Source organism: Erithacus rubecula (assembly GCF_903797595.1).
Source record: "Erithacus rubecula genome assembly, chromosome: 1".
Classification (NCBI taxonomy): Eukaryota; Metazoa; Chordata; class Aves; order Passeriformes; family Muscicapidae; genus Erithacus; species Erithacus rubecula.
The window spans coordinates 39,857,235-40,001,413 of NC_136658.1; positions in this window are offsets into that span (position 1 = coordinate 39,857,235).

Here is a 144,179-nt window from a genome sequence, read left to right on the forward strand (position 1 = left end):
TATGGTGCCTCCTTACTGTGTTCTCCCAGTTAGCAACAAATACAGTGGGAATATATAGCAGAAATATTACAAATATTAGTGGGTGCAAAAAAAAAACTACTACTGAGAGCTTGATCAAGAAGCCATGTCTGCCCTCTCACTGACCAGCAGCACATTTGCCATAGAACTTTCCTCCCAATTTCCCTTTTTCAGACTGATTATGAGCTCCTGTCCCCACAACAGCACAGCTACCACGGGGTGATGGATGCCCACCCCACAGTGTGCCAGGGCCTGATGCCACAATTCTCTGTTGGTGTTAGGAATTCAGCTTAAAATAAAAACATTCCTGTGCTGCTTTTTCTGTCAGATTTTAAAAAGATTATGTGTTGACACTTGCATCATTAGAAAAGCTTTACAACCATGGGGTCATGGCCCAATCTGAACTTCACCTTATGGGAGGATTCTTGACAAACTAAATAGCCTCTCCACTGGTTCTGCCTTGGGAAGCATATTCAAGCTGGAGAAATACAGAAATATTGTGCACCTTTACTCATTGTTGCAAAGGTATTGTACAAGAATGCCTAGATTTTGATAGATATTTACAAAAAAACCATGGGTTGCTGTGTAAAAATTAAAATATTATGTTTAATCATAAAAAAATCCCAGTTGATTATACTTTCCCCAAAGGCTATAAATCTATTCTCATAGTACATATTGTGAGAATGGACAATAAAAAGGGATTCAAATATGAATTTGTGCTAATAAGACCAGTCTCAATATTTTTTCTCCTTCCATAATAATTTTCTACTGTTTATTTATATTTTCCTTTTGTTTTTTGTTATAACTTTTAATATTTTTCTTGATCTTTGAATAATAATTTTTGTATTTTGGTATATAGACAAAGAAAAAATATTTTATCATTTCTGAAATAGTTTACATAGTTTACATAATAAATATATAAATAAAGATATGCAAAATCAAAAGACTTCATCTGGTTGGACAGATGGAATTTTTAGAAGTTTGTATTTAGATTATTAGATAATGTTTGCAAAAATAAAAAAATCTAGAGTAGATGCTTTAGTAAGCTTCACTTTTCTTAAGTTTCGCATACACAAGAATTTGAATCTCCAAAAGATTACAGAGGTTTTGTACTAAATGTTAATTTATTTTAATTTCTTACTAATTTCTTACTAATTACTAACTGTTACTGTTTTGTTAAATTTAGTTAACAAGTGTAAGTTTTTTCTGTTTATCTGGTGTAACCAAGCTCCAAACCAATTGATCAACTTCTGCAACAGAATACAATGATGAAATTTGATGGGGGATGTGTGGACAGAAGGCATTGGATTTATCAAGATCTGTGAATCAGTCCCTGTATTTGATCATGAAGTTCGTATCTGACAAATTGCTGGAGAAAAGATAACAATCCTGAATCCATTGAATTTTTTTTTCTAATAAGTATTTTAATGGATATCTTTGATTATGTTTCTTAACCAGTCTTTCATCTTATTAATGGCAGTAAGTCTCAAAGTTTAATAATTTCCTTAGTTTTACATTAGTTTTAGGTATTTTAAAATACACTTGTATATCAGATCTCGTTCTGAATAAGTGATCCTCAGCTAAGTGCTGTTGGCCTGCTAAATAATTTCATCCCTGGTCCTCTATAAGAATTTAAATTTATTATATGTCTTGCTTTAATAGACAGATGAGAGGGAGAAAATTATAAATTGTCTGATACTTCCTGCTATTTAAATGCATATGTAACTAAACACATCAATCTTGAGCATTTTGTCTATTACCATTATGGAAAATGCTAGAAAATCTGAAGGGGGAAGGAAAAGTGGAAAAGCATACACAGGCCAAGTAAATGTGTGTTTCAGAATGGCAGTAATTTGACCTGATCATATTGTGTATTGATAAAAGCAAGAATAAATAACTGTTTTCTTATTAATTTGTATTTTTAAACCTCAAAACACTTGATGAGCTGTCAGCAAAAATGTGCAAGACTTTAACAAGAGCTAGAATTGCCCTCATAAGGCCTTAGGAGGAAACAGGTTAATGTCCTTCTACATGTACATTACCATATGCTTGAGTGAAGTTTTGTAGAGCTTTGACTTCTTAGAGTCTCATGTTCAAATAATTTAGTTGGATGAACTTATGCCTGATCACATTATGCAGCTGACTGACTCATAACTGCTGCTTATATTAACTGATTGCAAAATGGGGAAATCATGGCCTAATTTCAATTAAAAGACAGAGAACATTCTTTGAGAAAATGCATTTTAGTCTCTTTCAAAAATGCATTATGCCTTCTGTCTCATTTAGAGCTGAATGGTCATTTTATTACCAGATGGCATTAGCACTGTATCACTGATATCGCATAAATAAGGAATTCAAGTCTGAGACACTGGTGTTTCTTAGGAATTTTTGATTTTACTCTTTAATAACAAGTTTATAACTTCATTTCTTAAATCCAGGTATTTCACCTTATAAAAACTGGCACTGGTTGAAGGCACTAGAAAGCAGTAATTCAAATGCCACAGTGTTGTTTCCAAGACCTTTAGTTGTCAATTCTTCACAGAATGTGCAACTGCAATTCTGCACATAGCAGACATCAAACTCCTCTCATTGAATTCAGTGCTGAAAAGCCAGCTGATCTCAGCAGCAGGAGGTTAGATATCATCTCTTTCCAGACAACTGGAGAAAACTGCATAGTTGGAAAGTCAGTCTCACAATCTCACATTTAAGAATTTTCTAATTACTTTAGTACAACAACCAAATAAATTTGGTATGCTAAGATTTGTCTATCAGAATCTATACAATTATTTCTTTCAGCTACAATGGCACTATTTCATTTCTGCTTCTGGCTTCAAGATTTACTGCTTTGATTTAGCTGAAAGCTGTACTTATTGCAGTACTGTGAAACCTGGAAAGCATGTCTTTTCACATTGTGCTGTTTCATTCCAGGTTTGTCTCATATTATAGGTTAAATTGATGCACCTCTGTGTACAGGAGAGCATCGGTGTTCTTCCCAAAAGCAAATTTTTGGCTCTGAGGGGCTAAATTGTAAGTGCTGTAGGTATTCATAAGGAAAGATCTAATTTTGCTATAGTTTTATTTAGTTGTACCTGAAGGACCAAAATCTTACTGTCTAGGATTCTAGAAAATGAGATCACCATCAATGACAATTGTATTAATCAAAGGTATTACATATGACAGCTAAACACAATTAAAATTTTTGTTCCCAAACATGGTTTCCAAGAAACTGAATTAACAGAAGATCCTCATTAAAACCTGTTTTCTCGAGTCCAGGATGTAAACTTTGAGAGACTAAATTATTTGCTGTTCACCTTTTTAGAGTCAGAATTCCTCCAGTTATTCACACACATTGTAAAGTACTATCTCCCTTCTTTATTCTATAAACAACTAGGAACTTTGAAGCATGTACCTTCTTTTCTAAATTCCTTCTAGTTTTGGAGGCACCTGTTTGCATTTCATCTGTATTAGTGTGTTAAATGTATCTTTCACTTCCTGTCTTTAGCACTGAGGTATATGGGTCAGGTGAAGAATAAACTAAGGACCCAGAATTTTAGGAAGCAGGACTCCAGCTCTTCACAAAGTTAATCAAGAGGACCCCCTGGGAAGCTGCCCTCAGGAAGCAGGATAGAGTGGGAGATCTTTAAGGACATCTTCCAGACAGTGAAGGAGCTAGTGATCTCCAGGAGTAAGCAATCAGGAAAGGAAGATAAGACTGGCATGATGAGGCAGTTTTACCATCTTTCTGGTCAGACTAAAGGGAGACTAAGAAATGCACAGGCAGAGGAAACAGGGACAGGTGTCCTAGGAAGAGTATAGGAACACAGTAGTTGTGTAGAATGGGATCAGGAAGCTTGAGGTGGGTCTGGAACTGATCTTGGCAAGGGACACAAAAAAAATGATGTCTTCTATACATGCATCAGACAACATTTGCCATTCAGCTTTGAAATGTCTGGCTGTCCTACAAGTGTCTTAGCACATCCAGGAGAAACTTTCCCATGTTTTCATGCACAAGGCAGGTAGTTCTCCTTTCTATCCTGTAGAAAATGGGTGCAGTGTGTCCTATTATCCAGTCACTGGTGATTTCACTTGACTGCCATGACTTTTCACTCATTCATCAATGACATAGACAGTGTAAGTGCACACTCTGAAAATCTCCAGATGACACCAATCTGAGTGATGCTGTTGATATGCCCAAAGGATGGGATGCCATTCAGAGGGATAAGCTCAAAAGGTGGGCCCATGAGGATCTCAGGATGTTCAACACGGCAAAGTGCAAGGTCTTGCATGTAGGTTGGCTAATCTTCAGTATTGATACAAAATGGGATATGGAAAGGGATTGAAAGCAACCCTGACAAGGAGGGCTGGGGTTCTGGACATGAACTGAGGATGTGCACTGGATATTTTTTACAGCAAAGTTGGTGAGACACTGGTAAAGGTTACCCAGAGAAAAAATGGATCCTCCATCCCTGAAAATATTCAAGGTCAGATTGGATGGAGCTTTGTGAGCAACTTGATCCAGCTGAGAATATCCCTGCTCATGGTAGAGGGAGTGGACTATATGATTTTTAGAGATCCCATCCAACCCAAACTATTCTATGATTTACTTTAAAACTTTGAAGTATTGCTGGGTTTTATTAATACTTAGAGACATATTATATATTTTAAAACTTGCTGCCCTCAGATATGAAAGTGCTTCAATACCCTACAAAACCTTTTGAAAAAGAACTTTGTTGTAGTTCAAAGTATATTATCTATTAAGTATAAATGCAGTGAACTGAAAAGAAAGAACAAATATTTTCAATTAATTTAATATCATTTTGTAGAATGTCTTTAAAAAATCCCATCCTACTGAAATAGCGGGTTTAAATTAAATTATTTCTACATTTTTCCACCAGCACATTACAATTCCTGTCTTGAAATGTCATTATCATTGATGCCAAGTTATTTCAGTTCAGGAGTTATGTTTCTACAGATATCACTCTGTTCAGTTTTAATGTTATGAGAATTCTTGGTACTCTCATAACTCACATTAACATTAGAAAGGTTCAATTAGCTGTATAGAAATCTATTATTGAAGTACATTGGCAAGCAAATAATCTGAAGTTTGGATCTTCATTGGTTGAGCTGAATTTTGGTTTTCGATAACTAATGCTGACTTGAATTCAGCTGTGATCAGCAGTGTCTTGCAAGGTTTTTTTTCAGATGGCTTATCATGTTCAACTAAATGAAAATATGATCAAGCAAACATGGCCCTTTCTTGCACCAATTTCTCTGTGAAATACTTTTAGCTGAATATTCCTGCCAATAACTTAAACATGTTCATTGTTTTTCTTAAACTTCTTTCCAAAAATGAGTAAAAGGGATAAGAATTCTGAATGATCAGAATTGTTACAATGAATATCCAACAATACTGTTGATTCCTGTAAACACATTTTCAGAGTTATTTGAATGTGTCATACCTGCAGTTTGAACACATCAATCCACTTCACAAAGATTGGTCTAAGGGCACTTCAAATTCTTACTTCCCTGTAATATCAGAGGAAACACTTGAGGAATACTATTGGAAACCATCTGGCAGCAAATAACTAGGAAAAATTAAAAAGCCTATTTTTGGTCCTGAGTCCCCTTTTGGTGTCTGCTCTCTGTTCATGTTGTTCACCCAGCTGCCAAGTGGAACAAAATGTACTGCTGCTATTCTGGAGTTCCAAACAGCATGTTTAGGAGGACAGAAGACATAATTCAAGATTCTGCAGCTGAAGGTTTTTGAAAACACAAAACACTTTAAGATTGTACTAATCTCTCACAGTTTGGTCAAAAAAAAATTTTAAAAATTGTTGGACAAGCCAAAATATTTCTGTTCCTGAACATAGTTCTGAACAGTTTAAAGTTATTTCAAGATTGGAAATGAAAGGTTTAATCAGGAAGTCCATAAGAAAAGACCTAGATAACCCATTTAGATAACCCACAGCTTTAGAGAGGATTTAAAGGAGTAAAGAAGTTTGTTACAGAATTGCAATCAGAATGGCAATTACTGATATTTTATAAGACATCAAGCTGAGAGTGTAAGAAAATTTAGGAAAATTATGTTTTGGGGAAAGAGGTATCTAAGAAGCAGCCAGTGTACTTTGGAATACTTCAATATATGGTCATCTTGTGATAATGCTTGAGATAATTTTGAGCTATAGAACTTTACAAGACTCAAACTTCTCTTGTTCACCATAGAGCTCTTGAACTAATCATCCCCAGAAATACCAAACTTCAGTAAAGCTCAGCCCTTCTATCTGCATTGCAAAACTCTCAATGAAGAGAAACAAATGAGTGTGGACATTGTTGAACATTTCTGAGTTCTAAGCAAACTATATTGGAGCTATATTTATATTAGTAAACAAAATGGGCTGGGATCATTCTGAAGGCAAGTAGCAGAAGACAGAGGCTTTCATGATAAAATTCTTTCCTGTCCTCTGGGTAAGATGGCCTTGTACTTACTGCCCATCAGGAGCAGACCATTGCTAGTGCTATCCAAAGTGGCCCCTTGGCTTTGTCTGTGTAGTGTGAGGTGGTCAAAACTAAAACCATACCAACTCGCTAAAACAACAAAATCATTGCAAATAATCACAGTGCTTGGTCTGGTTTAGTTTTCAAAATATGGGCTGTGAGTTCACCTGACTCCAAGACAATGGGAGAGTTCACAAAGGGGGAAAACCAACCATACAGCAGCTGGCAAGAAGCCTGCCCAGATCTGGAACACTTGTCTGAACTAAGCTGCTTTCAGATACAAGTGTTATTTCTATACAAGTCAAGTAAAAAAGGCTAGGGAACATTGTCATGTACTGAAACTTGATCATTCACCCAGTGAAACCATTCACATGGTTCTGGAAGGCTGTTTTTTGACCTAGTCCAGTATCTTCCACAGAATCATGAAACAATTCTCAGGCACAGCACAGAGCCTACAATGGTTAAGGCATCATTTTCAACAGGCAGGAGGTTAAGAGGATTTTAGGTAGGTACAGAGTGTTCTCTTTGGATTGTCCTCAACACCCAAGAGCAAACCAGCATGACTAATTTGTTTAGAGAGGACCAAATTGTCATTAGAAATAATATTAATATAATTTTAGAATGGCTTAAAGGACTACTAAAAACTACCTAATCCAGTTTTGCTCAAAGTAGATCCAATGCATCAGGTTCCTTGTGGACTTATTTAATCAAGTTTCTAATATCTTTAGAGAAAATATACCTATACTGTAAAACAAAAAAGAGCCAGTGACTGAATTGAAATAACAGACTCATCAGCCAGTTAAACTGCTAACTCACTCTCTGGATTTGAATGATCCAGCTTTTTCTGCTTCAAAACTAGTCTTATTTTCATAGACAGAAGCTAGGCACCACACTTGGCCATTGCATTTAACAGTCCCTAGCTGCCTTTCTTAGCACCACAGGCACAGCCAGGATGGGCACAACTGCACAGAACATTTCCCAGTCTAATCAGGACTCCCAGATTTGAACTGCATAGAACCCCCTGCAGTGTGTGTGCACCTGTGGCATTGCAAAGCTGTTACCTCAATACATCACCAGTAAATTAGTAATGGTGCTGATTATGTTTTTTATTCATTTCAGTTTAATATAATAAAGGCATTATACAATGCTCTAGATGGTCTAATATTTAATTATACACTAAATATGACTAAATTACATCTCATCATCATTTAAGTCCGTTCATAAATCAGGCAAACACCTATTCTTTCTGTGTACCTGCTAACCACATTCAGTTTTCTCCAGAGTAAAAATGAGGCTGCTGCAGAAAGAAATCTGAAGAAAGAAATCTTAGTATGCAGGAAATGCTGCAAACAATGTTCAGATGGGTGCATACTTTTCCTTTGTAAAGAGTGACAACAGCTAAAACATTGCTGCCACACACAGCAGTGGCTGTAAGAGCATGATAATCTCTCAAGTGAATTGGTTCCAAGCCATGTAAAGTTTTATAGGCCATAGATAGTACCTTAAATTTCAGTAGGTCATCTGGTGCATCCAATTTCCACAGATACCCTGAGGTGTGAGAGTATCCAAACCCTGAATAATTTCAATTCCAATCTCTCTCATGCAAGGGATATTATACAACACAGTTATGAAATCACCAAAGTAGTGTTAAAGGAAAATTTATTTGCTTCTGAAATTAAAATTCTGGAGAAAAAGCTATACAGAAGAAAAGGATTTAATGGCAATTAAACTTGTAAGAGATAGAAAATATTTTAACAAGATCTCAGATTTAGGTATGGGTGGGTATTCTAGCACTAGCACTTGATTTGGTCCTCTAGAAAATTCCAGTGCCAAAATGGAAGCATCAGACTATATGGTTGTGTATTTGCTTACAGATTAAATGACTTAGAGCCTTACACTGTGTGTAAATTTGACATTTTGGTTGTCTGATAATAGTATATAACTGATGCTGTCTTAGATATCTAATGAGAACTGGATTATTTTCATATATGTACAGCAAATAGACAAAATTTACAAAAGAGAAAATTTGTAGAAAATATTTGGAGACATTTTCTCACAAGGAAAGTAGTCAAATACTGGAATAACTTGCCCAGAGACACTCTGCATTTTCTTATGAAACACTTACCTGAAGAACCTTGTCTTGTATGGCCCTTACTCTGGGAAAAGAAAAAGATCAAGTGGCCTCTAGGGGTCTATTCCAATTTAAAGTAGTCTATGATTCTGTAATTTAATTTTTTAGATATTGCTATTATTTTATGTGATATGTATGGTTTATTATTTATATGACACATGCAGAAATTACATATAAGTGAAAATCACAATTAATCAGTAGACTAAGACCAGCTATAGATACAATAATTTTTTACTTGGGAAACTTTCCAATAACTTCAAAGTATGTTGGAGTCACAGCTAGCTATGGGACTGTATTAGACTGACCAGACCATTTGGCAACATGCAATCAAGAATTATATGAGATGACATGAATCTAAAAGTAACAAGTGTAATTCCCATAGGTTAGTGAGGGTTCTGCTCCTGAATTCAGTTTCTCTGGAAAGGACACATGATAGCTACACATATGGCAAATAATAAGGTAACAATGAATTGACAGCAAAATTATACTCAGACAGATAAACAATGAATTAGTGAATAAAAGCAGAGCTGCAGAAATGTAATTACTAATGAGATATCAATGCAATATGGAAGAAATTTTTCAAGTAGGACTTGGACAAATTGTAGAGAACTTCAAACATAATTTAAAAGTGTGAGTAAACTAAAATTTTCAATAATTCTTGTGGGAAAGCTGAAAAAAGAAGCATTTTAATAATTTCCCTCCAAAAATTATTTCAATAAATTTTAAAATCAACTACTTTATATATTTTATTTTTAAAGGTACAGAAATTCTACTTATATACTTTTCTGCAAAGGAACTAGGACTGATTTTATGCATGAAGATTTACTAGATTGCAGTAAGGACTTATTTTTCATTTTCTGACTCATTGTCTTCTACTTAGTCAGGTTTTTATCAGCTCTCTGTGCTTAGGCAAAATTCTTTACATTCTAAAATATCAGTTTGAGCAAAACAAAACAAAGCAAACATTTCCATAAGAGAAGGCAATAATTTTGGTGTGAGGATAACTTTTTTCTCTGTTTGTAAAGACTGCTAAAATTATTGTTTCTTATCCAGACACTGTGCTGCAGAATCTTTGGTGAAACATCTTTTAATGGGGGCAGCGCCCATGAGCAATCAGGAGCATCAAGTTTCTGTAAACACCTTCAGCACTTAGCTCACATCTGATTTTAGCTTCACTGTAGGATGGCAGAGCTGCATCAGGTTCATTAGTCAGGACTTTGAAATCAGAGCCCATATTTATTTTATTATCTCTGTTTTCTCCACCTTCAGTCAGCATGTCAGAAGTACTTCATAAGCCCTCCTGGACTGTGGCAATCCTTGAGACGTGCGTGACTGTCTCTATTACCATCCATGAATCCAGTATCTGCCTGAATTCATTAAACTCACACTTGCAGCTAACCTGTGCACTGATCTTATCGATATTTAAATAAGAGTGTGCCTTTGCATTTTCCCCTGGTGCTAGTAAAAAGTTTTGATTTCAGGCACTATGGCAGGTAAAGTGAAAGCAGTAATTCTAAAGAGTTACTAAAGGTATTAGAAAATATTCCATTCGCTAATAGATTTCATTGTAATGCTTTCTTAAGTTTCAGCAAATCAATTCTCAGCAGCAGTGGGTAAATATATTTTTATCTCAATTATTGTTGTAAGAATAAGCATATTTACTTGAATTATTGTAGAGACATTCTTAAATACCCTTTTAAGGCTAAAGATCTTAGGCTCAGAGCATTTTGTTTGTTTGATTGACAACCAGCACAAGCTGATTTATGCATATAGTAAAAAAGCACAAACTCTTCCTCTGTACACCCTCTTTCCCACTCCAACTTTCCTTTCATTTGCACTCTGAAGAGGTGATGGGCAGCACAGGAGTCTGTGTGAGTGTGATGGTTTTGGCTGCCATACACAGCAGGTTTCCTGTTGCTCTGTTTGTAACAGGGTTTGCTGCTTCATTTCTTGGTTTCATTCATTCTTTCATTCTTCAACACGGTGGGTCACCCATGGCCATAGTCCCTTGGGGGCTGTTCCTGCCTTTTTCAGAGTGGAGTGCCTCCCTGAAAGTTTATCTCTGGTCCCATGTGTTCCTCTGACCACCTGAAGTTTTGGTTCCCAGTGGTCCAGTTTCCTCCACTGTAGTTTCATTTTCTGCACAATGATGTCTACATCCACCAAGGAACAGACAACCCACCTGCAAACAGTATCACTCCATCTTGGGATTTTTACCACCATGGGTTTTGAAACAAATGGGTCTGGTAAACCAAAATCTGGCAATTGCTAGTAGGAAATAGAGATGAGCAATTGCCAGACTCCTCAATGCCCTTGGTGCTGAGGATACAGGAAGCCTAATTGTAGTGGGAAATACATGGCAGGCCACAGCTACTCAGGTAGATTCAGTTCATTAGTCCTGTTTCCATTGAAGCATCTTATTTAATTGCTTCACATTGAAGTTTCAAATTCTTGCTAATTTTAACAATTTTCAGAACTACATATGAAGTCATCATAATAACAGAAACCCTTTATGGAAAAATATGAATAAACTATGTTAAGTTTTGAGCTATTTCTTCATTGCCCAAGCTATGGATCCTTTAATTCTGCTATGGATTTCTCTGAAACCAATCCATTACGTTAATAATTTCATACCTTCATTGCTGACAGCTGTTAGCCAGATGCTGAGAAATATCATCTGATGTACGAGAAATATTTCCTTCTAGAAAAGTCATATAAGTGGTGTATTTGTCAATGAAATTAAGTTCAGATAAGTCTCTTATCATGCATTTTCTATGTAAAAAAAAATTCAGAATAGTGTCTTTGACACAAAAAGACCAGAACAAAAAAATCTGTGCTGGAGTCCAGGTACATTTCACTTGGTCAGAATTCAGGCAGTGGACACTGTTATTTCTTAAATCTTGAGGAAGTTATGTTAAGAAGAATAAATCTGAGAGGAAGCTGCTTCTTTATTTTGAGTGCAAAAATGTGATGCACAGAATAAATGGTCCAAAAGACATGTAAGGCAGGAATCTCATGTCCTCTAATACATCTGCCAAAAGATTGTAAATGTCTCAACAAATCAAACCCTATTCTGTACATGAAAAGAAAGCCACTGATCAGCATTTTGAACAAGCTGTAAGGATTTTTTTTTACTCTGAAGAGGATAACTAAAAATGTACTGTGGGGACAAATTCTTGACTCATGAAGCCAGCTCTTTGGAAAGAGAATATAGCTGAAATTCATTAGAGATAAATCCAGTTATTAACATGTAGATATATTGTAGCTATCTATCTTCAGCTGTTAATAATACTCTCCTTTCCTTAGGTTCTAACACATCAGTGTTATGCCTAGGGGTTGTTTCCACCTTGAGGAAAGCAGAAGACTTCTAACAATTGAGATAGTCACTGATCCTGCTCAGAAGAGGGTAAAACACAGAACCTAGCCACCTCTGCATTCTCTCCAACTTCTACCATTTAGAATTTCTCATTTAAAAGGGATTCAAATAGTAATCCCAAATCTATACTATTTTTTCTGTCCATCTTGTATAATGGGCTTTGAAGAACATTATGATTGTATCCCATAAGGAGAATAGGAGGCCTGTGTTACATGGGCCTATGCTTGCACACAACAGCAGGAATTGGACTCTCCACCTTCCTTCTGGGATGAACCTTCAAATAGGCTTCTGTAATTTTATTATTTTTCTACTACAGGCTTTCAAACATAGGATTGCCTTTCCATAAGTGTTCTCTAAAGTATTTTCAGACCTCTCTGTTCTGTTAGTAATCAATAATCACACTAGCATTGTGAAAAGACTTTTTAAAAGGTAGCAAATATACATTATTAACCTACTTATGTATGGAATATGGACTGTGGACTGGAACCTGAAGAGATCATACAGAATTGATCTCCCATGGAAATAAGGTCTTCCATTTAAACAAGTCATCTATTTTCCACTTCACTTAAATTCCTATTTCACCTGACTTTGCATGCCTGTAATGTAGTTATCTCAACTGTGTAGAACACCATAACCTTCCAGTGTGCTTATATGGAAAGAAAAATTAATTCACCTTACTTTTATCTCTACTTTAGTGCTTGATGAATCGCTTGAAGAAACACCAATTTATCCCTTTTGACTATAGAGAAAGCCTAACTGAAATGTAGACATGTATACATAACAGCAGGATTTGCATTAGGAGGGATGAATCCAGCTTCTAATCTCCCTCCAAGTTCAGTGAAGAGAATTAGATACTTCTGGAAGGTGATTCATGTGGATATACTTTTTCCCATAGTATAGTGTGTTCTTACTCTCTGTCTTTTTCCATTACCTTTAACAAGTATGTGAAGGTAGAGACAAAAACATATGGCTAAAGTTAGATGAGACGAAAACCACTTATGCAGTTATTTTCTGGTTCTCTTGGAACACGTCCTGATCATATCCATGAGTGATGAACTTCAATGTATTGTTCATATGCTTCCATATCAATTTGAAGTCCTCTTCTTAAAGAAGACATCAGAAAGACATTGAAGAAAATGCAATCCCTTTTCTAGACCATGACTAAATGGGTGTAAACTAGGAAGGACTAGAGTTTGATTTGATTGTGTGTATATGACGTAACTCCAGGTAGAGGCTCAAGGTAAATTTGCACAGAAGAATCCAGCACACTGAATTATGACTTAGAGAGTCATAACAGAGAGAATATAAGCCATACTTCTAAATCATGGTGGATTTTTATGTTTGGGCACAGTATTCATAGCATCTTATTCACTTTTTAATAAAGATTCAGAGTGGTGATCACTGTAATATTCACAAATCTTGAGAACAAGAGTACTTTTTTTCACTCCCATCACAACTAGTAGGAAAGATCATACAGGCCAATTTTAGTTCTTGATGACAGCTGTGAAATCTTACTGAATGCTCAGAAGTGTAACTATGGAAATCATTTGGCATGTAAGATCTTATTTTTTATTTTTAAACATTTTTACACCTCCCTCTGAAATTGCCATCTCCTGGCTCCTGTTAGGCAGAGGATATGCAACTTTTCTAACCTATCATTTCTTACCAGTAGTAATGATGATTGACATGAACACAGCACAGCTTGTCTATTAGCACCAAACTGAATTTGCAAGGATGTCAGTAAGATTATATAGTTATGCATCCACTTGCATTCATATATGTTCAAAATAACATATCCAACACAAATCAATGAACTTATGGTTTCTGTGCAATTTCAGTAAAAGCTCAGGGTCAGAGGAGTGAATTTTGAAGTAGAAGCAATCTTTTCCACAAAGATCTCTCCCAACACCAGGCAGCAGTTTCATCCTTATATCAAAGTCATGGAAACATAGAATCACAGAATGCTCTGGGTTGAGAGGGACCTAAAAGATCATCTAGTTCCAACCCCCTGCCATGCACAGGAATATCTTCCACTAAACCAGGCTGCTCAAAGTCCCATCCAGCCTGGCCTTGAGCACTCTCAGGGGTAGGACATCCATAGGTTCTGTTCCAGTGCTTCACCACCCTCACAGAAAATAAATTTTTCTGACTATCTAATCTAACCTACTCTTGGGTTATTCATCTATTCTTCAATGGTTTGAAACCATTCCCCTTTGTTCTGTCACTGCATGCTTTTGTAAACAGCCTCTGTCTTTCTTTTTCTTTTTGCAGGTGCTGGAAGGCTGCAATTAGTTCCCCTGAACAGGCTTGCTAGCCCCTGTTAGCACTGCTTGTCTGCAGCAAGCATGGATAAGGACACAGAAGAGGCTTTAACTGAGTGGTTTTTCCACCTGGGACCATTTGCAGTGGAGGCTTTGAGTCTTCCTAGTACTAGTATCTCAGAGACTTCAGCCTTGATACTGTGCAAAAAATCAAAACACAAGTCACTAAGCTCAGGAGTTTTTGGCAACAATGTCTGTTTATGAAGTGTTTCAGGTTTGTGTTTACATTACAGATTTGTTTTACATTACAGGTGCTGTCCTTGATCCCCAATAGGACTGTAGGTATGTAGATGGCCAGACTTAGGGGACATTCATCCAAGTAAACTTTTACGCTTAAAGGGACACATAGGGCTTAAATATGTATTTTTATTGAGGCTGGGGGGGAGGAAAGTGTTTAAGGGGTGAATATTAAAAAGCAACATTTATAAACTGCTAAAATAACTGCAGAATGTTGTCTTGCCAACCTCATTTTCTGCAATGGCAGAAGCTCTGTTGCTAAGTAATTAACAGAGCCAAAGAAAGAGGGAAAAAAAGAGAATGCTGTTTCTAAATTCCTCTTTAAGTAGCACTTATATGGATATTAGATGGCAGCAGGCAGAGTTATAACTGTTCTAATATAATGCAACTCAGTCACACTGAGGGGAGAACCATGAAAGTGTTATATAGTGAATTTCAGTCCATATGGATTTATCTCACAAGACACATCTCCATTTGCCCTAGACCTTGTCCAAGATTCACATTTTTCTAAAGGAGAAAATTACTTCCTTACTCCATGGTGACATGGTATTTAGACTTGACCTCTGGTTAGGCCTGAGAGCTCCTGAGTAGCAGCTTTCCTGCTCAGGTCAGTAAAGAACCTCCTTTCAGCATCACAGGGGGATCCATCTCACTGCTTTGTCTGCAGTTGCAGGGCAATTCAGCGATGAACTCAGGGATGAAATTCAGCCACTTCTTTCCCATTTGGAAGCCCTGAGCAGTTTCTCCTAACAAACTGCTTTAATTTGTAAGCAGAGACAAAACTAAAGCAAACAGCCAGTCTTTGTGTCTGCGTGCATTTAGAGATACATAAAAAAATTATCCTGATAGCAAAACCAGCATTTACTATTGCAAAGGAATAAGATATGCTCTTCAGAATACACAAGATATTTAACTTCCAGCCTTGTTCAAATCCTGCATTAAAAGGCATTCATCCACTCTACCGTAAAATTGAATAAGTTGTTTATTATTACTGTGGTGAAACTGTGGGATCTTTAATTTCATCAGTTACTAGATGGCAGATTTCTGACTACTTAATGATCTTGTATTTACTGAGAAAAAAAAGTCTGCTGCTGAAATGACAGAGATGTTATGGCATTAATTCATTGTGGATAACAAAGCTATGGAAGAGCTTACCATATAATGTATGACTCAGATTTCACTTCTTTTTGACATTCAGCAGTAACATTGCTAAAATATCACTTAAATAAATATCAGCAGTTAATCACAAGAGATGTAATGTTATTAAGGGAGAAAAATTATCCTTTTCTATATGTTTTCATTTAATCCTGCTCAGGAAATAAAGAACTAAAAAGATGTCAGTTAAATTGCACTGTTCTATGTCACTCAAAATAAGTAGAGATATATTAGTCAATGTTAAAGCATAATGAAGAAGAAGAAGAAGAAGAAGAAGAAGAAGAAGAAGAAGAAGAAGAAGAAGAAGAAGAAGAAGAAGAAGAAAAAAAGGAGGGAAGGAGGATCAAGAAGAAGAAGGAGAAGGAGGAGGAGTGGAACTGAATTTGCAATCAGAGTACCTTCCTTCTCCAGCCTCTCTTACAGATCCTTAAGCAGTTTACCTAGTGGCATTAATCATTTATATTAATTTATTTAGTATTTAATTTATTTAATATATTACTTCATATTAATATTTTAAAATTTTCACTCTTTTAGGAGCAGATGACTTCCAAAATATTGGCTGTGCTAAACCTTACAAATACTGAAAATATCTTTATATCTAATAAAGACTATGCAACATCAAATGTGGAAAATCAGAGCTTTACTAATCACTCCTCTGTTTTCTTTTGAGAAGAATATAAGTTCCATGCTCATTTATGCTTGTACAGATCTTCCTCTTGAAGAAAAAAAGCACATTAAAATTCAGTGTCGTAATGCTTCTTGTGTTCTAAGTAAATGTTCTTAAACACTATGTCTGGTGGGGAACAGAGGGGTTTCAAAAGATGCTCAGAGGTGCCAGGTAATCCAGGGAGTAATTCAGATCTACCCACATTGCATTTTGCTTGAAAGACCATAATTTGTGTCCATTTCTACTTCCATGCTCATCCAGTTTTCTCTTCCCTTCAGAAGATGAAAACAAAGAAACTAAGGCAGCCCTGCTGTCTAATCTGTCAACTATACTTTAGTAACTGGTCATGAATGTCAACAGTTAAAGCCTGATCCAGCAGCAATTAGCCATGAATTCCATTACCCTGAACAGAAATCTGACACAGAGAAATCAAAATAAAAAAATATACCCAAAAAACCTCAAAAAAAAAAAAAACAAGTCAAACCAACCAACCAACCAAACAAAAAACCCCAAAATAAACCCCCCCAAAAAAACAACAACAAAAAAACCCCAAAACAAAACAAAACAAAAAAACAAACAACCCCCCCCCCCAAAAAAAAAAACCAAAAAACAAAAAAACAAACCAAAAAAACCCCAAAAACAAAAACAAAAAAAACACCCAACAAAACAAGCAAGCTAAAAAAGGATATCTAGCATCTAGTTGACTTTAGCACTAGGCCAGGCAAGAAATCCGTCCTCTATTTCCAGTTGTAAAGACAATTTGTGGTACAGAAAATACTTTTAAATACAGCTATGTGTGAAAAGAGTATGCTTATATTCTGTATGAGAAAAAGAATGAAGTAACAGAGAGAAACTGTGAGAACCAAACAAGGGAATGTAGGAAATTTTAGGCGTAAGCAATATGAAGAGTTCAGGTTTTATACCTACTACTGAGAAAATAAACTAAACACCAATAAATAAAGGGCAGATGTTCAGGGAACATATAGTGTTTCTTTTTCTGTATGAAATCCACAAATTTGACCCCATCAGCAATTATCAAAGGTACCAAATTTGAAGCTGCAAGATACAGAAACATTTTTCATTTCCAACCTCAAACCAAAATTTATTGAAGTGAGTCCCTGCAATCTGCTACTTTTGTGGACAAATGTTGCTTTTTTTAATAGGAACAACCTCGGAGAGAAAAATGAGGGACTTTTAAAACATGCAATATACAGGTAATATACTACAGAAATAACCAAAACACCAAATATGTTTTCTTTATATCATGTGGTGTGTTTTTATTCACAAATATTTTTTTACAACAGGTTATCTTATACTACTGGTTCATGGGCATTCAATCAGCTGCACTGTTATTCTGTCCGTATACTTTGAGCTTTCAATCTTGCAACTGTCTTTCAATCTTGCAACCTGTTGAATACATATTTAAGATCTATAGTTTATTGTCTCAAATAAAGATTGCCAGTACTCATTTGAAACCATCTCTGAGAACATTATCAAGTACTGCTTTTCTTGATACTGTGGGACTTATCTGTAGGTGTCAACCTGGCCCTATCTGCTGTCTGTTGATAAGCCAGATACCACATATACCTTGTCACTATGCCAGTATTTGCCACAAACAAACTGAAGCTCATCCTCTGGCTTTTACAGATTGTAGTGTGAAGTGCAGAGCAGAGATAATAGTGGAAGGCATTCTACAAAATGTTAAGGTCATGGAGTCTGAATAAATATTAGCTCAGGCCCATCAGAATTTCATTCAATGTTTTTATAATCTCTTTTGTTTCTTTTGGGATTTCAGACGTTCCTACACATGTGAATCATGAAATGTCAACTGAAAATAAAACTTGCATTTGTACAGATTACAGACACAGAAATATATGACAAACTGGAAACTACCAAGCATTAAAGGGTGCAAATTACCAGGTGTTATCAATTTACTTAAAGCATCATAATTGATATTATAGCTCTGCTGATGCAGAGAGATATCTTGAAAAGCTTTTCCCTCCGTTGTTCTCCCCTGGAGAACAGCATTTTACAGCAGAAGGTCAGGAAGGAAAATGCAGCCTTTAGCTTCCATCTGGTTTTCAATAGAGTGGAAGTAGTATCTGCCCTAAATATGAAGTATGCTCCAAAAGATATTCTTAACAAAGTAAAGGGATGACTCTAGCTTCTTCTTCCTTAAAGTTATGAGAGGCATCTAGTGATTAAAAGAAGTGTTGCGGGCTGAAGCTGGGAGAGGGAAACAAAAACCAGAAACAAATGACAGTATAAGCATGTATTTGTTTTGGTCACTGAGGTTTGATTTAAGAGCTTTTTCTTGCACTTCACCCTACATTCCTCATCACAGAAAAGTCTGGAACAAATTAGAAAGGGATGAGATAATAATATGTGCTTGGGCCTCTTAAGGACGTGGCTGTGGTCATTGAATACATTCCCTCTCCCTTCTAATCCATTCCAACCTAGGCAGTCATCTTTAACTGCTTGATCCATGAGAGGAAAAGTCTGAGTTACAGACAGCTACACACAATTTATGCCAATCAGTAGCAACTCAATTTTCCCTAGAGATCTTTTTTTTTTTTTTTTTTTTTTTTTTTTTGTAGCCTGTTACACATTAACTGGCATGTGCTAACCATATCTCACCTCCACCAGGCCTGGAATTAGCACCTTCCTGTCGAAAATTCCTCCTTTCTGTGCTCCTCTCAAGTTCCTGATGTGGTGGCTTTCTCACAGCAAATTCCTCCTGTGGCCTTGGCACTGTTTGAGATGGGCAGTGGTGCACTTTTAAGTCCTTACAACAACTCCAGCCACACAAAGCAGCAACGGGGATTCCAGGACATTGTGGATTTACCACTGGCCCTCAAATGCACAGACAGGCAAACACATAACATCATGGAACAAATGGATATTTATGTGGAGTAAAACCTAGCCAAATAAAAAGTGCAGTGCATAAATCAGAGCACTACAATGATGTGCTAGTTCCAAGTATGCAAGTAATGATAAGACACTGAAATCTACAGCAAAATGGAAAAAGGTAACAGCTATAATTTCTTTAAAATTTAGTAATGAACCCTTAAAAATATTACCTGTCCTGCAATAATAAAATGTTCTTAAATGAAAGAGAAACTACCTATTTTTGTGTTTTTCCTCAACTGACTAAAGAAAATATTTTTTAAAAAACAGAAAAAAATAATCAACTGAGAAGAAAGTTGATGACCACATAACCTCATCTGCTCCTCTAGGATTGCTGATTTGGAGTCTCCATTGAGACTCAAAAGGAGCGTGCCCAGGCAACTGTATTTTCAGTCTGCCATTGCCTCTTTCCCATCATTCTAAAAAAGTCCTGCTCAAGGATAGAAAGTGTTCCAGCCTTGGCCCTCAGCCAAAATGTAATCCTTGCTCTTTCCAGGAAAAATAAAAATCCTAAGGAGCAACATGAATATTTTCACCTCCCCACTATGAGACAAATTTCTACAAGTGTAATGCAGCTTGGGGCAGAAGATGTTCTAGCAGCTTGTCAGGATTTTCTAGGACAAGGCAGGAAGAGTCTGTGCATCAGATGGGAACTGTGATAAATATATATGTGACTGAAGTAAGGATAGAAGGGGATAAGAAAGCAAATCTCTTCCAAAGCCCATGACATTGAATTTTCAGCTTCTGTCTTCTGTCGTGCCTTTCAAGTGCCACTGCTGATGGAGGCAATCCCTCCTTTCCCAGCTGACTGAAGTTGGTTTTCTACTTCTTAGTCCAGTTTATTCAGATTTTCCCATCATATGTTTCCACAGCAGAGGAAGAGGGGAGTTTGTCATAACTCACAAAGGATGGACTCCAGAGCTTCCTTTTCTGGGTTCTCTCTCCTTTTCAATTTCTCTAAATCTATCCTCTTGGCAACCACAGAAGCTCTTCTCTCCCCTACACCTCTTGAATACATATAACATAATACATAATACATATAAAGACTGATAGTCTTTACTTGCTCTGAAATGAGACAGCTCTTCAATTCCCCCCTGCCCCTTTTTCCATGTGACCACAGAGACTCAGAGCAGACACCTGCAAACACACTGGTTCTGGGGCCTGAAACACCCTTGCTCACTGTGTGGAGGAAGACTTCAGTCCCGCCATAAATACATCTCCTAAGGCAGAACTTAGTCTGTGATGTTATTGATACATATAGTTCTTCTCCACTGTGTGTCCAGAAGTTCCCCCGGAATCAATAAAAGGAATCAATAAAATTATGGAATCAATAAAGAGAAGATTGGAAGCAAATGGCCAGATCTGCACATTAGGTTTTAATAATCCTCATATATTTTAGATTTTTTTTTTTTCTTTTTACGGCTGAAAAACTTGTTTCTAGAGGCTGGCAAAATAAGGGACTGCTCCACAGCCTTCTCTGTCTCTCACATTATGAGGACTGAAATCCAAACAAACATCTGCTGTGACAGGGAGACACATTTCTCTGTCTTAACCACAACCTTTTCTGTAAACATAGTCTCTCAAGCATAAGCAGATTGAGGCAAAATTACTGCTTCAGCGTCCAAAAGGAGAAAATATTTAAAGGTGAGGATTTGCATGCATTTTTACATATAATTTTATTTCTGCAGGAATTACTGTTAAAATGTAGATAGCACTGCCCATAATTTGGCAGACTTTTTATGCCAAGAACCTTCTTTTTTGCAACTACATAAAATTTCAGTTTTACACTGAAGATCATGTGTTATTTTGAGAAAAAGATTGAGCTGGTAATAAGAAACTATTCACATTATTTACAAATCCATAAATATGTGATATTTTTTCCGTTCTAACCATATTTCAACTGGCAAGATGGAATAACAGCATACCCTTTGGAACCTTTCGTCACTCAAGTACATATAATCATTACTGTCAGCCCATCAAGCTCCAGGTGAAAATAGATTCTATATAAACTCTTTTAAGTCACATTTGATTAGACCCTTTTCTGTATGAGTTTGACATGTTTTATTATTTCTTATCACGGCTTCTGTGGTGGACTTCCCCAGAATAACTCCTGTGCCATAACTGACAAACGAAATCTGACTTACATTACAAAGAATGCAATGCTGAATGTCTCCAGCTGAATATGGCAAATGAAAAATGTGTACCTTACAATTCTCTTATTTGAATAGAGGCTTTATTTTGGGCAACATCAAGCAAAACTCACCAGGCAGGAGAGGATAGAAAGTAATCTGTATCCTGAGTGGAGGTGGGATAGGGAATCTATGGCAAGATAGAGGAATGTGATAACAGAAAGGAACATAGCCAGTAATAAATAAGGAGAAATGTATATAAATTTCACCAGCTTTATGGTGCGACTGTAAGTAAATAAAAAATAATTATAAAAAATAAAATCAATTATAAAACCATGGCAGGAACTTGTAAATGTTTATTTAAGAAAGTCAATAATCACAAAGATTATGAGACACAGCTGGAAGTTTTATGGATCTTCTCTGGAATGGTTTTTGGAAAACTAATACCGTGACAGATTTTGCCTGTTTCAGCGGCTTCCTTGCCATCTTTCCCTCTCCCTCCAAAACAGATAAAAATAGAGAGGTAAAAGATCTCTTGTAATGCATAACTAAAGCACTCTTCTTGAGCAGCAAATTTTTTGTGAGTTCTCTTTTACACTGTAAAATGATCAGGAAAAAAAGTGTATTTTTATTTCATTTGCCTCCTTCAGTGGCATGAATAATCTTAGTATGTCTGCCAATACATAATTCAAAGGCATATTCTGCTGGCATGTGATTTGCTTCTTCTCACTGCCACACAGGGAGGTGTTAATTGGAAATTTTAGAAGTTTCCCCTGTTTCTGTTTGTTTACCAAAATTTCAATAAAATGTTATTAAACATATAAAAAAACTTGAATTGATATGGGGAATAATACGAGGGAAATTAAGGTCTTTGTGCTCTTCTCTGAGCCATACAAAGGAGCCCAGAGAAGAAGTTCAATATCTAATTGGTCCAATAGCTCCCACAAGTTATGCATATTTCTTGCCCTTGGAACTGTGTCAAGTGCACCAGTTTCTACATAAGTGTAACAATCAGGGCTGTGCCTCATTACTCTGCCCTGGAAAACCTCAGCATTTGATAAGCTCCTTCAGAAATTTGGCATTCACACCACCACTCTTGTATGTGCTGGTCACACCAACAGGAGCTTTCACAAAGGACTGTCAACCAGACCAAGAGTTCTGTAGTACCTTCCTTCTCTGGAAGGATTGCACATACAGGCATGAATATATCCAGAAGATCTGAAAATAGTAATTGCTAGGATAGATCAGCAGAGATGTATATGCGACTGGAAGTGGTGGCACATGCTTATTACTGTTAAGCACTTGTCTTGAAAACTTACATTTCAGAAACCCCTTTGAAGAGAGCTCATGTCTGAGACTGCACTAGAAAATGATGTGTCTCCTCAGGGATGCTGAAAAACTCGCCACCAACTAGAAAGTTATCAGTCTTTTACCCACAAGGATCTGACCAATGAGCCTGGAAGAACAGCAATGAGGCTTTATTTCAACCTGTCAGTAAGCCATTCCACTCTTCATAAGCCAGACCTTTCTGAGACAATTTATGGGACTGGGAAACAAAAGGAACATTGGGTATGAAGTACAAACCAGGACACAGCTGCTCCTTAAGTTTCAGAGAATCAGAAGCCAAGCACAGCAGGAGCCATGTCAGGATAGGGGCTGGCAACTGGCAGTGGGGACAGGATGGAACCCAGATCATCAGCTAAGGCAGTGAACCTGAGATGGAAGGTCACAATCAGGATCAGGCCTGGTGATTACAATTAGGATCAGGCACAGCTCAGCAGTAACCAGGCAAACCCATGGTGACAAGGCAGATTTGAGCTGAAGCTGGTAATCAATCTGTGGATCAGGGTTAGGGTCTGCATCAGCAAGTGCATGGCCAGGAACAGGCACCCTGAATTCATCTCGGGCAGGAGGCAAGGGCTGGAGTCTTAGCTTAAACCAGCTCCTGTGGGAAGGATGATCATCCACACTGAGGCTTCTTGCTTTCTTCACACAGCAGTTTCACATCCAGAACCACCTGTTGTGCTTTCTGAAGCTGTACTTGAGCTCAATCAGCCAGAAGTTGTTGGGGAAGGTTGATGCACTCAGGGCTCTGAAGAAGAGACTGGTGCTCTCTGGAGGAGAAGCAACAAGTTGCAAAGCACCTTTCTGTGCACATATGGACGTCTGTGGTGGGTGAATCCTGGTTGGATAGCTCCCAGGTGGACAAATGCAGGAAAAATATAAGAAAAGGCTCCTTGCTTGAAAAAAAATGTGGAGGGATTACTCACCAGTTATGGTCAGACAATCTCAACTTTGGGAAATTAGTTTAATTTATTGCCAATTGGATAATGAGAAATAAAAATTAGTAATTAAAAAAACCAATTCTCCACCCCTCTCTTCTTCCCAGGCTTAATTTCACTCACAAATTCTCTACCTTCTCCCCTGAGCTGTGCAGAGGGATGGGGAACAGGGGCTTCAGTCTGTTCATCATGTTGTCTTTACCACTCCTTCCTCCTCAGCAGGAAGGCTCCTCACACTCTTTCCCTGCTCCAGTGTGGAGTCCCTCCCATGACAGGCAGACCTTCATGAATTTCTCCAACATGGGTCCTTCCCATGAGATACAGTTCTTAGTTAACTGCCCCAGTGTGAATCCCTTCCAGGGGTGCATTCCTTCAGGAACAGGCTGTTCCAGCATTGTCCCACCCAGGATCACTAGACTTGCCAGCAAACCTGCTCCAGTGTGGGCTCCTCTTCCCGTGGGTCCACCAGTCCTGCAGGAACCTGTTTGGCTTCCCACAGGATCACAAACTCATTCAGGAATCCACCTGCTCTGGCATGGGATCGTGAACAGGCCAGTAATAACCAACCTTGAAGATTATGTCTTCTCTGGCTATTTCCCAACATACCTATGCCAATGGTAAATTGGTGAGGTGATAGTAGTCTCTATACCTAGAACTCTGTCTACTTTGAACATTTCTCCACAGTAACACAACTGGGGGTAATACACAGTTCCAATGCTGCAAAGCATATTCAGATGGGCATATCTAAGCTAGTACAGCACTTCATAACATGATTATAAAACAAAATGTTTGCACAGAACTATATAGCTACATAAGTCAAGTTTTCAATTTTATGGTTCTATGCAATTATTTCCAGTAAACACACTTCCAGGTAGGAGTTAGAGATATTTTAAAGATATGGCTCTATGCTTTACAACTAATTTATCAATTTGTTCCTGTGTTAGATCAAGCTAAAATTTTATTCTCTGGAGCTACAAATCAGTTTTGTTTAAACTTTCATAGCAGTATACACATTATACCAGCTGTCATAGATTTTAAACTTTGGATCTGTAGCTCTTAAAAAATTATTAGCTAATATTTTTGAGATGGAGTGGCAATGGGAAAGTATAATGATAACAAAACTAGAAGCAAACAAATGTTGTCAAAAAAGAATGGCAGAATGTGAACACATTTCTATAGTTTTGTTCTCATGTCAAGAAGACTTTCTCTAAACCAGAGTAAGTCTGCAAAATTAAGTTGTGAGAGAAAATAATTTTTAGGCACTCTGCAACTGTTGATGGAATTCTGTTCACAAAATTGCAAGAGAAGACTTCTGCAATCAATCATCAAAGTCTTCAAAAGAAACTGAACACCATAGAATAGGGGGGAAAGAACAGGCATGGAGTGGAACTGCCAAGAGCAGGAAAGGAGAATGTGTTCTTCAACCTTATCTAATAAACTGTGAAGGCCTTGCTGGAGATTTAGAGTGGGGGCAGCCTTAGCTGCAATGACCATGAGATTGTGAAGTTCAGCATTGTGTGGGGAGAAAGCATGGCAGCAAGTAAGATACAATCACAGGCTTTAGCCTCTTCCAGGATCTTCTTGCAAGAATACCATGGAGACAGATTCTTCAGGGTGGAGGAGTCTGAGAGCTGGTTATTCAAGAATCACTTTATCCAAGCTCAAAAACAATTCTCTTGAGCAAGAAATAAACAAAGGGGGCAAGAGACCCATGTGTATGAATAAAGAACTTTTGTCATTACTCAAGAATAAGCAGGTAATAGACAGGAGGTGGAAGTAGGATTAGGCCACTTGAAATGAATAGAGTGGTAGTCAGAGTAAGTAGAAATGAGACCAGAAAGGCCAAGATCTATCTGTGATTAAATCTGGTCAAGGATGATAAGGACAAGAAGAAGGGCTTCAATAGCAGCAACAGAAGGAAAACAAAGGGTAATGCGGGCCCATTACTAAATGGAGAGGGATCCTGGTAAGACAGAACACAGAGGAGTCAGAGTTACTGAATGTCTTGGTTGTGTTGATCTTCACTGTCAAGACCAGCCCTCAGCAATCTCCTACCCAGGAGTGCAGGGTAATGGAAGGCTGGAAGGAAGACTATCCCCTGAACAGTGAAAAAGAGGATGAGGGGTCTGGAACATCTCTTACAAGGACAGGCTGAGAGAGCTGGGCCAGCTGAAGAAGAGACAACAGAGGGAACTCATCAGTTCACACAAGTACCCAAAGGGAGGGTGCCAAGAGCAAGAGCCAGGCTCTGCTTGGTGTTGTCAGGCAACAGGTCAAGATGAAATGGGCAAAACTGGTGTACAGGAAGAACCACCTGGATATGAGGGATATCACCCTCCTAGCAAGAGTGTCTCATCCACTGAACTTCAGAGAGAAAATGGTAACTAGTGAAATTTTGCACTTCAGCTCTATTGTGTGTCTGTCATTCCTATCTTCACAACTTAGTCAAATTACCTATTTAGATATCCTTTAGAACTCCTTTCTTCTTTACTAAAGAGGGCACTTAGGGTAACTAGTTTAACTGTCTACCCCACTGCCAATCAAAGGGCTAGACTGATTGTACCAAAGTTTCAGTATCCATATATTTTCTAAATATTTACTGACCATTTTAATCCATTTTAACCAAAACACCATGCACAGCCAGCTTCACAGAAGGAGGTATGTAGTGTTTCTTTACCCTGAACTGACTTTCTAGGTTGTTCTCCTAAGTAATGTAAGTCCCTAAGTAATGAAATACTGAATCCCAGGTACATAATAGATGTATCCTTGAATTATTTGCACTGCATTATTTTTTTCCCCTTGGAATTGTTATTTTTTTTTGTATAATTAAAGAAATTAATCATCATGACACAGAACAACTGAAAATATTTGTGTACCTTCAGTCATACAGTGATGCAGATGATGTGAACTGGAATAATTAGCCCGTGAATACTTGATGGAATGTGATAAGTCAGTATAGGCATGTCACATGATGTCACTGGCCTGAGGTGAGGAAGTGACAGGCTACTACATCCAAGCCAACTGACTAGAGATAGTTTAGTGCCAGATCATTATTCTAAACAAGACATATGATGCATACAAAACACTGTAATGGCTCAGCACGAGCACAGTGCATTCAGATATCACCAGCCTCAAAAGGCCTGAACTATGACTTTCAGTGCACAGGGAAGGGGAGTGAGGGATTAAAGCAATAACCTCTGTACAATGAGTACTGTGCTTTTACACCATTAGCAAAAGCAAAATGAGCATTTTATTTGTATAAGCCTAAAAAATAAATGTTCTATTTGTATAAGCCTACAAATATTGAAAGAAACAGTGATGATATCATATCTGTTGGAATTGAACTGAGTTGAATAATTCCATCTGATTTGAGAGCTGTCTACACTGGATTTTCTGTTGCTAAAGCAACAGCTAAGCTAGCTGCTGTGAAATGAATGGATGAAATAATCCACAGGCACTCCAGAACATTATGTACATGCTCATTCTTGCTGTATGCCATACCACAAACATATATTTGAGTTGAGTATGCAAAAATACGTGTGTATGTATATGTGTGTTGCAAAATATTTATTAAGTAGTTCAAAGTCTAAAATTAAAAACTACTTTGAAACAATTGTGCTAATTGAATATAATTGCTGTAGATGTGATCCTGTAGAGTAACCAGGGGTTGAGTAATTCTATGTTGTATCTGGATAATGTTTTCCAATCTAAGCAAAGCACAGATGTTTTATCCCCAACAAACATACAGAACAATCCCATCTGAGATAACAGACAGGTTATGATACAACATCATGACCAGGACAGTTCCTCCCCCAGATCCATGCAGTCCAACTGGATAAAACAGGTACGATTTGGGAGAAATGCTGTGATGCCCATCCAGTAGAGTAACATATCAATGACTGAAACAGAAAACAAAACTGAATTAGTGGATGCCAGAAGTGTTTTTTACTGGAAGCAGACACTTGAGATCCTTTAATGACATGGAAAACCAGCTATCACTGTGAAGGAATACAGTGCTGGGAACAAAGTCACATTGTGGCTTTAAGTAGATTTCCAGCCCAAAATAAGGGAAGAAGTTAGACAGTACTGCTTGGAAAGGGAATGTGGCATAAGAGGGAACAGAGATGGAAGGGAACAAGGCTGACCAAGTAAAGGGAGGAAATTTCTCTGCTGGGCAAGAAAGTACTTCTTCCATAGTCCAAAAAAAATCAGTTTTCTGTTACTTTTTCATTGGAGGGAATTGTCTTGACCTTCTGTTGGACTGCAAATAAAGTCTGAGAGATTTTGCATAACAAGGACATTGCTACTCACTGTCCTGAACAGAAGGAGAAAAGAGTGATGTGATGTTAACTACTGTTATCATATACTTCCCAAAACCTCATGTCTGGTCAGAGGAATTTATTTTCAATTCCATTTTTCTTTTACAGCTAATAAAGGCAGGAAAGCCTTTGCCTTACTACTGAAGAGTAGTAAGGTGTTACGTAACAATCTGCTTTTTGATTTCCAGTACTGTTAGAGGAGAGCTAATTCTATTGTCTAATGCTGACAAATTGCTACCATTAGTGAGACTATCTCAGTGAAGATACATACACAACCAATTATAATTTATAAATTGCATACTACTTATATACACACCACTTACAAACAGAAAAATAAAACACGTATAGATACATGAAATACAATACATAATGAAACAAGCAGATAGAAGGTGGTTTAAGCTAATTAAAAATTGCCCATGCTACCCTCATTATGGTCCCTAATGCATTCATCTCTGTTGGAATCCTTCACTGATCTGCTGAAACAAAGGAAAGAATAGTAATTAAGATTATTTAATATCTTTTTGTTTATGTATACAGGCCTTTTTCCTTTAAAAAATAGACCTCAATAGAAATAAATTGGAATACTTTCCTGCTTGTCCAGGGGTAGTTACCTATGTTGCCACAATAAATCTTTAGCATTTGTTGTTGTTTAACTTGAGAGGCTATTCCATCTCTAAGAGCAGCCAGAATTTTGCCAGTGAATGGCAAAAGCTCTTCTACATTCTTGAAATCCTTGGGAAGTGTCCTAAGCAATGTTCAAACTATTTCCATTTTTTAATTTAAATCAAATAAATCCCTAATAATGTCAGTTCCTTTCCACAGTCTGTAAAGACAGCTTAGACTGATTAACATGTGTGAACCCCTTCTTGCCTCCTGTCTCCTGCCTATTGTCTCAATAGGTGGTTGGGATATGGAAATGTTTTTCCTAGTGTGATAATCACCAATGAGAAGAACAGGAAGAAGAATTATGAGCAGAGTGTGGCAGAAACAGTTTATTTCAATTCTACTGAGTTCCAGCACTTAGTGATGGCATCCAGTGTAAATTTAGGCCATTTTCTTAGAATCCAAGTCTAGTGTTTAGGATGTCCAGTTTCATAGAACTACAGAATCAGAGAATCATTTAGATTGGAAAAGACTCCAAGTTCATTGAGTCCAAACTTGGATCCATCACCACCTTGGCAACCAGAGCACAGCACTGAGAGCAGCCCCTCAATGTCTTTCCTGCAGTGATGGGTCCAAAACTGAACACAGCAAAGTATGGTCTCACCAGTGCCAGCTACAGGGACAGGGTCTCTGCACTGCTCCTGCAGGACACATTATTTTTTATATAATATCTTGATTTTTTTATATCCTACAAAATATTCCTAGAGAAACTTACATGGGAAAAGCTAATTTTAAAAGTAATTTTTAACTCCATCACAGAAAAAGAAGCAAAGAGTATTTCTTTGCTCTGCTAACTTTCTTGGTAACTGAAATTTCTGTAATACACACATATATCCCCATCAATTTAGTACTTAATATGTTTCTTAAAACAGGAATTTAAGGATTGTTTAAAAAATTTGAACTTTTAATAAAAATTATCTCAAAGGCATTATTCTTGCTTTTTGTATTTCACATATTTTTTGCTAAACAAAATAAAATGAAAAACCACATATACAAACATACACACCAAAAGCCCCCTAGCAATGGCAATGACTCGTGGCTTGATAAATAATGTATCACCATTCAGTTTTAAATGTAAAAATGGTCATGGCGTTCATAAAAATTTTTGAAAGTCTCTCTAGAAAGAAGACTATATTTAGAATAAATATAGTTTGGTATTTTATAACTAAATGCAGTTATTTAGCATAAACCGGATAAATTTGGAGTCGTTGTGATTTGGGCTACCTTGCCTTTACAAAAAAAAATAGGAGTGGTGACTTAAAAGTGAACATGGCATTTAAGAAACCAAACCATGATTAACACTCATATTATAGCAGAGTTCAAAGGGCAGAAGAAATCAAGATTGTACTGTATAAGGTTATGCACAATATTGCAGAGGAAAATCAGTAGTTGGAAGACTTTTCAACTAGAACTGAAAGCCCAGACTCTCCTGCAGAAGTGAACACATCTGAAATACAGCTGGAGTGTGGGAGAATCACAGCAATAGAGACAAGCTGAGCAGGGGATGTGCCTCTGGAGATCATCACTCAAACTTCTGCTCCAGGCAGGAGCACTAACAGAAGGTTCCCCAGGACCATCTCCAGTCAGACATTTAATATCTCCAAAGTTTTTCTCTACCTACCTCTAGTGCTTGACCACCCTCACAGTAAATAAAGTTTATTTCTTTGATCCAAATAGCATATCTTGTACTTTAACTTGTGTCTCAAAACCAGCTTACAGATTTGCTCTAGCAGCTTCATCCCTTTTTCTAACTTGGTGGGGGAAGAAAGTGGGATTTTGTTGGCAGGCAGTTCACTAAATACAGAAAAATACCAAAAGGAGGATGTTACTGTTATGAAATTGTATTAAAAAGACATATGAATCTGAATAATATGTCAATGACAGAGCCTGTTTTTTATGACTTAAGTTAAAAGCTGGCAAGTGGCTGCTGTTTGTGTGGCACCTCTGATGGGTCTCCTTCCCTTCTCTAACCATTTCCAAGAGGAAAGCAGGAGATTGCAATGACCATGAAACCCCCAGGAAAGACGGAGAAACCAGCCCTGCATAGTCTTGGTGCTAGAAAAGGAAGACAAGGAGCTAAATGGAGGCTATTTACCTGAATTTTCTGAGGGCTGGACTTGTGAGGAGATCCAGAGAAGGGGACATGGCTCCTTTGAGTTACGAGTACCTGACAGCAAAGTCTGTAGTGAGCTCTCACTCCTGATCATTTCTCCAACCATCAATCTATCATTTCATGATCTATATTTGCCTCTATCTATATTTGCAAAAGAAAATACGCCTCTGTTCTTACAAAATGCAAATGTCTCTGAAGAAAGTAAAGTAGATATGCGAGAAAATTCTAAACATGCAAAAACAATTTTTTTTTTTTTGCTGTGAGAATGACCAAGATCTGACACAGGTTGCCAGAGAGGTGGTGGACTCTTCATCCTTGCAGATATTCAAAAGTCATCTGACATGGTCCTGGAAAACCTGCTTTGGGTGGTACTGCTTGAAAAGGGGAGGTGCACCCAATGGCATGCAGAGGTTACTGCCAACCTGAACCATTTTGTGGTTCTAAATTTTTATGAAAATAGATCTCTAGAGAGGAATACTGAAGGTGCTGCAATGACCCTATTTCAAAGTTCCACGCCTTACTTGGGAATGAGTTTCAGGCAATTCTGGAGTTTGAAGCTAACATTTTGAGAGCAAAAGACTCAATTCATGCCTTGAAAATTAACTCTTTGAAAGCCTGCAGGCTATTTTTTTTTGCCCAAGAGCCCCTGGTTTTTACAGGGCCATTCTCAAGGGCTGCACCAGGCCCCATGTATTACCCATGTCAGTAGTAGTTCCCAAAACTTGTGTCTTTCCCCAGGTGCATGAAAACATGTGCTGGCTGAGGAGAGTGGACATATGTCTGGGATTTTAAATTTTTTTTAAACTGCACATAAAATTTCGAACTTCTTTTCTTTATGAACTGTTTCTCTAACACCCATTTTTTACTGTTTGATGGATTTGCAGATCTGAGGGTTGGATTCTTGTGAAGTGAAGACCCACACACCATACATGAGCTGTGGCAGGAGAGAGAAGAAAGCAGTCAGTGGTGTTGGCTGCTTTCAGAGCCTGTACAGTAGAACATCTCTAAATTCAAGGGCCCTGTTCCCTGTCTCTGCACAACAGTGCCTGGCTATGGTTATGGAGAATTTCTTTGCAGCACAAGTACAATAAATAGGATATTGAGTCAGGCTGACTCAAATGACCATAGTGGCATAACAAATTAGGGGAAGATATCAAGACAGCACTGGGGAAACCCGAGAGAAAAAAAAAAAAAAATTATAAGAGGTTTTATGGTTGCATGTTAGCAACCACCCACATCCACAGACAAACATCATCCATTCCAGGCAATGAGGACAGTGCCATTCATTTGAACTGCTGTCACTGAGCAGCAGGAGCTGAAGATTTCCCCTTACAGGTTCACTCCTAGGCTGCAGACAGCAGGGGAATAAGGGAAGAAGGGGAAGAAGAAGGTCTAAAGAAGGACAGAATCTCTAAGATATTGCTAGTAATTTAAGTAATTTAGCAGTAAAGGCAGCACTAGTAATTTAAGATGGACCTTGTCCTCTTCAGTTTCCCAATGGTTTTCAGTATAATAGCAGAACTGTCTAGATTGCTTCCCTATAATCATTAGTAATCATCTTATTGGCTATGTCCTTATCAGAAGCAAAGCCTAAACACCTCAGTCTAATACTCATTCATTAATGCCTGCTTCATTGTTCTTAATGAAAACATGCTCTTAGAGAGGTAATAAAGTTATCATCAGAATCTATTCAAAACAAATTTAAGAGTGGATGCTCAAAGTAGTCAACACTTAAGTCATCTAGAGCATGTGTGAGTATGCAAAGAAATGTTATTTACTATTCTGTATATACTATTTAATTGTTACAGTTGTATTTGACATAGCAAAATGACTTCTTGATCTAAATGGTTTTGAACTTGCAAGGCTCATCCTCTCTAATTAAATTGCACAGATTCATAGACAGCAGAGAAACAGTATTGTTCAGTGCCAGATCTGGATCACAAAACTCGGCTGTATTTCAGCTCAGTTGCACCACAAGAAACATAGCATTAAGACACAATCACCGTGCTCAGGCACAAAGTCACTATCTGTCATGCAGACAAACTCCATTTCTCACAGCAAAACATTTACTAACCTTCTGTCTGAAAAGAAAATTGCCCTGTACATTTCAAAACAGTTTTCCTAAAATGCATAAAATGAGTAATAGCCAAAACAGGCTTTTAACAAGTATAGTCATATATAGTGTCAATACAAGCAAAATCAAATACAACTCTTGAATAATCATTTCCCTTCACTCTAGTTATATCCCATACTTTAAATGAATACATATTGCTAACCTATTAGCTGGGAAAAGAATCCTCATTGAACTTATCCATGATAAAGCTGTCCAAGATTCCAGACTTTTTTCATAGGAAGCAATGTTTCATCACAAATGCAAGATAGAGAGCTGAATATGAAAAAGCCAACAGAGCTGCTAAGACAGATGCAAGACCTGCTCTACCTATCCAGCACTCCATAGGGAGCCACTGTAGTGAATGGAGGATGGATTGTGCTTACTGTTGTACAGAGATGTGTTTCTGAGGTCTCTCCTAACAGCAGTTTGCTCATTCTTATGTTTTCATGCCCCTACAGAGTTCATTGCTTCAGTTCTCTGTGTTAACCAGGAATGCAAGTCCATGTTTCAAAGGCAGAAAGCTCTAAGTTTCACGAGCATCTTGTCATCTGGGAGGCATGGCTCACAGGACATCAGGAAAAAAATCATCTGAGGTAAACCTAATCTTGTCAAAATCTTGTGTGGAAACACTGAAAATGTAAATGGTTCATATGGACAAATGTCTATATGAAATATGGATACAACTTCTGATTAACAGTCACCTAACTATGAAAGATGGAAATTTTTTTCCACAGCAGGACACTAATGATTCTGCTGTCATTAACAATTTTGCTCAGGTTCTGGCTCAACAGGACCATTTAATTCTTCTGACACATTATCATTTACCTTACCAAAAAACATAAGGATAGGATTTTTCTTCTGGTAGAAAACTAGACCACAGCAGGTCTGCATTATATAAATGTATCAAAATAACCCCCTGTTCAATGTGTGCAGCCCCCAAGTTACAGCTGAAGAACAGTCAGTTTGATATCCTGCTTTTAATTCCCTATGGTAAGCAATTCCATTACTCCCCAGCCATACTTGATATACATAACATGGTTCTGCCTACAATTTCAACTATTAACACTATGGTAAGGAATACTAGTAAGCTATAAACACATTTGGAATATAAAAGAAAGCTTTATGCTTTAAATAAGCTCTACAGTACAATTTTCATCTCAGATCATAATGATTATTTCAGTGTTTACTGTGCTTGCTGAGGGTAATTTTAGGGTAGCTGATGTCTGCTGAAAGGGTATGTCCTTTAAATAAGAAAAGATAGATTAATGTCAGAAAAATAGTATTGATTGAATGTGTTAAATACTTTTACATGTCCTAGTAGATATAATCTCATTTTTACAAGCATTTTAAAAGGTAGTCTGGTTTCTGTGTTGTAATGCACTAGCTTGTCTCCCGCTGGAACAGAGGATTTGTTACAGACTACTGACCTGAAACTTAATTCACAGAAGGAAGGAGAGCAAGCTAGCTGAATCCTACACTTCCTTAAGTATATATTTCCACTTTTAGCTGCATCTTCATTTTCTGCCTTGCATTCTGAGAAGAAGAAGAAAAAAAAAAAAAAAACAAAAAAGAGTGATAATATTCTAGTGGCATATCTTTGGTACTTCCAGAACATTATATCAATAGTGTAATGTAGCCAGGTCCTTTTGCTTTCTATATGCCAGTACAGCAAAGGCCCTAAGGCACATCTTGGCCTTTTCCACTGTAGACTACACAAAGGTTTCCAGTTTTGATTTGCCAATTGCTAATCTTAGTTGACGAAAACCACAGCCAAATTCTTCTGAGAAACAGTTAGATTGCATTACTCAGTACATTACTCATAGTTTATATGGTATTCACTGTCTACACTGAACTGCAGCTAAGCATTGCACCTGATATATTTTAAGGGAATTAAACGATGCTGGTTGGCAGTCATGTAACCTCATCAGCTGTGACACAGCTGCAATGCACCTTTATGACCTCTTGGTACTTTATAATTTTTAATGTGTTCAGAACTAGTCAACAGAAATGCAGTAATGTGATAATGCCATCTACAGGCCCTAAACAGTGCCAGTTTTTCTTGGTGACCCTGCCTTCCATTTTCCACCAGAGAGATAAAAGAAAGTTTGGTTGAAAAAGAAATCATAACCCTTCCAACTGAGAGTCAAATCATAATTTAAAAAAATGTCTACACTGTGATTATTAATAATGAGTTTTTTCAAAAGCTATCTACATTGGTTGGTATTCCTATAACATAGATACGTCCAGCCTTTCTGAACCTGAGCACCAGCCAGCAAACCCAAGGGCCAGGGGATAGACATCACATATTCTAAAGAGCTGAGGGAAGAGGAGAGCTCCAACTGTGCTTCACAAAATGTGACAGCAGCTCCCAAGGAGTCCCACAGCTTCACAGACTACTGCCAGTCTTAACACAGCCTGCTGGTTTGCTCCCTCAAACTCAGAGATACAGACCACCCAGAGTTCCCTTGACAGCTCAGATTCCCTGTTGATCATGTCTCACATATGGATTGTCTCACACATGGCTCAATCTCACATATGGACTGCACTTCTGAAGGTCCACACTCATCTTGACACCCATCTTTGCCAGCAGATACGATTTTGTGCAACCACAGACATTGTTAAAGTTGACTGATGTTTTTGCCTCTGTTCAGTCAGGTTAAATGGGAAACACCCAAACACACACACCAAACAAAAGGAATGAAAAAAGAAAGGCTGAAAATCAGAAACCACAGCCCAAAGGGATGGGTCATCTGCAATGGGGTAATCCAGACTGCAAAGAGAAGACCTCTGCACTTGCAAATGTTACTTTTTTCATGTTTTGGAGGCAGAGAATCAGAAATAGAGAAAACCTCTTCATGTGTCTACATTTCAGCTACTTGTGTTTCCTTTCTCTGAGAATCTGTGAACAGTGAATCCAACAACATTGCTAATGAAAAATACATAAATAAATTCAAAAGTAAAAACTCAAGATTTTGAATCTAACTCAAGCATCTTGCTTGTTCTCTCTTTAGAATAATAAAAACCTGTTGCACATTTTCCTGGTAAGCAGATGTTCATTTCAGTCTGTGAGTCCCTCCCAACAGCTTCTGTTTGTCTCCTCAAAATTACTTTAGTGTTCCTAAGGGAGGCCAAGAGCCACTGAAATTGCATGAGTGTTATATTTACTGTATACCTACATTGGACCACTTGTAGCAATCTTTCTTTCTTAGGTGAGTCCTAAGAAGGTGAAGTCACAGAAGGTGAAATGGCTCTTCTACTATTCTGCTATGGAATCATCACATTAAAGAGAGACCTATGTACAAGTAGTAATTAACAATCAGAATTATTGACTCTCTTCTAATTCAAACCTGCACAATGCCGGAAGAAAGATGGGCTGCATCCATAAGAAAAGCAATATCTAAAGCTTTTATGAGGCATCTTTTTTTCAGTTAATATTTTCAATTCTAGGGCTTTCTGTGCTGTTTGAATAAAAGCATGTTTATTAAAAAATCATATTTTAAATGCTTTCATACAAAAAAAAAAAAAAAGAAGTGTCTCAGAAGAAGAGTCAGACTAACAGCTTGACAATAGACATCACAGTAGATTTACTTTCTGCATGCATTCTTACTGCAGCCCCTGTCAGGCAGCAAAAAAAAAAGATATGCTATCTGAAGCTCTTGTACTTCACATTTGTTGCATGCAGCTATTATTTTACTTGGCTTTGATGTTTCACACAACTTTTAGAAGCAAAGAATCTGCTTTGACAGCATGACATTTCCCATATGTTCCCTTAGTTGTATGAATGAGAAAACCTTGGCTAACCCTAATTAGCATTGGCACTGTTGTTTGTAATCCTTGCACTGCTTTCTATACAGCATTGTTTTAGTAACTTTAGAGTTATGAAAGGTTCTGCTTATTGTGCAGAGGAGCAAGAGCACCGTGCTGCTGAGGATACTTGAGTTGAAATTGCTGGGGAGAGATGGTGGCTGAGTCCCACACCTTGGCTGCCTGTCCACACTGTAACTAGGTGGAGGTTATGGCAGGTAATGGTCTGGTCAGACAGGGTTTGCCTCCAGGTGAATTTATCAATTCCACCTGCTTTGCTTTGTGGACTGGAGGAATTTTTCCAAAAGGCTGCTCAGTCAACAGATGGAGGAGAAGAGAGTTACCTGAACTGGTTCACATTTTGCCTCCAGTCATAGAAGCTTCTTTTCTCTTTTGGCTTAAAAGTCATTGCCAGTGACTAAAAGGAACTTAATCTCCTACAGACCAAATGCAGTCAGTCCTAGCTTTTGTAAGCATTACCTCTTCCCACTGAATGGGTGAATATCTAATCTCTGCATATAATCTGGCATGCCAAGAGCATGGCTGACATGCTGTGTGACAATAATCTGCTTCAGAGCTAGCCACAGGAGAGTGTTGTGCAGAGTGCTTGTCATCTCAGGTGCCTTCAGCTCCCTGAAATTCAAGATCTGGCATGACTTAAGAATACAGATCTTTGCTTTGGTTACTGGGGGAAACAGCACACCAGAGGGTCGTGTTGCCTCCCAGAGGGACCTGGTCAGCCCAGAGAATGAGCAGACAGCACCTCATGATGTCTAACAGGGGGAAGTGCAAAGTCCTGCACATGGACAGGAACAGCCCCAGACACCAACATAAGCTGGGGTCAGGATGCCATTTCCCTTCTTTACATCAAGGACACATTGCTGGATCATGTTCAACTTGTCCACATGACCCCTGGCCTGCCCTGGAGCCTGGGCTGATTCCTTCCTAGGGGCAGGACTCTGCATCTCCCTCTATTGACCCTCATGGTGCTCCTGCCTGCCCATTTACCCAGCTTCTTGATGTGCCTTTGGATGCCAGCACACCCATCTGGTGCATTAGCCAGACATATTCCCTTCTGAAAACACTTCTTCTTCCTCTTCTTACTTTCCAAATTATTTTAGATTTGTTTTGTGGGGGAAAAAAAAAATCTGTCTCTTCTGCTTTAAGCATTTTGAAATCATTACAACTCCCATGTTTTGGCATAGACTTTATTCTTTTTTGTTCTAAACCATGGATAAGATATGCACTGCTTCCAAATGTGTTAAGGTTTGAAATTCTCCGAGATTCTGCACAAGTACTGAGTAACTAAGCCTATTATTGCACATGTGGTTTCGAGCCAATTGCTTTATCATTAGAATTCAGAGCTGCTTCAGCAATATAAAAAACAAACCCACAAAATACATGGAGAAAAAGATAAAATGAGAACACCAACAGAAAGAGCTCTTGCTGGCATTTCTTTCCCCTCTCTTGTCTTTATTCTTTAAATTTCACTTTAAAAATAGCAAATGACTGAACCCCTAAAAGAAAAAGAATTCAACAATGATAAATAAAGGTCAAAACTTAGGCAAAAGCATTTCTTGATGGAACTGGTAACTGTTATCTCCTCAATATCCAATCCTTTTTCCCTCGAAACCACTTTTTGACTTCTTTTTCACACATCTGTTCTCAGTTGAACATAGCTTTCTTCACCTTCTTTTATTATATATTAGCTTTCGAAAGGTTGTGTTAGCAACTTAAGTAATATCTTTTCTTTTATCTATAAAGAATGCAGGTAGAGCAAGGTCAGTGTTATAAATTTCTTTTCTTTCCATGGATTGTTTATGGGAGATCTCTCTCTTCATCCCATATTTGCACACTAAAATATTTAACAGACCATTCCAGACTATTATGTTTCATAACATTCATTTCTAATCCGTGACACTATATTTTTATCAGAATGGGACATTTGGAACATATCCTGTGAACCTTACTTTTTCAGTCAATTGGTCATTGTTTTATAGGTTGTTTCCTTTGTAGAAAAAGCACTTCTCACTTCTGTGTTTAGATACACCAGCATAATAACAACAGCAACTACAGACAGGTTTCAAAGGCCTTTTGGTAACCATCTATTTCTAACAGCAAAAGTTTAGAACAAATTAATATCTCTGATCAAAGCTGATAAACATTCTCAAAGCTGATAAATCATCCACACCAGAGTATGGTGATACACTCATCCTTACAAGGCATCTCTGCTACTAGGGTCCACACAAGTATTTCATGAGGTCTCCACAATCCTTCTGGCTGTGACATTATTTTGACCAATTTGTGAATCAATTAATCCCCTCCAATTATTTTTCTCTGAGATTAAAGTCCTCCTCTGGAGTCTCTTTCAAATGAATGTTTGGCACTTCTATTTCCTCTTCTTTTACTAAGTTATCTTTCATTCAGGATCAATTCTTTCATGTTTATATGCTGCATAGACAGAGTATCTGAGGGAGTTTCAGGTCTGAAACACCCTTCAGCCAAACTGAACTTAGCAGGTAAAGGCCTGGAATTGTAGTTATGCCCTCTAGTTCTAGGTATAAAAGTAGAGTTAGTCTCCTTCAAACAGTTACTCTTTTTTTTCTCCCATTTTCTATGTTCCTAAAATAGGTTTGAATAGCATAAAGCTGCTGTTTCCATTTAAAGGAAATAGAAGCCAACATATTTGCAATTACAAATATAACCTTCTGAACAAGCAAACATTTTGGAGTCACATTCTTCACCATTTTTATTGCTATACTTTGTACTAACAATTCAGGACATGGTCCCATTACAGTATAACAGAGTTTAACATTTATTGCACTCTCTAGGGGGAAAAAAGAATCTGAAATTAAATATTTTTTTGCTTCTGTAAACAGATAAAAACATAAAAGTTGGCATTTTAAAAGCTTTATGCTTCCCAGATAGATTTAGGTTCCTTATATATGTTATATTCTGGCAACAGTGTGTCCTACTATTTGTCTTCCTCCAAGTTTCCAACATACTTTTGTTTCATTCACATCAATGCTTCCGTTTTTTTTTTTTATTTAGGCTTCCAGCTTGCATGTAGAAAACGGTGTATCAACTCTTGAATTTCTTTCTAACCCTATTTGTATATAGTACTTCATTTATTCCATTTATTGAACATTGTCTTCTATTATTAGTATTTATCTGTCCTATTTTTTTTTCTTTAGGACTGGAGAATTTTAGTGATTTTTTCCATAGTGGGTGGGTTCTAGAAAACTTTATGTTATTTTTCACCTATTTGCTCTCCTTTCCATAAAAGCTCACTCTTGGCCTTGAATTAGCAGCAGCTTGGTCCCCTTCCAGCAAAGACAGAAAGGTAGTTCTGGAGAAGATTAGTCGAAACTGGATTCTCATTCCCTCTTCCAGCATGAGCACATCAGATGCAATTAAAAAAAGAAAGAAAAAATACAAGAATATATAATGTACATACGGTACATATGATTAATACCTGTCGTCAGATATTACTCCTGTTAAGAGTATACCTGTGCTCAGGAAGTGTTCTGAAAAATTCATGAAATATTAACCTTTTGAAGCTTCCTGTACACATAAAAAACATTTCCAGGAATTCATTGAATCACTAATATCTGGGGCTAGTATCATACATATAATGCTGGTGATGGTGTAATAGGAAGTAAACCTTTTTTTACAAGGAGTTGAAGAACTTTTCCTGAATGTGACAGAATGCTTTATATCCTTTTATAGTCCTTTTGACCTAGGAGAACAATCTGTATCACTCTCAGCATTTGATAGGTAACTCCTGAAGTAGGGAAACAAGGAATGCCAGGAAGAATGAGCAAAAGGAGTGAAACTGTGTGGTTCAGGTGCGGTTGTGTGAGCAGAACAGCACTCAAATTTGTAGACTCGATGGTAGCCCTTGCCCTTAGTGGAGATATTTTTCCACCAGTACACAGAGTGAGGGGATCCTCTTGACCTCCCTTCCCCTGTACTCACAATTCTTCAACTCCTTTGCACATCTTACACAGTAAAGGCTCAGGAGGAAACAAGGTCTACAGGTTAGTTGCTGTAACATCATATTTCAGGAAAAAAGAAAATAAAAAACTGCTACTGAGGTTTATATCATGTCAGATACATGAATTAATTCATTCTGTCTGAAGGCAGACCTCAGCTATATTTAATTCAAGATATTGCCCTCCAGTATGGTCTAGAGAAGAGAGGTAAGATTGAACAAAGGGATAGAGAACGTGGTCTATGTACAGCATGAAAGAACTGAATCAGTCTAAGAAAAAAAGCAGTCTATCTTCAACTACATAAACAGTTGGTACAAAGGAAAACAAAAGAGTTTTCTATAATAACAAGAGACAAGACATGATAAAGTAAATTTTATTGCCATAAAGCACTTTTTGTTAGGAAGTAAGAAATCACTTTTCAGTCTAAATGCAGTTACATGATTGAATCAATTACATAGGAAGGATAAGGAAGGTCCATCAGAAGTTTTCAATATAAACATGTCAGAAATAACACAATCTTTGTAATAGAATACTTTAAGTTACCTCTTAAGACCTCTTTTATACCTTTTTTTTATTTATTTTATTTTTATTGCTCTACTATATGCTGAAGAGAGTGAAGCATTCAGGTACAATGATGGGAATCTTATGTAAAATAGATAAGTGGAGACTGTTCTTGAGAATATCCCAGCCAATTCACAAGTATATCACAATCATTCTGCTATAAGTTCTAGGTACTGCAAACCAGTGGTTTGAATGAAAACCAACTAAAACACAAGATTGATCTTTGGCTACTCATGTTCTGAAAGTTTAAAAAAGGATTAGTCATTCTGTCATTTATCTTAAGTGTCACAGGAGTGTAGTATATAGACTTAAAGATGAAGTTTGGATGAGATTATATTGGTATTTTATTTCATAAGGTGTCCACACTTTGTACTTGAACAAAGACTTCATACCAGTAGTACAACTCATGCAATAGAAGCTCAGCTCCTTATCAGCTCATATTAAAGTATAATAGCCATCATCATCCTCATCACTGAGTTTTCTTTTTAAATCACAGCAAACTCTGACAGAAATTACCATGCCTAAAAATGATTTTCATATTTCAGTCCTGTTATTCCTCCAACATTGTTTTTGTATTACTAAAATTGGTTCCTTAGTTACTGCAACACCATCCTACATTATCTTTTGCTGTAAAATTACTTTACAGCTTTTGCCATGAAGGAGATGTGCCTAGGCTTGAAAACCAGTGCTTCCAGAAAGCAATACAATAATCATCTCCTGTATTGATTTTTCAATAAGTTCAAAATTTGAAAATTTTAACTGTGTGCAGTCCAGGTTTTTTGCTTAACATGCTTTTCTTCTCTGATAAGTGTCTTCCCACAACTATAGCCATGTAAGTTAAAAATTAATATTAAGAGTATAGCTGAAATAGAAAGAGTATCATTAAAACCAAAATATATGCTTTGGTCCAGGAAAATACTAGCACTTCTGATTTTGTCATATATATGCCACTGAAGGTCTTTTCACTCACAAAGAAAGTATGCATAAATAAGCTTTAAAATTTACTGCTCTTCCACATAGCAACAATTGCATTAGAAGCTTTTAAAATACATATGCTGTATGTACCTGAATAACTTGTATCTCTTAATTTAGTCTGTGTGTATAAGCACCAAAGATAGACAAAAAATAAAGCAGGGATCTTAATTTTATTCAACATAAAGATGCTGAGCAAACCAATACAAGAGGTAGACAATTTTGACTATATTAGGGTGAGGAACCAAGTTCTACTTGAACTTAGACACTTTGCTCATTTCTGAAAGGAAAGCAATTGTCTTTTACATAGAGGGGAAAAAAAAAATCTTCTTTGACAGTTATTCAGTTCTATTTAAATAATATTCATCCTTTTTTAAGAAAGAATGATCCTGTCAGTCTTATGATCAACACAGTATGGAACAGGAAGTAATTTTTTAAGTATCAGAGATTAAAAAAACATCTATGAAGTTTAAATCTTATCAGTAAGCATTATGCATAAAAAGTTATTTAGCAGTTGGAAGTATTGAAGACATGGCAGTGAGATTCAAGCATATCATGCCTTGTCAGCCTCCACTGTGCCTCCCACAGTCAATGGAAGGGTACATGCTGATCGTTCTTCAGCAAACTTAGCAGCTGCATGACTTAATTCTTCAAAATATTTACATTTTATAGGTGAAGGTAGCCTTTGGATCTGCCCCTTACTGAAATATTTTATGATACTTTATTGTGTCTGAGCATGATTATGGAGGCTGAGTTTACCTGATTAACATTAAATATGACTGGCCAGATTGCCTTGCTCTGTGCCCTCCATTACTAACAATCAACTTATTGGCTTAAGATGATTAAGGTTTACTTTATTTCATGTCTAGCAGTCATGATGCCAAAACCTATGGTATTCAGACAGAGCTACCTGAGCCCCCACCATCTGCTGTCAGCTCTCTGAAGTGAGTAAGAGCTGTAATTGACTTGTGTGTTATAGCAGATACATTCATTGGCTTTTAAAATCACTCTATGCTAGCTCTACAAACCAGGAGCAAAGTCATTTACTAAAAGCCCTTATCACAAAAATCCACGGCAGGTATTTATTCCTCCTTGGACATATCTGCTGGGGCAGAGGTTTTCCTCATCATTCTGGAGGCAGTAATTCACTCAATTTCACTTGACTTTCTGAAGTGTATGTCCTTGGCTCAGGAGCACACGTGGAGCTGCATGCCTTCACTCTTCCTCCATCGAGCACTGACACTGCCTGCTCCTGTTCCACTCCACCTTTCTGTTCACATGCAGGCACAGGCTCACCTTCCCTCTTCCAGCTGATAATAAGGTGTGTCACATGCAGGCACAGGCTCACCTTCCCTCTTCCAGCTGATAATAAGGTGTGTCCTTAATTAGCACAGCAGTAAGTTCATGTGTTAAGTGCAGCGAAACACTTTGTGATCTTCTCAGAGTGCACACAGGTTGGGCATGCATCTGTCAACCTCATGTTAGAGGGGTCAGCTATGGATCTGTGCACCTGTATCTCATTATGCTTCTTGAGAATTAAACTTATTTGAGAACTGTAATCAAAGTGAGGTGTTTATCTCTCCCTCTTTCCTGCATATGATACAGTACTATTTGTAACTGTACACTCTCAAGAAAGTGGAGTAAACATACATCAATTATTTTCTTTAATACAAGAGGGATTGAAACCCAGGAGTGATTTTCCATCTCTAAGTGCATTACTATAGCTCCTGTTTGGCTGCCTCTCATTTCAAGGGCAGTATGTTAGAAGGATTGTGGGCTTTTATTGATTGTCATTGTCATAATTAGCCACTGTAATGGAATTAAGTGGGACCGTGTCTTGTTTGGACTTGTACATAGGGAAAATATAAGGACAAAGCCCAACCAAAAAATCTCACAGTCAAAGGTTCCAGGAGGATTTTGGATTGTTTTGAGCCCTTTGAGGGAAGGGAGGGAAGCAAAGGCAGAAATGTTATTGTAATATTGAGTTGGTGTCCTTGGACACTTGTGAAAAATGCATTGGTGGGTGTGGATTTAGATATGAATGTTTATGATGTTTATGACTCTCAAGAGACTGCATCTACATTATAAAAAAAGACACATTAAAAATAATTTCATTTATATGACTGGATCATTCAGTAACAAAAACAGAAATAATGCTAAATATTCAGTCTCAAGAAAATGTGTACTCATAAACCTTATGCATCTGTTTGAGTCTTTCGCCTGGGAATTTCCAGTCATGTGAAAGCTCTGTGCATTTATAGCCAAATACCCTCCCGCTGACAGGGAGAGTTTGGAATGTTCACAGTGTGGTCAGTAAGAATATTCTTGATATGAACCTCAAGGAAAACTAGAGATTAATTCACTGGGATTATCTGCTTACTATTCATAATTAGCAATTTTTAGACAGTGTATGATGAAGGGGTTCCATCACAACTCCTGATATTTCATTATGAGGAGGTGAAGAAAGTAAAGAAAGTTATGAGCTCAAGTACTAGCTTCAAAGATACACAGAGATTTTTTTTTTACTGTTCATGAAAAATTTGTTTGTTTTAAAATATTAGTCATCTGACTAGTCCCATTAAAATTGTCTGCCCTATTCTTTTTTTATTTTTTGGTTAGTCTTCCTTTGCATATTAAAAACACCTTTCAAGCATTTATAGCTTATAGAATGCTGAACTTCAATTGCATGGAATCATGTGGTGAAATTTTTGTTTAAAATAATAAGATCCTTTTTATCATGTGAATATACTGCTCTTTCTCTCTCTCTCTCTTTCTTTCTTTCTCTCTCTCTTCCTTCCTTCCTTCCTTCCTTCCTTCCTTCCTTCCTTCCTTCCTTCCTTCCTTCCTTCCTTCCTTCCTTCCTTCCTTCCTTCCTTCCTTCCTTCCTTCCTTCCTTCCTCCTTCCTTCCTTCCTTCCTTCCTTCCTTCCTTCCTTCCTTCCTTCCTTCCTTCCTTCCTTCCTTCCTTCCTTCCTTCCTTCCTTCCTTCCTTCCTTCCTTCCTTCCTTCCTTCCTTCCTTCCTTCCTCCTTCCTTTCCTTCCTTCCTTCCTTCCTTCCTTCCTTCTTCCTTCCTTCCTTCCTTCCTTTCCTTCCTTCCTTCCTTCCCTTCCTTCCTTCTTCCTTCCTTCCTCTTCCTTCCTTCCTTCCTTCCTTCCTTCCTTCCTTCCTTCCTTCCTTCCTTCCTTCCTTCCTTCCTTCCTTCCTTCCTTCCTTCCTTCCTTCCTTCCTTCCTTCCTTCCTTCCTTCCTTCCTTCCTTCCTTCCTTCCTTCCTTCCTTCCTTCCTTCCTTCCCTTCCTTCCTTCCTTCCTTCCTTCCTTCCTTCCTTCCTTCCTTCCTTCCTTCCTTCCTTCCTTCCTTCCTTCCTTCCTTCCTTCCTCTTCCTTCCTTCCTTCCTTCCTTCCTTCCTTCCTTCCTTCCTTCCTTCCTTCCTTCCTTCCTTCCTTCCTTCCTTCCTCCCTCCCTCCCTCCCTCCCTCCCTCCCTCCCTCCCTTCCTCCCTCCCTCCCTTCCTCCCTCCCTCCCTTCCTCCCTTCCTCCCTTCCTCCCTTCCTTCCTTTCTCAAGAACTGGATATTATTCAAAAGGAATTTAAGCAAAAATGAACAATTAACATGGCTTTTATTTACAGTAAGGTCTGACTGTTTGAATTTAAAGCTGTATTTTATTGACATGGAGAATAGAAGGTACATCTACTAATTTTATAGCTATAAAAATAAATTAGGCATAGAAAGTATTGTATTTTTTTTTTGTAATCTAGCAATGAAATCCACCTTTTCTTACAAAGAGAAGTAATAATGTAAAGAACCTAAATTGTTAATGTTTATTTTTCTTCTCCCTTTTTTTTTTTTTTTTTTTTCTAGTGGTTACCTACCTCCTCTGAGAGAGGACAGGCAGCAATGTCATTCAGAGAAAATGAGTAAGCAACTGCAGAAATGCCAAGCAAGTACCTCTTGCAAAAATCAGTAATGGGCAAGAAAACAAGCAGTGGAGATAGTTTGGTGAAATCTCATCCGCACCCCCAAGTGCTTTGCAAGACAAGAACTAGTTTTGTGTCTTAGTGTTAGTGTTCTGTGGATGCATGCTCATTTTTGCAATAATTTCTGGACACGTTAGTTTAGTCACTCCCTTCTAACCCTGCTCATTACTTTTAGTATAGTTCAATAAAGGCCATAATTTCTCTTTGAAAACTCACTGGCAAGAATGAAGCTAATGATTTTAGTCTGGCACTTAAGCTGCAAGGTAAATGAAATGAAGTTTTTTATCCAATATTTGATGGCTTTGCATTTCAGATATGCATCTATTTAATGCTAATGAATTAGACAATATTTTGGTGTAATGGAAAATTTCAATGGTCATCTAAAAAATTCTAAAACAAAATAACTATGCACAATTTTTTAAAGTCTTACATATAATCATACTGATTGTTCAACTCACATAACTGGCATCACATGATACCAGCTCCTGGGTCTGGATCATCCAGCCTTAGGAATTAGAAAACTTGGAAACTTTCTTCTTTCTTATAAAACTTGTAATATGTGTCAGTTGTACAAGTTGCCCCCAAAAATATTCTCTCCTTCACAGGAAGCAGAGAGAGTACAATGTTCCAGTTCTTCTGTTCCCCTGGATCCTTGGGTCATGACATCTCTATTTCACTGGTGTCTCTATTAAAGCCTCTTGAGCTTGCCTCCTGCAGTGCTGTTAGTAGACCTTGACATTATTACAATGAATGTCACCCCCAGTCTCCTGCCCTGGGCCACATTCCTGAGGTGTATCCTCACTGTACCACTCCTGGTCTTGATGAAGACTCACCTCAGCATGTTATGAACACCTATCCCTTTCTCATCCTTTTTCCCCCATCTGACCATAATGCATTTCTAAGATGGGCTGCTTCCTTCCAAGTTTATCCCTGTCTGAAAGAAAATTGAAGAAATCCTGACTGGTTTTTGGGAACAACTTTGGCATCATCGGTTAGAAGTCAGCACAACTCAGCCAATTTTACAGTCAGAAGGTGTTGAAAAATGGATAAAATGAAAGAACTGGCAGCTTTCATGAAATTCTTCTGAAAACATAAATCAGTCCCGTCTGTTCACTGTGAGCAGTTAAATCCATTTCACTATACAAAGATGAAGTGATTTTCTGGTGGGCAAAGAAAAATCTGTTGTATAGACTTTGCCTCCCCTTTCATTTATTCAGAAAGAGATTTTTGCTGAGCTCAAGAACAGTCTCCTTTCCCATGAGCTCACACCATATTCACCCATGCTCTTGAAGCATCCTAAAACCATCTGGTTCCTGCTCCCACAGTTCAAGTAAGAACATTAGTTCCAGGCCACCAGTGCAAGAGCAAACTGAAGGCAGTGAGCTGAAGCCTGTTTGAAGGGGACCTGCCCCTGCAGCATACATGCATGTCAGACAGCACAGAGTGCAGCTGGACTTTTCCTCCACTGAGACAACTTTCCTGACAGCCATCAAAATAGGACCATCAGTCAGTCTGGGTTTGAATTTAGACTTCATGTAATGATAGTGCAGACACAATGCTCCAACAGGCAGACCTGCAGAGAATCCCTGTTTAATTCTTCTACCCAGGTTTGAAAGCATCTTTAAGATCAGGTTGAAGTATTAACTCATCACTGCCAAGCCTGACACTAAAACAAGTTCCTAAGTGCCATATCCACATGGTTTTTAAATACCTCTGTTGATGATGAGTCCATCATTTCCCTGGGCAGCCTACTCCAATACCTGATCACTGTTTCAGTAAAGAAATTTTTCCTAATATCCAATCTAAACATTCCCTGACACTTGAGGCCATTTCCTCTCCTATCACTTGTTACCTGAGAGAAGTCAAAGTTACCTGGTAAGTCAAAGCTAGTTAGGCAGAAAATGATTCCATTCTTTTCAAACTTGTTTTTCAAATATGAAGTGATAAAGAGATCAAAGCAGAGCTAAGAACTTAGCCAAAAACACTCCTATTTGGGGGCAAAAGGCCCTGATGAATACACATGACCAAAGTCTGGATGGGAGCCTCTATGTCTTAAAAGGACTTCCATGTCAAAGTGGAAGCATGAAGATCCTGTGACCCTCTAGGAAGTATTTATAATATTTGACTTTTCACAGTTCAGGATCAGAATTTAGTCTGGAGAAGACAGAACTGTCTGGCACAAGCCATTTTTGTGAGTAACATAATGTCAACAAGAGGGGAAAAAAAACCTGGTTTTTAATGGATTAGTGCTTAATTTATGCTGTTACTTTAATGCAAATCATCCAGGTGAAGCACTGTCAGCTGCAAAAATGTGTCCATATAAAATAGCCTGAACCTTTTGTGAGTGAATCAGTTGCTCTGTTTGCTTGGCTACTATGTGGGGGAAAAAAGGCAGATCATTAAATCATTATTTTCAAAAGGTTCTTAATTACATTTAGTGCTGGAGAGAGGACTTTTTTTTTTTTTTAATGGATAGTAAGGCTGCATGGCAACAAAAAGAAAAAAGGTGACTCTCAGCTCTCTGTTCTGAGGCAGGAACTTCTGAATGTCCCACATTTACTGGGAAGTTAACATATAATTTAATAATTCATTCATTTTGCTCATCTGTGTAATTTTTATGGCATGAGAGGTAGCAGCATGTTTCCAGTATCTTCCTAAACAAATCCTGAAAATACAAGTCTGCAAATCAATATGTCAAGTGGAGATTTTAGAGGCACAAACACAGCAGATGTTCAGTTCTCAATTTTTTTTCCTTTACATTTCACAATTAGTTCCTTTAGCAGTCTTAGCATTTGCAAGTAGATAATTTTATTTTTATGGAAGTTTGTTAAGCTGATTTAATTACAATAATTACAAAAGGAATGAAACTGGAACAGTTGCCCAGAGAGGTTATAGATGTCCCATCCCTGGAAACATTCAAGGTCATGTTGGATAACCTAAGCAACCTGATCTAGTTAAAAATATCCTTAATCATTGCAAGGGCTGTTGGACAAGATGCCCCTTAAAGTTCTCTTCCAGCCAAACTATTATATTTATTTTATGATTCTCTGAAATCTCTGAAGGTTTAATTCTTATCCCTGCTGTGGTGTGTTAAGAATCAGTGGAAATATTTTTCTGATAGTCTGTACTGTAAAAGCAGAATATAACCTTGCAAGTAGAAGGAATGGTAGGCAAGCTGCTTTACACATTGTGTATAATAATATCATAGCTATCTTTGGGCAAGACTTTAGGTCTAGCACTATTGAGAGACAGTGTTTAAAATAGGAAGACACAAATTGAGAACCATAGGAAAAATAGTTGTAAAAGTTTTCAGTCTTCCAATCATGTAAGCTTATAAAGTTAGGCAAATTCTTATTACCAAATTAACTTACATCAGGATAGCAGTTTTATATAATTTTAAATCTTTTTAATCAAAACATTCTTGCCAATATACTTATAGTTATAGGCTGCAAAGAAACAATGTTTGTCAAAAAAATTCTTCCTGAAATACGGGTCTACATTTCACATAAAGCACTATGTCAGGTAGCCTGAAATATCTGTGTTGAAATGCAGCTTATATAAACCAAGATGAAAGCACATTTAGTGTTTTATGTTTTGTGCATGACAGCACAGTTTTCAGCTGCATTTTCCAGACAAAAAGGAGTCACAGGAGCCATACGTGCCTGTCTGCTGCTTCTGCTCACACAGTGGGTGGTGATCTCTCTGCTGCATTACAGCATGGTGTCCAAATGGATACCAGCCTAATAAAGCTGGTAATTAAACATGATTAATCAGGCACATGACTCTCCACTGTGGCCTCTGTGAAACTATAAACATACTGATGTTCTGTGTTATAACCAGGTCCTTGTGAAAATTCAACTGTTTGGGTTTTGTTGGCATGGTGGTTCCCACAGCCAAAAATTGGCATGGGGCTTGTGCCTGTCTTCCTTTTCTCTGTGCTGCCCAGATATCGAGGCACCCCCCAGGAGGACCCCCAAAAGAGGAAATCATACAGATATGCAACAATTTACACTTTGGCCACACAGATGCTTCCAGTACTTTAAGTCCACAGCAAATCCCATCCTTGACAAGGAAAATATATCTTCACTTGACATGTTATAGGGTAATTGAGCTTTTTATGACTTCCAAGTAGCACGGATAGAATTATTTATATTGAGGTTTAACTGTTTCATATATTTGAACTACATTACTTAGGGGTAACTAAAATCCCTCTGAATAAGTTAGGAGTACATGGTATAGATATCACCAGAATACTGGAAGGCAAAGTCAGGACTTGGATAGCCAAAGGAGCAAACACTGAGAATGGAGAATTGGTGATAGACTCCACTAGGACTGGTCAAACCTCAGAGAGATTTCAGCAGAATGAAGTCCTGAATCACCAACCAGAGAAAAATCCTGTCACAGTGACTCATAAAATGATTAGTGCTGCCACAGAAAAAAGCTTCACTAGAATTAAGCCTCACAAAGAGTGTTCTCTGCAGCTATATAGTACTGCTTTCATTAAAGCAAATCACTTGTTACAGTACTTATTTTGCTGTGTAAAACACTATTATGCTACACTGCAAATATATATTTATCTATATATTCATACAAATATAAAGAAACAAATGTAATTTCCTTAAGAGGACTGTTCTCTTGAAATCTGATGACTGAAGTCTTGTAAACCAGATACTCAAATCAGGCTTTGCAGTGAACAGCAGAAGTCAACTCTGAAAATTCGTATAATGGTCAACCCTGTGTCACAAAATGGACAGCGCTGCATCATGTTTCTGGATGGAGAATTGGATTCAATACTTCAATAGCACTTTTCCTATATCTTTACAATTTTTAAGCTTACACTCCTCAGCTCAACACACACCTGGAAAGGTCATAGCTCAGTTTGTTGAGAATGAGATCTGAGAATACTGCAGGATCTAAAGAGTGTACATTTGGATAATTTTGCCCTGAAGCTGGCTTGGGGACTACTCCTGCAGCCCAGTGTTGCTACAGCTAATGAAATGAGCCTTACTGAGCCACTGGCCTCTTATTCTTCAAAACCTGAAAGGGCAGGAAATCTGACAAATCTGCAAAGAAGATAATAGTAGATAAAAGCAAGACATGGGGAAAAAGAAATCCTGGTGTGCAGGCCAAAGGATTATGGAGGGAAATTGGGTAAAGGAAGTATAAGCAAAATTCTGTTCTGTCACATATGTTGCATAATATTCATATTATATTAACATAATTTTATATTATATGCTTCATACATATGAAGCCAGACATACTTTTGACTTCCTTATTTTAATTATTTTCCCTAAGAGAAATGGGGGGACTTTGGTGGGTGAAGGAAAGGTTCCAATTTTTCCATAGAATAAGAAATTTGTTCAGAAATTTTTCACCTTGTATTATATTCATATACATAACTTGGAGAAAGTTTAAAAGTTTTATATTTATAAATATCTATTTCCTTATGGATATAACTTTATATATATATGAAGTTGAAATGATATGTAAAGGAATATGTCTCAATATGTAGTTTTACATTTAAATAGCATAATTTCTCTGCATACAGACCTGTAGAGAGATAGGTGACAGATGAGAGAGAGAGAGAGACAAATATACATGTTTCTCTTGTTTAAAAATCCATACTCATAGTCTTTAAAATACCTTGTAAAATTAATGCAAGTTGCTTTTAGGATACCTATAGAATCAGTATATAGACCAAAGCAACATTTTCTTCCTAAAGCTTTTCAAAATTTATCTTCAAAACATCTTGCATAAATCACACTTAGAAGAAAATCTTAACACATATAAAAATATAAAGTAGGTAAACGATTGTATAGCTATATATATATATATATATTTAAGGGTCTTGCTTTCTAGGTGCAGTGTGCTTTCAAGCCAAAAGAATATTTCCATTAGCATAAGCCAGAAGGAATTCTTTGATCCTTAGTCTAGGGTGCTCTGCATTATCTATGGGACAGCAGCTATATCTCACTGAAGAGATTACTAACTTTGATATAATGCAGATGCTTCTGATGCTTCTATTTTCTTTCCTTAGTAGTATGGGTTTTAACTGAACACCTTCAGCATACATAGAACCAATTTATTTTGTTATTTTCTTTGAATGCTATGCATTTTTATTTTTCAAGAGGAGAAAAAAAACCTCAACAGGCAACAACTAATGGTTTGTTTGACTACAGATAAGAGTTTTCAATTTTTGAACTAGACAAGGAGAGTAACACCTAATCATGGGGTTTTTCCTTGTCTCTTTTCCCTTTATGCACATTTGCAAGGCAGGTTCAAATCTTCTCAAAATTCCCAAGAAGCACTATGAAAATTTGAAAAAAAGAAGCAAAATAGAAAACACTTAGTATTTCTCTTTTTTTCCCCACCACACTCCAAGTTGTGTGAAAGTTATTCTTTATACTAGAACATGATGTACAAAAGCACTATTTTTGAGGGGGTGGCTAAGCAATACCAGGAATATCTTTAAGGAGAGGTTTCTGATGCAAAATCTGAAATTTGTTATTTGTTTCATTTGTTGTGTGAGTACTTATCAGCTTCTGGACTGTATGACTTGAGTGAGTTTGCAAGCTAAGAAACAAGAATGTCAGCTTTTGATGTCCTTCTGGGTCTTCAGATTTTATAGGACTCACAGTGGAGTCTGATCTTCTGGACAGAATTTAATTAATTTGACATGCTTCTGTCCTGCTTTGAAAGAGAGAGATAGACCAGTTCATCAATTAATTATGCATTACCTAAGAATAAAATTGTCTGTTGTGTTACATCAGGCTCAAGAAATTCCAGTCCATTATTGACCACAACTCTATGTAAGAGGGACCAATGGGAAAATAAAGAGATGAGGTTCCAAAGAAGCCTGGGATGCAAACAGGAAACTGGAAAAGTCTATAACTTTTTGTAGATTCAAGCCTCCAGTGAATTCACCTGTCAGGGAAGGGCCTCCTTGCCAGCAGGAAAGTCTGTGAGCTCTAGCACTGTCAAAATTTTCATTCCTATTCTCAACCTTTGTGCAAGTGCACTTCTTACCTTTGCTCTCATTACACAACATAGAGGATGTTTCTTTCATAATTACCTAGTCTGATAAAAGCTGGAGGAACACACCTCCCCAGTTTAGTGGAAACTTTCTAGGTTTTCAAAAGAACTACACAATTATTTAGGCAGAGAAATTAGATAAGCTTTTTTTTTTTTTTTTTTTTTTGTTTGTTTTTCTTTTTTTGTTTGTTTTTTTTTTTTTTGTTTTTGTTTTTGTTTTTATTTTTTTTTTTTTTGTTTTTTGGGTTTTTTTAGGAAAAGAAAGAGATAAAAGAAGTGGATTCCCACCAGCTGATACCATTGGATCACATACTAAAGGGTTAGTTAGACTCATAGACTCACTAAGTTTGGAACAAACTTCCAAGGTCACCAAGATGATTCTACCTGGTCCCTGGGCAGTGGATTCCAATGCCTGACCATCTCTTCGTGAAGGAATTTTTCTTAATACATGGTCTAAACCTCCTCCAGTGCAACTTGAGGCCATCCTTCAACTTGAGGCTAACAACTCTTTGATAAATGCCAAAAGCAGCAGCCCCTGGAACAAGGAAATGTGCTTTTCATACATGCAGCATGCCATGAAAGGAGTGGCCCTAAACACAAAACAAGTGCTGTACAAATCTGTGAATGATGAAAGATCAGCAGAGCTCCTGTGAGGAAGGAGCAATCATTGGACACGTTCCTGCAAAACACGTTTCAATACTGTTGCAGCAGAGAATGCAGGTCCTGTCAGCTGAAAGGACTACTGCCTTATGGAAAATAATAACTTTAAAAAGGAGTTTTTATGAGCAGCATAATGAAGTGGTAATTTGGGTAAATGTAATCCTAGGATTTATAAACCCAAACACATTAAAGTGCTTTATAGAATGTGGGACAAGAGTAGCAGGAAAAAAATTGCTATAAATTGGAATAGAACTAGATAAAGTCAAAGCAGAAATCAGTAGTATATTTTTAATATGGAGCATGATTAACAGCTGGAATAAAGTAGTTGAGTCTTGTGTTAACAAAACTTCTATAGCTACAGGGAGATTTTTTCTGGGATTAAGTTATAATTCAAACAAAATTAATTATTAGATGGAATTGGTAGTGTCTTTTGCAATGACTGCATGTCTGTGTGCACTGTAAAGTTGATCCTACACTTGCTGCAGTTAATTTCACCCTGTTTTCATGATTTTCTGAGTAGGAATGCAATTTCCCTGCTTCTCTCCACAAAGCAAATCACTGACATGAAGAATGCAGTGGCAGAATTCCAGTCTTATTAAATAAACATGGAACTCAGAAGATGTTTCTGAAAAAATGCCATAGAAAAATGGGATCTTTAATGCACTCAGGAATGAGGAGAGCTGTCATAAAGGAGAGAAGTGCTGCTGAAAAGGGCAGAATGGCAGCAGATTACAGTGTGTGAAGTAAACCAAAGACTGGGTATGAGCCAGAAAACTCCTGTTTCTAAAGCATTACGCTGATATCCTCAGGATAAAGAGGGATGACTTGGGGCATCAGCTTCACACACTAAGCAAGACCATTTATTGAATTCCAGAGAATGGAAAGAAAATAACACCATGATTTTGAGGAAGACTGTGCTTGGGTTGTTGGAGCCAGGTGTTGGCAGTGGAAGGCTAAAGGAATGGCCTCTGTACAGAGAGGTCAGAACTGAAATATTCATCCATGGCCCTGCCTACTAGGGAGCAGGGAGTAGGAGAAGGAGCAGCAGATAGGATCAGTTATGGGCTGACCACATACACACCCACCCCCACCACTGTCCCCATGCAATAGCAGGTAAAGTCAGGAGTGAAAGAGAGTTGAGCCTGGAAGAGGTGCAGCGAGGGAAAGGGGCCTGCTTTGATTTTTCCCTTTTTTTCTTTTTAACCAAATGTATTTTAATTGGTGAGAAATTAAATTCATTTTCCCCAAGCCCAGTTTGTTTTGCCATGACAATGACTGATAAATTATCTCCCTCTCTTCATCTTACCTTTCTCCTCGTCCTGTAGAGGAGTGAATAAGAAGCTGAGCTGGAGTTTGACCCATAGCCAAGGTTAACATTGCAGGTATTCTTTCTAAACAAAACAAATTCACATCTTTACAACTCTGTCTGAAAGAGCTTTTCTCCCACGCTGAAATAGGAGTTAAATGATTTCTAGAATCAAACAAGTTTGGGATGTGAGCAGAAGCTGGGAAAAAAAAAAGCAACTTCTTTTTTTTTTCATTTTCACCTGAATTCTTTAAAGAATACAGAGGCTGCAACTGAAATTCCCAAAATAAAGAGATACTTTGGACCATCAGAAATGTAAATGGAAAATTATTATAATACAAAAGCTTAGCAATTACACACATAAGAAATACCTTTTCAAATTTGCATGGCATTACAAACTCAAAAAGATTTTGCCTAGTTTAATTGACATAGTGAAGATTAAGAAAGGATGACAGTAAAAAGTGACTGAAGAAAATTTGACATTTTTAATATATGTAGAAATTCTTGGAATTTGGTTGTTTCTTTCCCTGGCACCAATGGCTGTCATAACTTTTCACACAATGCCTTATGAACAAGCACCATTTGGCATTTAAATGCAGGGACATTGCAGCAATATGTTAATTTTACCTGAGTCACAGGAGCGATGTAACTATAGGTAACCTCTTCTTTGTAATGAAAATGCACTGACTGCAGTTTGAAAACCTGTTTATTGCAGCTATAATGCACTGGGTGAGTATGTGAGAATGTGTGTGTGTGTGCATATTTCAAAAACAGGCTAAGCCCTTTGTACATTTTGTTCACGGTAACCAATAATAATTTTTGTTTTATAAAGCAGCTGAAGATTACATCTCTACCAAACACTAAATAATTCGTCTGCAAAAACTCATAGGACCAAAATCAGAGATATGTGGAGGCTTCTCAAACTGTTTTTGTTTGTTTATAATGACAGTTTAAAAAAAATATCTCTGTAGCGTATGCATTGAGCTATTTCTTGCACTGTTCAACATCATCTGTGAAATAAATGCATTCAATGCTTGGCAGACGGGATAAATACAAAAAAAAAAGAATATAGACAAAAGTGCTATTGGTAAGGTGCTAAGAATTACTTTACTAAAATACATGTAAGTACACTCAGAAAACCAAAACAAGCAGAACTTAAACTAAAGAGCATATATTCCTACAGGTGTGCTCTCTTCCTCATGGCAAAGAGTCCACACTTATGTATGTGCAACTCGAAATATCATTCTTTAAAATCTCACTTGCAAATATTTTCCTTTCTAGGAAATGTGTGATTTTCCTTTCCTTAACTGGAAACTTCTGGCATTTTAATTTTTTTTTTCCCTCACAAAAAACATTGAAGTCTGATAGTTGAACACCATTATACTCCAGACATTCCCTTAGAGGCTTTTTTCTTGAATTGTCCTGTTATTCTTGGTGAAGATATCACACAAATAAGTAAATGCACCTGAGAAATAAGTTTAATGAATGCAATAAAAGGGTAACTGTGAAAAACAAAGTTAAGTGGAAAAGGAAAGGGAGATGTAATCATGATGAAGGACTTCAGTACTTTGTATGATGGGCTATGGTTCATGCAAAACTTACTGAACATCTGAAAACAGAGCTTCAATTTAGCCCCAAAATCTCTGGAATATCAATACATCAATGCCTAGCTTTTACAATCCAAGAGATTTTTTAGCTCGAGGTTTTTTGCAACATCTGACTAATTCAAACTTTTCTCCTCTTGGGATCTCAAAAGAGTCATTAAGAGAAAATTGCAGTAGTTCTACATTGTAAGAGAATCATCAGTCCAGACTCTTCATAATATCTTTTACTAAGCTCATTTGTTGGGGTAATAAACTGAGGAAAGAGGATATTTGACCACGTCAATAGAAATTAGTTAAAATTGAACTCTCTTTGCAATCCCTTGCCTGTCCTTAGGTGGATTGCAATAAATGATGGTACGGCAATTATATTCTGTTATTTTACCAGAGGTCTCCATTTCTCTGAAATACTGTTTGCTCAGTTTTAAAACCTATGGGCCTCTAAATAAACCAGGAAGAACCAGTGTGGCTAGCCCCTCTTTCTTTATTATTGAAAGAATTATTCCCATGTCACACTCTATATCAGCTACTGTACTTCTTGTGGCAAATCGTTTCTTTTATGCAGTAATGATAATAATTTTATTCAACTGTAAAAGATTTGACCGTAACTATAAAAATATTATTTGACATAGTACATATTAAAAAAAAGCTTGAAAGCAGATGATTTGCAGTAATTGGCGTGCTTCTTCTGCTCCTACTTAGGGAGTCTGTAGCTGATGGAAGATTACTGAGTATCTTTGAACTAAAGGCAGTATCAGGACTGCCACTGTGACCTCGTCCATGTCATCACTTCAGTCATTTCCCATAAATCTTTAAGTGGTACAAGCAGCAGAAACACACTTCCCATTACAGATCAGAGTATGGACCCATTATTCACAAGTCAAAATCAGTGTTAGCAGATAAAATGACCCCAGTGCAAAAACATCGCACAAGAAAAACTATTTTGAACGTCCTTAAGATGACATAGTCTGACTTAAGAAAGAAGCTTTGAAGTAATCAAGAAAGATGGGAGAAGAAAGGCAGTGAAGGGTCCCATGATGCCTTCATGTTCCTTTCCCCTGAACCAACAACAATTTTATGTGCTCATTTTGAGAGACTGCATGCCAAGAACATCCATCCCCATATCATGGCACTTCAGAGCACACCCTACTTTGGATCCCTTCTCCTTTTTTCTAAGTGAGACATGGCATAATACTGGAAGTTGTGTGCTGAGATTTCATTTCTTGGGTTTAGGGGTTTTTTTCCTCCCCTTGTTTTTTCCTTTTCCTTTTCCTTTTCCTTTTCCTTTTCCTTTTCCTTTTCCTTTTCCTTTTCCTTTTCCTTTTCCTTTTCCTTTTCCTTTTCCTTTTCCTTTTCCTTTTCCTTTTCCTTTTCCTTTTCCTTTTCCTTTTCTTTTCCCCCTCCTTTTCCTTCTCCTTTTTCCTTTTTCCTTTTTTTCTTTTTTTTTCTTTTTCTTTTTCTTTTTCTTTTTCTTTTTCTTTTTCTTTTTCTTTTTCTTTTTCTTTTTCTTTTTCTTTTTCTTTCTCTTTCTCTTTTTCTTTTTTTTCTTCTTCTTTTTCTTTTCCTCTTTTTCTTCTTTCTTTTAAGTCAAAGGTCTGATCATCCAACAGGAACTCTACTTTCCAGAGATAGCAAGTGAGCAATGTGCTGCAGCTCTTTGGTCTTTTGTTGAGCACTTAGGCTCTATTTTTTTCTGATTTTTTTTTAGGAATGTTATACACACTTCATTATTTTTTATGAGTTTTCCCTTTTTTTTTTTTTTTTTTTTGGTTCTCAGCTATTTCTTTAAGGCACTTTCATTCCTTTTAAAGACAGGTTTGTCCTTTCCATGACATTGAGTAGGAATCAAGGATGTTTGAGGAAGAATAACTGAATACGGAACCCAGTGTTGTGGTCTAGGTGACAGGACAGCGATTAAAGGTTGGACTTGACCTTAGGGTTTTATTCAATGATCCTGTGAATCTGTGACATTAGAGGTCAAACCCAGAGGGGTACTACCTCAGGATATTCTCCTCTATCCTCTAAGAGAAAAGCTTCCTAGCCCAAAGACAGTAGCACTGCATTTAATCCTGGGCAAGTGTTTGTCACCTGAGTGTAGCTTTGGTCAACTCACCATCAGTGGTGCCTGAGGGAAGGACAGGAAAATGCAAGGAAAAAATTAGAGCTGGTCACCAAACTGGTGACCAGATTCAGATCTGTTGTTAGTCACTCCCAAACAAATATTTATGAATCTCATCCAACTTACATTTTAATTAAAATTTTTAGGTATAAATTTGAACTTCCATTGTTTTGAAAGTGACAAGGTGAAGAAGAGGTAATCACTTTTTCTTTCCAGTGACATCTACCAATAAAATTGGATTGAATAGAAGCTCTCTGCTAAAATTGTTTTCTTCATAATTCAGTGATACAAGGAGCCAAAACTGGACTAAATTTGAAAAACAACAGGAAAAAAGCACATTATTTGGTAATTAAACTCTCAAATGTGAAGCTTTTGCACAAGAGGAAGTAATTTAAATTCAAGAAAATATATTACCCTAGTTTGTTGTACTTAAGCAAGTATCTTGCTTTTTAGGTGTAAAAAGAGTTGTAAAGGCTTGTAGTGATCCACTTTCTTTATGTTGTACCTGTAAATGAAATTAAGTCCTTCTTGCTGCACAGTCAGTTGCCATTATGTCTTCCATTGCAGTACAGTGAAAAGATCAGTAGAAAACACAAGAACTATACATGTTTTTATGTGTTCTTCTCTTCCTGAGAAACAAGAACTTTTTTTTGTTGTTGAAGAACGTAAAGTAGGAGTGGAGGAAATACTATCACAACTTGATTACATTTGTACTGATGTTTGTGTGAATGGCACACTCGGGACCTGGAATGGTGCATAGGATTGGCATTATTAAACTATAAATATCTACACTGCTGTTGGCTACATCTGAGCTTGTCACCCTAAACTTTATTACTAATATAAAGAACTAGAAACACTTGACCTGCTTCAGATACCTACGTTGGACTGAGCTGTATCAAGTTTCAGAGGGATTACAAATCTTCTTCAAACTGCAGAAAATGAATTTCTTAAGAGTTAACAGGCCATAAGAGTGTCAGTGATGAGTTTCCTATTCTTTGAAAGAATGTGGGCAAGAAAAAAACAAGAACAAAACCACAAAACAGAATGTGTGAGAAAAGCTGGAAAATATGTTGTGAGAATCAATATCTTTATGTATAGCAGGTACGTTTCTGAAAAAGAATTGTTTTTTTCATTAAGAAAGACTGAGTTGAACAAAAAATGTCTCTACGTAGACATTAGCATATACATACATGCACAACCCCAGAACACCTCACTGATACAGTGAAAAAATTTAGATGTTTGTTTTGATGGTTCTGAAAAAAAAAAAAATTGTAAAATCAGGACCACTCTCTTGCTCTTTAGACACAAATAACCATTTAGAACCATTTCAGTTCCTTCCTTTAGAGTTTTTCTGGCACAGAAACACACCCCTGGCTTAATAATTGACTCTGAATCTTTTCTTCAGTGTGGATTAAACCCAGTGGGAAAATTTCTGTGAAACAGGCATGAAACACAGATGTCTTTTTCATGTCCTGTTCATGTTTTGTCTCATTTGAAACTCACATTTCAAATCCAGTTATCTTACCAAAAGGAACTTTTCTGGAATCTCAGATGCTTGAGACCATAAACAACCATGTGGAATTTGCTTTTAAACACTCTCTTCTCAATATCAAATTGCCAGTTCCCCTCTGGACCCTTCTCATGGTGCAATCTTCTTTACAAAATCCCCTGTAAGGAGCTTGGTGGGTTGTGTGGAAACAATGTAGGAAAACTGCTCCCATAGCTTTGCTTTTTCTTCAGGAAAACCACCCCAAAGAAATACAGGATTTGGAATGGTTTCAGGAGTAACTACAGAGAATAAATGCTGTTTCAAGACATGGGGGCAGACAAGTTGGGCAATTGAGTGTGTGAGGAATAGATGCCTACCCAGCCTCAGGCACCCAGACACTTAATGCTGTGAAAATGCTGCACACATTAGAGAAACAACCCCATATCTGCCATTTAATGAGTATTGGCACTGTTTTCTATAGCTAAATGGAGTTTGCTTACCTTTCTACCTATCCTGTTTTTTGCTGAAATCAACAAGAACAGTGGAGGTATTCTAAAGAGTTAAACCAAAATTGCCTAAGTTAGGAAAAAAAAAAAATTCAATGTTTTGCATCTCATTTTACCTTTAAATTTAGGAAAAGGAGCTCCTGAGACCACTTCTGAAATCAAAACTCTGACTTCAAGTCTACCTGTTTGATATCAGAGCTGGTGTCAAGCCTGACATCAGTAGTTTCCCATACTGTCCAAGTTTAAATTTTACAGATTCAGATGCAGGTTTCCCATCCCACTCTACCATCTGCAATGAGTTCAGTATTTCAGGAATATCAGGCTGACAGTCTTGGAGGTTGCAGTCCCATCTAAAGTGCAGCAACTGCTCTCAACAAAATGTTGGAAGATCCAGCCATTAAAACTTCTGCTTCTGCAGTCTCACAATCTTTACCACTACCTGCCACAGATGTAGCTCAGCCTTGTGTTGGAGGCAGGCATTAGCCCTTCTGCCAATTCCCATGTCTACAAAGATGGTTCCATGTTGTGAACTCCTGTCCCATTGCAAGCCAGTCTGCAATATCCGACTCATTTCACTGAATCACCTACAGGCGCTACTAAACACAGCCGGACGCGAGCAGTGATCCATAAATTAAAGGTTTGCTATCCTCTTACCAATAGCCTGAGGTTTCCTGCCCTTTCTGGTGATGTGAGTTAAGGTTGTATATTCAGTACCACAGTTCTTTCACCCTATACCTCAGACCAGTTCACTATGCAAAGTACATTGAAGAATTTTACCTGCCACAATATGACATCACTTTTAAGAAGCTTGGGTGTGTACCAAATCTATTGTAGTCCAGTCAGCCACAAGGTAAAAGTTTCCTCTGAAATCCAGGCAGATTATAAGCTTTGTTATGGTTCATTTTATAGTAAGTTTAGGATTGTGTTTTCACTAATAATAAGACCTTGAGAAGATATATAAATCTAAATATAAAGTTTTATAAAACTTTCATACTGACTAACCACTTACAGATAAAACCTATGGAAAACAGTATATGGTCTATGAGTTTATTTTTCTTTCCTGCATCCTAGATCATTGCAAATAGAAAAACAGAACATAAACAAGAAAAAATTTAATATCAAAGAGTCTTAATCTGAAACTTCCTTGGTTATAATTATTCACTGGTAATTTTATGTGTGTGAGGTGAAGAATGATATTGAACCTTCATTTTCCAGAAAAGCACATAGCAGAGTGATCAAGAGGCTTTCCCACTTCTGAGGGAGCAAAGGTTCCTTCACATTGTACCCCAGGACCCAAAGAAGAGATTGTATATCAGGGAATACCAGATGCAGAAAAGATTGTATTTGGCATCTAACCCAGAGGGCTTATTCGCAGATTTCCTCCTTAATAATTCAGGATTTTTTTTGATAAAGCAAGTGCTGGACTGACTTACAGGGAGGTACTATAAGAATTCCTGAGGTGTGTTCTAGGAATGAATTATTCCAAGTGAATTTTTCATAAATTTTCATTTCATTCAATGCTTTCTCCTGCTTCTCCATGGCATATCACTCATTATTCAGTGTAGAGAAACATAAAAATCAGTATTCTGATTTCCTTTAAGTAGAATCATTGCAGTCATATTTAGAAATTTTAGAATTTCATATTTAAACATATTTAGAAATTGCTTAAATCTACACCCAGTATTTTACAGTTTACAAAGATCTGTGCATGGAGTCCACCAAACACAAATAACCGAATTTGCTATCATAATGATTAGGTGAATCACAGACACAAGCTGAGCTGAGCATCAAAATAAGCTAAAATTAGCAACAGTATGCCCCTGGCCTAGGGCAACATCCAGCTGATGAACAGAGACAGTAGGGACTTCATCCTTGCTCTACATTCTGCTACCAAAACAAATTTGTTGTGTCACTCATATAATAGCAGGAACAACATCCACCTTCTGGTGCACCTGCACAGCAATTTCTATGTGGTTTTGCTTCTTTGTTGCCACAGTCCACCTGTCTGGATGCATTTCTTGGGAGAAAATACAAATACTGTGAGAAAGACTGGTGGAATAGCTGTTATTACATCTGTCACCAATAATCCACCTAAAGCCCTTGCATTTGCTCTTCACAGGATCTATAAAGGCATTTCAAAAGATCCATATAGCCATGTTTTGATTCATCAGCTCCCCGTCAGCTTTTCATGCTTTTCTTGCTTGCCACAGATTAACACTCTCCCTCACTTGGCTGTAAATGCTGCAACATAGCTTTTTATAAACTAATCAATATTTAATCATTGTAATACTTTGGAGGTTAAAAGAGGTTCAGACATGAAAATTATATTGCACTTCCCCAATATTGAAAAGATCTCACTTCGGCTCTGTGGGATTAATAAATCATATTATTCCCATTACAACAAGAAGTCCAAATTACGCATAGGCTGTGTGCATTACCCAAGGTTATACAACGCATCAGTGGCAGAGCAAGGAATTAAACTGGTGAAAACCTCTCCTGTAGTGAAGTAGAGCAGTTCTGTCTGTGTGAATGCTTCAAGAGATATAATATCAGATGTAAACTGTGAGCTGGACATTCCTTTCCATTCATACCCATCCACATTCACACCCATCTGCATTTTTCTCCATTTAATATGACCTAGTTCATCATATTAATTAAGACAGGGGACTGGAAGCACTCAGAGAAGTATGTTAATCTTGCTGTGCATGAACTAATCAAATAATGCTGAGCAGCTGGTCAAATGACCAGAATGTGACTGACACTACTGTCATCAAGTGTCTAATGATGAGGAAACGGCATGGAGTCCTTAACAATAGAAATGAACATGTCAGTAGCAGAAAATCCCACCAGTCTCACCATAGGAAAATTCTTGCATTCCGTGAAAATTATTATCTTAGAGATGATATATGCAGGTCATCCTCTTGCCTTGGAATGGTAGTTATAAACTAATGTCTTTCAAGTATGCTGGCTGCAAAGCACACACAGATTTTTTACCTCTGTCTTGACTTTTCCTTGAGTTTCCATAAGGATCTCTACAGCAGCTGAAAATTAGAAGTCTAAATAGATATTAATTACCTTTCTTTGTGAATCTCAGCCAATAATCAGAAGTTGTTTTTCTGATTTTATCAGTGGCTTGTCTAAGATAGCATCAATCACCTATTGACTTGAATTTCCAGAACAGGAAAAGCCATTTAGTTCCACCACCAAACCAAATGTCACTACTAACCCAAAAGCTGTATATTAAAACTAAGAGAGACCTCATGTAATACACTTCATGGTTTTCAAAAAATGAGGAATAGATTTAGAATGTATCTGCTTCTCCTCTTCTTTTGAGTTGTTCTAAGACTTGTTTCACCTTACGAAGAGATACCAAGAGATTCCTTGAGCCTTTTGGAGACATATATTTCTTTTTCAAAACTTGTCTGAAAACAGAAGTAAATAATACTAGATAAATGGGAGAATCTGTTCATATTTCTCCTTTTCATCTTGCCAACGGTTCATGAGTACATAGAAAGATTATTGTATAGAAATGCTTAAAGAAATTGATTTTTAAAATTTAAATGCCAAGGCTCAAGCTAAAGCAGGAACAAAGTGGGGGCTATACAGCTCAGCTGTGGAGGTTGATTCAGGAATAAAATCTTTGTGAAAGCTTTCCTGAATAGCTATGAAAAATAAAATACATATTCAGGAGAAAAAAAAAAAAAAAAAAAAAAAAAAAGCAAACCAAAACCTCAAGACAAAAATTCTCTTCGAGAATTTATTTCAGTAGGTTTCTCTGCATCTTCCTCATTAGAAAATGTTGCACTATCTGTAATCTGCTGCTTCCCTCAAGCAACAGAATTTAGAAGTGATTATGCTGCAGGATGAAAGCAGGCAACATGCTGGTTAGAGCACTCTCTTCCCTGCATTGATTTGAAATTGTGTATGAATGCTACTACAAAACACATTATCAAGGGTTTTTTAGAATTAAGAGTACACTGTCTCTGAGGACAAAAATTAGCTAACTAGTCAAAAAACCCACCTTTTCTTTGTCTTTTTTGGCTAATCTCATCTTTTTTTTTTTTTTATAATGAGACCCCTTAACCTCTTTCAACTATCTGTGACACAGTTTGCCATCGCTGCACAGGTTTTCTAACAATCCAGCACTTTGCTCATTCATTTTTCTCTCTAGTTTTTTAACACTGTGGAACTAGTAGAAGGGCATGAGGAGCCCTTTATATGCATTATTTGGACTTTTACAGAAGTGCCATCAACATGTTCCTTGATCTTTCATTTTTCATAGAAATGTGTTTAATGGCTCGAAAGCAATCAGAATTTGCAACTAATTGGTACCTCCCTTAGTTTGCAAATAATTCAGAGAAGTTATTGCATTTTTATGATACCTATACAATACAGCAACCTTCCTGATCAGTTTCTTTGAATCTTCCCTGGGGGCTTTATTTGAGCATTTTAAAGCAGTTTATTTTATATGAAAAGTTCACTGAATAAAAAATAGGAGGAATAGGAAATCCAGTGGAAGAAAAGACCATCACTGAAAATTAAATGAGGTGACGTATCGTTGACATCTATTTTGCTCATTCCTTTGCAACACAGCTGCAACCACTCTACCATTTTCCAGAATTATTTTGTCCAGAAAAAGGAAAGTGGCCTGAACTGCATTTTGTGGATGAACCATCACTGAAAGTGCTCAAAGTCAATGTTGGTTCTGGCCCATCATTAGAAATTGGACAGGTTGGATGGGGCTTTGAGCAGCCTGATCTAGTGTCCCTGTCCATGGCAGGGGAGCTGGACTAGCTAATCTTTAAAGGTCCCTTCCAGCCCAAACCATTCAACATTTCTATGATTTCATAATCCAAAACAAGAATATTATATATTCATATAATAATCCTGAAAATTCTTTGTTGTTGTGTCTTTTTCAATCATGGACTAAAAACAAGTTGACGAGTTAAAACCAAAAATACAGCTACTAAAAAAAATAGAATCTGCTAAATGCCTTGAATTTCATGGGCATTTATATTTCATTCATATTCCCTCTCCTTAGTGTCTTTTCTTTTTCCTGAGGCAAGAGGATGACTTTCCTTTGGTGACAGTGCCAATCTATTTTAAATTTGATTGGCTTGTTCTCAAATATTCTCTATATTCTTCTTATCTAGGGGGAAAAAAATGTAGTATTGTTTCTGAAACCTCTAGTGTCTTACACGTAGTGCTTTGCTATCCCCATTGCTGTAGTCCATCACAGATAGAAAGTTGTTTTGAAAAATACTGAATATGTTTGCCTAGGCAGCAGGGACTGGATTGATTGATCTGGGAGATTTCATTCCATTTAATATCCTCCATTCCTGTGAAAAAGGAATACTAGTAAATGAGTGCTGAAGTTTCATTGTTTGAAATTCAGAAATGCTATTGGATCTCAGTAAAGCAAGACAGCAAACAACTTACTGAAGGTTTCATGGGTTATAAAAAATACTATAGTAGTTCATGTTGTCCCTTTAAACCTAGACCAGATGTTTATTAGGCTGAACACCCTAGAGGAAAAAATGAAATGACCCTTGGGAAAATGTGACAAACTGAACTGAATTAAACTGCTGACTTTCTATTTCCAAGTGTTTAGGAGGAGTTAATTAGTTCATGTTATATTAAGCATACCAAGCTCAAAAAGAGGGTTATTTATGCAGAGCAACAATTCTGTGAGATTTGTTATGATATTCAATTTCAAGCTGATATATGGTTTCCTCACAGGGAAGAATAGATGAGAAGACAGGCAGGATAAACTGGAAACTCATCTACACAAGAGCCATACAAGAACCATACCAGAATTTTGCCTATTCAAAAAGTGTAGGCAGAAGACATGAGAAATATTTATAACGTGTCTCAAACATGAATATTCATTCCAGAGAAACATCCTTTTTCATTATAATTGCAACTTCCTTTATAGCTAATTAGCCAAATCCCAGCTTTCCAGACTTTCATAGTATGAATGAGAGTTTTCATCACTCAGTCACATTCAGAAGAACGGTAAAAAAATTAATACAGCCAAAACAAAGTCATTTGCTTTGAACTAAATAATTTGGACCATATTTATGGAGTAAAGTAACCTAAACAAAAATTGCTCCGAAAGAGATGGGAAGATCACAGTTGATAATCAAAATCATAGTGAGCCCTTTCACTGATATACCAACAGGAACATCAATGAAATAAATCCCTAAAAAATTAAGCAGGGTAGCGATGAAAAGACATTGAACAATAATTTCTTGTCTCCTCTCATCAATACTGATACCATGCTAGGATGTTTTCTGAAGTCACATTCTTTACAAAATGAAAAATTGGAGGGAAAGTCTATGAAAATTATTTGAAGGCTGGTGGAAACTAATTACAGAATGAGGTCTCAAACTCCATTAATTTCTCTTATCAATGAGAAGATATTACTGTTTTGAATAATTAATATGAGTATATTTATGGGCATTTTACATTAGTACAGGACTTGTTACACTCTTCTCATCTGATCTGTATTGGTCATATGATGGTGCAGAGCAAGTCAGAATCCTGTAGAGAGCCTAGTTTATCATTTCACTGTTCTCTGAACATCAGCTTGAATTCTCTATTTATCCCTCAGTACAAGTCATAGATTCATATCATAAGTCTTCCCTTTTAGCAATTAATGACATCAAAAAGAAGAATTATATTCTACTGAATCATTGTATATAATTTAATAAGAAAATATGTGGAGCTCTGGTCTCTACTCCAGGGACTGATTATGTATTTTGTATTGCAGACTGCCCCTGGATAAAACCAGAAATAAATCTATAATCAGAATTTTAAAAATAAGAAATGCATCTCACTACTAAGGGGCCCTCTTTGCATCCTTTGGTTCAGTCCTTCTGATCTTACAGTTCATGCTTTTCCAAGTTTACAGCAGTCCAGTTTCAACAAGAATTGCAAAGTGCCCTAATAACACCTTGCAATTCACGGGAGAAAAAGGCTGATGTGAGACCTGTGGTAAGAGACCCCTCCAGGCTAAAGGAGGTTTTCCACTTCCTAACTGAGTACTCTTCTAATCACTAAGCCATCATGTATCCTAAAATAAGAATGTTTCTCAGACACTTTTATTGCCATTGATGATGTTGAACAGAGCTGTGATTTGGCTCATAACAATCTTCAATTTGTCCTACTGTTTCTTATTGCATTTAAAGACATTTCTCATGGCACATAAAAGAAGGCAGCAGCCAATAGAAAAGTTTTGAACTCTCATCAGTTGTATGGAAAAGCCAAAATAATGATGCCAAACCCAGAGAAATGGTTGCTTGCATATAGCTATACTCTGCTGAATTCTATCCCTAAGAATAATTACATTGCTTTAGAATTGTTTTGCTCCAATTATAGTGTCTTTGTCTCACAACAAGAAGAAAAAAACACAATACATGTTTGAAATAAGATTGGGTGAACTGAATCTATGAGCAACCCCCCTCTGAAAAATGCTCTTCATGTCTTCAAATTCTTAAGCTTGGTAGCAAAAGATTTCAAAATGTTTCAGATGCTGGAGTGTACTGCAGAGTGTACCAGCAATGTTATTGGCAAAATATGGAGTGTGAGTTACTTCAGTCATATTTGTCTCTGCCATCATTGATAGCAATCTGGTATCACAGTTTTTCTTTTTTTTTTTTTTAATTGTGAAAATAGTTCAAATCAAGAACCTGTTCTGGAAGAATGAGGTCAATATATAGAGACAATTCCCAGACTAGGCCAATTCACAGAACTAATCATAACATCTGGGGCATCCAGCCCTGACCAAGATTCTAATTACAACAACTGTGAATTATTTTAGGACATTGTATAGAATTTAAAAAAAAATATGTTCAGCTTTAAAAGTGAAAATAAGAACATTAATAATCCATTGTCATTTACATACACAGGTTGTGCATCATGTCCAGAACCCAGCTTTCACTGTGGAACTTAGAAAGGAAAGATAATACAGCTGATAAGACAAATACCAAAATATAAAAAATTCCATCAAGCTATCATGGAAAAGATAACATTATTCATGCCCTGATTACACTATTCTAGGAAAAAGCAGTTGTGTTGTCTTTCTGAACTTTGCATAGAATTTTAATTTCTTGTAATAAGAGGAAATTTTCCCAAAGCCCATGTCTGCAAAGATATTTCATGACTAGCATTTGATTTAGATTTCCTTGAAGAAAAATGAATGTTTTGTGAGGTTCAAGTCTAACTAAACCAGTCTAAAATTATCATATGAGTTTCAGAGTCTGGGACAATAGATTCTGAATCACTAGTTAGGAAAAAAACTTTTAGGTTAACTAAAATTTTTTTCTCCACAGACTGCTCTGTGCTTCACTTCCTTTCTCATAACCTTGTTGTCAGGAGACTGACAGCAGAGTAACTAAATATTGCCTAGAGGAGTGTTCCAAGGAATAATGTCTTTAATACTTATTGCTTTTACGTGTTTGAATTTCTTACAAAGCATTTCCTAATAAACTTGGATAATACAATGTGGGTAGACTGCATTTTAGTCAAATGAAAATGCCTATAGCATGTACATCTACATCCCAGCTAAACCCTCATCTCTCTAAAGAGTGATGAGGGACTATTGGGGCACAGTTCACACTGTCTCCAAGCAGAAATTTGAAATAGGTCAGCTGTACATCAAGGAGTACCTGTTTCCCTCTTTTGAAAAGTCTAAGGATGACCAGCTGGAAGACAGATGTAAGCATTTTAGAGCTCTAAAATTAGATGAGACAAAGCCCACCCTTGGTACCTAATTTCTACAGGCTATACAAGTGTCTCCATTATATGCATTACGTTCACATTAGCACTTCCTATGTAATCACTGTGGTTATACTATTATTAAAATTTCAGCATGAAGCTAGTATAACTAAATGCCCTGTATCAAAACAACTCCAGATTCCCAAACTTCATGTTTCAGCTAAACAAGAAATGATGCCTCTGGTTGCCTATGATTTTTCTGAGCAAGGATGTACTGATAAATTAGTCATTTCTGCCAAGAAGCAAATCTCATAATTAATTAGGCACTTTGGGAGTTTAAAATCTCCTTTGTGGATTTCTGCCAAAATGAAAAAAATCTCTGTATGAGCCATTGACTGAGCATCATGAGTGTATCTTAGTACACCCTGTGATAAATACTGGAATTCCTCAGGAGGAACAGAATTTCAGGAGTGCTTCAACTTTTATCACACCTATTCTGACTTAATGATTTATATCATAGTTTTGAATCCCATTTTCAATTCCTAAATCCTCTCATCTGCTGGATGGAGAGAAGTGTGTCCCTAAAATTTCCATTGACTTAGTTTTTTCTTCCTTTTGTTTTGTTTTGTTTTGTTTTAGGCTATTTAATTTTTTGTTTTGTTTTTTAAAATATAAAGAAGAGGGTTAAAATTTAGGTTATGCAGTTACATATTGTGTATTTTATTGTACTAAGCATCACAATATTCAAATATTGTGGTGTTAAACATAACAAAGACTGTAAAGTGGTAGGCTCAAACTGATGCTTTAGATGTAGAGCTGACTCGAAATAGGTGCAGGCATGGTACAGATGGGTGCTGAGAGGTTACTCAGGGTGGAGAGTCCAAAACTTAGCCAAGAGGGAATGATTTCTGTTGTGGTGTTTTGGACTGATAATAAACAATCCTTCTTAATTGTGCTGCTCACAGTGTCAGTCTACCTTTGACATTTCGCACTGCTTTATGCCTGGGCCATTGTTTGCCCCTCTTGAGGCACAGACAATGGGCTGCAGTCTGTAACAGGACAAGACATTTATTTCTCATTGTTTGCAACAGCATCGTTCTGCGAGTAAAGGTGGGATCTAATTCATCTTGACAGTGCATTGCCAAACATGTCAAGCAATATTTCCAAAATCTATAACGACATTAGATTTGTTCCAAAACAGGCATTTGCTACATATCAAATTTTATATTCATGAATATACCTATGGTATTTACTCTACTGTTGTCACAACAGAATCTCTTATATCAACACTAATAGCTGAGTTTATGTGTAATTTGCTGCACTTCATGGCTCTGAAACACAAGATTTTGAAGTAAAAATGATAGATAATGCATCCTTCTTTTTCCCATGCTGTCCTTTGGAAACATGCTTTTCTCTCTGCCCTTTCAATCCTACACACCTTGAACTACACTGCAGCAGATGTGGTGTCATTCTTTTGTTAAATACTCTCTGAGTTGCTTAAGCATGAAAGATGCTATATTAAATCAAGCATCACACCCAAAAATACTGAAAGAAATGGAGGCAAGGATATTCCATTGTCAGCCTAAGATAAAAAAAAATAGCTAAGATTATTTGCTAGATGTCTGGCTGTAAATTTGAGACAATTAGAAAAAAATCAGGGTAAAACATTATAACAATTAGGTCAACAACAATGGCTAGATATTTAACATTAACTTAGTATATAGTAAAAGAAGGTAACATTTAATTTCTTTCCTTTATTTTTAAGTATGTTGCAGAACCATGCCAGGAAAAGCCAGACCTGATTTATCCTGCATTTGGGACGAACTTTGCATATGTCTATAGTGAATTGGCACATTTATGATGAATGTTTTTTTCACAAGCCTCAGCTCACATTGTATTGATGCTTAATGTGTTGCCTATAAAGTCAGTACAGTGGCATTTTCCAATTCATCAAGGCATTACAGAGATAAAACCACATAAGATTGTGATCCACAGTTAACTGTACAGATATGAAGTGCTCAAAATGAAAAATCCAAGTGAAGGTACAGGCGAAGTGAACTGAGATGGATACCTTCTTCTATCAATAAATAAAAAGATGTCTCCAGAGATGAATATTCTCTGCTAGAGTCTACTGGATAGAGCAGAAAGAATTTTCCATTCATGGAACTTTTTTTTCCTAACAGCAATCAGATTGCACTTTGAGGGAAGTATATAAAGTATAAACCAGCAGAGTGGAGGGCAATGAGGAAAAGAAAAAGAAAAAAAACAAGGAAAAAAAGAAAAAAAAAAGAAAATATGGGAGAACTGTTCTGGTTGAAGTACAAGCTTAACAAAGCCTCCTCAATGACCATCTGCACTGAGAGCTTTGTAACCAACAGCACCAGAGATGACCTTGTAGTATAACACTCTTTACTGATATTGCAGAGCACAGGAGGAAAAATGAGTGGCCCTGGGAAGAGAACAGATATGTCCAAGAGAGCTGGAGTCATTGTAGCGGGGTGGAATAATGGAAATGTATGGTGGAGAGTATCAATGTTTCACCTTAGGGCCTGGGATGACCCCACCTTTGTATTCCCAGTAAACACAGTTGTTGCCTGCTTGTTTATACCTGACAGCAGAGCACAGAGGGGAGGAAACAGAAATGTTAAGTGATGTTTATTGGGCAGAGACAGAGGAATCCAGGGAAGTGACTTATATTGTACCAAGCAAGGAGCATGAGCTGGAGGGGTTTATTAGTTGCTCATTTCTGTAGGCAATAGATGTGTTTTACAGATTTTCTGACTCACGGCATATTCCCTTCTTGTTTTGAGTGCAGTCTTATTACCAATAATCAAGGAGATTTTTATTCAAATTGTGTCTTCAGGATAGATAAAGTTTTTGCATATGCCTCAGGGCAATGCTTTGTGCTAATTGGCAATAACTCATTTGATCTATACAACATGTGGAAAATGCCTATGATTTGTATGGCAGTAACATACCAGTGTTAAGGTGGTCTGAACAGAATTTTTTAACTCATATTTACTTCTCACCTTTATAATGGGTTTTTTTGGGGTTTTTTAGGTTGTGATTTTTTTTTTTTTTTTTTTTTTTTTTTGTTAGTTTCTTTTTGTTGTTGTTGTTGCTAGGGGAGGCTTACTTTGTATTTCCCTCTATCCTTCCTCTTTCTGATTTTTGTCTATCCCTCCTCATACATGATGCAATAAGCCTCTAGCATGCAGAGGATGTATGGATGCTTTCTGGCTTTCACAGATGGTTTTTGTGTGCTAACTTTATTGCTACCACCTTTCTTTCCCACCAGAAATTTCAAAGCACACACTTCTCTCACAGGGAAATATAGTAGAAACACTCATCCTTCTGTAATCATTGGGTGTGTACTAATCTACCTTTAATTGCCAGATACCACTAATCAGTTCTCCTGTGTGCATATCTGTCTCCTCTCTACTTGACATCCCTTTCCTATTCCAATATGCCAACCACAGCCAGTGCTGCAGTGAGATGGCAGAAGACAGCTGGTGTGGAAAGAGTCTTCCAAAAAGCAGATTTTTAGTGTCAAGTGTAAAAGACAAAAATTGATGGAACTAAATTTTTTGAGAAATCATGAAATCTGAGATCTGAAAGTTGTTTTACTGAAATAACTTCATCTCCTTGCTGTCAAAAATGAGAACTGCTTATCTGCTTTGAAGTGACAATGGTTTTTTTTTTCTGTGTCTGTTAACAGGTATATTTGGGGCCTGGAACACAGCACAACCACAATAAATGACCTTGTGCAGCATGACTGCAAAGACTGACTCACAGAAGAACTTAGCAGAACTTGACATGATGTTGAAAGCATGCCATAACCTGAGTTTTACTCAAATGGAGAGGAAGAGAAGTGTTTAGTGCTGGTAGCATCCAGCTTTCACTGCAACCTATGCTCTTTTGAAAATTTTGAATGTTAGTCCTTGTCTCTGAGGATCCAAAAGAGGTTTGACTCTTCCTGGAGTAGCATGGAAAACTCAGCCAACCAGCTCTTCTTTGCTTTATCCTTTCATTTCTTGTAGTATGATGGTGCCACCCTGAAGCTGAAATAGAGGTTAATATAGAAATCAGGACTCACAGGTAATGGACAGATAATTACAGATGCACAAAATTCAAGGTTTGGTATAGACATATGCAGCCAGGTAAATCATAACCATATGATTCAGATTGCACAATGGGAAAATACTATTTACTTCAGCTATTCTAAAAGCAACGTGAAATATTTCTGTAATAAACAAATTAAATGAAAATGATAAATATGAATTTTATATTGGAGTCATATAGTCTGTCCATTTTATTTCAATGTTAAATATACCCTTCAGATGCTCTGCATCAGCAATTTGCAGCTTTGGTTATTTGGGCACATTAGTATTTGGTCCCTCAGGAAAAAAATATTGGTTGTTTAGAGTTTATTAATGCATCTGTCTTGTGCCCATAAATCTAATATTTGCTTGGGTATAGAGCACCTGTATTTTTATTCAAAACTTATTTTTCAGTTAAACATAAAATATAAATCAAAATCAAGCAAAGATTATGGAAATGGGAGATACACTGGGATATAGTTTCATTGATGTTGAAAGACAACAGAACAGCCACTGGGATAATGCAGAAATTATTAGTGCCACCTATTGGTGGGCAATGCAAACTTTGCAAGCTATAAAGCAGAAAAATAATACAAAAATAATATGGTAATTGGCTTCCAAAAGTGAAACTGTCTTTAAAAAAAAAATGTGGTTTTATTTTTTGTTTCTTGGCCTCCTTGTATGTTTTCTCTTCCTCCATGCAGTTTGAAAAATATTTATAGGAGCAGCGGCTTTTAAGTAGATAATGAAGATGGAAGTGAAAAACAACGTTTCAAATTATGAATGCTACTAATTAAAGTGAGAAACATAATTTAAAGATTCTCATTTTGTTCTAAAGATTTTTGCTTCTTTATTCAGGAAGGAAAATGAACAATATTATTCACATATCTAGCCAAATAGTATGGGGTGGAGAGGATGAAAAATATCAATTCATAGTCTTTTTGAGAATAACACTGTTCATTATTATCAAAACCCACTGATGAAATATTATTTCAAAATAATATTTTCAAAATGCTCAAATTATTACTGCTTATTTAGGATTTTTTTATTATGGGCTATGACAATTTTAAAAAAAAACTTTAAAACAAACCAAATTTATTATTAACGATATGACAGATATGAAAGTAACAAATATTTTACAGGAAATACAATATAGTTTTGTGACCCTGTGCAGTAAAAACAGCCAAAGTGTGACTATACTTACTTCTGTGCTTAATATACACAAGGAAATACTGCTTTGAAGTCAAGATAAATATGTGACTAGGAGTAAGAAAGCCACAGATCTGGCAAGGTCAACAAAATTTTTGAACCCTATGATTCTTCCTTCAGATTTAGCAAGCACTATGCCAATTACTTTTCCCTAGTCTTGAAGGACAGTAAAGGAGCCCAAACAGTACTCTACTTCACAGAATCATTCCAGCTTGACAGTGAACTATTGGCAAGTGATTTATCAGTAAAGTGATTCAAGTCTTTCTGTGCCCATTTTCTATGGTTTTGTTTGGAACTGGCTTCCTTGGCTTAATTATGAGAATATTACAAGGCAGTGTTAAAAGCTATGTATGGCATCTGCTGCTTCTTTTCTATCCACAGTTGCTCTCTCACAGAAGGAAATTAGATTATTTTGATACAATTTTGTTTTGAGAAATCCATGTTGACAGTGACTAATTTCCTTGGGATTTTTAGATGCTTACAAATAGTTTGATTATTTGTTCTAACAGTCTTCCAGAAGCTGAAGTTTATCTAATTTCCTAAAATTGTTTCTCATTCCTTTCAAAGATCACTACTGCATTCATTCTTGATCATTACCTATTGTCTTTGACTTTTTAGAGATACTTCCATCATCTTTGATATTTCACCAGCTTATTCTTCAAATATCACAGCTAAATGAAAACATCTAAATTAGTAATAGATATTTAACTGTTCTTTCCCACTTAGAGCCTTGATCTTAAATTTTGTCCATTGTTACTTATTGCTGTAGTATTGAAATGTCTCTCACCCCTTATAAATAAGAGTGATTCAGAAAAAAGTATTTTAAAGCATTTCCTTCATCTCTAGAGTGGGTTCTGTTTTTATTTTTAATCATTGTTTAGTTTGCTTTTTGCCCTTTTTTTATGTGATGAAAGAATGATTTTTATCATCATTGTGGCCTTCGGGACTGGAATCTATTGTGTGACTTTATTCTTAATTCTGCAACATCACATTTATGCAATGGTTCCCTATCCCAAGGAAGTGACCCAGCTTCACCTTTTTAGAAGTTGCGTGAACAGGTCAAAATTTAGCAAAACTTGTACTATCTATTCTCAGTTTGGATTTATACTCTTAATATTGCTCCCTTAAGTAACTCCTAGATTTCTTGAATAATTTTTTTTTTTTTACAAGACAATTATTGTTTACTGACTTCTACCTTCCTGAAACCTGATGCCTTTATTTTGCTGTTCTTTCCCTTGCCTTTCATACATCTCATGGACTATTATTGCATGGCTTTTCTTACTCACTCATGCCTTTTGCCCTTATATTCTTGATCAGTTCTTCCCTACTCATTACAACAAGGAAAGAAGTCTCTCTTTCCGTTGAGCTGTTTGCCATCTGCATTTGGGCTGTCACCAGGTCATTGCAAGGACTTTGTGGCCAATTCACATCTTTTCCCAAAGGTTGTACACAAAGCTAAAATGCCTTGCTATCTTCAAAACCTGACATCAGTATAATTTTGCCATTTGATCACAAATTGTTTGAATATTTATGATGATAGTCTGTTGTTTATCTGTCTCTTTTGACAGTGCTCTTTTTAAAGTGGCCTTTAAATTATTTTAAGAGTCATATAAGTGTAGCAAAAAGGCAGATAGAATTCATGACACAGACAGCATCCCCCAGCAATCAGACTAGGCCCAGCCAACACTGGGATAACTTCTGACAGCATTGAAGATAGACATATCTGTCTAAACTCTGAGTCAGAAACACTTGCCAAAAGACTCTTCCCAAACACTGCTCACTGCAACATTCTAGGTAAGATTTTTCAGTTTGCTACAGTAAAATTTGAGTTACTTACCTGGTTATTTGTAAGGTTATCTTTTTGTTCTTAAAATCACTTTTTCCAAAGTACAATTTAAAAAAACATCGTAGGTAGTTTATTGCCAGAAAATAAAAAAGGACTCTCAAAGACTCTTCATATTAGTAAATATAACAAAGTAGGTAAAAATCAATAGAATCTCTTCTCTAGTTATGTTTGTGAGATAGATATAGATTTCCATTTAATCAAAATTAATTCCTTACCTTTTAGCTGTTCTGCAGCTTAATAACTGTCTTGAAAAGGTTTTATTTCTTGCTGTCTGAAGTCAGAGGGAATTTTGCTGCTAACTTCAATGGAGAAAAAATTCACCTGAAGCAGTTCAGTGTAATGATTTCTTAATAAAATACTGGAGATTAGTTTGAGCTTTATTACGTCAGACATCTGCATGCACATCTCTGTTCCAAGGATCTTCTATTTATAAAGTGGGTCCTACTGAAAGGCTGCTGATTATCAAGGTGATGAAATCTATACTAGAGCAGACCCTTTCCTTTTAAAGTATTTATGGCTAGAGTTCCACAGGCTTTGTGGTTTTGTGAGGGGGAATTTTCAGCTGTACATCTTTCACTGCTGCTGGCAGATGTAATGTAGGGGACTGAAGTTCAGCAATCAGCTAATTGATTACAGCCTCTGGCTCAGTGCTTTCTATAATCTGCCTTTTTGCCTCTCTGATTTTCACAGCTAGCTTCTTTATTCTTTACCTTCAGTACAGCTATCTTCTGTTAGAACTAAACAAATACTATAAACCACAGAATGTAGGTCCTTCACTTCTTTGTTTTCTCTTTTGGCATTTCAATAGAAAAAGAGACCCTTAGGTGCTGTTGAGTAGTAGCATTATTTTGTTAGGGAACTAACAACCAGCCCAGGGGGACTTTTCAGAAGTCATTGCAATGTCATATGGCTCCCCAGTGACACTGGACTGCATCACTTAGATCACACACAGCCGTCTGATGCTTCTGAATCTGAGAAACAGCCATAAACATTGCAGTTATGGTGACCATTATCTTTCTCCTGAGGGATTTCACTTTTCCCTGAGAATCTCCAGAGTGATAGCACATCAGCACTGCAGTACACCAGATAATGATCTCAGACACAGAGGCAGACAGGTAGGATGGGAGTGGATAAAAATTATTCTCAACTGAATTTTTTGCAGCATGGCATTTTATTTGGGTTGACAGAAGCACAATTCTCTGTGCTCACATGATCAGTGCAAACTAAACAGTCTTCTTTGATAAAAAAAAATATTAGAAGTTCCTCATCAAGTGGAACGCCACTGTGTTTCAGGGCAAACCACAACACCTCAGGACCCAACATCTTAAAGAATAAATGTATCACCCTACTGTCTTTGTCTCTCTTATGATTTTGGTTCTCTTTAAATGACAATATATTAAAAAAAAAAATGTCTTGGTTCCAAAACTGGTGAAACTGCTGAGTACTACAAGCTGGAGAAAATGTCACTGTGCCTTCTTTCTTCATGTAAACTTTCCTTTTGCTTCCTGTGTGGGATGGTTTCTCACAGGAGACGGGATTTGAGCTGACCTGGTGTGGAAGATCATACATTTTTATCTTGCTCCCAAGTTATTGACCAAAATATTGAATTTTGTTCTGCATGACATGTGCAGTGAGGCAGACTTAGTGCAATTTTTTTAAAAGATAACTCCATCCGGTAAACAGTTTTTTTTTCTGAAAACTCTGAGCAGTTTGCTGAAAATATTGTAGATTAAAGTATTATCAGGATTTTCTCAGACTACTGCAGTGAAGTGTCATTTCATTTTTGAGGACTGACGCATTAATGAATTAATCAGAAAAGGGGTGAAAGTAATAGCCATAGCAAACCCAACTCTCTCCTGCTTTAGTACATACTGCTCTTTCCAAATGCTGAAATAACTTCTGCACACATCTATAGAAGATCTCTAAGAGTACTGAATCAACTGTTAGTTTAGCCTTAATACCTTAGCACTAAGACTGAGTATATGGAATTTTATTTAAGAATCTATTTTTCAGGCAGATACAAGAATAATTTCTTTGTCATTGCAACACACAAAAGCCTTTTGAGCATGCAAATCCATGCATCTATTCCTACTGCATGAACAAGAAAAAATTCCAACATATTTGTTTTCTTGAAAATGGTGTCCACAGTGGTGATATAGATACTATTTATAAGCAGAAGAGTTTGCATGACAGTTTTTTTATGATTAAACACTACTCACAGAAATAAAAAATAAGTTGTATAAAAAGCCACTCATCCTAGGAGCTTTATTTTAGTAATAATCAAAACACTCCTTTTTGTGATGAACATTGCATTATGGAAGAAAGTATTTAAGGAAAACTAAGGATAAGATTGGCTGCATGCCACAGAGATATGGTGGTATGAAGGCAAGTAGCAACTCACGAAAGTCTCATAAAGGATATCTCAAGGGGTTCTTTGGAAGCTTTTCTCTATTTAATGGAAAGTAAATACTAAAGCAGCTTCAGGACAGAAGGTCAGCTCTAGTATGCAATACCTGATTCAGTGCAGGTTACAAGTAAATCAATCTGCTCCCTCAGTTCCAGGAATGCTCTCAAAAAATGGAGAGGTTTTATTGCTTAAAGGAGCAAAATTGTGTTATTAATTGAACTCTTCAGTGTGCTGAGAATTGTGTAGTACAGGTCCAGCATAGCATCCCCTCAAAGCTTCCTCTAAACAGAGCTTTGTTGAGCTTTGCATTTATTTTCTAAAGAAGAACTAGATGGGGATTGCTGGAAAGACAATTCGTATTAACCCTGGGCACCAGAAGAGTCTGCTAACGCAGGCTCCTGTGCGATGGAGGTCCAGGGGGAGCTTTGAGAAGCCAGTGGGTAAGGGATGGTTTAGATGCCCAGAGTGCCAGAGCTGCACAGAGCTGGCGCTGAGCTGCTGCAGAGCTCGGCATCCCCAGAGGAACAGAGTTAAGCAGCAGATTAGCTCCAGCCTTGTGCAGTTACAGAGCACCACAGGAGTGGTGCCTGAAGATAAGCTCGGCAGTTGTGGAGCTTCCCTCATAGCAAATCCAGGAGACGTCACCAAAGGGATGATGATAAAGGTGTAATATTCATGAATATCAACAAAAGCATGATCTTTGTTTTCTTGCCAATTGTCTGACACAGGACAGAGCTGTGAAAAGCGAATCAGAGAACTACTCAGGAAATTGGAATTTCACTCATGGACACTTTTGAGGGGAAACAGAAAAATCTTTTCTGTTTTCCCTGGTGGATACTTCACACCATTAAATGTACAACAAATTACTTCCTCACATCCCTTGACTGCCTTCCAGCTTAACCGTGTTAAAACAGTAGAGTGCTAAAATCATTCTTTGGAGATGAAGTAGCATGGTCATGCTTTGAAGTGAATAAACATGTAATAGCAAAAGTGCTGCTTACCAACGTGAAACAAATTAGTTTTAAAAGGTAAGATATTATTCCTCCTTTCTTGTTTTTAATTTAATTTTCCCAAGGGCTAACAAAAAAGGAAGTCGAGAAGTAGTCTATTTTTCTATAATATCCACTACAAAACCTGAAATTGCATTTTAGTGAAATCTTCTTTCTTAAAGTAATATTATTTAGAAAATAGATTTTTTTTTTTTTTTTTTTTTTTGTACCAAAGTATAATTTTGAAAGAAAAACAAATTGTTGCTTCTTGTGTTTTGACTGGATGGACACTATCTATAGTCAAGGGCATTGCTACTGTTGACTGACTATAAATACTGACCAAAACAGAGGCAGCAGGGAAGAGAAATAATTTGAAGCCTTAGACCAGGAGTGTGTTTTACTTAAATTATAATGAGCAGAATAGAGGGGTAATTGTCAGATAGTACCATGTGGAAAATCCAGCTTTGGTCTGCAAGTTACAGACTTGTGTTCTTTTACAGCCTTGTCTTGATCTACAGGAGGACCAGAGTATACTGGATTTATGAGAGCAGCTCCTCAGTACTTTTCTAGTTCTCTAGAGATTAAGAAGAAAGTACTAGTATATGTGAAGGATACAATTTCATAGTCAATCACATCTCTGGACTCATGCATCAATGACAAATCTTGGCAGAAATGCAGCATTGCCAGTTCCTGTCCAGAAAAATTACAAAATTATTAAGGAAAAAAAATTCAGAAAAATTTTTATCTGATTAGTGAAAACATATTACTGTAATTGATAAATTAAAAAGCCAAAAAAAAAAAAAAAAAGTGACAGAATTTAAAATAGAACAAAAATACTATTAATTTAGAGATATTTTGAAATGTTAGGGAGGTATAGGGAGGTATAGGGAGGTATAGGTTAGGGAGATCTAAATCTTGATATTTTTTCTCTATTTCGTGGCTTATGCTCAGAAGAGTATTTTCCTGAATTGTTTTCAGACCAATACAGCCAAAAGTTCAGTTGAATGAAAAATTTTCATTTCCGTCTGGTCACTGGTGCCTCACAAGAAATAAATCTCTGCTGCTGGCATATTTTAGAATCGTTTTTGCCAAAAGCAAGGATCAAATTGGGTGTATGAACAGATCCCTGAGTATACCTGTGGGATGGAGTTTGCAATGGAAGCACATTGATAAGTCTGGTGCAAGAGAGGAGATCACACTGCTGCTGCACGCACTCATTTTCTTTGCCTTACAAGCATGCAGATCATTTCTAAGCACAGAAATGTTAGTTTCAAAAATTCTGAAAAGCTTCAGTTACCTTCATAAGCTCTGCAGGCAGCATTTAGAAAAACAAATAGATTTTTCTGTTTTATAGCCCAGTTGACTCCCCAAAACAGGCACTGTCAGGTGGCCTTTCCTTCTGAACACTGGTGTGTAATTTAGCAGACAATGACAGAGCAGCACCTGAAAGAACTATAGTCCCAGGCCTGAAACAGTGCTCTGAGAGGGAACAGCAGTAGACACCAGATGCTTAAGAAAATTATATAAGAACAAGATTAATTCAAATGCTAAAAGTATCTGATAATAACTGGTTTAAGGAGTTCTTAAATCAGGCATGGCTTCAGATATTTGTATTTAACAGCCCCTGAGGGATATTTTTTATTCTTCCACTAAATTTGTCTGAATCCATTTTTACTTGTGCTCTTCAAAATATCCTGTGACAATGAGTTCCACATTTTAATTGCAATCATGTTAAAAAAGTTTTTCACTTGTTTTAAACCTGCTGCTTGAAAAATATCACTTGACAACTTCTTGCTCTCTTTGAGAGCAAATGAATGATCATCAGTCTTGATTTTATAAACTTTTACCTTATCACAGCTTTTCCAAATTGGAAGTTTTATTCTGTTTAATCTCCCTTAAAACCAGAGTTTTCTGCACTGTTGCTCATCCTTGTCACACTCCTTCTTGCTTTTCTATTTCTGCCTAACACTTTTCAAATGAGACTATTAGAATGCACTGTATTACTAAAAATATAAATGTCCTAGTGATTTATATGCTGCCTAAATGATGTTTTCTGTTTCATTCTACCTTCCTTCCCTAACATCTTCTAATATGACATTTTGCCTTTTTGAGTTTACCAGGCGTTAAGCTCTCTTCAAAGAGCCATCATAGCAATTTTGTGATTCCTTCGATCATAACAAATTTTGCAATCATTTTTGTATCTGCATAGTTATGATTACTTTTTCCATTGAGCAGTATTTTGTATTTCATTGGCCATTTTATAGTCAGTCAATTACCAAGGGACACTATTATTCCCAGAATTCCTCTGCTTCTTTTCACAGGCAGGCTCCACAGACTTTTTTACAGGTCAGGGAGGATTATTCCTTAATACCCCAATCGTGAAGACACAATACAAGTTATGTGTAAGGGAAAACAGTCTAAAATGTGATGCCCTAAGATTGCCTACAAATAGTGTCAGTTGTAGGCATGAGCAAAGAGACAGCTAATAATGGTAATAAACTGTTCAGATATTTTTGCTTTTTCTTCCCACTTTTATTTTCTCCCCTTTCCCAGCAAGTTCCAACTGGAAGCACTGTTCAGTTTAATTCCTCCATCCTTAGAACTAAAATCATCTGCTTTGTCTACTGTGACAAGGAGCAATTGATGTAAAATAGGTACATGTAACTAGCTTACCATCAGTGGCCTCTGTTTTTCCAGAGTCAGTCACAATAAATCCTCTGAGAATGCCGCCTTGAGCTTTCAAGGAAGAGACGAGGCAACTCAATATTAGCTTGCTAGTTTACCATATCTCATAAATCAATATTTTCTACTCCCTTCACGCTGCTCCTTGCAAAACATTTGAGAGCTGTACAAGGTCAGAAACAGAGACCTAGCTGTAATCTAGAGTTAGAGTGCAGTATGAATCCCTATAGTGCAGTATGAATCCCTATAGCTGGTGTAAAGAATTTGTGAGAAGTTATTAGGGAAGTACCATGCACAACAAGAGTATCCTGAGGAGGAATATCGCTGTATTGACAAGTCTAGCAGATGACCTCATTGTTTTCTATGCCAAATTTCTATTATCATAACATTTATAATTGGTTGTCAGTCTATCTCAGAAGCCTACTCGGCATCTGAAAGTCTGATCTGTTTGAACTATGATCTTGTGCTGATTAATGCAGAGGGAAATTTCAAAGTGAGTTTCTCTATGTTCTCCTCTGTGGTGAAACACAATGCTAATATATACAGCATCTCACAAAAGCTCTGATTTTTCTCTCCATATAAACACACACAGACACACATATATATAACAAATCCTAATCCCACTTATCCCAATTTTGTGACCCTAATTATTTGAACAAATACATGTTCAAATGTGTGTGACTTCCTCCTTTGGTACTGACTGGAAAGTTCTTTCAATATATAGTTTATAGCTTAGATGGCATTTGTTTTACTCTTCCCTGTGGAATTATAAGTCTGTGTAAATAGAAGTTGTACTAAGCGGTTCTGAAGGAAATCAAGCAGAAAACACTCATTTAAAATGAAAAAAACAAAGACATTTTTGAAAATTTTAAAAAATGGGAAGAGGGGGGGAACGGGACGATGACACATACATAAAATAGTTTTTAAAACAGCAGTAAGTCAATAGGTTTCCTTTATGATTATCAGTTACAAAGTGGCCTGGCTTCTGTACTTTTTTAAATAAAGAATTTTTAGTCTGAACAGTGTGCTCCCTGAAAAGGATGCTGTCTTGGTTTGAAACCAAGTGCCACTTCACCCACAAAAATTTGCAAAAAATGTAGATTTCCCCAAAGTGTGGCCAGTTGTATTGCACCTTAGTGTCAAGAAAAGAAAAAGAGAAACAACTATAAATTCAGTACTGTGGAAAATAACGGTCCAGAAAGAAGAACAACCTATGCCTCTCCCCCTAAACAGTGTCGATTCAGGACAGAAATGACCAAAATGACATAGTGAAATAGGTTTCATCACTAATTGTCTGTGTGTGTATTTGTAATACATTACAGGAGATGAATCCTGTGAAATTTAATTATGACAGCTTTTCCAAAGTATTTGTAATGAAAGTCACTATTTTGCAGCTAACAGTGATACCTTATTTTGTAAGTTATTTATAAATTTCTTTTTTACTTACTTTCACTGCTAATTTGTTCCACTAAATGCTGCATTAATTATCCAGAAAATAAATGTATTCATCTCCATTGACAATACATGAGACCTAGAGCTATTAGTAGTCTAATTATGGCTGCTACTTTTGCCCTCTAGCCATAGCTAGTTTGAAAAAGTTTTAAAAAATAAGCATATCTTTATCTACTATGAGACTGCTCAACCTTTGTTGGATCATAATGACACAAAGATCTGATTTTGGATTGAAGGTGCTGAGGGATGGATGCTTGATGGGGCCACTAGAATGACAAAGAGGACTCCAAAGGTAGATAAACTGCTGCTAGGTGGATTATAATCTTTCTCTCCACATAGGAGATATGCTTTGGGATGATGCCAGCATTGATGCTTGTTGCCTTCTGGGCTAGAACCATCCTTCCCAAGGTCACTCTAAACCCACATCACCTCTGTGTGGCCACGGTCTGCAAACAGAAACCTCCAGTTAGAGGTCTGGGACACACAGCTGTGCCTTGGATGGAAAGGAAGTGTGTCAGGGAGGCTGAGAGAGCTCCTCAAAACACCAATGAAAATGCAAAAATGCAGATTATTTTGAGGTTTTACAGAGAGCAAACTGGAAATTTTCTATTCAGAAGTGTAGCTAAGTGATGGAAATTAATTCAAAGAAGCTTTACTATGAAAAAAAGCTCAGTGTGGTTTCAGGCTCGCTTCACAAAATATGTACGGTTTTGATATCTTTGCACTAGAAATGTTGCTCTTTAGCTAGCATGAATCAACACAGTCTTCAACAGAGTCACTCTGATTTACATGAGCTGCAGACATGACCCTTTGTATTTAATTTTAGGCAGCTTATTAGAAGGATATTCACATATTGGAGGAAGATCTGAAGAAAGCTGCAAAAAATGATTAGACTTCTGGAGTGATTGATGTATGAGGATTGATTGCAAGTGCTAAATATGCATAGTTTGTCTAAGAAATGACTAAAGGGGGACATGGTAACAATCTATAAATACTTGAAGAGTCTAAATGTCAAGGAGGGAAAGGCATTTTCAGGATACGCAAGAGATGCAGCAGGACAAAATTAGCAAAAGAAAAAAGAGAATGAATTTCAAAACAGTCCCCGAAGGAAGACCTTAGAGAGTGGAAAGGTGTCGTTTTTCCAAGAGAAAAACATATGTAGATAAATAGATACATTTACAAATGCATGTCAGATTCCAGATCATTCCAAATGGCCTTGAAATAGAAATGTTAAGGCCAGTTTTCTGCAAGTGATCAAACAACATCTCTAGTCACATTGAAGCATGGTCTATTTTTTTAAAGGTTTAGACAACTATGATTTTGGGTTCCTTCTACAGGCATCCCCAAAAATTGGAAAAAAATTGTGACTAAGTCAACTGTAACTGATTTAAATTTAGAATACCACTTTCAGCTACTAAGCAGTACCACAACCACTTTGATGAAAATAAGTAGAGACAAAAGATCTGTATTTTGCTTGGTTTTATTGTCTGTGGAGCCAATGGTATGATTTAGGAAATAACAAAGGAAAAGATTGTTTCTGGACATGCCTTCCACATTTTCCTGTTAACACAGAATAACTCAGAAATGAGTGGTGACTTTTGAAGCTATCTGTATAAAGCACTGACATGATCATTACAATTATAGATTTATGTCTGACTGAATTTCATTAAGACCTAATGTCATGATTCCAAGAAGTGAGAAAAATTAAATACCTGCAATATGCTGACAGCAAGAAAGAAGAAGAAGAGAAGTCGGCCTGAAACTCATAGAATAAATTAATGCTCCTCAAGAAAGAGTTTTAGGTCCCTAGTTCCAAATGTAAACATGAGGATGAGAAAACATGTTTTGGAATTAGAAAAATATGGCAAAAGAACCAAGCATATGGAACAACAGCTCCAAATTCAAAGCAAGAATTTCTGAGACATTAATTGTCTGAAGTTGTAAATTATCCCCAAAAGTAAAAAAATATAGATAAAATTCAGAAATAAAATAAATGTGATTATCTGATTGTATTTTATTACATTATAGATTTCACAATAATAAAACCAAAAGAAGTCCCAATATTCCTCTTTTTTATCTCTGGCATAACACAGGTTAGAAGAAATCATTCATCAATTTTTGTCAAGTTGAAGTAAAAAGTATCTTTCAGAAAGATTTTCAGCCTAGATTTAAAGGCTGTAAATGATGGAGGATTCCTATCATCCTTTTGTAATTCATTTTAGTGTATGGTACTCCTCTACTAAAATAAATGTGTTTTATTTCAACCTTAGGAGTTACTGATTTCATTTTCTAGCCACTGGCACTCTTTCGGAAGAATTCCTACCATATTTATTTGTCAGAAAACCATTTATGACCCTGACAAATGCTATTTTCATCTTTGGTTGAAGTTTACCCTGAATTTTTCCTGGACATCACATTTTAGACACTGGGTAAATATATCTTTAAATAAATAGTTTTCTTATGTGCATAATGTAATGTCTGGGTACAGGTTCACAATTATTCACTGACATAATATGTATATCTAAAATGACCTATGAGACCACAATGGCATTCAAAAGATTTTGCAGAAGCTTAACATAGACTGAATTGTTCTGGCAGGAAAAAAACCTCAGCTCACCACCACTCATCATTGCAAATTACATCTAGGTAAACATCAACATCTGCTTCCTGTGCAAACAGAGTCTGTCATCACAGGAGCCATTATATTATTATGAGTAGATGAGATGGTTTAATATTCATTACAGATATACAAGGTGCAAGAAACTGCTTCATACACAAGCTAATGAACAGTAAATGTATGAAATGAATTGTACCAGTCTCCACAGGTAACTACAGCTTTGAAACTTTAACTCATTTAATGTGAAGAATTCCATAACATCAAAGACAGATTCAGCAGTAATAGGTGTGCTTAGTGAAAATATGCTGTAAAATCTCATAATGACTAACTTGTATGGAAAAACTAGTGGGTGTGCTCTAGAGTACCAACAATATTCAGGTTACTACTTTTTCCCATTTTGCAATAATTTGTGTTACACTTTTTTGAAAAAAAAGACAATTCAACTATGAATACTAACACAGTGAAATGGTTAAAGCCAAAAATCCTATCTTGTGAAATTCCTGTGTGGTTTTGCTGGATTTTTAGACTTGGGACATGGAAAATAATAGTAGCATTATTGTTCTGCCAAGCCTACACTTTTCCAGCATGTATAAATTAGTCAAGGAAGAAGCAGAACAGATAGTAAGTAGGCTTGTTTTCACTTGTTACCCACAGTTCTCACTCACAGTGCTAAATCACCAAGCAAATTGAGAAATAAAATCATAAAAAATATAACATTTCCTTTAATTGTCACCTTGTGGAATTTATTGAATTTCACCATTCTGCTTTAGATTTGGCTTAATTTCTTCAGGAGTCTTAATTTCTAAAGGAGTCTGGTTCTATAGCCTTAGCTTGGATCAAATGCTGCTTTTCCAATGGAAATTAACTGTGACTGTCAAAATGTTTTCTCTTACCTATTCAAGTGATAAGGGTACCACTGTGGTGTAGCAGCACCTTCTGCATTTCATTTGCTTATTTTATACAGAAGAACTTTTGCTGGATAAGTCATATAATGGACCTCTAAAGAAGATAAAATTTGTAGTGTTCTGGTTCATATTCTTGTGGGCTTCTTAAATCCAGGTTTGATGGATTAACAGAGGGGTCTGTTGCAGTATTAGAGCAATATCTAGTCAAGAACAAACCTAAACAGAAATCTTGTCCCATCATGTCATAAATTAACATAAAGGCTTCCAGATTATACAAGAAAATATGAGTGGATGTGTCTAGTGAAATGAGAGTCTCACCTAGTCCAGAAGCCTATGTGATATGGGCTAAGAAAACCCTAGATAAATAAAATAAGCATGGGGCAAACATAAAGGATAGTCCTCAGATAAACTCACAGTCTGTGAATTAAGTCATTCCAGACTCAGAGGTACTTTTTAAAATAGGTTTTAATAGGATTTTATTTTCTAAATTTTTTATTACTTTTTGAACTCATAAATGCCTCTGGCATTGCTGGTACCATGTGGCGATTGGTTGGACAACTTAATTATGAATGCTACACAACTTAATTATGAATACTTATTGTGTTTATTTGAAGCCTGCTACCCCATAATTTAATTTTGTGTCTGTTAGTTCCTATGCTGTGATAAAAAGTGAATAGTTGTTTCCTATTCTCCATTACAGTGTCAATCATGACGCTGCTTCTCTGGATTTTCCAAAACTATAAGAAGAGTTTATACAAGAAGAGTGTGCCTCAAGACAGGATAACTACTAGTTGACTTTCTCTGGAAAGGAAGCATGTACAAATCATGAATATGTGCTTGTATTTAAACAGCAGTTAACTATGCTCACTATTTCTACCACTGTCTCTTACTCCAACTACAGACTCATAGAACTGCTGAGGGCTTTAATATACTGTAAAGAAGTTATTTTCTTTATCTTGCAATCTACTTTTTTGAGGAAGCTCTTTGAGCATCATATCTTTAGATCATATCCAATAATTCTGAGTTTATAAAGAGCAGCTGCATTTTCTTTAATATGCAATTTCTTATTTCCTTTTCTGCTTAGAATGGCATAAAATACATTCTACACATCAGGGTACTGCTTAGCAACCAACTTCAAGATACTAAAACAGTATAGATTTCCTACCTCCTCACTCTTACCTGCTGCTCTCCACTATTATAACAATGCCATTGATTCATTATTGATACCATCAGCAGTGGCCAATTAAGTGACACTTCTAGGAGCTGGTATCAACCAGTATGAATCAAAATGCTCTCCTTTCAGTTCTGGCCTTCACTATGTTTAGCAGCAATCTATTCTCTAAGTCTGAAGGAAAGTATAATAGTCTTGTTTCATCAGGAGTATTTCTCATTCAGCGCATATTAGAAAATGGTCTCCTGTATTTCAACCTAGCACAAAGAAAATACATAATGCGAGGGTTTAGGAGATTCAGAAGCCTTTGCAAGTTCAGTTTCTATAGTAAATATAGCATACACCATTCATAGGGTTATTTTTAAAACATTAATTCTGTGAGCTAATTATAACATTAATTTTACAGAAAAGGATTGCAGTTATATGGGGTAGCAATGAGAATATGTGATGATCTGAAACAAGAGAAAGCTTTAATATTTATCTGTTTTCTGTCTTTTTAGTTGTTTAAAATTCTAGAAAGGCTCCCAGTCACCTCAATATAATTTGATTTTGTAAAAACTTCATTCAGACCTAAAAAACAATAGAATGATTCAAAGTTATGCCTTCCTAAACTCAAAGAATCTAAACCACCCATTTGTTCTGCAGCAACTAAACATGCACTCTCACACATACACAAATAAATACATACCAGGTGCTTGGACAAACAATATGCCCTAGTCAGTTGTTTCAGTCAAGGGGTGGTCTAGCAAAATCCAAGGCTAGAGACCCTTCTTCAAGGAGATCTTGTTTTTACAATAGGCTGATTTTCGTCCAGGTTGGTTGTTTCCCCACTGGTCTAAAGCAAGGTGATGCCTTGGACTGAAAATTATTTAAGTCTTCATCACTCAAAGCCCACAGCTCAGAAGATCAGGCCCTGGGTTATACCATGGACAAATTCCAATGCTCAGTGGGGCAAAATTTACAATGTGCGTGGATTTCATTCTGAAGTTGACACAAAATTCAACACAATATGCAATCTTGTCCCAGCTTGTGTAGTAAACCTAGGGAGGAAAAGCTGTGACTTTTCTACCTGTAGAGAATTTAATAATTTGAAACCCTGTAAAATGCTGAGTTCTTAGCAATTTTTATTGGAGGGTGAGAGGGCTGCAGCATTACTGCCTCTGTTTTTTGTGACTAAGAAATTCTGTAAGCATAGGTAGCACTTAGAAGGAGTAAAACGTCCATGTGCTATGAAGAGCTTTATTCTCAAAATGGAACAAAATGGGAGTTAATTTTCTGGAGAAGCAGCAATCCAGAAGCACTATCCATATCATAAAAAATAATGTTTTGATACTCCAAAAGCAGATTGTGGTCAGTCATTCCTGTTTGAAATTAGAAACAGCTAGTTTGTTACCACAAAGAAGTAAGCAGAGGATAAAGAAGTTTGCTGATTCTTTCCAAGCCGTTTAGCAGATCCAATTAATATTTAATAAAAACCCCAAACCATTCCAACTTTTATAATGCACAACTTGTTAAATACATGTGCAAATTTCAGAACAAACTGTTTACAAAAAATATTAAGCTATCAACAAATTCAAGTGTCTTGTTTTCAGCTGAACATAAAATTTGGTTTTTTAATCGAAACTGACTTGGCAGCAGTCTGGTCGCATATTTCTGTAACATACTTTGATATGCTATTTTTAAATGGATTATTAAAGAAAGGATGATAGAAAACAGAAGAACACTATGCATTAAAACAGAAATTGATACATAATTGCCTCTATCCTGTATGCTTATAGCCAAATCAGTTGCACACGTGTCCTCTCAAGCACATTCATTACCATATGCTTGTTTCACTTGGCTGCCATGAGACTACTTGATGGGACTGAGACCAGGCACATGTTTAAGTGCTTTGCTGAAGCAAAGCCTACAACAGTGAGCAGAAAAAAGACTCAGAACAAAGTTTAATTAAAAGATATATCCAATATTTTAAAAATCATTTGGCACATCCTTCAAATCTGAGTAGCTAACAGAAGACAAACTTTAATAACAAACCAACTCTTTTATAATTTGGTCCTAAATCTGCTAGCCTCATAAAGACCAAACTTCAAAATAGAAATTGAATAGCTCTGTGAATATGAACAAGCTCAAGTTTCTTTCTGTGTTTTCCTCTTCCAAGAAACGAAATGATTTGTGTTTATAGTATATTGCAGAAATGACTCACTCAGGGAGCATCTGTGCTAAGTACTGAGTGGGACAACATTTTATATCAAGTAAGATGACACATTTTGCTCTTTTTTGTTCGCAAATTTTGAGCAGATTCCTAGTCTCTACTCAGGCTGAATATTTTTCTTGGACTTCAGATCAGCTTTGACCTAGCTCTCACTGAGGCAGAAGCTAATGAGTATCTCCCAAGATAAAAGGAATAAGGTGACTAAAGGTGAGGATTCTTATCAAGTCTAGTGTGTGTTTGTGTCAGTGAACAAACTTCAGCTGTAAAAATTGGCCCGATTTTCTTCTCTGAAGAAGCTGCTTATCAAAGCATGGCCAATAACAAAGACCACAGAGAGGTTTTGTAATCTGCATTCTCATGCACACACATGGAAAAAATCACTAACTTTTTCATTCTTTAGATCCATCAGGGTTTTCTTGCACATCAGACAGTGGGCACTGTCAAATTAAAAAAAAAAAAAAACAACCCAAAAAAACTATGTAGAAGTTATATTCTTTTACAAAATCATCATGGTAAGAATAGTAAGCTCAGTTGGCTTTCACTAGTTATAAGCAATCATGGCCAAAATATTTTTTCTAATAATTCTTAATTAAATAATTTAAATTAATATTTCCAACATCCCAGTTCTGTAATGGCAAAGAGGAGGTTCCATTTTTAAAACTCAGTTTTTTTACATGGAAAATATTGCTGGAACAGCTGGACCACCTACATCTTCCCACAAACATAAATTCTTAAAGTGCCTTAAAATATTTTTTCACACTAAAATATGGACTTAGGTGGAATTCAGTGCAAGATTCAGCAATAAAGTCTCCAGCAAATGTTAGACACTGAAGACATACAGAAATACTGATTTTCCCACAGTTTGCTGGTTACACCTTCCCAAGCTGAGTTTAGTTTAGAATGGATATTTGTTATACCTGGCTCGTATCTCCTTATTCCAGTATGCTGTTAGTGGATGCCGAAGTCCATCTTGCCTGTTGAGCAAGAAAATATTGAAAACTTCTATTTCAAAATATTGTCCTAAGTGCCATGCTAGGCCTTATACTACCAAATCTAAGAAAGAAATGGGGGAAAATTACTTCACAATGTCCATTGCAACCAATTTTCTTATTAATTCAGTCTGGGAAGTCAAAAAAGGAACTTGATTTTTTTTTATATTGTCAGGGATAAACTCAGAATACCAAAACAAACAAATGTTTGGGGGTACTGTAGAGAATTCTCTGACAAATTTTCATCACACAGGCTGAAATGAGATAAATTAAGCTGTTACCATGACAAAACCCAGGAGGTTTGGAAAGTCTGTGGGAGACAATTAGAAATGCAGAAAATGTATGAACAAATAAGTCTTTTAAATACTGGTATAGCACATTGGAGACTGACTATATGACCAGGATTTTAATCATACATGCATTTCTTGTTGGGTCCTTCTAATAATACAGCAGCAGTATTTCCATGTCTAATCATAACTCACATAAAAATCAAATTAACAAATCCAAAGTGCTTTTCTTTCTTCATATTCATAAAGAATAATTAATATTATTAATCACTAACTGGTGGTTTATAAGCACAAAAACTGTGAAAGATATTCAAATACACGTCAAGTGTTGTATAAAAACTCTTACCAGTTGTCAGTACTTGTCTTTTTTCTCCTTTTTGCTTTCTTTATGTGTCTAAAATATTTACTAAGGCTGTTTACATGGTTTAATTTTCTAGCATTTAAATATGAATCAACATCTCACTTCATATCTTAAACTTGTTAACTGCATTTAAAAATGGCACAATACCCTGCCTAAACTAGTGAACAAGCATGTGATTTTAAGAGAGTCATTTCAGGGTAACATACAGCTTCAATGATAAATTGACACATCATATACAGGACTCAGAAAAGCAAGTCCTGACTTTGGATTCCATATATATTGGTGAATAGGACAGAGGTTTGTCTGCTTCATGGTCAACACAGTATATGTGGGCATTACTAGTATACAGTTCAGTAGTGTGTAGTAGCAGCATGAAAAAGCATTCAAACAGGATAACTAATTTTCATATGAGAAACATCTTGAAGTTGTGAATTGCGCTGAATGTACCTTGGAATCAAGGAATCATGGAATCAATTAGTTAAGAATATACCTTTTAGATAACTGAGACTAACTGTTCACCTCTCACTGTCAAGCCCACTACTAAACCATGTCCCTGAGTACCACATCTATGTGTATTTTAAGTATCTCCATGAAGGGAGACTCTGTCATTTCCCTGGACAGCCTGTTTCAATGTGTGATGAATTTTTTGGGGAAGAAATATTTCCTAACATTCGATCTATTTTCCTAATATTCAATTCAATTTCATAGCATCAAAAGAAGCACAGTCAGCAGTTCAAGGAAGGTGATTCTGCCTCTCTATTCTACTCTTGTGAGACTCCACCTTGAGTACTGGATTCAGTTTTGATGTCCCCAATATGGGGAGGACACTTACCTGTCCAACAAATCCAGAGGAGTGCCACCATGTTGATGAGAGATATGGAGCACTTTCCCTATGAGAAAAGGCTGAGACAATTGGAAGTGTTCACCCTGGAAAAGCGGAGGCTACAGGGTGACTTAATTGTGGCATTCATTGTGGGGCCCAGAGCTGAGCACAGCATTGGAGCTGTGGCCTCAGCAGTGCCCAGGGCAGGGGGACGGTCACTGCCCTGCTCCTGCTGCCACACCACTGCTGACCCAGGCCAGGATGCCACTGACCTTCTTGGACACCTGGGCACACCCTGGATCATGTTCAGCTGCTCTCTGCCAGCACCGCCAGGTCCTTTTCTGCCAGGCAGCTTCCAGACACTGCCCCCAGCCTGCAGTGCTGCCTGGGGCTGTTGTGACCCAGGTGCAGGACCTGGCACTTGGCCCTGTTGAGCTTCTTATGGCTGGCTTGGTCCATCAACCCAGCCTGTCCAGATTCCCCTGCAGAGCCTTCCCTCCCTAAAGCAGATTGATGCTCCTAGCATTATATGAACTCTTGCTGAGGATGCATTTGATCCAAGTCATCAAGAAAGGTATTAAACAGGTCTGGACCCAAAACTGAAGCCTGGGGAATGCCACTTGTGATGTTCATGGGTGTGGGGATGGGACATTGGCTTGTGGATCAGCAGGGCTGTGGCCAGGCCTGGGCAGGGTTTCTTGCAGCAGAACCATCACCATAAGAGTGGGTTGGACCTGGCCATAGCTTCCCCAAAATATAGTCAGGAGCTCCTCCTTGCCTTCTATGGGACACAGACAGGTACTGGCCCTCCTGGGTGAGGAGACCTTGCAGGAAGGAAGAACCAGGGCTTGCCATGTGTCTGTATAACTGGGAGGAAAATAATTTTCTTCAGAACAAGAGAGAAGTGTACATAGATACCTGTTAGCTCCTTCTGGGAGCTGTTACAGCAGGTTGAAAAAGTGCTTTGAAGTCTGGTAATTAGCATTCAGGTTCCGTGTCTCTCCCCTGGGAAAGGCTGACCGCTCAGCTGTGTGCGTGGGGGCTGTCAAATCCCACCTCCAGCTGCACAGCAGGCACAATTATCTTGTCCAGTACCTAGCTGCACATAAAGCTCAGGGACTCAGAAACAGCTTGTGCACATCTGAGCCTGCTGCTCTTCACTTTGGACTTCATTACACACACCTTCACGCATCCCAGGTGGGTCCATTCATCTCCTGTTCACTGGGCCTGCCCCTGAAGCTTGTGCTGCTATAAACCATCGGGAACTTGATAAAATTTCATGTCAAAATTCAACAACCAGCAGCAAAGTGCTTTCAAATATTATTTCAAGGATTTGTTTATTACAGATTCCCATAAAAATCTGGAAGTGAACTTTTTTTTTTTCAAGCAAGAAAATGCCGTTTCTGCAAATAATTTTTCTAAGAAAAGTATTTTTCCTGTTAGGGAAAAAATATGGTCAGATCAACCAGAACGAGAAAAGTTTGGGGTCTTTTGAAATTAATGGAATTATTTTATTTTCTAGTCTGCATTAACTTCAGTCTGGGCTTTGCTGCTGCTGCAGGATCTCATAGGGGTTAGAACTGAGGCACGTCCCTTCCTCATTCTCTCAAATAGAAATAGATTTGTGAATGGATTACATTTCCCATGACATATCACCTCTTTTTCATGTTTGAAATTGCAACACATGATGAAAATAATATGATTATATCTGGAAAGCAGATAATATGCAGCAAAACTTAGCCAGGGAGAGGCATATATCATTGGAATAGTATTATAGGGCCTTGGAGACATCTATTAATCTCAGCCCAAACTGCTGTAATTTTCAAATATCCAAGTATTTTACTATAATCGCAAACATCAAGATTTAAACCTTTTTCTGAATTTTCTGGTTTATGATAATGTAATTTTTTTTTAATTAAAAAAAAAAAAAATTCTGCAAAAAAAAAAAAGTGTCAAACTTGCTATCCCAACTAGAATATAACTCCAAGAGTGAAAGTATTAGCGATTTTCACAGCACAGCTATTTCAATATTTAAACACTCCACTCAAAGACAAAAACTAGTTATAACACTACCCATAAAACTTAGCCCTTCAGAATTTTTTTAGTTGTTTTTGTAATAATTTAGCTCGAGAACTGGGGACTACCATACTAAATCTGGAGCAGCTACAGATTAGAAGGAGGTAGATCCTTTCCATTTTCAGATAGAATTTCATTCTATTTCCAGATAGAATTACTAAATTGGAAAACACATCAAGACAAACACATTAAAATTTTGATAATATGTGGGTATATATATATATATATATATATATATATATATATATATATATATATATATATGCAATCTCTTCATATGTATACAGATGTTTATACACCTAAATTTTGTCCTAGAGAATTATACCAGAACCAAGTCTATTGTGAGTTGAAATTCAAGATGAAATAGTTGTTCCCATTTGGAATTCAGTAGCTAATTTGTGACTGTGTTAGACAATTTGCAATAATCGTAGAAGACATCAAGTCTGATTGCATGTCCTAAACTGCATTAATACTCAGTTTTTCTATATGTCATTTCAAGAAATGCAAACTGATTTCACAGCAGTGGCAAAAGACACATTTCCTAATATCTGGAAAATACTTGGCAGTGTGATATGATCCGTGTTTTCAAGGACAGATCTTAAACTACATTTTCGAAAGGCAGAAACATAAATCAACGGCAAGATGTTCTTGTAAACTGGATACAACAGGTTTTCTGTTTCTCCCTTTTCTTCTAATTTTATATGCTTTTCAAGTACCAAATGGAAATGTTGATTTGAGTAAAGTTTTCTAAAGCATAACTTTCAAGGCAATAGAAAGAATAATAGCACACCTGGCTGACTTTCTATTAACATATTGATGAAACTATAAACCATCAGAAATATTTCTTCAACAAACTTTTATTTAATGCAAATATTGTTGCATTCCTATCAAACTCTTCTTTCATAATCCAAATTCATTGCTAATGAGCTAATAAGGAAACACTACACGTTTTCGATTTCATTGCTGTTTTACTAATACAGAAAAAAATTATTTAATTCCAAGGAGTTCTGATCTTAGTTAACACCAGGCCTTCTTCCTGTATATGTGGACATGTTGTTCATGAAATTGTCTGAAGTTTTGATATGTTCTCACTGAAGAGAACGAAGGAAAGAATTTTTAGAGAACAGACTTGAACAGAATCAAAACTATTTTTTTCAAGTTATCCACCCCTTCTTCTGCCCTTCTCTAATCTCATCTCCATTGAATCATCCAGCATATGGGAAATTTTATGCAGAGTATGAGTATAGCTAATTTGTATCCTATTTTCATATCTCTTTAGGAAAATCATCATTTAAAAACCCTGCACTTTGTTTCTGAGCATCACCATGTTAGGGCGTTGTTTCTGGTATCACGTCAGAAATTCTACTCAGCAGATAACACTCTAAAGTATCTACTGTTTGGCCATAGCCATAGTTTTAAAACTGATTTACAGTCTTGCAATTGCAAATTATCATCCAGCTCTGGATTTGGGTGTAAATGCAAGACATAGAGATGGATATTTAAGTATGATCTATGTTCTATATTCCTTTACAGTAATTTAAAGATCCAAACTGAAGAGGTTTTTATGTCCTCAAGAATTTTTTATGCAGTTTGTCTCATCTGGATATATAACTGCCTGATTACACTTAAAAGGTAAATATTGAGACTTTGCAACACCATGTTACACTGAGATAGCGCTAGAATAATTCTCTGGTGAATCAGCAAATCCATAACTCTGCATAAATTGTCTCCAAAATTACTTGTTCTTATATTACAGAAGGTGGAAAATGGCAGTCTAAGTAAGGTCATCAAAGCTAGTGAGTTTCTATTCTATAAACAAATCTCTGACTTTGATTTCGCAAGTCTGTATCTTCCCATTTCTAATAACCAAAATATTACCATATATTTAAAACCTCTATTTTGTGAGTTGATTTATTGGAGTTCAGATTTTTGTTTAGGTATTTGGGTTTCTGTTTTGTTTTGCTGGAATTTTTAAAATAAAAAGATCCCTGGCATAGTTAAAATTTTGAACTGACTTATGTAACCTTTACCTGGGAGAACATTTAGATATCAAAGACCTTGCACCTTATTTTAGAAATCAGGTCCACTGATCCAACAGTAATAAAATCAAACAAAATATGACTGACCACTTGTAAATTCTCTTAATCAAAAAAATTTCATCTTTGTCATCTTATTTATGCATATAGACGAGGAATTAAACCATCTCAAAATTTGGTTCATAGTGATTGTAGAAGTATTGTATTTTTTACTATTGTTGCTTGCAGACTAATTATATCCACCAGGAGATACAAGTACTGCTTCTGTAATTTCATGAAAAAAAGTGCTATAAAAGAGTTATAAGCCATTTGTACTTTCTGTTTCTTTCTAACATACTTCTTGCTACATAATACAGTCATTTCACTCCAGGTCAGTCAGCTCAGTATCAAAACTTGGAGTGAGTATAAAAGTCAGAAAGCATTACATGCTTGTCTTGGAAATAAGTGAAGAGATTCAGATCAGGGAGGTCTTAATTCTCATGCCTGTCTTATCTCCAACTAAAATGGTGAAGAGGTACCAATTACTGTTTCACTCTAATTCCATTTGGATCTCTGCAGTTTTACATTAGAGTGAGTGTTAAACTGAAGACAAAATTATCTAATGTAGAAAATAGACATGACCTGAAGTTCATGGAGGCCAGGTCCTCATTTCTGGCAGTGGTCAATACTAGGTGCCCCACAGGAAGGTGTAAAAATCCCGTGGCAGTAATGCAGATGATCATGTGGATACCTGGGTAATCATGGATGCACATCACTGATTTGAAAGGACTTTCTGCATCCATTGGTCTTTGTTTGCAGAGAAGTAATAACAGCTCATGCTACAGATTGGTTTAATGCAACTGGCAATTAATTTGGAGACATCATGCATGCTTATTTTTTAAGCTTTATAAATCCCATAGTATTATATTTTAATTTCTTATAGTCTAATAATTATTGTGTGTATCATCAGAAATGTGCAGATTGCAACACAAAACACAATGTGAGACACATTCCTCTATATTGGTAGAGATAGAGCTTCCTGGGAGGGCAGTAGAGGAACTAACAAGTTCAGAGGAAGGTTAGGTTATGAATAAAGAAATGCAAATGAGGTTTTTGAAGCCATAATCAAAGTTCTTTTGTTTTATTCTAAGAGAGTACATTAACTCTGTGTTCATTTAAAATACAAAAATATGTCGTTCGTGGTATTATTCCAAAAAAATCATGGCTGTAGGTAACATTTCACATGATGAAAGTTTTTTTTTTTTTTGTTGATGACAGTTTTATTCTTTATAAAAGGCACTGAAAGCATCAAAGCAGCAAAACAAAACCAGGAACTTAGAATTTCTCTGGGGATTTGATCAGAAAGGTTTTTCTTTCTCAAAGGCAAATACTAGGTTCATTTTTAAGCAAAGATAATAGCTGCACTATCTGTAAAAATATTTTATACATACAAATGAATACATGTACATCTTTCTGAAATGAGAAAATATTGCAGTCTTTACGGACTGGTGGATTCACTAAAATATGAAATGGTAATGGTTTGCACAGAGCTGTAGAGGTAAATCAGTCTGAGAGAATGTTGAAGCATCTGACTTTAATTCTCATGCTTCGACAAAATGCACTGCCTTTTTCCTCTCACTGTTTCATTTCTCAAATGGCAACTACAGGGGGTACATATTTGCAGTATGGAGCAGATAACAATGCAATAGGAACTGGAAAACTCTATGAATATCAGCTTGTTCATACCTGAAATGCATTCCCTGAATGTTAAGGCATTCCTGCCCTTTCCAGCTCCTTGCTGATTTTTGTAAACAAAAGAAGCTCTGAAATACTTACCAGTTTCCACATTTACTTCAGCATGTGTCACCTGTCGATTTTCTCTATTAGTTTTGCCAAAATTGCTCAATATTTTCATCTCATAATAAAACTGCACATCATGTTCAGATGCCATCTCTGTCATTAATGAAAATTAATGCAGATTACCAATACAAATTTGCCTGGGATAGTTGATTATGTCCTTTTCATTTCTATAACCTCACCTATCCATAGTGCTTATTCCCACCACACTTGGCTTCCATTTTAGTTGTACATTATGAGAAAACTGTATAATTTAATTATAAGAGCGGAATGATGACACAAAATTAAAGAGATTTGAAAAATGCCTGTCCTGGAAGTGTTGCCTGACAAAGAACACACATAACAAACATTCCCTGATACAAACATAAAATCCTACAACCTCATTTTCTCTGATTCATAATTTCTGCATAAATGCTTTACAGTATTATAAGTGACATAATACTGTGTTTGACTTGGCATTAATATGTATTGAGTATGAGAGGCTATTAAGAAATGTGCTGTGAACCTAGATCTATTTCTGTAAAACAAACTGTTCAAACAAAAAAAGGCAGACATGTAACAAGAGGAAGCCGGTATGTTGCTAGCAGTGAGAGCTTCAAAGCATTAAAAAGAAATAATCACCACTTTGTGCTCACTTTTTTTCTTTCAGTACCTACATGACAGACACCCACATTTATAAGGAGCTTCTCTATCTATGGTAAAGACAGAGATGGATGATTTTTAAATCCTTTTCAAAACCATGTGAGTATCTTTTCCTCTAAATTCTAAAATTGCATCAGACAAAAAGATGAATTTAAACAGGTCTGTAATGTATTCAAGCATCCATGCAGCTATCAATTAAAAAGGAGTGAAAGCAAACACTAATAATATTGAGACATTCCATATCAGAAGCAACTGGCACTTTCTCTCATTTTAATCACTGTAAATAAGATTTCAGAATCAGTGAATTTATATAGATGTAAAAACTACGAAGAGTAAAAGCAAGAAGAAGCCACATTGAGGAGTTCTATTACTGCTTTCTGCAGCAGCATAGCCTCTCTTCATTCTGCAGCAATATGTATTAAGTAACTTGGGCATTTTCCATTCAAATATAAAAGTGCACATTTCATTGAGCAGCCTTACCTGAGGCAGTAGCAACCAGGAGGTCTGGATTCATAAAATAAGAGCATTTTTTAGCTATTTTAGCTATTTATTTATTTAGAAGACCTATGTGCAAACTCTGTAAATGACCATGCATTATCTGCATCATATACATGCACAAACTACACTGCTAAGGCATATGCATGGAAAGAGTGTCTTTCAAAATATCATACTTTTTGAATTACTTAGTCACCTTGATTGTCCCACTCTAACCCTGCGACATTGCTCTGCACTGGAAAACAATTAGGACTGCTCAGCCATGGGGTCATTCAGCATCACTGAATCATGAATGTCCTGCAACAGGAAGAAGCTGTTATCAGGAGATATCCATCAGAACACTGCTTAGGTGCTGAATGAAAATGGTCCATGCAAATGCTTTATAGATGCTCCTAAAAAGTAAGGCTGGTTTATCTAAACTGAAGTTAATAGTAGGAGAATTGTGGTTTCAGAGAGCTTTTGGTCAAGTTGTTGGCAGCCACTGTAATATTGTTGCTGCATACCTTTTCAGTGCTTTTGAATGTTGTTTTGCTTTTTCTTTTCCTTAGAAACACATTATATTGATGAAACCAAAATCACAGTAAAAATAAGAAGTTAAAAATCAAGGTCAATGTTTAGATTAAAACCTGTCCCTTTATGGAAATCTCTGGTGGATAATTGCTTCCAGAGGGACTGTGAAAAGAAAAGAATGATATCCCAAAAAGATTATGGAACAAGAAAAATGCTAGGCTTTGATCAATGCCCTTAGCAGCAGTTAAATTTCTTGCTGTGTTGCATATTGAAAATAGAGACATTCAAATCTCTTAACTTTGCTACCTCATGACCTTCTACATGGGGCATCCACATAGTGTTAAAAATTATGACCTAAGACCAGAAAAGCCTCATTAAGTCTTCATAGTATGGTTGGTGAGTGATGAAGCTACATAACCATAGGTGTCTTGTGACAGTGCAGACTCCCAAGGGTATTGTCCAGCCCCAAGATGGGTGTGCTGGCCAGCAGTGGCTGAATATAAGCCAGCAGTGTGTCTGTGTAGCCATCTGAGCTTATATCAGCAGTGGTGTGGCAGCAGGAGCAGGGCAGTGACCGTCCCCCTGCCCTGGGCACTGCTGAGGCCACAGCTCCAATGCTGTGCTCAGCTCTGGGCCCCTCACTGCCAGAAAGACACTGAGGGGCTGGAGCGTGTCCAGAGAAGGGACACGGAGCTGGGGAAGGGTCTGGAGCACAAGTGCTGTGAGGAGCAGCTGAGGGAGCTGGGGGTGTTCAGCCTGGAGAAAAGGAGGCTCAGGGGGGACCCATCACTCTGCAGCTGCCTGGAAGGAGGGGGAGCCAGGGGGGTCAGCCTCTTCTCCCCAGTAACAAATGATAGAAGAAGAGGAAATGCCCTCAGGTTGCACCTAGGCAGGTTTAGTTTGGATATTAGGAAAAATTTCTTAATGGAAAGAATTGTCAGGCACTGGAACAGGCTGTCCAGGGGATCAGCCTGCTGTTGTGTCACCATCCATGGAGATATTTAAAAGGACATGGTTTAGTGTCGACTTGGCAGTGCTAGGTTGATGATTGAATTGATGGTCTTGCACCTAAATAATTATTTGATATATCATGTTCAACAGTTTGCTGCTATGTGAAGAACTGACTTAAAAATCCCATGCTTTAATCTGAAAAAGGAACATTTCCTATTTCCTAATTTTATGGAATTTATTATTGGCATACACAAATTGCCAATCTGTTTATACCTTTTTGTTACTGGGTACATTTGTCTAAAATCCGTATATATACATACATATATACGTATAGTCTGATGCTGCACTATTTTGAATGAACTCTGTCCTTTTGAAGTATTTATAAATATACACCTTTTCAGAAAAGGCAAATATCCTGTAATAACACTAAGGAAATCTGTCATCTGCCCCAGAGAGTTTGTGACCTCTTTTCACAGATGTTGGTTCTAAAGGGAATTGCTGTTATTAGCAAAAATGCAATAGAGATCTATATAAATAAATGCAGTAGAAAACTGAGCAGCATCTAGAGGACAGCATCCCATTGAAAAAGAGAAAAGCATGAACAAAGACTCTATTCACCTGCCTACCAGCTATCTAAGGATCTAAAAACCAGTGGATAAAGATGTGTTTTAGAGTCTATTGGATGACTGTAGAACAAGTAGCACAAGAAGGATGTGATAGACTCCTTAAAATAAAAGATTATCTACCCCTGGAAAGATAAACCACATCTGTGAAGTGCTGAGCATGAACAGAACTGAAGACCCTACAATGCACTCAAATATTTAATTACATTTTATCTGCAGCACAAAAAGATTAGGTTGGACTCTGCTTGCCTTTGATGAATTAATAGTTTACTTATTTACTTTTGTAAGAAGTTAAATTATACGTTTTGTAGAAAATTAGGAACTCCACAGAACATGTGTATGCCTTCATTTGAGAGGTGTCTTCAACTTCATTGTTTTGCAGGGTGATATAATTTTGCTGATAATATTACAAATCTGTGTTAATTTTTTTTATTCCGGTTTATAAGTTTTTCCTTTTGCATTTTGTAGGTATCTATTTCCCTCCTTCTACATGGGAGGTGTGATTTTGGATTATCAGCTATTTTCTGAATATTGCAAATTTTAATTTGAATTTCATTATAAAAGAAATTGAGTTCAGTGCCACAGAGGGTAATGAAGGAAATCCAATACAACAGATTTCTGATTGATCCTATTTTTGCTTCAGGGTTTTTAGGCTCTCCTACTACACTGTTCTTAGATCATCTTCTAGCTTCCTAAAAACTCTTCTAAAATATTAAGCATATGTAAATAAAATAACCTATTTATAATCTATGCAACTGGGTTTAGTCACTAGCATGGAACATTCGTTTGTGTACTCAGCCATTGTTCTAAAATGATATAAAGAACTGTTTTAAATAAAGGCAACCATCCCTTCTGTTAAGAAGCCTCTGATTGATTTACTAGTAGCAATATTTATTTGAATGATTTAGTGTTTTCCATCATCCATAACACATTAAGTTGCTGTTGTGAAAGCTCTTCTGAGGTAAAAAAAACATTTCAACAAATACTATCATAAGATCAAACTAACTAACCACACAAGTTAAATTCCTTTTGTAATTGTGTTTTTGTATCTACCCCGTCTTTCTTTGAAGACTGCTCTGAATCTGTGTTTCCTCACTTGCTAGCATGGGAAAGCTCACTGACTATTGGCATCAGTCTTAATGTGTAAGGACAAGAACATACATAAAGAAAAGTGAGTACTCATTAAGAAACATTTAATATAACAAGTGCAAAAAAGCCATATAGATTTCACAATTATCAGCATTACAGCCACCAATTATCTGCAAACTGCAGCAATAATTTAAGTTTAGGTTACTTTGCATTGTTTATTCTCTTTTAGTGAATACAATTGTCAGCAAAGTAGATGATGAACCTGATTTATTCATATTACAGCTGTATGTAGAAGTTCAAATGAGAATCAGGAGATCCCTCAGAAGAAAAGTACTGGATACTGTTGCCTGTTGAGAAAATGACTCAACCTTTGTCTGAAAGAGGGTTTATGAGCGATGTAACATGCATGAGAAAGGATAAAGGAGACTGCAAAGTCAGATGTGGCTCCTTTGATTCATGCCTTAGAAATTCATGCTACACATATTCTTAAGGTTTAGTATTGCTCTTTAGAATCCTTACCTTAGGAATCTTTGGTTTTGTTTTATCTCTTTCTAGGCTCCCAGTAAAGTAGCTACAACTCCTTTGCTCCCTACATAAAGCTTCAAATCACTAAAAATTATGTTTTGGTTTATAACCATATGTACACACAAAGATGTGGTAAACTCTTTACCCTACAGACACTGACCAAATCTGACTGGCAGCATATTTACAGGGTGTAACTACTGTTTCTTTCCCTGTATACCTTTGTGTCTAGTGCTTAGGAGCTTGTTGCTTACATGCTAGCTTTCCTTGCTGTATGCATGCATGTCTGCTGGTAAAACATGTTTGATGAGATTGAGTCAAAACATACTAAATGGCACTTTTAAAAACCTTTCATTGGGCTTTGGTTCTGGGCTTAACTATGAGATTAGAAAGTCCACACTGAAAATTAAACATGAACATTTAAGAGAAAACCATCATCTAATTTTAAGAAGGTCTGCTTTCATGGAAAGGTTCTTATTTAGCTAATTAGTGATATAGTCTATTCAAATGCTGCTGAGGGAAGAAAAACTGAATATCTCATTATGTAAAAATAGCTAATTATGTTTATATTCTTTAAGTACATTCACCAGAGTTGAAGAAATTATCTCAACATTAGGTCATTTCCCTCACATTCTGATACTGGAGAGAAAAAAGGCATAAAAATCTGACCAGTATGACTTTGTCAAGTGTGTAACAAGGGCAGCAGGACAGCTGAACTGCAAATTTCTTTTCAGCAAGAAAAGTCTGTATTTCAAGTTGCACACATATTTCAGGGTTCAAGATTTCAAGGAGTGTGCCTTGCAAAATTAAAAGTGAAAACTGCCCAAATGGTTAGTTTCCCATACGAGCTCTGCTTTGTACCACCAGCCTTCAGTGAAGTAAGGACTACTGGACAGATATGGTTTCCAGACTCTATAATACCAAGAGCATTGCTGATCTTTTAGAAACATTATGAGGTGTTGTGGCCTCTAGAGCCATTCTCATAATACCAGTAGAGGAAGGGAACCAGCAATAGGGTACAGATCTCTAGATGTGTGAATATTCTGTGAATCCCAAGGGACATTTGAGTTGGAGTTAAGGACTCACAGCATTTTATTTGAATGGGGCAGCTTTGTTTTCTCCCAGGAACAACAACATACTATAAGATACAATAACAGGCTATTTTCAAATTATACCTTCCTTGCATTGGTACTTGCTAATGAGACCAACTCTCAGGAATCTCTTACCCAGGAGAGAAGGGTAAAGAACATTGGAAGGAAGGTTTTTGCTTGGTCATGGAGTATTGGGTTAGAGACTTAACATCAGCAAGTCTATGGGCACTGACAGATGCATCCATGAGTGCTGAGAGAGCTGATAGATACCATAAAGAGGGAACTAACAATCATCTTTGAAAGGTTCTGGTGATCAGAAGACATGCCTGAGGACTGGAAGAAAGCAAATATCATCCCATCTTTCCAAAAGAGCAAGAATATCCTCATAGACAAACTCAGGAGGTGTAGACAGGATAGACAGACATTGAGATGGATTGAGAACTGGCTGAACAGCAGATGCCAGAGGCTCCTAATCAGTGGCACAGGGTCTAATTGGAGGCCTGTCACCAGTAGTGTTCCCCAAAGTTCAGTACTTGGCTCAGTATTGTTTAAGTGAAATTATTTTGCATAAGGCAATGGTTTTCATTAGGGCAACCTCTAGCTCAATATAAAACAGGCTATGCATTTGTCTGAACCACAACATAAACACAGAATAACTGAAGATGGCATAAGCATGTGTGACATAGGGTCCTTTATAACTGCTGAGAAGATTTGCCTTTCATTGAACTTTACTCTTCCATTTTTATTGCTGAGCTACACTCAAGACTCACTTCATAGTAATTAGGAAAAAAACCAAAAAAGAAAACAAAAAAATCTCAAAAAACAAACTCAACCACCTTGTAAGATATAAAGCCAATTAATTCTAAATCTGTGTCTAAAGCAGGTGATCTCTAAAAGAACTGTTTCTCACTAGTGGCTAAAAGGAAGCTGACAATTTGCATCATATGTAGCAAAAAGAGATTATCTGATTCTCCCCTCTAACAACAGTTTGGTCCATTTTGTTATGGACAACCAATACTTCTAGCAGATGTGTAATGCAGTTAAATTTAAGTTCTCTATCACAAACCACAGAAATGAGCATTTGTTCTATGCTAGGTCATAGAAGATGAGGTCCACATAAATGTTCTGTAAGAAAAAACTGTCTTCAGAATTTATCATTTTGACATTTTTTGATTGTCAATGGCCTGTGAAGAAGACCTACAGATCTCTTAAGGCAGTAGTGCAAGTACAATAGTAAAACATGTGAACAGTGATTGCCAGTAAAGAAAAAAATGTTCAGATGTCATACAAGAACTGCAAAATCCCAGTCTGGTACCACTGAAATACAAGACATCAATTTTGCAGACAATTAAATTAAACTAAGAATTAAACTGAATGATAGGGCATTTTTAATGTGATTAGGAGATCTGATTTATTGGGATTTAAGAAGTAATTGAGCTGAGTCAAATATGACTCGTTTTGGTAGCTTATGCATCACAGGTCTGTAAATCATCACATGAGAGGTATGTTAACAATAAACTGCATAGGATCTGAATTAGACTTCAGCTTTGGGGAAAGACTTTTTTCAATGTGAATTCAAAACACTTTTACACTCTTTTTGTCTTTGGATGACACAGTGGAGCAAGGCAACTTTCCATTTAGCATAGACCAGTCTAATCCACTGAGCCTTGCACTGCACCTGTCCTAGAGACCACTTTGAAACCTACAAGTGGTGTGTTGCAATATAATTAATATTTCTCATGACTGATCCTTTTAGATTTTATTGCATTCTTTCTATGTTACACCAGTATCTTTTCTCAACACTTTGAGCATCATGAGGATGTCACATTTGGTGTCAAACAGGACTTTTATGCAGCTCCTTACTATGAATTGATGTTTCTCAGAGATGTGTGGCTTAAAGAATCCGAACAGCACCACAGGTGAACAACACAGATGTTAAATCCAAAACTAATGTAAGGCTCTGAGTCTCCTTTAGATATTAGCCTCTTTCTATACATTGGTTGCTTCATACTTGATTAGCAATCTCACTGACTCAAAAAATAACAAAAATAATTGTACATAGGCAGCAATCCATCAGATTCCACTAAATAGGAATTAAGAGTCCTGTGACTGCTCTCATGACATATTCTAATGTGGAGACATCTGAATCATAGAAACTTGCTTATATGTACTTGGCTGAGATTCTAACATGATTTGGAGAAGGTGCCAAGATATAATTAAGATAGCAGTATTGCCTTATTGTCATTGATTTATATTTATGGATTTCTGAGAATTTGAGGATTTTTTTAATAAAATCCTTATAATAAAGTATTGGAACAACTCTCTAGTAAAGTTTTTCCTGGGTTTGATGCAAAATATAAAAATATTTCAATCAATAAAGAATTAACGGAAAAAATATTTGTCCTTATGTGAATCCACAGAGAATTCAATGGCTGATGGATATTTTATAGAAGAAAATAGAAAAAAAGTGAATTGTTTTCCTTTAATGGTAGAAATTCTAAGAGTCTGATGCAGAACATCCCAGCTGTGGTCTTCAAAACACATTACTCCATCCTGAGGAGCATCCATCCTGCATGGAGCCCATGTGCCACGGGCTTAACTCTGCCTCTTGCCTAATCTGACTGATCCAAGGACGTGGCTGTTGGCTCACACCACACATTTTCACACTGCTCTGTAATGGGCTGGTTTTTGTGGTTTGAAACTGCCACACTCAGATCTGAGAGCAGCCTCTAAATGACTCTCCATTTCCTTCCCATAGCAAAGATAAGATATGCATGCATATACATACATGTATATATACTAATATCTACAGATATCTATATTTTTACCTGAAGATATACATAAAGATCATCCATATAATGAGGACAATAAAGAAAAGGCCCAGGATAACCCCACCATAAGACAACACAAAACAAAAGAACCAGCCAATTTTTTGCAAATCAGAAAATTTAATTTCCAGGGCAGTTTTAGACAGATGAGGTAGGTGATGGAGAGATCCCCTTGTACACAACTGGAAGAAACTTCCAGCTGCTTGTGGAAAGTGGCACAGGACAGATGGGGCTGTGTGTGCTTCCTCATCCTTGTATCAGTGATGTTGATGAAGGTTGATGCAGTATCTCAGGTGCACAGAATGGTCTCACAGAATGGAAATGCTAATTTATTTTAAAACATCACTAATTCAGCCCATAATACTCACATTTTAGTGCACACAAGCACCAGAATGCATGTAAGAAGGCTGGCAAGTATCCAGGGAGGCTGACCAGGGTGGCTTGCAATGACAAGCAGCACCAGATTTCCAATCTATCCCCCCACTTACAGAGTTCTTATTAGGAGGGTATCAGCTGTGGATGAGTGTCAGGGGTGTATCAGGAGCCAACCATCCTGCCTCTGTGAGTCATCAGGATCTACCCACTGTCTCTGACCCTGCTTATCCTGAACAATTGGAGGCAGGCATGTGGTGGCTCTTGATGGCCTGCTCCTGTAAGGTGTCAGCCTTTTACAGCTCTCATATTCTTGCTATTTAGTGCACTTGTGTTTTTATCTCCTATCAATTGACACTGGTAGAAATATGTTTATTGCAATTTTTCACATCACTAGAAGCTTCCTGGGCTTATTTATTCTAATATATTGCAAGCACTTTTGTACAGGTTAGCTAAAAAAAAAAAAAAAAAAAAAAAAAAAGTCAAAAAAAGAAGCTGGATTCAGAAGGTTTCTTCTTAAACAGTCTTCTAAGCTTCTGGTGTTGCCCTTTACTATTTCAATGATGTCCTAATTATCATAAAATATTTCACTTTCCTGCCTAGAATAAGAAAGGAAGATTACAATTTAGTTTCTTCTATGCAAGCATTTAATCTATGAATTCTAGTCTGATCAATCTTTATATTCTGTTTATTCTACAAGATAAGGATGAGCTGGTGTGCCTTTTCAATTTCTTATTCTCTGTTACTCCCTCTACATAATCATTTTTCAATCAAAGGGAACTCTTCAACCAAACTGGAAAAAGGTGTGATAAAAAGGGAGACTTGCCACTGATAGGGCAGAGAGAAAGAACTCTTCCAAGTAATGAATAAAGCATTTCCTTTAATTTTACATTATTTTTAAAATACTGTTCTGGGGATTGTCATGCAGTGTTTATGCTTCAGAGTGGCAGCTGCATCTCTCCTGAGAGTAGTGACACAGTAAGAATGAGGGAGAAGTTCAGTTCCACATATTCTCTTTATGAGAAAATCAGGTTGTTTAATATAATACTGAGCTGTGCAAAAGTAAGGCAGGCATTTTTGCAGAGTTTGTGTTAATAGGAAGACACATTTTTTGCACCATTACATTAGACAGCATTTTTCATACAATGTTAAACACTGAAATGTACAAAAAAACAAACAAGACTTGTTTTCAGTTTTACATTTTTACCAAGAGCAGAAGAAAAAATACTGCATGACAGGAAGAAAAAAATCCTATTAAAATACTTTATGATTAGATCATTAAGACAATCTGAAAAGTTGTTTCCGAACCTTTACAACAATCATGAAAATTTGCCAATACATATAAGAATGTTTCATTCAGAGATGGAATAAATCATGAGGCATCTCTTCAAGACTTTCTGTTGGTTTGATTATTGACTGGTGTAGAAGCCCTAGCATGATGTCCAGTTCCAAATCCTATGATTCACACAAAACAAAAGAATATTATTATAACAAGAATAATTAATGTTGCCACAATAAAGTGCCTGTCACAAGAATTATCCATAATAAGGATTCAGTTGGCCTAAACTGATATATTTCAAATGCACCACCTCATCCTGCTCCAAGAGCATGTACATTAACTAGATAACATCTCTCTCTGAAATAAAGACTTGAAAAGAGTTTTAAAAACTCATATTTTTGTAAGGAACAAACCTATTCAGCTGGCAACACCAGCAGGTATAAATCTTCAGACAATGAACTAAATTACTCTCTGGAGACCTTGTTCTCTCTCACATTCTGTTTGCAAATGACCTGTCACCCAAACTGCTGATTCTGTTCCCATACCCAGTTCTCTGCATTTGTAAGCATTATAATATCATTGTGCAGCTTTCATAACCTCTTTACAGCAGGATCTCAGCATATTTTTCAGTTGTTAAGTAATTTAGCTTTGCAAAAGTGAATTACTGCAAAGTGGAGAAGCCTTAAGAGTCTTCATTTTTTAAAGGTGAAACCTGAGGTGCAAACAGGTTAACCACAGCCTTTTCATGGAAAAGCTAAACATCTGCACCTTTGAAAACAAGAACAATCTAAGCTCAGCAAATTCTATGGTCAGGGCAATGATGAGAGAATGAAGAAAAGAGCCGGGCATCGTTAGAATCTTTGGAGAATGTTGGGTGGATGTTTTTTGAAGCATTCAATTCCCATGCTACTCTAGAATAATGTTGCTTTCACAGTAGCTAGTTATGCAGTATGTAACAAAAAATATTCAGAGTGAAACCTGAAATATGTAAATAAGACTGCTCTGATATGAACTTAGACTTGTTAAGAAACAAAGAAAGCACTACTCAGGTAATAACTTATATTTTGCTACTTAGGCTCAAGATGTTCGTTACCAGAGTAATCAAGTGCACGCCTGCTCTTTTCCTGTTTGAATTAGCCCTGACAAGTGGGTGAAGTTTTGTATGCCCTGGGTAGCATCGTACCTTAGCATTGTAAAGAGAGAAATTCAGACTGGATGAGTGATTTTTAGAAAGCTAAATATTTCATATGGGTCTTTTCACAAACAGAAATGCATATTGTCACATTGAAGACTTTTTCAAATGAAATTTTTCTAGTGACCTCTATAGCAAGGTAGAATTTCTCCCAAAGTGCTTTTGATGATGTTTTACTGAGAATGATAACCAACAAAGCAGCAGTATGGATACACACCAAGAAAGCAGAATACAACTTTAGGACATGCAGTGGGGCATGGAAAGATGTATCCTTGCTCTTAAGTAAAGAAGCAAAACAATTTTATCAATAAGAGAACAAATGGAGCTGAAGGGCATAATGAAAAGCAGGAACAAGTAATATTTCAAGCAGAGAAGACTTAATACATAATATTCTCATGTTACAATGAGTAATAGTGAAGTACATCAAGGACTGCAATTAAAAAAGAAAAAAGAGATGATAAAATAAGCTGCTCCTATTTTTTTTTAAGTGCATAGTTGTGTTTTATCCAGAATAATTATGTTAATAATAACATGCTTATGCATTAGCCTTGTAATGAACTGTGGGTGTTTGTGAAAATGAAGCTACTGTAATGATTGTATCTATTATTATCCAGAAATGAAGAATGAGATTAATTTCATTTGGCTTTATAAGAGTTGAGCATCAAGTCTAAGTTCATTATCTGGACTCCCTTTGGAATCAGTTGTCAGAAAAGTATTTCCCAATGTAAAGTGTCTAATGGAGTCAAGACTAATAGCCCTAGGACTTACCTGTCTATTGCCATTGATTACAGAAAAAAAACAGAAAACTAACTTACTAGATACAAAACATTGACATAACTGAAGTTAGATGATACAAATTCTACTTTAATAATATTTTCTCATATAAAATCTTCTTGAGATTAAGTCTTTCAAGTCTCTAATTGCTATTACATTTACTTATAAACACACACTTCAATATTTTGCAAAATCTCAACTAAGCATTTACCCAGAAGAAAATTTGAGTAGGTAGCTGCCATTTTCTTGCTTTCTTCAAGAATGATTATTTGTAAATAGTTCATTTTGTTCAAGTAGCAATTAGAAAAACATTTTAACTACCTAATTGCCAGAGTAGACCTTGAGTTAAACTGGATAAAGCGATTTTGTGAGGCAAGTGGAGATTTCTTAGACAAGATTAATTGGTACTACTGGCATCTAGAACAAATGTTGCATTCCTGACTGATGTACCACATGGTAAAACTTTTATGAAATAACTGAATGTCATCTGCATAGCATTTACAGAAAATAGAAATTTGGTCAACAAGCTTTCCTTTTCAATGATACAGCTATGTCCTGTCAGCTATGATAGTCCTTAAATCTATGTCAGTCCCAGAACACAAGGTCACATGGATTCATTGCTCTGTGACAAGATTTTTCTTTAACTGTATAATACTGTTGCTGCAGCACCCAGAGTGTGAGCAGAATTGTCTGTAGAAACAGAGGTGATAAATTGTGCTAAATAGCACCACAGCTTTGCTGCAGTTGAGGTTGCCTTTGGTCAAGATGCTGAAGAGCAAACATGATGCACTGAATCTATTTGTGAAGCTTTGGAAATAAAAAAAAAATGCAAAGAGTATCCAGCTGCTGGGCTTCCTACATCCACTGGGAAAAGGTTCACAATTTTGTTATAATTTGTATTTCCCCTCTAATCCACTCTGGTTATGCTACCTTCTGTCAAGACAGTTATATGCCCATGTTCTTCATCACTTCTGACTTTTTTACCTCCACCACCACGCTGGGAGAAGCAGTTTGGGTATTTATATCTTTTGTTGATATGCAGAACTGAAATGGTCCCAACTTTCAGAAATTTCACGTAAAGGCTTAGCTTCACCTCTGGTCAGCCCATCCCCTCTCCCTTTTTTTTGTCCCCTGGTTTCTTTTTATGGTAAAGGAAAAAATGCAAGAAAAAGGACACCACCTTTATGGAACAAGGTCACAATACATCATCTTCTTAGGAGCTGAGGAGTAGGAATTATCTGTAATGTTCCTCTGATTCTTTGAAACATGGATGTGAAGCTAGCATCACTTACTTATTTGGGTTCGAGTAAGGTGTAAGGGCTAGCTGTGAGAACTAGATTTTACATTTAGTCTTCACTGCTGTTAGACATGTCACTGTCAAAGAGACCTCTATTCCAATAGAGGAGCCAGCAGCCAACATATTACTGTAAGAAACAGAAACTTTAGATAAAGGACATTTTTTTTGTTTCTAAGGAACGTGTACCAGAGAGAATGTTCCAGCTGTTTGAACAGCAGCAATGACATGGAAAAGACTGCCTGCCTGGGCTAACACTTGCTCTGAGAAGGAAGTACAATGAAAATAATTGACAATTTTGCTTGGATAATATTAGTCCAACAGTGAAAAAAAAATCCTAATTTTTCCTCAAATTCGCTTTCTCCCAGGAGAACAGTATAGCTGACCAGTTACCAATGCACTAGAAGGATTGCTTGACTCTTTATTGCCTGTGCCCAGAAATTAGTTTGGCATGTTCTTGTGCCATTCTACAGCTTTGTTGGCCCTGCTCTTTCAGGGCACTCTGAGTGCTTTGACACACAGATGTGTGCAGGGAAAAGACATAGTGTAGGGTTTACAACCTTTTACTCTCTCTTTTTCCTCTGTTTAAGGCAAATGGTTATCACAGCAGCAGCCACCTTCTCAGCTCAGTGTTCAAGGTAACCACCACCCTGAGCAAACATGAAGTATGGCTGCAATGACAAGATTGTGTTTCTGGGAAGCTCTTCTGGGTGGATCTGGTCTGCATGATGATTTCTTTCTACCCAGGTGCTTTGGCTGGTCTCTGTGCCAGGAGATGAGCTCAGGTGCTTTTCTTTACTGATCTCAGCATGTTCTGCTTTGCAATAACCTCCTTCATTCTTTCTCGATTTTCCTCATTTCTGAAATTGTGTGTTTGCAATTTTACTGGTTCTGCTGCTTTGCAGATTTGTACACTTTTTCCAAAATTAACTCACAGATTTAAGCAGATGCTCATGTACCTTCCCATTACTTCAGGTTACCTCTAAGTACGTGATCCCATGAATTATAGAAAACACAACATTTATGCTCCTTCAAGGAAAAAAAATTAAGTTTTCTTCAAACTGCTCCACCAGTTTGCAGAATTCACGAATCTAAGTTTTCATTTTAAAGAAAAAGAATGAAATATAAAATCAATATGACATCTCTAGTCCAGGAACCTTCTGTATTAATTTGATGTGTGCAAAAATAAAGGCAAAAAGAAGAAAAAATGCATCCCCCAAAAGCAATTTAACGGCTGACCTAAACTTTTATATTCTGTATCATCTACTCTTCAAAAGATGGTACAAAGCGAAGGACAAACTTGTGAGAGCTTTAGGTGCTCTGATTCTTTGGCATGGTGCTCTAGGTTATGAAGTCGGGGTCAAACTACCAGATGTAAGAGTGTAAAAAGTAGGAGTCACTTCTTTCCAAAAGTCTCTAAGCAAGGACTTGCTTCTTTTAAGCAACAGAAATGAAGAATAACTGTTGTGCTAGGTCTTATCTTTCTGATCTTCATCTGGAAGCCACAGAAGCAGAGCCAAACCATAAACAGACCAGCTAATTAAAATAAATAAAAAGGCAAATCCTAGGAACACACACATGCTGCTGCTGCAGGTGTTTTATGGCAGTTATGAAAATGCAAAAAATATTGAGTCTCGTAACATTAGACTATATTTGGGAATACTATTTTATAAGCTGAGGAATACAAAACCCATTTAATTTTATAGTTAGGCTGAACAATGTGATATCTTTGTTTTACTTGTGCTGTAATTATTAATGAAATCTCTCCAAGAAACAAGTCTGTCCTGATTGCTGAATATTTTGCTATATTTGGCTAATGTTGTAACAATTCTACTCTATCAATTTTTTGCATAGTATTTTGCTGATTTTGTTACTTTCCTAGTAGAAAATCAATGCAGTAAGTTCTCCAGAGTTATGTTTTTTTTTTCCTTAGGGAAACATATATAAAGATTAAAATTATTATTTGAGAGAAGATTGAAGTTAGTAAATTTTTTTTGTTATTTTTTTAATAGCAAAGAGAGCAACAATGTTGATCTAGAGGCCAGAATAATTCTCATGTGTGGTACAGTATCTATTTAGCACTGTAATAGTGGTAGACAATATTAGACAATAAAAATTCCCATGCATTTTTAAATAACCATAAGAAAAAAAAGCAGAAAAGCATCAAGTACAGTCTGTTGCTCTAACATACTGAAAATTTTTAGAAAATTTTGAAGTTTCTTAATTAGTTGAAATATTAGCGCTCAAAAAATGAAAAATATAATTACATGAAAGCCATTTGAGATGTTATTAATCTCTTTTTTTAGACAAGAGTTGGAAATAGTTTTATTAAACCAAAATTATCATAATTTTGTACAGTTTTGTGCTGTCAGTCCTGAAGCTTCAGTTTAAGACAAGACAATCAGCTGCACATAACTTTTCTTTGAAAGTTATTTGACTTAAATTCTTCAGAATGCTTTTCAGAGATTATTATTTCTAGGGAAAATCTGTATGTGATTTCCAGGACAGTTACAATTACTTTTAACCATATGTCTGAAAAATATTAATATATTGTCTTGTTTTTGCAATTAAAAATTATTTCAAGAAAATTAAGTGTAAAAAATTATTTGAAAATTTAAACCAATGCATATTATCCATAATGTAAGTGTTCATAAGCATGCAATGACTAAATCTATACATGAATAGAGTTATTAAAAAATGTGAAGTTTTTGTCATAAAAATGAAAATGCAAAACCACATTTCTGATCAAAAAGAGATACCCATTTTTTAGTGGTAAATGTTAAGAGATTACTTAGACTAATTGTATTTTTCTTTTATGGAAAGATGACTAGTTCATGTGTAGATACTATTATACGAACAGATGAATTTTGGATTTTAATAAAAAATAAATTAGTACTTTTAAGCACTTTATTTTAAGTTTTTTAAGAATTAATACCTTTAAAAAGTTTGAGAATTTCAAAAGAGAAACTGATATGATCAAAATATATCCATATAGATTTGGCATTACATGTAACCTTAACAATTATCAACAGCCATAAATGTTCTAATCATATTTTTGACCAAAACTTTATAATTTACATTTTCATCTTGGAGATATGACTGAAATTCGCTGTCATTAAATAACCACATGATCATAATAAAATTAATTGCATCTGAAATTAATAGATTTATGCATATATGTATATTTATGTGTCCATATATTTTTCAGTGTGTGCTACTTGAATAAACTCTCATTCTTCTACTCTTTTCTTCTCAAAAGGGGGTGCCTGTACTGTCTCTAACTTTGAACAACATTTAGTACTGCTTCTGCTAAATGGTTGACTTCTTTTCATGTTTGTCATTCCCAATGCATTTTAACACATTTCTGGAAACAAATATGCAACATATTCTTCAGCTTGAAAACTTTCATTTTGACACATAAAATGTCAGTGAATTGTTTAAAGATGTTTACATTTATTAATGTTCCAGAGAATATATTTTCAAAAGAAAATAAAGCACATCTTTGTGTAAGTAAAAAGTCTTTTTTGTTTCTGTTCAAATGTGTTATTATCTATAACAATGGGCTCAGGATTTCTTTAAGATTCTATGCTGGTTACTCAAGGACAAGTAATACATCTCAAAATTGGCAGATAAATAGGCATGCCCCTGAGTATTCCTTCTAAAATTAATTAGAAAATTGGAATGCAATTAAAACTGAGAAAAACATAATAAATTAAATATTGAATAACTTCTTAGACATATTCCTTAAGTAACTTAAGTAACAGTGATGTGTAATTCTTTAATTCATCATTACAAAACAGTTAACAGTGTAGCTTTGCCATCCTTAAATTTCTTGTATTGCTTGCCTACTGAATTTCATTAAGCTTCTACTCAATAACATTAGGAAGAACACAACATGGGATTTAATATTCACATGTTGCACATAAAGATAAATAATACATCATATGCATTTTATATATGATGCTGTTGTGCTCTATCTGTGTATACCCAAACCTATTTAAATAAGGCAGAGGTTATTAAGTTTCACAAGTGTATCTGATTTAAATGGAAAGACCATGGCTCACTGAATATCTCATTTTATATGATACCATAATCCAATGAGTGGCACCCAGCACAACTGGTTTTTATAGACCTTGGGCATGCTCAGCATTTCTCAGGTTCCTCAACTCTCTACAGGATTGAGTCAGGAGTAAAAAACTCATAAAATACAAGTAAGTAATTGCTGGCAGTTTCACAGACCCAGTTTCTGACAATAACTCAAGGAGGTCACCATGCATCTAGAGTGCTGAAAATCCCTTTGTATACCATGAAAGCAAGGAATTAGATTGCAAATCCAGTAGCAGACCAGCACGTGAGAAACCGACCCCAACTTCATCCTACAGCAAGCTGAAGATACACATGATAACACTTTCTTCAGTCTTGTGCCAAAATGACAGAAAATTTAACAAAACATTTAACTTCTTAAATTAAGACAATCGGGGGCTGAAATTGCAAGGCAGATCATACAGACAGTGAATTCAGGGACCAGTATAGAAAGCTGCAATTTTTAAGACACAGCACTTGGGAGTATCTACACTGGCCAAGACACAGGCTGAAGGACCAGATCCCTTTCATCCATATCCTATCACTGCCTGGCTTGGTTTTGGATGTTGATACCTTCTGCAAAAACACAATTCATTTATACTGAGATATTAATAACTTTGCCTTTCCTTAACCAGCCATATAATCAATCTATTAGTCCTGTAAAATTACCAATAAAGAGTAGAAGGAAATTTGCTTGTTTCTAAAATTAATTGCTGTATGTTATAATGTTATATAGCACTTCTAAAACCCTGTAAAATTGGCATCTTTCATTAATTGACAGTTAGTTAGTTGGTTACACTCACAGTAAAGCCTGACACAACAATTGTTTTCCCAAACTCTCAACTCATATGCTAATGCATGTTTCAGTAGAGTTTAACACTGTTGAATGTTGGGATTATGCTTCCAAAAATACAAAGTAAGCTTCAGCTCTTAATGACTTTATTTAGAGATCAACATCTGTACTTATCAAAATGAGTGGGTTTTTTTATGAGTAAGAATAAATTGTCAAAATACAGCAAACCTAGGATACCTTGTGAGAAGTAGGTTTGTTTATACAATATCTGAGGCATTGACATACAACTTTAATGCATGCGGTAAGGTGTCAGGTTGTGAAATCTTTTCACTGGTTTTCTGTACTCATGTTGAAAATTCATTTCTCTAGTAGTGTCCAAAAAGAAAAGTGATATCATTATACCAAATGTCACATTCATCATATACAGGAAAGAGGATACTGAAAAAGGTCAATTTGTCTGCAGGGTTCCATCTTTTACGATATATATACCCAATTGTCATAATTGTGTTTTTTACAAATTGTCAAACAACTTTTGTTCCCATCACACATTTACCATGAGCTGTGTACAGGATGGGCTCCATACAAAACACTGTTTTGACTGTTAAGATGTGATTAAGAAGGTACAAAACCTCTCAGCCCTATTGAAACAGTCCAAGTTGTGTGCATACTGCTTTCCCCATGCTTTCACAATAACATGACTGCCTCCAAGCATATGAAAGAGAGGAGTGTGCCTTTTTAATTATATTAGCACCAGTAATATCCTTTACCAAAATATTTTCTCCTGAGTGAAATTTCTGTTAGCCCAGACAAACAAGAGCTTCTTGTTTCTGAAGATCTTTCACTCTGAAAAAATGACTTTCTGAATTCAGTCAATCATGTGAGTTTCTTTCATGAAGACTGTTTAAAATATGCTGCTAACTAGTTGATACTTATGGTATGTACATATTCAGCGGTGCTATACAATTCTCTTCTGGCTCACTGATTGGATGACTAGAATTTTTATAAATAAAATATGGGGAAATCAGAGAGTTCTGAAGATAGCACATAGAATGGCATTTGTGAAATCACAAATATAGACATCAGCAGTACAGATATTTTCATGTTAGCTAGTTGTCAAGACTTTTTCACAGTGAGTGGAGTAAAATTGGCACTTTCAAGGCATGAGTCATCTCATCCTAAAATAGATGATTAAAATAGGTCAGATGAATCACTATATATTGCTCTCTATTGACCTTGAAGAGAGCATTGGGTTACTAGCTAGTGTGTACACATACAAATTGCAGAACACATGGAGCTGGGTGAGAGAGAAACTACCCAGGATATTTCTGGAAACAATATTTTCACTACCAGATTTATGAGCAGGTATGAGAATAGCAGACTAATATTTCTTAAGGGAAAAAAAAATATATAAAAAAAAAGACTGTTTGCATCTTCATGGTAAATAAGCTTTAAAAGAGTATATGTGATTTAAAGGAATGATCTGTATCTCTGTGTAAAGCATTTGGATATAAAAGTATTTTCCTGGCTCCAGAAGGTACATAAATTCTTTGAAATATTATCATAGTTTTTCAGTGCATCATAACCACATATATTGAAATCAAATGTCTTTTCAGCTTCAAGATCAAAACATAGTATAGGAAATGGTTCATTTGAGAAAACACAAATATGAGATTTGAAATACACTTAAATTAATTTTGAAAATTCTGATTAGGTGATAAATGTCTTTGCAAATTCTCTACAAATTCTTCCAATGGAATTAAAATGCAAAGCTGTATATATGCACTGAGATTTTAACTGAGGAAGGTCATAACTGACCCTTAAATTTTAACTACAGAATTCTTACATAGAATGTTTTTGCCTTTTCAAGCATCTCCTTCGATTAATTTACTCTTGTGCAGGCTCCCACAAGGGCACTTTCTTGAAATCAAAATCCAAAAATCATTCATCCTGACATATCTCTGAACGGCTTTATCCCCAAACTATCAGAATAGAAACAGAAAGAGTAAAGGCAGCATTATATGTCTGTGCTATGCCTTTTTTCATCTTATCTCTGTATGACCTTCAGGTGGACTTGAAGTCTGCATTCAATATAGATTGAGCTTTCTCTGGCTTTACTTCACCTTCAATTTGCTTGTCATGAAGTACTACATTGCTAACAACATTTGCTGCCTTGCTACAAATGAAGACCAAACTATTTCAAATATGCCTGACTATAATAGATCTTCTCAACTCAGATTTAAATTAAACTGTACTAAATCTGATTTCCTAAAACAAACAATCTGCTGCCAGTTTTTTAAGTCAAAAGGTGTTAAATACACTTATTACCTTTGAATCATATTCCTAACTCTAAAATGGATTGAGTCAAGCAGTGTTATAAATTCTTCAGTGGATCTTTACTTTCAGGAATTACATAACTATGGTAAATTCTCCAAGTTTTCTGAGCTTGTGTATACAGTAAAGAGATAAGTAAGTGTAAATTGTAACTTTGTAACTACACAGGAAAAACACTTATCAGAAAATGCAATTTCTAGGTGTTCTGCTTTTGTCTGTGGTAAAGCAAATTTTCCTTCTAGTACCTGATACAGGGTTGTGGGAGTGGGATTTAGTACTACCATAATGCTGGTAACAGTTACATTGCAGTTGTTGCTAAGTAGAGCTTACTCTAAGTGAGAAATTTCCAGTTTTCCATGCTCTGCCACTGAGGAGGGGCAAGAGAAGCTGGGAGACAGCATGGCCAGGACAGCTGACCCAAACTGGCCAGAGGGATATTCCATACCACAGAGCATCATGCTCAGTGTGTGAACTGGGGGTGGGCTGGGCATCAGTCAGTGGGTGGTGAAAACTGCATTGTGCATCTCTTGTTGCTCTTGGGTTTTGTTCCTCTTTCTCTGTTGTGTTTCTTTTCGTCATCATCATAACTACACTCACATTATTATTTTATTGTATTTCAACTGCTAAACTGTTCTTGTTTAAATCCTTGTCACCATCCCACTGTGAAGAGGGGAGTGAGCAAGCAGCTGAGGGGTACTTAGATTCCAGCTGGGTTTAAACCATGACACTAGGTTACAAAGGTGTTTACAAAATGGAATAAAATTTGCCAAATAGCTGTGAAGTTGAGAGAAAGTGAAAATATTTTATCTCCACATTTTCAGCTATTTTCTGGCTGAAAAGAAAAAGAAAGAAAGGAATATGTAATCAGAAATGGTATTTCAGTTCTCAGAATTTCTGGAGTCAGTTTTTTAAAAAAGGAGTTAAAATAAAAAAATACTTTAAAAAATCCTCTTCATATAGTAATTATAATCCTTGGTTCATCCTAGTTAACTGATGTGGTAATACAGGTCTAAAAAGCCAAGCATAAGAGCTGGATATGGAAATCCAAATCTATATTACATCATAAGAACAATATTGCCTTTATGTCTCCTCTTTATACCAGTGATCCTTTTGTTCTCCATATCTACATTTCTCTTGTTCTGCAAAGTGTACTTTGTGAACATTGCAAGGATCAATGTCATAAGCATGAGAACATGACTCTTGTATTGCCTTTAAAATGTACCTGCAATGTATATGGTTGGATTTATCCACATTGTCCTAAGCTGAACTTTAACACTTCAAGCTCACAAATTTTCAGTGTAGTCATGCAAAAAGCACCATGATTATTTGGTCAAAATATATTATTTGGTCAAACCTATGCATGTTTTATTCTTATTAGAAACTTTAGTGTTTTATTGCAGTTACTTCCAGAAAGCTTTCCTTTCTCTATTACTTGTGTAAGCATCAGTTTTATTAATTATTCTCTTTCATCTGTCAATACCATTTATTTATGGTATTGACAGTTCAATGAAATACCAAAACACAGATTGTCCAAAACATGATAAACATGTGAGTTCCAGTAAAACCAAGGATGATAAACTAATGCAAAGGAAACTCATTGAGGGCTACACTCTGAGAATAGCTGATTGCAGACAGTGGTACTTCTTTCACAATAAAAGAACAAAACAAAAAGAAGGCTTTATTGACAAAAGTAAACTTCACAAATAAGATCTGTTGCTTTTTCTTCCTGAAAACACTAACTATTCATAAAAGAAAGAAGAATGAAAATAAAAGCCAAAAAATGTTCTGAATTAAAAGGAAAAGAAAAAAGGTTGTTAAAGATGATACTCTAAATTAGGATGTCCAGGTTTTTTTCCAGAACATGTCTTTTTATTAACAGGTATTTGGAGAAGTACTTTATTAAAATATTAGCTTTTTGTTTATTTTTTTCCTTAAAATAATATTCAATAATTTAAAATTTATTTATCTCCATCTTTTACAGGAAAATAAAACCAGAAGTACCATCTTGAATTCTTGCCTTCTCCATCCTTTATATTTGACAAGTAAAAAATATGGAGAATATGAGAATGAAAACAATTTGCTTATACTTTATGGTTAAAAAATATATCCTTACGTATCCTTGTTGAAACTAAAACAGTGGCATGTTTCAGTTTTGTCAATTCTACACACAGTTTTCTTTTCTTTTTTTTTTTTTTTTTTGTTTTGTTTTACTTTAAAAAAAAGGTTGTACCATTGAAAGAACTGGCTATCAAAAAGTAAGACAAGTAAGCCACTATTTATTTTTCTCTCAAGAGGTATCTGTCTTTAAGAGATCTTGCACACTCTGGTAGCCCAGGGCTGGATATTATAATATGATATAAAATTATATAAAAATTATAATATAATGTTATATTATATTATATTATATTATATTATATTATATTATATTATATTATATTATATTATATTATATTATATTATATTATATTATATTATATTATATTATATTATATTATATTATATTATATTATATTATATTATATTATATTATATTATATTATATTATATTATATTATATTATATTATTTATAGCTCTGCTGTATCAGTCAATAAATTAAAATAATTAATTCACATAATTCCACTAGTTTCTGAGAATAATCAATTTTTAACAATCACCTGTTCGGGTGAGCACAACACATATCAAAAGAAAGGTTGCTTGTAGAAACTGTAGGCAAGCTCTTTTCTCCCATTATCTCAAATAATCAGCCTTTCATTGTATTTCCTATCCTTGTCCAGATGTGGATAGGAGTGACAAAGTGACTTTGGTGAGCATCTGGCATCCAGCCAGGGTCAACACACCACAGTATATTTTAAGGATTATGCCACTGAAGCACCTTTGTACATAAAAAACCAAACAACCAGAGTCTGTCTTCACACAAGGATAAAATATTCTCCAAAGTACATAACTGCTTTAATGTAATTTTTCTTCCTCAGAAATTTTTGGGCCACCTATTATTAATAAGGCATAATTAAATTTAGTTCTCATAGGAGCAGCTGCCAGCATCAGAAAAAAAAAAAAAAAAAAAAAACCAGCCTAAGATGTTTCTTATGAGGTGTACTCCTTTATCTGTCCTTTCAGTTCAGCCACATATACACACTTTATAATCCAAAAAAGACATCATTTTAGAAAGTGCATTTGGATGTCTTCAGCTGGGGAACTGAACATTTGCAGTCCAGTTTGCAAGCCATATCTAAAACTGTGGCCACGTGCTCATACAAGAAAATAAAAATGAAAGAAAATATTGCTCCATGAGTTGTTTTCATGTGCAGTTGACACACTTTTAGAAGTCTGAATTTGGGTTTTCTTTGGTGTAAGCAGAAGTTGAAAGGTGGGGAGGACTTGGGGATTTCTCCTGTATGTGCACTCCCCCAAGGAGCATAACTCATCTGGTTTTAAAAATGAGGATGAGAAAGTTGATCTGAGAAATTTCCACAATCACCTGAGCTGTTTTACCCATTTTCTACTTGAGGACTATAAATGGTATATATTCATTATACTGTCTACATGTATCACTTGACTATAAATCAGTAAAATTGACTACTAGAATTGTAATATATTATTATCATTATACATAAAGTTCCATGTGCATTCATGTACACAGCATGTCTGACAGTGTATAACAGAGAGAGAAGAATATATTTAATATATTTTCTTCTATTATTGGGTGTTTTTACTACCATTTGATTAGGTTAATGATTAGGTCCTTTTTATAGAGTGCTTTTTAAGTGAAGGGTTCAAGTCTTACATGGTTTAGCTGCTGAGAGACATCTACTAGGATAGGACACCACTTCTTTCTTATTCTCACAGCAGTAAAATATTTATCAGAAGGAATTTTTCACAGTAAGGTAAACCTGAGTTAAAACTTTACCATATATCCATCATATCATCTTTCCCCTGCAGAACTTAAGTGCAATTTGAATTAGTATTGTTGGATGCTGAAAGTTTCTAGAGCATAGTGTATCAAATACTAATTTGTTATGTTAAGCCATGCTGTTTGCTTATAGTTTTGAAATCAATAGTTGGGAAGAAATTAAATGTGTCAAAACAAAGGAGTGTTCTATAAAAAGGAAAAATAAAGAATTTCCATGTAATTTGTTTTTGACAACCAAACTGAAAAAATTAATCTCTTTCTAGGGTCTGGATATCTTTATCCCAGAAATTCGAAGTCCACTAAAATCAAAGTAATTTTTCCCACAAGCTCACCAAGTTTTTCATTGAAATGTTGGTGCTTCTTTCTATGGCATTTTCATAATAGGAGGGATTTGAACAATCTAGAAATAAAATGAAAGGAAGAATGAAAATAAAGATTTATCTAAGGAAACAGGCTATCTTTCCCATTTTTGCAGAAAAAGTCCTGACATACCTTCAGCAATTTATATGTGAGGGGAAAACGTGGGTGGTTTGAAATTGAATAGACAAATATAATTTTTTTGGTCAAAAAACTACAAGGAGTACATGAAATACATAATCCTTCACCTGGCAATTAAAAATAACAACAACATATTCTATTGCAGAAGTATTATATAGCAAAAGAAACTCAAAGCTTAAGAGATGCATGTATCCTTGTTAACTAACTGCTATGTTACAAAAAGGAATTAATTTCCCTTTCTCTTTTTTTTTTTCTTTTTTTTTTTTCTCCACAACAAAGGAGCTAGTGCTTTTAAAAGAAGGCAAAAAAAAATTAGAAGCAACTCTGGAGGATACAGAAAATAATATTTAAAAAACAGCTGAGCTTTAGTATCCACCTGGACTAAGCAGCAGTCACTGTAAATTAGGTAAAATGTCAAATAAAATTACAAGGTGGTATAAGTTTCAGCGTAGTTTCTGTGTTTAATGTTTTAAGCAGCAGCTCATTTGGACCTTAATAACAGTTTATCTGTGCATATTGCATTATAGAAGGAGAGCAAAACACAAACCTCCCAAAAGCCTCAGTTTTGACCTTGTGCAAAATCATTCCAGAGCTCAGTGGAAATGCTGGCACCGCGATATGGACACCAAAAACGAGGTCAGCAAGGAGTCCCTATGCCCCCACAGGTTATATAGTCAGAGAAATGCAAACAAACACTAAAGAGAAGAAATCATTGCATACAGTTAGCACTTTCCAAAGCTTTCCATTCCTAGAACTAACTGCATGATTTGACTCATAGTCACATGTCTGCCATTGAAGGAAATTATACCCACTGAACTGCAGGACACATTTAGTGATTCAAAGATAATAGTAATATTCATGTAAAATCTCCAGTTTTTAAAGCCCTGCAAGAGTGTTTTTCTTTGTGGGGGTTTTTAGTTCCTTCCACCAAAGCAATTAAGTCTGACATCAAAGCAATTTTTTTTCAGAAATATACACTGTTAGCCAGAGGAGCGAGTAGATTCAGCCACAGCCCTGTTCTGTCTGGATGAGATGATGTTTTTCTCTGCAACAACAAAGTCTATTCAGGAAAAATATATTCTTGTGCTGGAAATAAATTCTCCCTCTCTGGCCTCTTGTTACCTGCTCTCTCACTAAATCTTTCCTTCTCTCTGTAGCTCACCAGCTCCTTAATTTACCTCTCATTGTGCCATAGTTGATTGAGAAAACACTTAAACTGATGCATTTCAACCATAGTCCTGCTTCTACACCTGTCAGGATGCTCAGTAAATCAGTCAGCCCTGCCCTCATCTTCTGGAACCATCTCAGTTCAGCTCCATACAAATTAGTTACCCCCTAGCTCTCACCACTTTCCCACTCTTCAGAGGACCCTTTTGTGTAATAAATCCAGAGAATAAACAAACAAATCACTTCATGGCATCAAATAATTTTCACTCTTTCTACCTAGGTAAGCAATTCACACCTCAGGTTTCCCCCTCTATTTCTAGGAGCTATTTCTACCTTTGGATCCACAGTGCTTGACAAAGACAGCAGACAGAGCTTTCCCAGGTGGAGTACAAATTGATTTTACAGGCAATACCTAGTGAGTTCTGCTCTTTGGAACACATAGATTTAAGATCACTACTATCATCTGTTCTGAGATAGTCATATCCTGTTTTTGGCCTGTCAGATATACATTGGAGGGAGGGAATAATTAAGTTATCATTGTGCATTTCACGCTGTCTTAATACAAAAAAATTCAAAATTATTTGGCCAGAACAATTCCTGTTACTATTACTGTTTTAATCCCAGCTCAATGGAAAATATTTCTAAGAGAATTTCACTTTGCATGAATTTAATCAACCAAAACACAGCTTTTCCAAGGACCTTGATGCAGTGTTGTGTAAATATATGATAATATTGATCCTGCTCCAGGCAGGGAAATACACAGTGGGAGAGGAAGGCTGAGAACCAGTTGTTGTGGATTCCCCTCACATCCTGTCTTCTCACTCTCTATACAAATGTCTTCATCTGTGAGAGTGGCAGCAATCCTTTCCCAAAAAGGGATGTATCAATTTTTTTTTTAATATGCTTGGCTGGTGAGTAGAGTGTGTAAATAAGGAAGGTTGCATGCAGCTTTAAATACAGCAGAAGTTAGGAATAAGCTGAGGTTAAGATCACTGTAGAGATTACAATAATATGATAAACTTGATATTTACAGTTCTGCAAGGTAGCACTTTGGCTGGATGGTGTGTAGCTCATGTGACCAGACAAATTCTTGATCTTCCAAGCAATGGTCATTTACTCGGCTTATATAGCCCAGGATCTCACCATGAAGGCTTCCTCCCACTCACAATCAATGAAGCTGCTTTGCTGTTTTTCATGCATCTCACATGTGGAGAAGGAAAATAGAAAAAGATATGAGGAGTCATCAAGATTACCTGTTTTGGAAACAGATAAATACAGCCTCTTAGGAGTGATGCAGGAGCAGGTGCTGATTGTTGCACGTGCATTCAGCATCAAAAGTGGTTGTTGAAGACTCTATATAAGAGAATACTGGTTTCCATAAGTTGGTTCAAGACTAGTCTCCTGTTTGTTTCCTACAGAAGTGTAAACTTCTTTATTATATATAGAAAAAAGAAAAAAAAATCATGCAATGTGAAAATGTTTAGGAAATCAGGTTCTAAAAATATCTGTCTAGATGTTCTGTCATAAATACTCTACTGAAGTAGCATATATCTAAATTTTATAAATAACAGAAATCTTAGCTTCCAAACGTATACAATGTGATCTGTACATCGGTCTAGTTGAAATTGCAGAAAATTCTGTCACTGACCAGTTTCCAAACAACTGCATGCTAAAAATATCAAATATATGCTCTGAGACCAGAGAAGAGTGACAATACTGAAATTAATATTTTTTTAAAAACAATTGGCAAAGATGAGCGGACAAAATACCTGTCAAAACACAGTGATGAAGGAAAAAAGAATCCATTCACAATTTTAAATCAATGCACAGTTTTTTTAGATCATGAATTTTAAAGAAGTTCATACAATTTCTTTGATTCTGGTTAGTCTTTTGACATGTACTGATTTGGCAGTTATTATTTGATTTCAAAGGCTGATACTGTTTTCTCTTCCTAGGAAAACCACATATTTTTTCATTGCACCAGAAAAGCATATTTCTAATAATAATCTAATAATTTCTTCCATCTTCCAGCTTTTCAAATGATTGCACCATAGGTGCCCTTTATAATCCATCACTAACTCAGACCCTGTAAGAGTAATCATTTATTCCACGCTTATCCAGAGACTTTTAATTATTTTGACTCTATAACATCATGTGATTAAGATGTATAAAATGTAAATGATGCAAAAGATACCTGAAAGAGAGATACCTTTAATGTCTGTATCCAAAACATGTTATACTAAGAAGGATTGCATGTATCTTTATGAATCAATTTTTTTGCTAAAGCTAAGATTTTATCATCATCAGTACTTTTTAAATACAAAAGGCTGCATAGATTTTTAAAATTTAATGAATTAAATTTGAAGGTTTAAGTGAAGTTTAGGAGTTACAGAGATTCTATTTTTCAAAAAAAAAAAAAAAAAAAAAAAAAAAAAGGCAAAGGTAAATAAAAGAACATATGCACTATGTGGTGTCAGATGCTAACTTGTACCACCACACAAACCACCCCAATTGTTCTCTATCATCATCTTGTACTGAAGTCACCTGCCATCCAAGAATCATTTTTAAGAAAAGATGGGATTTTTCTCTCCTATTTTTACATACCTACAAGTCAGATGTTGGAGTGAGTCACTCCAAGATGAATAAAGAAAAAGGGTGAAAAGGTAAAACATAAACATATGTTAAGGGGAGGTTCATCTGACCTCTTTTAGACCTCTAAATATTTCTCCTTCCAGGCTACTTGTTGTTAGTAAGCATGCAGGAAAAGTGCAAAGAGTCTAGGAACTTATTTTAATCTTAGAGTAATTTTGGAATCTTTATACTTTTGATACAATTTTGGTTACAACAGAGGACTACAGTAATACTGTCATTATTCCATAGATATACATGCATGTTGCATTGGATATCTCCCTCAGATATAAGAAACTGGAAATGTTGGGGTGAGAGCCTATCACTAGAGTAAGATCTCGTTATTTGCAGGAGAGAAAGACATTTTAGGCTTAAAATTTTAAACATAACTATAAAATAAAAGCTGTGAACTCAGCATCTTTCATACTCTCTAAGGTTAAAATGACTTGACTTTCCAAAAATGATATAAAGAAACTTGCACGACTCAGAACAATTTTGAGGGTGTGATCAGTTTGATGTTCTTCCCACAACCTCGACCTCTGAAGTGGCTGACTGCATGCTTTGTAATGTTTGTTAGTGCTGCACACCTTATGACATTACAATTATATTTTCTAGGTCTTCATTCAATATCTTTGTGAAAAGAAAAAGACACGGAAAGCAAAACTTCTAATTTTTATTCTTCAGAATCCTCCATCCAGAAAAGCAGAGCACTATTAACTCTACTTTCTGCGTTTTTAGAGAAATTTTCAAAGCAAAAAAATATTTATTATTATTTTTCTAAATAAAAATATTTTATAAATTCTACAAATTGCATAGTTAGAAAATGCAATTCAACTGTTTACTTTTTAAATCCTTATTTAGCACTACCTCGTGGATGGCATGGAATGAAAGCAACAAAACAGGAAAAGAACAACATGTCAGGGTGCCTGTATCCAACACAGCTGAAACTCAAGCCAGCTATCATCTATTTTCAGGTGTAGAAGCCTTCTTTTTAGTAGTAACTATTGAAATACCAGTTATAAGTGTTCTGCTACTCTTCTCAGTAAGGTCAAACATCAACTACACTCTCAAACTTACTAGCAAAAATAAATTTTCTCTTCTGGGAAAGGCTACCCATATAATTATACATTTCCACTGTCACAATATTGTGTATTGACCATGATTGTTCATTTAGCGGATTTTTCATTCTCTGAATTGCTTTTTTGGCCATCTCACAGCTCTGTGAGAGTCTTTCTGAGTTGACACAGTACTCAAACTGGTAAATGTCAGTAATATTCTTCTGAGTAAATATGTCCATCAGATTAGACCCGGTCATTAACAGTCAGCAACTTTGGCAGCCTGCAAACTAGTTTCACAGCAGTAATTACTGTTTCTAATTTGTGTTTGGTAGAGTTTCCAGCCTGTAAATTAACTCATCAGATTCAAATAATTCCCTAGCCTTTTTGACCATTTCTGATACACACTGAGAATTTTTTTCTGTATCTGCTATCTCTTCTGACAGTGAGTTGAAGCAAGTCCCTCTTTCCAAGCACAATATGTCCCATTTTTTCATACATTTCTTGCAACAGTTAATTTACTGCTGTAGATTTCATTGAGCATGAAAATACTTTATAAAAATGCTTTCTATGATCCTGTTTTGGTAAACTACTTGGATAAGCCCAAGGTCAAATTTTCAGGATGGTGGTCTGCAGGTTTCTGTGACATCAAGCTCTCCTGCATACAAATGAAATGCAGCCATCCTTCCCTCACCCTCATTAATATTTTTTGGCTTTCTTCCCCCACCCAGTGTAGGAGATATACATCTCCTTACAGGAGATGTATGTATCCATTAATACTTTAAAAAAAATAAGCACTCTTGTTTTCTGAGAGCCAGACTTATGCCAACTTGAGACCCCAAAATTTATGCTGCATTTTAAAATTTTGGCCCAAATATAACAGGCATAAAAAGCTAAAAGCATCAGAATAACCAATCCATATTGTAAGCATTGCCAGAGTTACTTCTTGCTCTGCAGCATTACAAGTGGACTGTGAAAACAAAGTCAGAGGCTCAGCTGTTGATTACACTCTTTGCCAGCATCACAGAAGCAAAGATGGATTGAGATAAAGAAATAGAGAAGGTTTAATTTAGCTTTTTTCACTGTATTTTTCACTGAGTGTTTTACCATGTAGTGCTTGGTGTGATGCAGAGTGCAGTCAGACAAGACAGATTTTACCAGTCAATAGCTTGCTGCTTCTGAAATGCAGCTCCTCTGAGCCAGCTCTGGTGCCCAAGCTGCCCCTCAATCTGAAAATTCCATCTCCTAACCCAGCAGGAAAAGGAAACAAAACAGAGATTTCTCTTGTATTAGTGAGTTGTATTTTCTCACAGAAAAAATATAATCAAGACTACCCAGGTATGCCAAGGAAGTGAGTACATAGATGGATCAGGAGTGGATGGGGGAGGTGGGGAGAGAAATCTTTCCCTTCTTTTATCTGACAACTGTTGTGTCAGTTCACCAGTTGCACTTGTATGCCCCTTCAAAGGGGGCTGACATACCACATTTGTACTATCTGTGCTGAGACTATATATGAAACACCCAGGAACTCTGGATGGAATACAATATGGCATAAATTGGATGAGACAGATCAATTATCTTAATCCCTAAAGTACATTTTTGGAAATCATGGGAGTTATGACCCCAGTTAAAATAATACAATGCATAGGTGAGTCCAAAGGTTAGAAAAAAAGATTTTTTTTTATATTTATTGCAAGTTTCATCTCAGCATCAATGGTATTTTTTACCTCTTTGGCAAGTTTGCCTGCTTTTTATGCAAAAGATAAAGGTTCAGGACCAAGAACAGAGCAATGGTCCCCGTTCTGTAACAAGCTATTCCCTGCCCTGAATAGTACCCAAAGGTACAGCTGTCTCTGGAGCACATGGAGCTCACTCCCAGCACTGAATAGACTATCCCAGGGAAAGCAAACATTTATGGACTCCCAGAAGACACACAGGAGAGCTTTTAACAGTCCAAGTACATCATATTTGAAACTGGGAACTCAGCCTGGTGAAATGTGTATTCTGATTCATCTCAACCAAAAGCAAACAACTAAATCAGGTCACACGAACAGCCCTTAAAGTGTCTGTTTCTCTCCAGTACTAGAAGGGAGCAAAGGATGCATCCTAAACAACTAATCTGTAGAAATCTAGAGGCAGCTGAAATGAATCCCAGCTTGGGTGATAGTTTGGTGAAAGAACTACAGCAAAAATTGAACATAAAGAAGTTTATGTGGTTTCTTATTAAATGGTCAGATTGTTGCTTAAAACAGAATACAACTTCCCATTTCTCTACACAAAGAAGTTTTTCTAACAAATCAGTGTCAAAAAGGGCAATCATTGTCCTATAACTTCTTCAGGCAGTGCTGTGGCAAAGTCCAGAAATAGACTTTAAAATGACTAAAGTAATGGGAGTTCTGCTCAATAAACCAGAAGGGTAAACAAACCCTCTAGAAAAAAATGTATGTTTAATATGATTTTTTTGGGTTTTCTGAGTGCTTTACAACTTCCAGATATATTAACATTATATTAATTTTCCTACCTGGAATTCTACCTTCTATATTCAGGTTAATTTAAAACCAATGAATTTTGTCAAGGTAATGGGGCCCCTAATGTACTGTACAAATGCATATTAGGTATTGTGTATAAGAAATTATTCAGAAAAGAAAAAGAAAATTAAGAAAATTTTCTGTGATTATATGAGTTAAATGATAACTCATCCAGCCTCAAAACTACTTTTTTTCCCCTTTTATCACGATGGTTAGGACATTTCAGAGATTAAATAAAAACTGCTATGAAGTGACAACTAAACCTAAATATGTGGTCCATAAATACATTGCTTCAGTACAATTTCTTGAGTCAATTTCACATTGAATTCAGCTACTGCCATGACAATTTCTCCTGCTCTGCTCCTATCTTCCTAATTCAAGATAATACAATACTGGGTGAGAAGGAATTGGGACATCCTGTTCTCTTTAGAATCAGAGGAGGCAATGAGACATGGGGAGTTTCTTAACTCCATGCAAATTAGATGCCACAGAGAGAAGTAGGTAACCCAGACAGGCTTCCTGTATAGAACAGGTCCTTTCCTCTCCCTTCAGAGATTAAAATTAAACTAGTGGTGAGAACAATCACTCTCTCTGCCACCCATTCCTGGAAGATTTCTTTGATCATGAAGAAACGATAGCAGAGAGAGACCTGCAATTCTGAAAATAAACCACTTTATTTCAGTTTCAAAATAATTTGACAAGTGGTATCTGCACTCGGTCCCTATGGTGTACCCTGTAATAGCAGATCAGCTTTGTAGCTCAGCAGCAGTGAAATATTCAGTACTTGGCACTTGTTGGCAATTTCTGATTTGCCATCCCATTGAAGGTCACACCTTTTCTACTGTTAATAAAAACTATTGGCAGACTCATATAAGAAAATTACCACACTGATTCAAATTCAAGTTGTAGTTTGAGAATTATTTCACTTTTCACTTATGAGATTTCTCAGGAAGAAAGGCATGGAAGCCCAATGGCACTGAACCCACATTGTTACATGTTAAAAGGAAACAAGTTAAAACCATACAGCTAAGCCCAAAATTGCAGTGATTTTCTTTTAACATGAAATTATTAATGAAACTTCTGACCCTCAACAAAATGAAGATGATAGCATGAACCACATATCCATGCAGAAGTTCTGTAGTAAATAATGACTAGGCAAATATCACTTTAAATTAATAGAACACTATGACCTGTCCTAATTTTTTTTTTCTACAAACCATAATTGTAGCTTTTCCATCCATTACTGGTAGTAGTTTTGGCAGTCTGAGAGCAGTCAAACAATGTCAAAGAAAATACTCAGAAAAATGACACTATCTCATAAAATGCTAAATTTAATCTGCCTTTTACAGAAAGAAGGACTTAAGTATTATACATGGCAAAAGTTAATGATGTTAAAAACTCGAGGCAAAGTAAACTGTTCTTGTTTAAAATTGTAAACTGAGATATGATCATTTTGAAAAGGTAAATCAATATACTGTTTGAATATAAAAAAAAACAGTAAGGAATGGAGACATGAATAAACAACAGGAGACCAAAAGCCAATTCAAGGGCAGAGAAACAGAGAACATAAACAATGATCTGCGTTTCTGCTGTGTCTCTGAGTAACAGCACTCAGAAAAATCAGGTCAGCTCACCAGGTGGTAGACTGTGCTACTGCTGAACCCTCCTGAGGACACTCTTTCTATGTAACACACGTCCAAGGAACAGTAGTGTGTTGAAGCAGCTAAACCATCACAAATTTTTTTTCTTTAATGGGAGGACAAAATGAGCCAATCTTTCTGGGAAATTTTCTCAAAAAACCAACTCCTGCTACATTGCAAAACACCAAAAACTGACCTATCTCTGAACACACATTCCTGTGAACTTCACTGCTTTTTCACTGGAAACGTGAAAAACTTCCCTCAATGCTTGACCTTCACCTCAAACCTTTTCAAACAGCATATACAAAACCAGCATCTGAGCCTCTGAAGGCTTTGCAGATGTTTTTCCTCCATCACTAATTTTTGTGCCCTATCTTCTAAGGTTTCCACTTCTACGCTGAGGTCCCTATTCACACTCATCTCATCTCATCTCATCTCATCTCAGTTTTGTACTTTGGGTATTTATTTGAGAGTGCTTAATATCATGACCCGATTCTTTGAGGTATTTCTTCCCCAAAACTGAGCATGTATTCTCATACACTATCTTCTGGTTGTGTCATTTCTAGACCAGAATAACAGATTCCTCTACCATCTTCCCACTCAAATCCATTTGCTTATAAAAAGTTAAACCTATGGAAGAAAAAAAACCAATAAAAAAACTAACAAAAAAACCCCACAAAATAAGAAAACCAACCCAAACCCCAACTAGTCAGTGAGAGAGAGGTTTTTTTCTTTTGTTCATAGAATAAAAACCAAATTATAGTACCACAAAGGTATATTTCTAGCCTTACTTGTTATAAGATGTATTAAATCTTTTTGTGCTTTGGTTAAGTCAACAAAATTGGTTTGAGCATAGAAACAGAATTTGCACAATTTAATTCACAACTTTATATAACTATTATAGGTATAATAATTAGATATATTTTTCTAAAGCACTATTTACCTTAAGTCAGGGTAGAAACTCATTAAAATCCCTGACTCCAGATATTGTATAAATGCACAGAATTGGCCTGCCTTTTGCATCTCTGTTTAAACAATCCCAGATGATCTCCAGTTTCACTGTAAATTAAACATTTATACGTGCAGGCATTTACCCATTCACACTAAAATAAGAAACAGAGAACTGGAGTAAAATTCCTATGACACTTCTGTAGAAGGCAATCTTATCATGCTCTGCTGTGCTATGCCATGCTGTAAAATATTAAATGCAAGAAACATAATATAAACAATTTCCAAAAGTTCTTTTATTGAAAACCAGAGCATTTTGCCCTTGTTTCCTTTCCAGCTTAAATTTATTCGTGGACAGTTTGTTCCCACTTGTTCCTGAGCCAATACTATTCTTTAACCTAAACACTTCCTTCCTGTCTCCGGCTTTACCATCCTGATGTATTTAAAGACAGCAATCTTACCCCTGCTCTGCTTTTGTTCTGCTAAAATTCTAAGCTCTTTCAGCATCCTTTCATGAAATAGACTCTTCCTTCCCCTGAGCATCATAGCAGCCCGTTCCTTGCACTTTTTAAAATTCATCTCTCCTGACTATGAATGAGGAATTGAACAATATTCCAGATCAGGTCTCACCCAAGCCTGCCACAGTCACATTAATATTCTCCCTTCCTCCGCTGGAAATGTCTCCCCTGACATATCCCAGTCTTTTACTAGCTTTTTTCACCACCACTTCACAATGGCAGCACACAAATTATCCTGTGATTGATGAATGCATTCAGATACACTTCCTTCCCATGGCATCCCATTGATAAGCTCTAAGATTATTACAAGGGGTTTGTTTAATTTGGTTTATTAGCTTTTAATAATTAAAGTCCTTTGTACTTCATAATTTTATATGCTATTCTATTTACATTACATCAATCCTAATGCCAATTATCTCTGAGTAACATCCTTTTAATTCTCCCTATTAACAGTACCTGCCATTTTCAAAATATTCAACACGTCTCATTAGAACATTTTTCAACTTTTTGAGTAAAGTTTATTAATAACAACAACAAAGGATGTGTGTCTTGAAAATGACTCTAATACTTTCACTCTTAATACTTAAGCTGAAGACTTTTTGATTCAGCATTACCCATTCCTTTTTATCCTGTTAGCTCTACTCACTTTAAGTATTTTATATTTATCTCAATTTTTCCTAGCCGATTTCCATATGGAATTGCTATGAACTTTATTAAAAGTTGAATTATGTGATGATCCTGATCAATTAGATCTTTTAGGATCTTTCTGTTGCAAAACCCAATTATCTTTTGAGAAAAAGGTGTCATTTCAGTCTAGCCTAATCTCCTTTTTCTCTGAAACCTGTTCTTTATTATCCCATTTAATGTTTTTCTCATTTTTTTCCTTCAAAGCTTCCAGCTGTCCAAATCAGTCCATTACCTATTCCATGATCCCAGCTTGTATTCGCTTACCATACATCTTTCTCCTGCATCTTTCAACTTCCCCTCCCCATCTTTCTTATTTTACTAATGCTCCAAATCCTTACCACCAGATTTGTGATTTAGAATCACTTATTTAAAAATTATCTATCCCCAAAACAATTTTATCTTGAATTCCGTTGAATATTATTACATTTCTACTCTCTTATTTCCCACAGCATGCAGGCAGCATCACCTCTGCAATAAAAAATTTTGACCAGCCATTCACTTTATACTGAAATTTATTAGATTTGCTCTGTCCCTTCCCTGTCCCTATCACACATCACAGCCCTACTTCTACCTTCATTCTCCTCGTCTTTATTTGTTTTTTCTTCTGTAGAACATTGTCACAGCTTAGCATGCACATTTTCCTATCAAAATATGAGGAACTTTTGCAACAGAACAAATTTGCAGCCAAATGAAATTTATCTTTCTACATGAATTTTCCAGTCCTTCCCGCTGACTCTGAGTGCAAGGGATAAACTGAGCACTCAGATGCATTTATTGTCTGTAAACTGAAATCATGCTCTGTGTAAGATGTGAAGGATGCTGGTATCACATACATCTGTAGTCTCTAAAAAGTGCAACACATACAGGATTTTCAAGGTGATTTTCACTTAAGGGTTTTTCAGACCAAGCTGTTCCCAACTCCCTACCCAAAGGAGCAGTGGAATCTGTTCAGGAATGAAGTCAACAGGACTTCAATCCATAATGCACTGTAGTACTAAAAAACGTTTGGTGGTTTCCATCCTGTAACAGCATTCAGACAGTTAGTTTCAATTAACTTTGTGTTGCTCAGTTTAAGAAACATAAAAATACTTGTTAACTCTTTCCTCTCCTTGGTGGAGAGCATGGGGGGTGAGGGATGGAGCTGGGTGGAGAAGCCAAAACTGCTTCAAAATAGATATAATTTTTTCATTTCAGATGTAAGTCCATCAGGTGTAAGATCATCCCCAGTGTGACAGATGGATAATGTTAGGCTTGCTTATGGATTTCTTCTGGAAGGTGTGAGCAGATACTGAACAACCCCAAGCTCCACAAATTAACAGGAAGTTCTTTACTGCTGCTCCAATGGAGAACAACACTGTTCAAATACTACAGTCCTCTGAGCTGAACTGTATTTACAAAAGTCTGCACAGCTGCTGAGAATGCCACTGTTTAAAAATTTACACCATCCTCCACTCACACTTCAGGAAACCCACATTTTAGAAATTAATGAAAAAAATAATAAAGGCTCCAGTTTTCCTATGCTAGCCTTGAGGGCCACATATATTAATAGCTGCTACAACCTTTTTTTTTCAGTGAGATGTTGAATTATTTGGACATGCTGTAAAGCTATCTGGCACTCAGTGACCTAATAGAAAAGCAAACCTTAAGAATTTACTATTATACAACAATAACCTGGAGAGATAAATACTCTGCTGAGAGGGAAATGTAAGCTGCAGAAAATTAATAATAGCCACTGCTCTATGAAAGAAGTGACCTACTCCCAGCTAAAATTTCTTTCTGTCTTGTCTAGCATTTCACAGTCTCCCTTATCTCGTTCCAGCATGGAGCTACATATTTCTGCTTCCCCAGCTTGCATGCAGAGGCCTTTAACCCTTTAAATGTGGCATACCCAAACAGACCAGAAAGGAGTCTTTTGGAAAAGATGACATCTTCTCACAAGTCAATAGATTGAATGGTGAATTTCTTTTTTTCCTATTCTGTTACTCTCTTGATCCTAAAATTGATGTATATTATGTCTGTAGGGAGGATGGTAAAACAACTATGGGATACAATTATGTGTATAGGAAGAAATATGGTATAGATATATGGAATATCACAAATGATGGGAGAATAAAATTGAAGAATGAGAAAATACTTCACTGCATTTAGAGCCTTTAGTGTACAAACCATTTGGTTTGGGATGTAATAATTTTGTGTCTGACCTAGATAGGTCAAATCAAAGTGTAAACTAGTTCTTTATGGTTATGAATGCCTCTTCTTATTTTTAAATTTTTTTTCTTTTTTTTTGTTTTTTCAGCAGAAATATTTAAATCTGTGTCAGTGTTCATAGAGAGATTTCTAGAAAATCACAGGCATATGTTGAATATGCATCAGGATAACCAAAAGCAAGATATTTTAGAAAATTTGGTATACCTGATACCATTATCTCTTAAAAAGAAAATTAAAATGAATTTAAAAAATTGTAGAGTGTCAATCCACCTTTCTTCCTTTCTTGTTTCTCCTGCTGATTGTTTCACTATCTCACCACTTTTTCTTGGGTCGTGCATTACGACTCTCATCCAAACACTGTGCAAAGCCAGAGGCAATACAAGGGAAGTGACAGAGTTCCATCTTTTAATTTTTTGCTTTTGCCTTCATGGAACAGCATCATCTTGATACAGCCTGCAGCATGGAGACCAGCATTGCACTTAGAAACCACTTGGGTCCTCCCTTCCTTTCCACTGGCTGGGGACTGGCATCTGTCTTGGCTTGCAAAGAAGGATGTAGCCAAAAGTATGTATTCTGTTACCATCAGTTAAAATCAGGTGGGGCAGTCATCTTTTTTCCACAACTCATCCTCACTCCAGGAAGATATCATCTGCTGAAGGGCCATTGAGTCCCACTGTGTGACTGATAAAATTGCATCATGCCACTGGGAGATGCTCCAGCCAGGGGAAGGAGTCAAACCTTTCCTACCTAGACAAATTATAATAATTTGGAAGGAGGGGGTTTACATTCTCCATTTCCAGAGAGGCTACTGCCCTTCTTAGCAGATATCTGTCTTTCAAACCAAAAGAGCATCTCAGAAGTCAGTCACTGGGAATGGTTTTCTACCACGAAAAGTACGATGTCTTGAATGAAATGTGGTATGATCAGCTTGGGATAATGAAGTCAGGAATACAAATGAGAGATGGAACTGCACGAAAATATTTTTCCCTACAGTTTACCAGAGTTCTGATGGAAAAGTTACCTTGTGAGTACATTATTTAAACATTCCTTAAGATCAGTAATCTTGAGCAGCAGTTTGCCTGCAGTTTTAGTGATCATCCTCTGATCCTGATGATAAGTCACAGATTAGCAAGAACTGAGTTTTTGCTCTTTGTGGGTGACAGGTTCATTTGATATTATCTTGTGAAACATACTTACATTTTGTATTTCTTATTCCCCTTTCTATCAAAATGAGTATAATTTTTTAGGTCATCACTGTAGCATTGTGAGACCAAGAGTTTTGCTTTGAAGATCTTAGGTGTTTAGGTATATCTACACATGAAAGATCCTCAGATATTGCACTAGAAAAACAGATCTGGCCATTAAAATGCAAAAATGTAGAAGTTTCTGTTTCAGTAGAAGTGCACATGAAAATGGGAGATGTGTCCACATTCAGAAAGAACATCAAACTTTGGTCTGAGTTTATGGCAGTCTATCCTCAGCCACACTTTCTTGAAGATATGGGAAAAGGATGTATATATCTGGATGTTTCATTAAAGACATACTTAATGAAGGCATTTTAGAACACCTTTTGTTTTCCTTTAAAACATGGATACAAGGTGAAATCTCATCTTTACAGACAATAATCAAAGTTTTTTTGATTATTAAAAAAAAAAAAAAAAAGAAAAGCAAGAACAAAATGGGGTAAAATTGTGAGATTAAAAGGCATTATCTCCATGAAGACACACACTTCTGTAGGTCTGTACTTTCAGGGTCAAATCAGATGTTTGAAAGATATAAAAAACACATAATACAATTATCTATTTCAATTCTAAGTAAGAAGAATTTAACTTCTAAGAAGTCTGAAGAATTCTTTGAAGGATCAGGTGAAAGGTCAAAGATATCTCATGTTGTGCCCACTAATAATGGATAAGACAGAGTTAAAAATAATCATAATGTCCAACTGCACTTTTTCTCTAATATTAATGGGGTCATTGATCCTTAAAACAATTGAATTGGATTACACAGAAATCAGAAATATTGTCATTTGGGTCATTGAATGGCAGTACTCTTACCTTTTATTCTGAATGTCACAGTGTTTATAAATCAGCATCTGTGAGTTCTTGCCTCACATGGAGATGTGAGGTAAAGCAGTTATTTGAAAAGGGGTTTAAAAATGTGGAAAATCAGCCTCTTCATATAGGATAGTCATAGATTTATTCTAGCAAGCAGAGATTTCTGGCATTACAAAAAGATTATTTATTTCTTCTGACATGCCCTAGTGAGGATTTAGTAATACACAGGGTTGACACACACCCCAGATATTTTGGAAGCCATGGTGGAAGGCAAGATCCATGGGAGATCAGAGTATATTTGCTCACTGAATGGCAGGTGTCTTCCCAATCAAACTGCGTTTACAAAGGCACCCCTTGGAAAGAAAATTTGCTTCACACATATGTTTTTAGTTCCTTGTGGAAAGCAAGCAGAACATGAGAATAGCTGTGAATGGATCTTCACTGTGTGATTTTGTTTTGAATTAACACTGCTTTTCTCTCTGTATTCAGCCAGCCACAGCAGGCAGGGAAGTTGGTCTCCTTTATTTAGTTCAGAACTGAAAAGCTAGATTCAATTTTTTTTTTTTTTCTGGGAAATTTTGCTGCAGAGGAGACTTCACTGGTTAAGGATAAAACATCAAGAGGGAGGGCAGAATGCCATTGTGTAAGATCTATAAATACACATTGGGTTTATATATATATCACAAATGCAATTAGACTAGGAAGTGCTGTGCTACTGTTATCTTCATGGAACAAATGTTACTAAAAATTTCTCTGATCCCCTATCAGATGCTACAGCATCTATTTTTCCAAAGTACAAAGCTGGCTTTAAAAGCTGTTAAAATCATTTTCACTTTTCTGGTGAAGGTCCTTAGCTCTAACTACAGCTTGCAGTGGCTTCTACCAAAAATGAAATTAATCCTTAAAAGGAGGGTAGATGAGTTGCTCTTGATGTGAAAAAGGCTGTTTTGAGGAAATTTGAGGAAAATCTACATTGGGTTTGACAGGCTCCCAATAGCATTTGGCTTCCAATGATCTTCAGAGGTCCCCTGTGCCTGTACAGCTCCTGTTTGTTTCATTCTGTGAGGAATCAGTTACCAACAAGCTACTTTTGAAACACAACCATCATACCACATCATGTGATGTGTCAGACACCAGCTACTGACCTACTACCAGCTTAATCTCTGAGGATCCACCCCAAACACCTCTGTGTATGACCTGCCTTATCACAACAGCAATAGTCTGAAAGCTAACACAACTCACTAAATTAAACAATGTTTAATGCACTGAATTAAGAAATCAGACATAATATACCAAGGCATTGTAGTGCATTAAGAACACACTGAGCCCTTAGTGTTACAAATTAAATGAACTGAATTGAATTATTATGAATAGGAAATAAAATCTGAACTTGCTAAACCTAAAATGGATGCCCCAAGATCAAACAATTAGAGTAGTTGATGGCAATACCATGTGGATAGGGCATCAAAGATAGACTGCTGGAATAGTACTTGGAGCTCAGCATTCAAGTACAGCACAGAGTGGCTATATTTTATTCCAATCTAGGGAATGAAAAAATCAAGGAAAAATAAAGCAAAATACAATATAGAGCCGAAAACCAGGCTGCTAAAGAGAAGGGAAGAGTGCATGAGAACAACAACAACAAGTTTCTCTTTCAAAGCAGCGCTTCTGGTTTTGATACGCTGCATTTTCCAAAGGATTTAAACTGTAGCAAGAAAATATATTTGTGAACTCTAATAAAATGAAATTCTTTATGATAATGTTTTTTTACTCATAAATTCAATCTCTGAGGAATGTTACAGACTTCAGTGAATATTTTTGATTGTTTATGTCCTGATTTGCTGCATATTCCCTAAAAAAAGCATGTCTTTCTTGATCTGGGTAGGAATCAGTTGTAGTGTCCATAAGCTGGGATTTTCAAGGAGTTTTAAACTGTTCCTAATCCTGACTCCTTTGAACTAAGTGGCAGAATCGTCTCTACTATTGGCAAAAACATAATTAAGACAATATTGTGTGGAAGTTTTCTTTAATTTTTTTTTCTTTTGATTTGCCTATTCCTTGTTTATCTCAGATTCTACCACTTTTGGCTTAGAAACAGTTTGAATAACAACAACAGAGGCATCTGAATATAGACAAGTATTCATTTCATGAAAATACAGTAAAATAGCACTTCCACATAATGAGGTGTTTCTCTTATTTAAGGTTGTTTTCTGTGTAGTCAAATATGGATTTGCATGACATGTCAAAAAGAATTTTTTGCTTTTACTAATGCATGGCATTCTGCTTCTATATGAAGTCCAGCTGTAGAACAAGTAAAATGAAAATTCTTGCATGTAGTGGCTGTTCTAGTCACATGAATTGAAAGACTGAAACTTCACTTTCAGAGGGACAATGTCAGTTACTTATAGGTTTCTGTTTCTGCTTAAAAAATAATTTATACAAATTTCAGAGTTATCCAAAGCTCCCTCTTTAGGGCAGGGCTTGCAGTAGAATTGGTCCAAAGCACAAATGTTCAGTAAGTGAGAACACCTCTGCTGCAGTGAACCTTTGTGCAGCTTAAGGAGAGCCTGAAAGCATGACCCCAAAGTGACCAATAGGGCCAAGATGAAGAGTTTAGACTGCCCTGGTAAAAAAATTGCAAGGTTTATTTGAATTTCAGACACTTAAGGCAAATATACCCTCCAAAATCTTCTACCATTTCTGCTATCTTGCAATTATTATTTTTTATTAAAAATCTTCGGTTTATCCCTTTGCTGTAGTTGGATATTTGTAAAATTGCTTTTATTTCTTCTTGAAGAGGAAAAAGGAAAGTATTTCATGCCACTTCTGCACCCAAACATGTCTGTTTTACCTTTCAATTATTCTTTCTTCAGCTGTTTCCTGAGACTTGATTCCATATTAAAAGAGAGTTGAATTCTATCTCTTCTGCTGGTGAATTCTGCTCTATGACTGTATTTATTTAGCCTAGAGCTCCACAATCAGTACTTTCACCTATGTGATATAGATGGCAGACAACCACTTTTGTGATGAACTAAGGAAAGAAGAAGTTCCTGGGAAGACAACTGCAGGATTTGTCTGGACTGTTTTGATGATCACTTTGCAGTTGCTTAGTTTCTTTGAGCTAAAGTTTTCCATTATTTGACAAATAAGAAATAAATTTAGTAATATAATATTTAGTATATTATAACATGATAATCTTTCTGGAGGCTATGAAGAAGCATATATTTTCAGTGACCTTTCTATTAGAAAACATTTTCTGTTGCTTCAGTGAGATTTCACTGGGTTGGGCTTGACTTACCCTTAAGGTTTGAACACTGCAAGTTCTGCATGTGACAGCGTATGAAATGTAACCTGGGCAGGCTCAAGAGCTGAGAAGAGGGAAAGCTAATGCACTTCAACAAAGGAAAATGCAGGGTCTTGAACCTGGAGAAGAATAACCAGGCACCAGCACAGGCTGGGGCTGACCTGCTGGGAAGCAGCTCTGCAGAGAAGGACCTGGGGGTCCTGGTGGACAACAAGCTGTCCCTGAGCCAGCAGTGTGCCCTGGTGACCAAGAGAGCCAGAGGGATCCTGGGGTGCACTGGGAAGAGCCAGCAGGTCAGGGGAGGTGATCCTGCCCCTGTGCCAGCCCTGGTGAGGCACATCTGGAGTGCTGTGCCCAGCTCTGGGCTCCTCAGGATATGGAGCTCCTGGAACAGGTCTAGTGGGCAGTGAAAAAATGATGAGGGGTCTGGAGCATCTCCCCTACAAGCACAGGCTGTAGGGAGGGACCTCACCAATGTGTACCAACACCTGAAGGGAGGGTA